This window comes from Lonchura striata, chromosome 35 (assembly GCF_046129695.1).
Source record: "Lonchura striata isolate bLonStr1 chromosome 35, bLonStr1.mat, whole genome shotgun sequence".
NCBI classification, from domain to species: Eukaryota; Metazoa; Chordata; class Aves; order Passeriformes; family Estrildidae; genus Lonchura; species Lonchura striata.
In genome coordinates this window covers 76,371-216,803 of record NC_134637.1, presented here as the reverse complement: position 1 = coordinate 216,803, position 140,433 = coordinate 76,371, and the positions used below count along the sequence as shown (strand labels likewise).

At 52.3% G+C, this 140,433-nt stretch overlaps 6 protein-coding genes and 1 long non-coding RNA gene across 7 annotated transcripts; 6 read left to right on the top strand and 1 right to left on the bottom strand.

Annotated features, from left to right (window-relative positions):
- Positions 1-2,395: 2,395 nt before the first annotated feature.
- LOC110481100 (integrin alpha-X-like) lies at positions 2,396-39,494 on the top strand (the record flags this gene model as incomplete). The annotated part of the gene is made up of 29 exons (XM_077789535.1): positions 2,396-2,492; positions 3,679-3,743; positions 5,247-5,361; positions 6,881-7,011; positions 8,350-8,495; positions 9,296-9,449; positions 10,906-11,050; positions 11,466-11,539; positions 12,656-12,743; positions 14,433-14,572; positions 15,333-15,413; positions 16,128-16,334; positions 17,375-17,505; positions 18,944-19,095; positions 19,327-19,386; positions 20,606-20,757; positions 23,053-23,199; positions 24,207-24,280; positions 26,842-26,983; positions 28,602-28,709; positions 29,451-29,530; positions 29,680-29,757; positions 31,085-31,166; positions 31,564-31,671; positions 32,496-32,564; positions 34,603-34,716; positions 35,396-35,488; positions 37,727-37,837; positions 39,339-39,494. Coding segments are annotated over 29 exons (3,228 nt in total), but the record flags the coding sequence as incomplete, so codon positions are not given.
- A 4,088-nt stretch (positions 39,495-43,582) lies between these two features.
- LOC144247884 (serine protease 53-like) lies at positions 43,583-66,657 on the top strand. The gene is given in 10 exon segments (XM_077789534.1): positions 43,583-43,610; positions 46,715-46,883; positions 49,649-49,708; positions 50,927-51,144; positions 57,145-57,311; positions 60,331-60,559; positions 63,371-63,450; positions 63,453-63,520; positions 65,662-66,225; positions 66,591-66,657. Coding segments are annotated over 10 exon segments (1,650 nt in total).
- A 334-nt stretch (positions 66,658-66,991) lies between these two features.
- Positions 66,992-70,074, top strand: LOC144247879 (uncharacterized). The gene is made up of 3 exons (XR_013341351.1): positions 66,992-67,064; positions 68,706-68,920; positions 70,039-70,074. It is a non-coding gene; the product is annotated as an uncharacterized LOC144247879 (long non-coding RNA).
- Positions 70,075-76,534: 6,460 nt separating this feature from the next.
- Positions 76,535-80,232, top strand: LOC116184700 (uncharacterized). The gene is made up of 3 exons (XM_077789533.1): positions 76,535-76,600; positions 76,690-76,900; positions 78,212-80,232. Exons 1-3 carry the CDS (start codon positions 76,535-76,537, stop codon positions 80,140-80,142), a joined length of 2,208 nt encoding a protein of 735 aa, XP_077645659.1. The 3' UTR covers positions 80,143-80,232.
- Positions 80,233-83,257: 3,025 nt separating this feature from the next.
- Positions 83,258-101,941, top strand: LOC110476678 (syntaxin-1B). Its single transcript, XM_077789560.1, has 10 exons — positions 83,258-83,313; positions 87,725-87,799; positions 89,304-89,403; positions 90,760-90,834; positions 90,970-91,043; positions 92,614-92,722; positions 93,812-93,885; positions 95,004-95,141; positions 97,497-97,607; positions 101,644-101,941. Exons 1-10 carry the CDS (start codon positions 83,284-83,286, stop codon positions 101,722-101,724), a joined length of 867 nt encoding a protein of 288 aa, XP_077645686.1. The 5' UTR covers positions 83,258-83,283; the 3' UTR covers positions 101,725-101,941.
- Positions 101,942-103,949: 2,008 nt separating this feature from the next.
- Positions 103,950-111,242, bottom strand: MAPK7 (mitogen-activated protein kinase 7). The gene is made up of 7 exons (XM_077789559.1): positions 111,088-111,242; positions 109,217-109,865; positions 108,337-108,502; positions 106,562-107,628; positions 105,353-105,723; positions 105,147-105,274; positions 103,950-104,165 (listed from the first exon to the last, which is right to left on the bottom strand). Exons 2-7 carry the CDS (start codon positions 109,818-109,820, stop codon positions 104,018-104,020), a joined length of 2,484 nt encoding a protein of 827 aa, XP_077645685.1. The 5' UTR covers positions 109,821-109,865; positions 111,088-111,242; the 3' UTR covers positions 103,950-104,017.
- A 1,892-nt stretch (positions 111,243-113,134) lies between these two features.
- On the top strand, positions 113,135-134,270 carry LOC110481099 (syntaxin-4-like). Its single transcript, XM_077789532.1, has 10 exons — positions 113,135-113,239; positions 114,459-114,539; positions 117,301-117,400; positions 118,364-118,438; positions 121,447-121,511; positions 123,504-123,612; positions 128,929-129,005; positions 131,791-131,916; positions 132,911-133,021; positions 134,013-134,270. Exons 1-10 carry the CDS (start codon positions 113,135-113,137, stop codon positions 134,094-134,096), a joined length of 933 nt encoding a protein of 310 aa, XP_077645658.1. The 3' UTR covers positions 134,097-134,270.
- Positions 134,271-140,433: the final 6,163 nt, after the last annotated feature.

Sequence of the window (140,433 nt, the reverse complement as noted above, 5' to 3'; positions counted from 1 at the left end):
GACACACCTGGGGATACCTGGGGTGACACCTGGATGGACACTTGGACACCTGGATGGACACTCAGACATTGGGGTGGTCACTTGGACATCGGGGTGGTCACTCGGACATTGGGATGGACACTTGGATGTTGGGGTGGTCATTCGGCCATGGGGTGGTCACTCGGACACCAGGATGGACACTCGGCCATCGGGGTGGTCACTTGGCCATGGAGGGGGGGGCCACTCAGCCTTGAGGTGGTCACTTGTCCTTGGGGTGGTCATTTGGACACTCATCCTTGGGCTGGTCACTCATCCTTGGGGTGGTCACTCATCCTTGGGGTGGTCACTCATCCTTGGGGGGGTCACTCATCCTTGGGGTGGTCACTCGGGCATGGGGTGGTCACTCGGCCATGGGGTGGTCATTTGGTCACTCGGCCATGGGGTGGTCACTCGTCCTTGGGGTGGTCACTCGGCCATGGGGTGGTCATTTGGTCACTTGTCCTTGGGGTGGTCACTTGGCCATGGGGTGGTCATTTGGTCACTTGTCCTTGGGGTGGTCACTCGTCCTTGGGGTGGTCATTTGGTCACTCGTCCTTGGGGGTCACTCGCCATGGGGGTGGTCATTTGGTCACTCGTCCTTGGGGTGGTCACTCGTCCTTGGGGTGGTCATTTGGTCACTCGGCCATGGGGTGGTCACTTGGCCATGGGGTGGTCATTTGGTCACTCGGCCATGGGGTGGTCATTTGGTCACTCGGCCATGGGGTGGTCATTTGGTCACTCGGCCATGGGGGTCACTCGGGCCCCTCCCCCAGCGCTGCTGGCCGGGGGGCTGGACCTGGAGACCCCCCGGGTGTTCCCGGGCGGCGCCGGCGGCGACTTCGGCGCCAGCGTGGCACAGCTGGGCGGCGGCGAGCGCGGATGGTAACGGGCCGAGTGCCAAATCAGCCAAAATCAGCCCCAAATATCCCCAAATCAGCCCAAAATATCCCAAATCAGCCCAAAATATCCCAAATCAGCCAAAATCACCCCAAAATATCCCCAAATCAGCCCAAAATCACCCCAAAATATCCCAAATCAGCCAAAATCACCCCAAAATATCCCCAAATCAGCCCAAAATCAGCCCCAAAATATCCCCAAATCAGCCCAAAATTATCCCCCAAATATCCTCAAAATATCCCCAAATCAGCCCAAAATCATCCCCAAAATATCCCTAAATCATCACAAAATTATCCCAAAATATCCCCAAATCAGCCCAAAATCAGCCCCAAAATATCCCCAAATCAGCCCAAAATCAGCCCAAAATATCCCAAATCAGCCAAAATCAGCCCCAAATCGGCCCAAAATTATCCCCAAATCAGCCCAAAATATCCCAAATCAGCCAAAATCAGCCCCAAATCGGCCCAAAATATCCCAAATCAGCCAAAATCAGCCCCAAATCGGCCCAAAATATCCCAAATCAGCCAAAATCAGCCCCAAATCGGCCCAAAATATCCCAAATCAGCCCAAAATATCCCAAATCAGCCAAAATCAGCCCAAAATCACCCCAAAATATCCCAAATCAGCCAAAATCACCCCAAAATCAGCCCAAAATATCCCAAATCAGCCAAAATCAGCCCAAAATCACCCCAAAATATCCCAAATCAGCCCAAAAGCAGCCCAAAATATCCCAAATCACCCCAAAATCAGCCCAAAATCACCCCAAAATATCCCAAATCAGCCAAAATCAGCCCCAAATCGGCCCAAAATATCCCAAATCAGCCCAAAATCAGCCCAAAATCACCCCAAAATATCCCAAATCAGCCAAAATCACCCCAAAATATCCCAAATCAGCCAAAATCAGCCCAAAATCAGCCCAAAATATCCCAAACCAGCCAAAATCACCCCAAAATATCCCAAATCAGCCAAAATATCCCCAAAATATCCCCAAAAGATCCCCAAATCACCCCAAATTCAGCACAAAATTATCCCCAAAATATCCCCAAATCAGCCCAAAATCAGCCCAAAACCAGCCCAAAATCAGCCCCAAAATATCCCCAAATCAGCCCAAAATCATCCCCCAAATATCCTCAAAATATCCCCAAATCAGCCCAAAATCATCCCCAAAATATCCCTAAATCATCACAAAATTATCCCCAAAATATCCCCAAATCAGCCCAAAATCAGCCCCAAAATATCCCCAAATCAGCCCAAAATTATCCCAAAATCATCCCCAAATTTTCCCAAAATCAGCCCCAAATCATCCCAAAATTACCCCAAAATCATCCCAAAATCATCCCCAAAATTATCCCCAAATCACCCCAAAATTATACCGAAATTACCTCAAATTATCCCCAAAATCTCCCCGAATTTTTCCCAAATCCCCCAAATTTTCCCCAAATCCCCCAAATTTTCCCAAAATCCCCGGAATTCTCCCCAAAGGCTGCTGGTGGGAGCCCCCCGGGAGGGGAACGGCTCCGGCGCCGTTTACGGCTGCGCCTTCGGCTCCGGAACCTGCCGGAAGCTCCCGGTGACAGGTGAGACCCCTCCCCAAATTGGGTGAGACCCCTCCCCAAATTGGGTGAGACCCCTCCCCAAAAAATCCCGAAATTTGGGGAGAAAACCCCAAAAAACGGGGTCAAAAATGATAAAAAATTGGGTGAGAGAGGCCAAAAACGGATTTATGGACCCAAAAATGGGTGAGACCCCTCCCCAAATTGGGTGAGACCCCTCCCCAAAAAATCCCGAAATTTGGGGAGAAAACCCCAAAAAACGGGGTCAAAAATGATAAAAAATTGGGTGAGAGAGGCCAAAAACGGATTTATGGACCCAAAAATGGGTGAGACCCCTCCCCAAATTGGGGTGAGACCCCTCCCCAAAATAACCCCGAAATTTGGGGAGAAAACCCCAAAAAACTGTGTTAAAAAATGATAAAAAATGGGGCGAGAGAGACAAAAAATGGATTTATGGACCCAAAAATGGGGTGAGACCCCTCCCCAAATTGGGGTGAGACCCCTCCCCAAATTGGGTGAGACCCCTCCCCAAATTGGGTGAGACCCCTCCCAAAAAATCCCGAAATTTGGGGAGAAAACCCCAAAAAACGGGGTTAAAAATGATAAAAAATGGTGTGAGAGAGGCCAAAAACGGATTTATGGACCCAAAAATGGGGTGAGACCCCTCCCCAAATTGGGTGAGACCCCTCCCCAAAATAACCCCGAAATTTGGGGAGAAAACCCCAAAAAACTGTGTTAAAAAATGATAAAAAATGGGGCGAGAGAGACAAAAAATGGATTTATGGACCCAAAAATGGGGTGAGACCCCTCCCCAAATTGGGGTGAGACCCCTCCCCAAATTGGGTGAGACCCCTCCCCAAATTGGGTGAGACCCCTCCCCAAAAAAACCCGAAATTTGGGGAGAAAACCCCAAAAAACTGTGTTAAAAATGCTAAAAAATGGTGTGAAAGAGGCCAAAAGTGGATTTATGGACCCAAAAATGGGGTGAGACCCCTCCCCAAATTGGGTGAGACCCCTCCCCAAAAAAACCCGAAATTTGGGGAGAAAACCCCAAAAAACTGTGTTAAAAATGCTAAAAAATGGTGTGAAAGAGGCCAAAAAATGGATTTATGGACCCAAAAATGGGGAAAGGGACCCCAAAATTGGGTGAGACCCCTCCCCAAATCGGGCCCCCGGTTTTGGGGAGGGGTCTGAGGCCGCGTCCCCCCAGGACCCCCCGGAGTGAACAGATCCTCGCTGGGGCTGGCGCTGGCGGCCGGGGACGACGCGGCGCTGGTGAGACCCCGAAATGGGGGGACCCAAAATTGGGGTTTTGGGAGGTTCCCCAAAAAAATTTGGGGTTTCTTGGGTGGTTTTGCCCCAAATTTTGGGGTTTTGGGAGGTTCCTCAAAAAAATTTGGGGTTTTTGGGAGGTTCCTCCAAAAAAATTTGGGGTTCTTGGGAGGTTCCTCAAAAAAATTTGGGGTTCTTGGGAAGTTTTTAGGAGGTTCCTCAAAAAAATTTGGGGTTTTTGGGAGGTTTTTAGGAGGTTTTGCCCCAAAATTTGGGGTTCTTGGGAGGTTCCTCAAAAAAATTTGGGGTTCTTGGGAGGTTTTTAGGAGGTTCCTCAAAAAAATTTGGGGTTTTTGGGAGGTTCCTCCAAAAAAATTGGGGTTTTTGGGAGGTTTTCTGGAGGTTTTGCCCCAAAATTTGGGGTTCTTGGGAGGTTCCTCAAAAAAATTTGGGGTTTTTGGGAGGTTCCTCAAAAAAATTCGGGGTTTTTGGGTGGTTCCTCAAAAAAATTTGGGGTTTTTGGGAGTTCCTCAAAAAAATTCGGGGTTTTTGGGAGGTTCCTTAAAAATAATTTGGGGTTTTTGGGAGTTCCTCAAAAAGAATTTGGGGTTTCTTGGAGGTTCCTCCAAAAAATTTGGGGTTTTTGGGAGGTTCCTCCAAAAAAATTGGGGTTTTTGGGAGGTTTTCTGGAGGTTTTGCCCCAAAATTTGGGGTTCTTGGGAGGTTCCTCAAAAAAATTTGGGGTTTTTGGGAGGTTCCTCAAAAAAATTTGGGGTTTTTGGGAGGTTCCTTAAAAATAATTTGGGGTTTTTGGAAGGTCCCTCAAAAAAATTAGAGGTTTTTAGGAGGTTTTGCCCCAAATTTTGAGTTTTTTGGAGGTTCTTAAAAAAAAAATCAGGTATTTTTGAGGTGTTTAGGAGGTTTTGCCCCAAAATCTGAGTTTTTAGAAGGTTCCACTCCAAAATTTTGGCTTTTTAGGATGTTCTACCCCAAAATTTGGGTTTTTAGGAAGTTTTGCTCCAAAATTGGGGTTTTTTTTGAGGTTTTTTGGAGGTTCCACCACAAAATTTTTGGTTTTTAGAAGGTTCCACCACAAAATTTTGGGGTTTGGGATGTTTTGCCCCCATATTTGGTTTTTAGGAGGTTCCACCACAAAAGTTTGGGTTTTTAGGAGGTTCCACCCCAAAATTGGGGTTTTTAGGAAGTTTTGCCCCAGATTTTGGGGGTTTTTTGGAGGTTTCCCTCCAAAATTGGGTTTTTTTTGGAGGTTCCACCACAACATTTGGGTTTTTAGGAAGTTCTGTCCCAAAATTGGGGGGGTTTTGAGGTTTTTTGGAGGTTCCACCACAAAATTTGGGTTTTTTGGAGGTTCCACCCCAAATTTGTGGTTTTTGGTGGAACCCCGCGGAGGTGGAACCCCAAATTTTCATCCCGCCGGGTTTTTTTCCCAAAATCGGCGTTTTTCGGCCCGAATCGGGGCTGACCAACCCGAAATTTCTGCTCCAGGTGTGCGGCCCCATCTCGCCCCAGGTGTGCGGGGTCAACGTCCACCTCAACGGCTTCTGCGTCCAGCTGGACACCGAGCTCCGGCCGGTCCGGAGCATCCCGGAGAACCTCCCAGGTGCGGAGTGACCGGCGGTCATCCAGTGGTCATCCAGTGGTCATCCAGTGGTCATCTGGGGTCATCTGGGGTCATTCATCTCCATGGAGAGTGACCAGTGGTTGTCCAGTGGTCATCCAGTGGTCATCTGGGGTCATCGGCGCCATGGAGAGTGACCAGTGGTCATCCAGTGGTCATCTGGGGTCATCTGGGGTCATCGGCGCCATGGAGAGTGACCAGTGGTCATCCATTGGTCATCCATTGGTCATCCAGTGGTCATCTGGGGTCATCTTGGGTCATCTGGGGTCATCGGCGCCATGGAGAGTGACCAGTGGTCATCCAGTGGTCATCTGGGGTCATCGGCGCCATGGAGAGTGACCAGTGGTCATCCAGTGGTCATCCAGTGGTCATCCAGTGGGCATCTGGGGTCATCGGCACCATGGAGAGTGACCAGTGGTCATCCATTGGTCACCTGGGGTCATCGGCACCATGGAGAGTGACCAGTGGTCATCCAGTGGTCATCTGGGGTCATTGGTGCCATGGAGAGTGACCAGTGGTCATCCAGTGGTCATCCATTGGTCATCCAGTGGTCATCTGGGGTCATCTTGGGTCATCTGGGGTCATCGGCGCCATGGAGAGTGACCAGTGGTCATCCAGTGGTCATCCAGTGGTCATCTGGGGTCATTGGTGCCATGGAGAGTGACCAGTGGTCATCCATTGGTCATCCAGTGGTCATCTGGGGTCATCGGCACCATGGAGAGTGACCAGTGGTCATCCATTGGTCACCTGGGGTCATCGGCACCATGGAGAGTGACCAGTGGTCATCCAGTGGTCATCTGGGGTCATCTGGGGTCATCGGCACCATGGAGAGTGACCAGTGGTCATCCAGTGGTCATCCAGTGGTCATCTGGGGTCATCTTGGGTCATCTGGGGTCATTGGCGCCATGGAGAGTGACCAGTGGTCATCCATTGGTCATCTGGGGTCATCTGGGATCATTCATCTCCATGGAGAGTGACCAGTGGTTGTCCAGTGGTCATCTTGGGTCATCTGGGGTCATTCATCTCCATGGAGAGTGACCAGTGGTCATCCAGTGGTCATCTTGGGTCATTCATTTCCATGGAGAGTGACCATTGGTCATCTGGGGTCATCTTGGGTCATTCATCGCCATGGAGAGTGACCAGTGGTCATCCACTGGTCATTCATCTCCATGGACATTGACCGCTGACCCCCCAGTGGTCATCTTGGCTTTGTGTGTGACATCAAGGAGGTAGAACCCCAAAAATTGTTTTTTTCTGGTGGTTTCACCCCAAAATCAACGTTTTTGTTGACATCAAGGAGGTAGAACCCCAAAAATTGTTTTTTTCTGGTGGTTCCACCCCAAAAATTGACCTTTTTGTCGACATCGAGGAGGTAGAACCCCAAAAATTGTGTTTTTCTGGTGTTTTCACCCCCAAATCGATGTTTTTGTCGACCCCAAATTCGCATTTCCACGTCCGGCCTGTGGGTGGTCACTCGGGGCTGTGGTCACTCTGTCCACAGAGTGTCCCAAGACCTCGCTGGACATCGCGATCCTGATGGACGGCTCGGGCAGCATCGCCGACCACGACTTCAGGACCATGAAGACCTTCATCGCCGAGGTGATGCGGCGCTTCCAGGGCGTCGACGCGCAGGTAACGCCCACCTGGGTCACCTCTGGTGGCCGGCGGTCATCTCGCCTTGGCCAAGCGCAGTGAGACTGAGTGGTGACCCCCTGATGACCATTGGTCATCTTGGGTGGTTTGGCTCCATGGACATTGAGCATTGACCACCCAATGACCATTGGTCATCTTGGGTCATTCATCTCCATGGACATTGACCACTGACCACCCATTGGTCATCTTGGGTCATTGATCTCCATGGACATTGAGTGGTGACCCCCCGATGACCATTGGTCATCTCGGGTGGTTTGGCTCCATGGACATTGAGCGTTGACCACCCAATGACCATTGGTCATCTTGGGTCATTCATCTCCATGGACATTGAGTGGTGGCCCCTTGATGACCATTGGTCATCTCGGTTGGTTTGGCTCCATGGACGTTGACCACTGACCACTCAATGACCACCCAGTGGTCATCTTGGGTCATTCATCTCCATGGACATTGAGTGGTGACCCCTTGATGACCATTGGTCATCTCGGGTGGTTTGGCTCCATGGACATTGACCACTGACCACTCAATGACCACCCAGTGGTCATCTTGGGTCATTCATCTCCATGGACATTGAGTGGTGACCACCCAGTGGTCATCTTGGGTCATTGGCTTCATGGACATTGACCACTAACCACCCATGGGTCATCTTGGGTCATTCATGTCCAAGAACATTGACCATTGACCCCTCAACGACCATTGGTCATCCATTGGTCATTCATGTCCATGGACATTGACCATTGGTCATCGTGGGTCATCGGCTCCATGGACATTGACCCTTCAATGACCATTGGTCATCTTGGGTCGTTCATCTCGTTGACCTTGCACATTGACCACCAGCAGCCGTTGGTCATCGGGGCGGTGCCGAGTGACCGCTGGGGTGGTCACTCCGTGTCCGTCTGTCATGGGGGCGGTGCCGAGTGACCGCTCGGGTGGTCACTCCGTGTCCATCTGTCCTCGGGGCGGTCTGGAGTGACCGCTGGGGTGGTCACTCTGTGTCCATCTGTCCTCGGGGCGGTGCTGAGTGACCACTGGGGTGGTCACTCTGTGTCCGTCTGTCATGGCGGTGGTGCCGAGTGACCGCTGGGGTGGTCACTCCGTGTCCATCTGCCATTGGGGTGGTCTGGAGTGACCGCTCGGGTGGTCACTCTGTGTCCGTCTGTCATGGGGGCGGTGCCGAGTGACCGCTGGGGTGGTCACTCTGTGTCCGTCTGTCATGGGGGTGGTGCTGAGTGACCGCTGGGGTGGTCACTCCGTGTCCGTCTGTCCTCGGGGCAGTGCCGAGTGACCGCTGGGGTGGTCACTCTGTGTCCGTGTGTCCAGTTCTCCCTCACGCAGTTCTCCCACGAGGTCCGGCACCACTTTGACTTCCAGGAGTTCCGGAAGGTTCCGGACCCGGCGCGGCTCCTCCGCAGCGTCCGGCAGCTCAACGGCGCCACCTACACGGCCACGGCCATCCGCAAAGTGCTGTGAGTGACCGCTGACCCCTGACCCCTGACCCCTGACCACTGACCCCTGACTACTGACCCTGCTGACCGCTGACCGCTGACCCCTGACCCCTGACCGCTGACCGCTGACCACTGACCACTGACCACTGACCACTGACCACTGACCACTGACCCATGACCACTGACCGCTGACCCCTGACCACTGACCATTGACCGCTGACCACTGACGGCTGACCACTGACCACTGACCACTGACCACTGACCGCTGACCACTGACCACTGACCACTGACCGCTGACCGCTGACCACTGGCCGCTGACCACTGACCACTGACCACTGACCACTGACCCCTGACCACTAACCACTGACCACTGACCTCTGACCTCTGACCGCTGACCACTGACCACTGACCATTGACCGCTGACCACTGACCACTGACCACTGACCACTGACCATTGACCACTGACCACTGACCGCTGACCCCTGACCACTGACCGCTGACCATTGACCACTGACCACTGACCACTGACCATTGACCACTGACCACTGACCGCTGACCACTGACCGCTGACCACTGACCACTGACCACTGACCATTGACCACTGACCACTGACCACTGACCACTGACCACTGACCACTGACCATTGACCACTGACCACTGACCACTGACCATTGACCACTGACCACTGACCACTGACCACTGACCACTGACCACTGACCATTGACCACTGACCACTGACCACTGACCACTGACCATTGACCGCTGACCGCTGACCACTGACCACTGACCACTCCTCCGGCCGTGCTGACCGCTGGCCGCAGGCAGGAGATGTTCGTGGCCGGGCGCGGCGCTCGGGCCGGCGCGCGGCGCATCCTGATCGTGGTGACCGACGGCGAGAAGTTCGAGGACCCCCTGGACTACTCGGACGTCATCCCCACGGCCGAAGCCATGGCGGTCACTCGCTACGCCATCGGGGTGAGCGGCGGTCTCCTGTCCTCCTGTCCATCCCCATGTCCATCTGTCCATCCCATGTCCACCTGTCCATCCCCATGTCCTCCTGTCGATCCCCATGTCCATCTGTCCATCTCCTGTCCTCCTGTCCATCCCCATGTCCATCTGTCCATCCCATGTCCACCTGTCCACCTGTCAATCTGTCCATCCATCCCATCTGTCCATCCCCATGTCCACCAGTCCATCCCCATGTCCATCTGTCCATCCCCATGTCCATCTGTCCATCTCCTGTCCTCCTGTCCATCCCCATGTCCATCTGTCCATCTCCATGTCCACCTGTCCATCTCCATGTCCACCTGTCCATCCCCATGTCCACCTGTCCATCCCCATGTCCATCTGTCCATCCATCCCATCTGTCCATCCCATGTCCACCTGTCCATCCCCATGTCCATCTGTCCATCTCCTGTCCTCCTGTCCATCCCCATGTCCACCTGTCCATCCCCATGTCCACCTGTCCATCCCCATGTCCACCTGTCCATCCCCATGTCCTCCTGTCCATCCCCATGTCCACCTGTCCATCCCCATGTCCATCTGTCCATCTCCTGTCCACCTGTCCATCCCCATGTCCACCTGTCCATCCCCATGTCCTCCTGTCCATCCCCATGTCCATCTGTCCATCCCCATGTCCACCTGTCCATCTCCTGTCCACCAGTCCATCCCCATGTCCACCTGTCCATCCCCATGTCCTCCTGTCCATCCCCATGTCCACCAGTCCATCCCCATGTCCACCTGTCCATCTCCTGTCCACCAGTCCATCCCCATGTCCACCTGTCCATCCCCATGTCCACCTGTCCATCCCCATGTCCACCAGTCCATCCCCATGTCCACCTGTCCATCCCCATGTCCACCAGTCCATCCCCATGTCCACCTGTCCATCCCCATGTCCATCTGTCCATCTCCATGTCCATCTGTCCATCTCCATGTCCATCTGTCCATCTCCTGTCCTCCTGTCCATCTCCATGTCCACCTGTCCATCCCCATGTCCACCTGTCCATCCCCATGTCCACCTGTCCATCCCCATGTCCATCTGTCCACCTGTCCACCTGTCCATCTGTCCATCCATCCCATCTGTCCATCCCCATGTCCACCTGTCCATCCATGCTCACCTGTCTATGCCCACCTGTCCGTCCGTGCCCACCTCACCTGTCCATGCCCCCCTCACCTGTCCATGCCCACCTCACCTGTCCATCCATGCTCACCTGTCCATGCCCACCTCACCTGTCCATCCGTGCCCACCTCACCTGTCCGTGCCCACCTCACCTGTCCATCCGTGCCCACCTCACCTGTCCGTGCCCACCTCACCTGTCCGTGCCCACCTCACCTGTCCATGCCCCACTCACCTGTCCGTGCCCACCTCACCTGTCCATGCCCCCCTCACCTGTCCATCCATGCTCACCTGTCGGTGCCCTCACCTGGGCAGGTGGGCAGCGCGTTCAGGCGGGCGCAGGCGCAGCGCGAGCTGCAGGTGATCGCCTCGGGCCCCGCCCACGTTTTCCGCGTCGACAACTTCGAGGCGCTGAGCGGCGTCCAGAGCCAGCTGAGGGACAAGATCTTCGCCATCGAGGGTACCTGGCACACCTGGACGCACCTGGGAACTCACCCGGGGGCACCTGGGGGCACCTGGGGGCACCTGGGGGCACCTGGGAACTCACCTGGGGGCACCTGGGGGCACCTGGGGGCACCTGGGCACACCTGGGAGCTCACCTGGGGGCACCTGGGGGCACCTGGGTGCACCTGGGAACTCACCTGAGCACACCTGGGCACACCTGGGGGCACCCACAATACATCTGGGAGCACCTGGCGCACCTGGGCGCACCTGGGCACACCTGGGCACACCTGGGAACTCACCTGGGCGCACCTGGGCACACCTGGGAACTCACCTGGGGGCACCTGGGGGCACCTGGGGGCACCTGGGAACTCACCTGGGGGCACCTGGGGGCACCTGGGAACTCACCTGGGCACACCTGGCCCCTCCCCCAGGCACGAGCTCCGCCCACGGCAGCTCCTTCCAGCTGGAGATGGCCCAGGAGGGGTTCAGTGCCACCCTGACCGCGGTGAGTGACCACTGAGTGACCAGAGTGACCAGAGTGACCACTGAGTGACCAGAGTGACCAGAGTGACCACTGAGTGACCCTGAGTGACCAATGAGTGACCACTGAGTGACCACTGAGTGACCAATGAGTGACCACTGAGTGACCAATGAGTGACCAATGAGTGACCACTGAGTGACCAGAGTGACCAATGAGTGACCCTGAGTGACCAATGAGTGACCAATGAGTGACCAATGAGTGACCCTGAGTGACCAATGAGTGACCAACGAGTGACCAATGAGTGACCACTGAGTGACCAACGAGTGACCAACGAGTGACCAATGAGTGACCACTGAGTGACCAACGAGTGACCCTGAGTGACCAGAGTGACCACTGACCACTGAGTGACCAATGAGTGACCACTGAGTGACCACTGAGTGACCACTGAGTGACCAATGAGTGACCAATGAGTGACCACAGAGTGACCAGTGAGTGACCCTGAGTGACCAATGAGTGACCATGAGTGACCCTGAGTGACCACTGAGTGACCACTGAGTGACCATGAGTGACCAATGAGTGACCATGAGTGACCACTGAGTGACCCTGAGTGACCAATGAGTGACCCTGAGTGACCCTGAGTGACCAATGAGTGACCATGAGTGACCAATGAGTGACCGTGAGTGACCAATGAGTGACCACTGAGTGATCCTGAGCGACCATGAGTGACCAATGGGTGACTCTGAGTGACCACTGAGTGACCAATGAATGACCCTGAGTGACCAATGAGTGACCACTGAGTGACCAATGAGTGACCCTGAGTGACCAATGAGTGACCAGAGTGACCACTGACCACTGAGTGACCCTGAGTGACCACTGAGTGACCAATGAGTGACTCTGAGTGACCACTGAGTGACCCCTGACCCTGAGTGACCCCTGAGTGACCCCTGAGTGACCCTGAGTGACCCCTGACCCCTGAGTGACCCCTGAGTGACCCCTGAGTGACCCCTGACCCTGAGTGACCCCAAGTGACCCCGAGTGACCCCCGAGTGACCCCTGAGTGACCCTGAGTGACCCCTGACCCCGAGTGACCCCGAGTGACCCCGAGTGACCCCGAGTGACCCCGAGTGACCGCTGCCCCAGGCCGGGCCGGTCCTGGGGGCCGTTGGCGCCTTCGATTGGGCCGGGGGCGCCTTAACCTACGGGGGAGGGGCGCCCACCTTCCTCAACGGCTCCGGACAACACCTGGGCACACCTGGAGAACACCTGGGCACACCTGGAGAACACCTGGGCACACCTGGAGAACACCTGGGCGACGCTGCGGATGCCAGGGATGCTTACTTGGGTAAGGGGCACACCTGGGATACACCTGGGGGCACCTGGGATACACCTGGGATATACCTGGGGCACACCTGGACAACACCTGGGCACACCTGGAGAACACCTGGGCGACGCCGTGGATGCCAGGGATGCTTACCTGGGTAAGGGGCACACCTGGGATACACCTGGGGGCACCTGAGCACACCTGGGATATACCTGGGGCACACCTGGGCACAGCTGGGCACAGCTGGGCACAGCTGGGCACACCTGGGCACACCTGGGGGCACCTGGGCACACCTGGGCACAGCTGGGCACAGCTGGGCACACCTGAGCACACCTGAGAACACCTGGGGACACCTGGGACACACCTGGGGACACCTGGGCACACCTGGGCACACCTGGGATACACCTGGGGCACACCTGGGCACACCTGGGCACACCTGGGCACACCTGGGGGCACCTGGGCACACCTGGGGGCACCTGGGATACACCTGGGATACACCTGGGCACACCTGGGGCACACCTGGGCACACCTGGGATACACCTGGGATACACCTGGGGACACCTGGGATACACCTGGGATACACCTGGGCACACCTGGGATACACCTGGGCACACCTGGGGACACCTGGGGACACCTGGGCACACCTGGGGACACCTGGGATACACCTGGGGGCACCTGGGCACACCTGGGGCACACCTGGGCACACCTGGGCACACCTGGGATACACCTGGGATACACCTGGGGGCACCTGGGATGGACCTGGGAACATCTGGGATGCACTTGGGCACAGCTGGGCACACCTGGGACACACCTGGGCACACCTGGGGCACACCTGAGATATACCTGGGCACACCTGGGCATACCTGGGATACACCTGGGATACACCTGGGCACAGGGGTGGGGTCACCTGGGCAGGGAAATTTACCTGAAACACCCAAAAATTCACCTGAAAATCCCTGAAATTCCCAAAATTTACCTGAAATTCCCAAAATTTACCTGAAATTCCCCTGGGACTCACCTGGACTCACCTGGACTCACCTGGGCTCACCTGGGCTCACCTGGGCTCACCTGGCGCAGGTTACGCGGCGGCGCCGGTGCCGCTGGGCCACACCTGGGCATCAAAATTAACCCGAAAATCCCCAAAAATTCACCCGAAAATCCCCAAAATTTTACCTGAAATTCCCCAAATCCCCCCCGGGACTCACCTGGGCTCACCTGGGCTCACCTGGGCTCACCTGGCGCAGGTTACGTGGCGGCGCCGGTGCCGCTGGGTCACACCTGGGCATTGAAATTCACCTGAAACCCCCCAAAATTCACCCAAAAATCCCCAAAATTCACCTAAAATCCCCAAAATCCCCCCCGGGACTCACCTGGGCTCACCTGGGCTCACCTGGGCTCACCTGGGCTCACCTGGCGCAGGTTACGTGGTGGCGCCGGTGCCGCTGGGCCACACCTGGGCATCAAAATTAACCCGAAAATCCCCAAAAATTCACCCAAAACCCCCCAAAATTTTACCTGAAATTCCCCAAATCCCCCCCGGGACTCACCTGGGCTCACCTGGGCTCACCTGGGCTCACCTGGGCTCACCTGGCGCAGGTTACGCGGTGGCGCCGGTGCCGCTGGGTCACACCTGGGCGCTGGCGCTGGGCGCGCCGCGCTTCGCTCACCTGGGCAGGGTCCTGCTGCTGCGGCCCGGACACACCTGGGAGGTGATGGGGCAGGTGATGGGCACACAGGTGAGTGACACACCTGGGTGAGTGAGGGACACACCTGGGAGGTGATGGGGCAGGTGATGGGCACACAGGTGAGGGACACACCTGGGACAGTTGAGTGACACACCTGGGCGAGTGAAGGACACACCTGGGCAGGTGAGGGACACACCTGGGAGGTGATGGGGCAGGTGATGGGCACACAGGTGAGTGAGGGACACACCTGGACAGGTGAGGGACACACTTGGGACAGGTGAGTGACACACCTGGGTGAGTGAGGGACACACCTGGGCAGGTGAGGGACACACCTGGGGGGACACACCTGGGACAGGTGAGATCACCTGGGGGGTCTCACCCATCTCACCTGTCCCCCCTGGGGGGGTCTCACCTGGGGGTCTCACCTGTCTCACCTGGGGGGTCTCACCTGGGGGGGTCTCACCTGTCCCACCTGGGGGTCTCACCTGGGGGTCTCACCTGGGGGTCTCACCTGTCTCACCTGGGGGGTCTCACCTGGGGGGGTCTCACCTGTCTCACCTGGGGGGTCTCACCTGGGAGGTCTCACCTGGGGGGGTCTCACCTGTCTCACCTGGGGGTCTCACCTGGGGGGTCTCACCTGTCTCACCTGGGGGTCTCACCTGGGGGGTCTCACCTGTCTCACCTGGGGGTCTCACCTGGCTTGTCTCACCTGTCTCCCCCTGCCCAGGTGGGCTCCTATTTCGGGGCCTCGCTGCTGGCGCTGCAGCCCTGCCCAGGTGAGCCCCGGCCCCGCCCAGGTGAGCCCCCCCAGGTGCGGCTCCTGGTGGGGGCGCCCCTGTTCTACGGGGGGGGCAGCGGCGGCCGCGTGCACCTGTGCGAGCTGGGGGGACAGGTGAGCGCACCTGGGCAGGTGAGGCACACCTGGGGGCTCAGCTGGGCCTCGGCTGGGCCTCACCTGTCCCACCTCACCTGTCCAACCTCACCTGTCCAACCTGTCCAACATCACCTGTCCCCCTGTCCCACCTCACCTGTCCCCACGTGTCCCACCTGTCCATATCTCACCTGTCCATCTCCCACCCACCTCACCTGTTCATATCTCACCTGTGTCATCTGTCCCACCTCTCCCACCTGTCCAACCTCACCTGTCCCACCTGTCTCACCTGTCCATCTCACCTGTCCATCTCACCTGTCCCATCTCACCTGTCCAACCTCACCTGTCCAATGCCACCTGTCCCACCTGTCCCACCTCACGTGTCCCACCTGTCTCACCTGTCCGTGTCCCACCCACCTCACCTGTCCATCTCACCTGTCCCACCTGTCCATGTCCCATCTCACCTGTGTCTCACCTGTCCCACCTGTCCCATCTCACCTGTCCCACCTGTCCCTGTCCCACCTGTCCATCTCACCTGTCCATGTCTCACCTGTCCATGTCCCACCTGTCTCACCTGTCCCATCTCACCTGTCCATGTCTCACCTGTCCCATCTCACCTGTGTCCCACCTGTATCTCACCTGTCCCTGTCCCACCTGTCCCTGTCCCACCTGTCCCACCTGTCCACCTCACCTGTCCCTGTCCCACCTGTCTCACCTGTGCCCGTCCCCCCGCAGGGCGCTCACCTGTCCTGCCCGCAGGCCCTGCAGGGCTCACCTGGGCAGCCCCTGGGGCGCTTCGGGGCCAGCCTGGCTCACCTGGGCGACCTGGACGGGGACAGGTGCGCCGAGGTGGCCGTGGGGGCGCCCCTGGAGGACGACGGCCACGGCGCCGTCTACCTGTTCCGGGGCGCACCTGGCGGGCTGCGCACCGAGCACGAGCAGGTGAGGGGCACCTGGGGCAGGTGAGGGGCACCTGGGACAGGTGAGGGACACCTGGGGCAGGTGAGGGGCACCTGGGGCAGGTGAGGGACACCTGGGGCACCTGGGGCAGGTGAGGGGCACCTGGGGCACCTGGGGGGCACCTGGGGCACCTGGGGCAGGTGAGGGGGGACCCGGGGCAGGTGAGGGGGCACCTGGGGCAGGTGAGGGGAACCCAGGGCACCTGGGGCAGGTGAGGGGGGACCCGGGGCAGGTGAGGGGGCACCTGGGGCAGGTGAGGGGAACCCAGGGCACCTGGGGCAGGTGAGGGGGGACCCGGGGCAGGTGAGGGGGCACCTGGGGCAGGTGAGGGGCACCTGGGGCACCTGGGGCAGGTGAGAGGGGACCCGAGGCAGGTGAGGGGGCACCTGGGGCAGGTGAGGGGCACCTGGGGCAGGTGAGGGGCACCTGGGGCACCTGGGGGGCACCTGGGGCACCTGGGGCAGGTGAGGGGCACCTGGGGCAGGTGAGGGACACCTGGGGCACCTGGGGCAGGTGAGGGACACCTGGGGCAGGTGAGGGGCACCTGGGGCACCTGGGGCAGGTGAGGGAAACCCAGGGCACCTGGGACAGGTGGGGGCTCACCTGGGGGAGGGGGTTCTCACCTGTCTCTCAGCTGTCCATGTCTCACCTGTCTCATCTCACCTGTGTCCCACCTGTCCCACCTCACCTGTCCATCTCACCTGTCCATGTCACCTGTCCATCTCACCTGTCCATCTCACCTGTCCATCTCACCTGTCCATCTCACCTGTCCATCTCACCTGTCCCATCTCACCTGTCCATCTCACCTGTCCATGTCTCACCTGTCCATCTCACCTGTCCCATCTCACCTGTGTCCCACCTGTCCCATCTCACCTGTCCATCTCACCTGTCCATCTCACCTGTCCATCTCCCCTGTCCATCTCACCTGTCCATGTCTCACCTGTCCATCTCTCACCTGTCCATCTCACCTGTCCATGTCTCACCTGTCCATCTCACCTGTCTCACCTGTCTCACCTGCCCAGCGCATCCCGGGCTCCCGGTTCCCGTCCCAGCCCCAATTTTTCGGCCAATCGCTGAGCGGGGGGCGTGACCTGAGCGGGGATCACCTGCCCGACCTGGCCGTGGGGGCGCGCGACCAGGTGCTGCTGCTCAGGTGAGTCCAGGTGACCCCAAACCGCCCAAAATCACCCAAAATCCACCCAAAATCCATCCAAAATCACCCAAAATCACCCAAAATCCACCCAAAATCCACCCAAAATCCACCCAAAATCCCCCAGGACTCACCTGGGCAGGTGCTGCTGCTCAGGTGAGTCCAGGTGACCCCAAACCACCCAAAATCACCCAAAATCCACCCAAAATCACCCAAAATCACCCAAAATCACCTCAAATCCACCCAAAATCACCCAAAATCACCCAAAATCACCCAAAATCACCCAAAATCAACCCAAATCCACCCAAAATCACCCAAAATCACCCAAAATCCACCCAGGACTCACCTGGGCCAGGTGCTGCTGCTCAGGTGAGTCCAGGTGACCCAAAATCACCCGAAACTGCCCAAAATCGACCCAAAATCGACCCAAAATCCACCCAAAATCCACCCAAAATCACCCAAAATCACCCCAAATCCACCCAAAATCACCCAAAATCACCCAAAATCACCCAAAATCACCCAAAATCCACCCAAAATCACCCCAAATTACCCAAAATCCACCCAAAATCACCCAAAATCCACCAAAAACCGACCCAGGACTCACCTGGGCCAGGTGCTGCTGCTCAGGTGAGTCCAGGTGACCCCAAACCGCCCAAAACTGCCCAAAATCACCCAAAATCACCCCAAATCCACCCAAAATCCACCCAAAATCCACCCAAAATCACCCAAAATCCACCCAAAATTACCCAAAATCCACCCAAAATCACCCGAAATCACCCAAAATCCATCCAAAATCACCCAAAATCACCCAAAATCCACCCAAAATCCACCCAAAATCACCCAAAATCCACCCAGGACTCACCTGGGCAGGTGCTGCTGCTCAGGTGAGTCCAGGTGACCCCAGGTGTGCCCAGGCGTATTTTCGGTGTATTTTGGGCACATTTTGGGCACATTTTGGGCACATTTTGGGCACATTTTGGGCACATTTTGGGCTCATTTTGGGTGTATTTTTGGGTGTATTTTGGGCACATTTTGGGTGTATTTTGTGCATATTCTGGGTATATTTTGTGTGTATTTTGGGCTCATTTTGGGTGTATTTTTGGGTGTATTTTGGGCACATTTTGGGCACATTTTGGGCTCATTTTGGGTGTATTTTTGGGTGTATTTTGGGCACATTTTGGGCTCATTTTGGGCTCATTTCGGGCTCATTCTGGTCTCATTTGGGGCTCATTTGGGGCTCATTTGGGGCTCATTTTGGGCTCATTTCGGGCTCATTTTGGGCTCATTTCGGGCTCATTTTGGGCTCATTTGGGGCTCATTTGGGGCTCATTTTGGGCTCATTTTGGGCTCATTTTGGGCTCATTTTGGGCTCATTCTGGGCTCATTTTGGGCACATTTTGGGCTCATTTGGGGCTCATTTGGGGCTCCTCCGGGTCCCCAGGTCCCCGCCGCTGCTCCGCGTCCGCGCCAGCGTCGCCTTCGCTCCCGCCGTGATCCCGGCCCGCGAGTGCCCCGAGGGGGACGAGCTGCGGGAGCCGCTGGCGCTGGCCCAGGTGTGCTTCGACCTGCGCAAGGTGACGGACGACACCTTCGGTGAGAGCCCGAAACCCTCACCTGAACCCCGAAAATGTCACCTGAACCTCACCTGTGCCCCGAAATCCTCACCTGAACCTCACCTGAGTCCCAAATCCCACCCCAATCCTCACCTGTGCCCCGAAATCCTCACCTGAACCTCACCTGAGTCCCCAAATCCCACCCCAATCCTCACCTGAACCCCAAAATCCTCACCTGAACCTCACCTGTGCCCCAAAATCCTCACCTGAGGCTCCCGGGCCCTGGCCCAGGTGTGCTTCGACCTGCGCAAGGTGACGGACGACACCTTCGGTGAGAGCCCGAAACCCTCACCTGTGCCCCGAAAATATCACCTGAACCTCACCTGTGCCCCAAAACCCTCACCTGAACCTCACCTGAGTCCCCAAAATCCCACCCCAATCCTCACCTGAGTCCCAAAATCCTCACCTGAACCTCACCTGAGTCCCAAATCCCACCCCAATCCTCACCTGAACCCCGAAATCCTCACCTGTGCCCCGAAAATATCACCTGAACCTCACCTGAACCCCAAAATCCCACCCCAAAATCCTCACCTGAAGCCCAAAATCCTCACCTGAGCCCCAAAAATCCACCCCAAACCTCACCTGAACCCTGAAACTCAAGCCTGGAAATGCCAACCTCCCCAAATCTCCCCAATTTTCCCCAAAATCCCCCAATTTTCCCCAATTTTCCCCCAATTTTCCCCCAATTTTCCCCAAAATCTCCCAATTTTCCCCCAATTTTCCCCAATTTTCCCCCAATTTCCCCCTAATTTTCCCCAAAATCCCCCAATTTTCCCCCAATTTTCCCCCAATTTCCCCCTAATTTTCCCCAAAATCCCCCAATTTTCCCCAAAATCCCCCAATTTTCCCCCAATTTTCCCCAAAATCTCCCAATTTCCCCCCAATTTTCCCCAATTTTCCCCCAATTTTCCCCCAATTTTCCCCAAAATCTCCCAATTTTCCCCCAATTTTCCCCAATTTTCCCCCAATTTCCCCCTAATTTTCCCCAAAATCCCCCAATTTTCCCCCAATTTTCCCCCAATTTTCCCCCAATTTTCCCCAATTTTCCCCAATTTTCCCCCAATTTCCCCCTAATTTTCCCCAAAATCCCCCAATTTTCCCCCAATTTTCCCCCAATTTTCCCCCATTTTCCCCATTTCCCCCATTTTCCCCATTTCCCCCATTTTCTCCCATTTCCCCCCAAATTTTCCCCCATTTCCCCCATTTCCCCCATTTCCCCCATTTTCCCATTTTCCCATTTTTCCCCATTTTCCCCCATTTTCCCATTTCCCCATTTTCCCCCATTTTCCCCATTTCCCCATTTCCCCATTTCCCCATTTTTCCCATTTTTCCCCATTTTCCCATTTTCCCATTTTCCCATTTTCCCATTTCCCCATTTTCCCATTTTCCCCCATTTTTCCCCCATTTCCCCCCATTTCCCCCCCCTATTTCCCCCCAAACTCCCATTTTTTGGGATTTTCCCGAATTCCCGTTTTCTCACCCCAATCCAGGCTCGCAGCTCTCGGCCTCGCTCTGGTTCCGGGCCGAGCTGGACCCCGGCCGCGCCCGCGCCCGCGCCGATTTTGGGGCGGAAAACGCCAAAAACGGGACCCTGAGCCTGGGGCTGGGGCGGCACTGCCGGGAGCTGCAGATCTTCTACAGGGTGCGGATTTGGGGCGAATTCCGGCGATTTCGGGAAAATTGGGGGGAAAATCGAGAAAAAATGGGGGGAAATGGTGAAACTTGGGGAAAAATGTGAATTTTGGGGGGAAAATTGGGGAAAAATTGGGGGGGAAATGGTGAAATTTGGGAAAAAATGTGAATTTTGGGGTGAAAATCGGGAAAAATTGGTTTGAAATTTGGTTTTTATTTTGTTTTGGGGTCTCAATTTTGGGTTAAATTCAGGTAAAATCAATATTTTTTCATTTTCTTGTGTCATTTTTGGGTGAAATTTGGGTTAAATTCAGGTGAAATTCATGTAAAATTCAGGTAAAATCAATATTTCTTCATTTCCTTGTCCCGTTTTTGGGTGAAATTCGGGTTAAATTCAGGTTAAATTCAGGTAAAATCAATATTTTTTCATGTCCTTGTCCCATTTTTTGGTGAAATTCGGGTTAAATCGCTATTTCTTCATTTCCTGGTCCCGTTTTTGGGTGAATTTTGGCCGTTTTTGGGTGAAATTTGGGTAAAATTCAGGTAAAACCTCCATTTTGTCCCGTTTTTTTGGTGAAATTCAGGTAAAATCGATACTTTTTCATTTCTCTGTCCCGTTTTTTGGTGCAATTCAGATAAAATCGCTATTTCTTCATTTCCCGGTCCCATTTTTGGGTGCAATTTGGCCGTTTTTGGGTGAAATTTGGCCAGTTTTGGGTGAAATTTGGCCGGTTTTGGGTGCAATTTGGCCGGTTTTGGGTGAAATTTGGGCGCAATTCAGATAAAATCGCTATTTCTTCATTTCCTGGTCCCATTTTTGGGTGAAATTTGGCCGTTTTTGGGTGAAATTTGGGCGCAACTCAGGTAAAACCTCCATTTTGTCCCATTTTTGGGTGAAATTTGGCCGTTTTTGGGTGCAATTTGGCCGTTTTTGGGTGAAATTTAGCCGTTTTTGGGTGAAATTTGGCCGTTTTTGGGTGCAATTTGGCCATTTTTGGGTGAAATTTGGCCGTTTTTGGGTGAAATTTGGCCGTTTTTGGGTGCAATTTGGGCGCAATTCAGATAAAATCGCTATTTCTTCATTTCCTGGTCCCATTTTTGGGTGAAATTTGGCCGTTTTTGGGTGAAATTTGGCCGTTTCTGGGTGCAATTTGGCCATTTTTGGGTGAAATTTGGCCGGTTTTGGGTGAAATTTGGCCGTTTTTGGGTGAAATTTGGCCGTTTTTGGGTGAAATTTGGCTGGTTTTGGGTGCAATTTGGGCGCAATTCAGATAAAATCGCTATTTCTTCATTTCCCGGTGCCATTTTTGGGTGAAATTTGGCCGTTTTTGGGTGAAATTTGGGCGCAATTCAGGTAAAACCTGCATTTTGTCCCATTTTTGGGTGCAATTTGGCCGTTTTTGGGTGCAATTTGGCCGTTTTTGGGGGAAATTTGGCCGTTTTTGGGTGCAATTTGGCCGTTTTTGGGGGAAATTTGGGCGCAACTCAGGTAAAACCTCCATTTTGTCCCATTTTTGGGTGCAATTTGGCCATTTTTGGGTGCAATTTGGCCGTTTTTGGGTGCAATTTGGCCGTTTTTGGGTGAAATTTGGCCGGTTTTGGGTGAAATTTGGCCGTTTTTGGGTGCAATTTGGCCGTTTTTGGGTGAAATTTGGCCAGTTTTGGGTGAAATTTGGCCGTTTTTGGGTGCAATTTGGGTGCAATTCAGATAAAATCGCTATTTCTTCATTTCCCGGTCCCATTTTTGGGTGCAATTTGGCCGTTTTTGGGTGCAATTTGGCCGGTTTTGGGTGAAATTTGGCCATTTTTGGGTGAAATTTGGCCGTTTTTGGGTGAAATTTGGGCGCAACTCAGGTAAAACCTCCATTTTGTCCCATTTTTGGGTGAAATTTGGCCATTTTTGGGTGCAATTTGGCCGTTTTTGGGTGCAATTTGGCCCTTTTTGGGTGAAATTTGGCCGTTTTTGGGTGCAATTTGGCCGTTTTTGGGTGAAATTTGGCCGTTTTTGGGTGCAATTTGGCCGTTTTTGGGTGCAATTTGGGCGCAATTCAGATAAAATCGCTATTTCTTCATTTCCCGGTGCCATTTTTGGGTGAAATTTGGCCGTTTTTGGGTGCAATTTGGCCGTTTTTGGGTGCAATTTGGCCGGTTTTGGGTGAAATTTGGCCGTTTTTGGGTGCAATTTGGCCGTTTTTGGGTGCAATTTGGCCGTTTTTGGGTGCAATTTGGGCGCGATTCGGGTAAAACCTCCATTTCTCCGTGTCCGGTGCGGCTTTGGGGTGAATTCGGGGGATTTTGGTTGCAGGGCTGCCCCCGGGACACGCTGAGCCCCCTGGTGCTGCGGCTGAGCCTGGGGGGGCGCGGGGACCCCCTGGGGGGGCGCGGGGACCCCCTGGGGGGGGCGGGGGCGCTGCGGCCGCGCCTGGAGCCCGAGGGCGCCGCCAGCGGCACGGTGAGGAGAGGGGATTTGGGGCAAAATCGGGGGGATTTGGGAAAAACGGGGATTTGGGGGGAAAACGGGGGGTTTGGGAAAAACGGGGGGATTGGGGAAAATCGGGGGTTGAGGGGATTTGGGGGAAAATCGGGGGGTTTTGGGAAAATCGGGGGGATTGGGGAAAATCGGGGGGATTGGGGAAAATCGGGGGTTGGGGAAAATCGGGGATTTGGGGCAAAATCGGGGGATTTGGGAAATCGGGGGGATTTCGGAAAATCGGGGATTTGGGGCAAAATCGGGGGGATTGGGGAAAATCGGGGGTTGGGGGGATTTGGGGGAAAATCGGGGGGTTTTGGGAAAATCGGGGGGATTGGGGAAAATCGGGGGTTGGGGGGATTTGGGGGGTTTTGGGAAAATCGGGGGGATTTTGGGAAAATCGGGGATTTGGGGGAAAATCGGGGGATTTTGGGAAAATCGGGGGTTGGGGGGATTTGGGGGAAAATCGGGGGGTTTTGGGAAAATCGGGGATTTGGGGGAAAATCGGGGATTGGGAAAATCGGGGATTGGGAAAATCGGGGGGATTGGGGAAAATCGGGGGTTGGGGGGATTTGGGGGAAATTCGGGGGATTTTGGGAAAATTCAGGGGATTGGGAAAATCGGGGATTGGGAAAATCGGGGGGTTTTGGGAAAATCGGGGGGATTTGGGGGGATTATTGGGGATTTTGGGGGAGAAAATAGGGAATTTGGGGGGGGATTTGGGAAATTTTGGGGGAATTTGGGGATTTTCCGGGGATTTGGGGAAATTGGGGATTTGGGGGGATTTGGGGAGATTTGGGGGGATTTCTGTGATTTTGGGGGGAAATTTCGGTTTTTTATTTGCTTTTTTTGGCGGGGGGAAATTTGAGGGTTTTTTGGGGGGAGTTTTGGGGTTTTTTGTTAAATTAATTTTTAATTGATATCCCGGCATGTTGATTGGATTTCTTTTTGACCCAAAATATCCCAAATTTGCCCCAAAACGGGTCCAGCTGCCGTTCGAGCACGACTGCGGCGCCGACAACGCCTGCCAGGACGAGCTGTGGCTGCAGCTGAACGCCTCGGGGTGAGATTTGGGGCAAAATCCGGGGAATTCGGGAAAAATGGGAAAAAATGGAGGAAAAAATGGGGAAAAAATGGGAAAAAAATGGGGAAAAAATGGGGAAAAAATGGGGAAAAAATGGGGAAAAATTGGGGAAATGAGGGGGAAATTGGGGAGGAAATTGGGGAAAAATGGGGGGAAATATTGGGGAAAAAATGGGGGGAAATTGGGAAAAATTGGGGAAAAATTGGGGGGAAATTGGGGAAAAAATGGGAAAAAATTGGGGGGAAAATGGGAAAAAATAGGGAAAATTTGGGGGGAAATGGGGGGAATGGGGGAAATTGGGAAAAATTGGGGGAAATGGGGGGGAAAAAATGGGGAAATATTGGGAAAAATGGGGGAGAATTTGGGGAAGATTTGGGAAAAAATGGGGGGAAATTGGGGGAAAAATTGGGGATATATTGGGAAAAACTGGGGGAAAATTGATAAAATATTGGGGGAAAATGGGAAAAAAATTGGGAAAATTGGGAAAAAATGGGGGGAAATTGGGGGAAAAATTGGGAAAATTTGGAAAAAATGAGGGTGAAAATGGGGAAAAATTGGGAAAATATTGGGGGGAAAATGGGGGGAAATTGGGGAAATATGGGGGAAATGGGGAAAATTTGAGGGGAAAATGGGGATAATTTGGGGAACAATTGGGGAAAATTTGGGGAAAAAATGAGGAAAAATTGGAGAAATATTGGGGAAATATTGAGGGAAAAAATGGGAATTTTTTTTTTTTTTTCACGATTTCTGGGCTATTTTCTGAAATTTTTTGGGGCTATTTTGGGATATTTTGGGTCCCTCCCAGCCCAGGGGTGCTGGTGGTGGGGGATGGGGACGCCCTGGAGCTGAGGCTGAATTTTGGATTTTTTGGGGATTTTTTGGGATTTTTTGGGATTTTTGGGTTGTTTTTTTTCCCAATCTCTGCGCCATTGTCCCAGTTATTTTTTGGGGCTATTTTGGGATATTTTGGGTCTCTCCCAGGCCGGGGGTGCTGGTGGTGGGGGAGGGGGACGCCCTGGAGCTGCGGCTGAATTTTGGATTTTTTGGGGATTTTTTGGGTTTTTTTGGTGGGTTTTTTTTCCCAATCTCTGCGCCATTGTCCCAGTTAATTTTTGGGGCTATTTTGGGATATTTTGGGTCTCTCCCAGGCCGGGGGTGCTGGTGGTGGGGGAGGGGGACGCCCTGGAGCTGCGGCTGAATTTGGGGATTTTTTGGGGATTTTTTTGATTTTTGGGTTGTTTTTTTTCCCAATTTCTGCGCCATTGTCCCAGTTATTTTTTGGGGCTATTTTGGGATATTTTGGGATATTTTGGGTCTCTCCCAGCCCAGGGCCGCTGGTGGGGGATGGGGACGCCCTAGAACTGAAGCTGAATTTGGGGATTTTTTGGGGATTTTTTGGATTTTTGGGTTGTTTCTTTTCCCAATTTCTGCGCCATTGTCCCAGTTATTTTTTGGGGCTATTTTGGGATATTTTGGGTCCCTCCCAGGCCAGGGGTGCTGGTGGTGGGGGAGGGGGACGCCCTGGAGCTGAGGCTGAATTTTGGATTTTTTGGGGATTTTTTTGGGATTTTTTGGGTTTTTTTGGTGGTTTTTTTTCCCAATCTCTGCGCCATTGTCCCAGTTATTTTTTGGGGCTATTTTGGGATATTTTGGGATATTTTGGGTCTCTCCCAGCCCAGGGGTGCTGGTGGTGGGGGAGGGTGACGCCCTGGAGCTGAGGCTGAATTTTGGATTTTTTGGGGATTTTTTGGGGTTTTTTTTGGATTTTTTGGTGGTTTTTTTTTCCCAATCTCTGCGCCATTGTCCCAGCTATTTTTTGGGGCTATTTTGGGATATTTTGGGATATTTTGGGTCCCTCCCAGCCCAGGGGTGCTGGTGGTGGGGGAGGGGGACGCCCTGGAGCTGAGGCTGAATTTTGGATTTTTTGGGGATTTTTTGGAGTTTTTTGGTGTTTTTTTTTCCCAATTTCTGCGCCATTGTCCCAGTTAATTTTTGGGGCTATTTTGGGATATTTTGGGTCCCTCCCAGCCCAGGGTCGCTGGTGGTGGGTGAGGGGGACGCCCTGGAGCTGAGGCTGAATTTTGGATTTTTTTGGGATTTTTTGGGATTTTTGGGTTGTTTTTTTTTCCCAATCTCTGCGCCATTGTCCCAGTTAATTTTTGGGGCTATTTTGGGCTATTTTGGGTCTCTCCCAGGCCGGGGGTGCTGGTGGTGGGGGAGGGTGACGCCCTGGAACTGAGGCTGAATTTTGGATTTTTTTGGGATTTTTTGGTTTTTTTTGGTGTTTTTTTTTTCCCAATTTCTGCGCCATTGTCCCAGTTATTTTTTGGGGCTATTTTGGGATATTTTGGGTCCCTCCCAGCCCAGGGGTGCTGGTGGTGGGGGACGGTGACGCCCTGGAGCTGAGGCTGAATTTTGGATTTTTTTGGGATTTTTTTGGGATTTTTTGGGTTTTTTTGGTGGTTTTTTTTTCCCAATTTCTGCGCCATTGTCCCAGCTATTTTTTGGGGCTATTTTGGGATATTTTGGGTCCCTCCCAGCCCAGGGGTGCTGGTGGTGGGGGAGGGGGACGCCCTGGAGCTGCGGCTGGCGCTCGGCAATCGCGGCGAGAGCTCCTTCGGGCCCGGGGTCACCCTCAGCCACCCGCCCGAGCTCAGCTTCAGGAAGGTGCAGGTGCTGCAGGTAACGCCCCAAAAACCCCCAAAATTACCCCAAAACAGCCCGGAAACCCCATCCCGAAATAGCCCAAAAATCCTGCCCGAAATAGCCCAAAAATCCTGCCTGAAATATCCCAAAAATGCCCCAAAAATCCCCAAAATTACCCCAAAACACCCCGGAAAACCCATCCCGAAATAGCCCAAAAATCCTGCCTGAAATATCCCCAAAATCCTGCCTGAAATATCCCAAAAACGCCCCAAAAAATCCCCAAAATTACCCCAAAACACCCTGGAAACCCCATCCCGAAATAGCCAAAAAATCCTGCCTGAAATAGCCCAAAAACACCCCAAAAATCCCCAAAATTACCCCAAAACAGCCCGGAAACCCCATCCCGAAATAGCCCCAAAATCCTGCCTGAAATAGCCCAAAAATCCTGCCCGAAATATCCCAAAAATCCCCCAAAATCCTGCCTGAAATATCCCAAAAATCCTGCCCGAAATATCCCCAAAATCCTGCCTGAAATAGCCCAAAAACGCCCCAAAAATCCCCAAAATTTACCCCAAAACAGCCCGGAAACCCCATCCCGAAATAGCCCAAAAATGCCCCAAAAACACCCAAAAAATTCCCCAAAACCATGCCAGAAATGCCCCAAAAACCCTCCCAGTGCTCCCAGTTCCCTCCCAGTATAAACCAGTATAACCCAGTTTGTCCCAGTTCCCTCCCAGTCCCTCCCAGTTCCCTCCCAGTTCCCTCCCAGTCCCTCCCAGTCCATCCCAGTTCCCTCCCAGTCCCCTCCCAGTCCCTCCCAGTTCCCTCCCAGTTCCCTCCCAGTCCCTCCCAGTTCCCTCCCAGTTCCTCCCAGTCCTTCCCAGTTCCCTCCCAGTCCCTCCCAGTTCCTCCCAGTTCCTCCCAGTTCCCTCCCAGTTCCCTCCCAGTCCATCCCAGTTCCCTCCCAGTTCCTCCCAGTCCCTCCCAGTCCCTCCCAGTCCCTCCCAGTTCCTCCCAGTCCCTCCCAGTTTATCCCAGTTCCTCCCAGTTCCCTCCCAGTCCCTCCCAGTCCCTCCCAGTTTATCCCAGTTCCCTCCCAATCCCTCCCAATCCATCCCAGTTCCCTCCCAGTCCCTCCCAGTCCCTCCCAGTTCCCTCCCAGTCCCTCCCAGTTCCCTCCCAGTCCCTCCCAGTTCCCTCCCAGTCCATCCCAGTTCCTCCCAGTCCCTCCCAGTTCCCTCCCAGTTCCTCCCAGTCCCTCCCAGTTTATCCCAGTTCCCTCCCAATCCCTCCCAATCCATCCCAGTTCCCTCCCAATCCCTCCCAATCCATCCCAGTTCCCTCCCAGTCCCTCCCAGTCCCTCCCAGTTCCCTCCCAGTCCCTCCCAGTTTATCCCAGTTCCCTCCCAGTCCCTCCCAGTCCCTCCCAGTCCCTCCCAGTTCCCTCCCAGTTTATCCCAGTTCCATCCCAGTCCCTCCCAGTCCCTCCCAGTTTATCCCAGTTCCATCCCAGTCCCTCCCAGTCCCTCCCAGTCCCTCCCAGTTTATCCCAGTTCCATCCCAGTCCCTCCCAGTCCCTCCCAGTTCCCTCCCAGTTCCTCCCAGTTCCTCCCAGTCCCTCCCAGTTCCTCCCAGTCCATCCCAGTTTCCCCAGTCCCGGCCGCGCTCGGGGTCCCTGCGGTGCCACTCGGAGCCCCCGGAGGGGCGGGGCCGGCGCACGCGCTGCCAGGTGCAGCCGCCGCTGCTGCGGGCGGGGGCGCAGGTGAGTGACGTCATCGGCCACACCTGTGTGACGTCATCGGTGTCACCTGTGTGACGTCATCTCTCACCTGTCCATCTCACTTGTCCATGTCTCACCTGTCCGTCTCACCTGTCCCATCTCACCTGTCCCATCTCACCTGTCCATGTCTCACCTGTCCATCTCACCTGTCCATATCACCTGTCCAATCTCACCTGTCCCATCTCACCTGTCCATCTCACCTGTCCATGTCTCACCTGTCCATCTCACCTGTCCATCTCACCTGTCCCATCTCACCTGTCCATGTCTCACCTGTCCATGTCTCACCTGTCCCATCTCACCTGTCCCATCTCACCTGTCCATGTCTCACCTGTCCATCTCACCTGTCCATCTCACCTGTCCAATCTCACCTGTCCCATCTCACCTGTCCATCTCACCTGTCCATGTCTCACCTGTCCATCTCACCTGTCCATCTCACCTGTCCCATCTCACCTGTCCCATCTCACCTGTCCATGTCTCACCTGTCCCATCTCACCTGTCCATCTCACCTGTCCCATCTCACCTGTCCATCTCACCTGTCCATCTCACCTGTCCATGTCTCACCTGTCCATCTCACCTGTCCATCTCACCTGTGTCACCTGTCCATGTCTCACCTGTCCATCTCACCTGTCCATGTCTCACCTGTCCATCTCACCTGTCCATCTCACCTGTCCATGTCTCACCTGTCTCACCTGTCCATCTCACCTGTCCCTCACCTGTCCCCAGGTGATTTTCCGGCTCACTCTGGACGTGCCCTCGGACGCTGAACTCGGCGACAGCCTGGAGGTGACAGCCCAGGCCACCAGGTGAGATGGACAGGTGATCCCAGGTGTGCCCAGGTGTGCCCAGGTGATCCCAGGTGATCCCAGGTGTGCCCAGGTGTGCCCAGGTGTGCCCAGGTGTGCCCAGGTGTGCCCAGGTGTGCCCAGGTGAGCTGACCTGTCCCCCCCCGCAGTGACAACGGTGGCCCCGCTGGGCGGAGCCAGAGCGTCGCCATCGCCGTCAGGTACCAGGTGTTCCTGGTGCTGGCCAGGTGAGCTGGGGGGTCACCTGGGGGGTCACCTGTGTCACACCTGTGTGTCACCTGTGTGTGTCACACCTGTGTGTCACCTGTGTGTGTCATCTGTGTGTGTCACACCTGTTTGATGTCACCTGTGTGTGTCACCTGTGTCACACCTGTGTGTGTCACACCTGTGTGTGACACCTGTGTGTGTCACCTGTGTCACACCTGTGTGTGTCACACCTGTGTGTGACACCTGTGTGTGTCACACCTGTGTGTGTCACACCTGTGTGTGTCACCTGTGTCACACCTGGGGGGGTCACCTGTGTCACACCTGTGTGTGTCACACCTGTGTGTGTCACCTGTGTGTGTCACCTGTGTCACACCTGTGTGTCACCTGTGTGTGTCACACCTGTGTGTGTCACACCTGTTTGATGTCACCTGTGTCACACCTGTGTGTGTCACACCTGTGTGTGTCACCTGTGTGTGTCACACCTGGGGGGGTTACCTGTGTGTGTCACCTGTGTCACACCTCGGGGGGTTACCTGTGTGTGTCACACCTGTGTGTGTCACACCTGGGGGGGTTACCTGTGTGTGTCACCTGTGTCACACCTGTGTGTCACCTGTGTGTGTCACACCTGTGTGTGTCACACCTGTGTGTGTCACACCTGGGGGGGTTACCTGTGTGTGTCACCTGTGTCACACCTGTGTGTCACCTGTGTGTCACCTGTGTGTGTCACACCTGTGTGTGTCACACCTGTGTGTGTCACACCTGTGTGATGTCACCTGTGTCACACCTGGGGGGGTTACCTGTGTCACACCTGTGTGTCACCTGTGTGTGTCACACCTGGGGGGGTTACCTGTGTGTGTCACCTGTGTCACACCTGTGTGTCACCTGTGTGTCACCTGTGTGTGCCACCTGTGTCACACCTGTGCGTCACACCTGTGTGTGTCACCTGTGTCACACCTGTGTGTCACCTGTGTGTGTCACACCTGTGTGTCACCTGTGTGTGTCACACCTGTGTGTGTCACCTGTGTGTGTCACACCTGGGGGGGTTACCTGTGTGTGTCACCTGTGTCACACCTGTGTGTCACCTGTGTGTGTCACACCTGTGTGTGTCACCTGTGTCACACCTGGGGGGGTTACCTGTGTGTGTCACACCTGTGTGTGTCACACCTGTGTGTGTTACACCTGTGTGATGTCACCTGTGTCACACCTGGGGGGGTTACCTGTGTCACACCTGTGTGTCACCTGTGTGTGTCACACCTGTGTGTGTCACCTGTGTGTGTCACCTGTGTCCCACCTGTGTCCCACCTGTCCATGTCCCACCTGTGTCTCACCTGTCCCACCTGTCCGCAGCTCCCCCGACTCCACGCGTTACCTGAACATCACCAAGGGCGGGGCCCTTCCCCCCTCTGCCCCCGTCACCCACCACTACCAGGTGAGCTCACCTGTGTGACATCACCCGTGTGACGTCATCTGTGTCACCTGTCCATGTCTCACCTGTCCATCTCACCTGTCCATCTCACCTGTCCCATCTCACCTGTCCATGTCTCACCTGTCCATGTCTCACCTGTCCATGTCTCACCTGTCCATCTCACCTGTCCCATCTCACCTGTCCATGTCTCACCTGTCCCATCTCACCTGTCCATGTCTCACCTGTCCATCTCTCACCTGTCCATGTCTCACCTGTCCATCTCACCTGTCCATCTCACCTGTCCATGTCTCACCTGTCCATCTCACCTGTCCCATCTCACCTGTCCATGTCTCACCTGTCCATCTCACCTGTCCATGTCTCACCTGTCCATCTCACCTGTCCGTGTCTCACCTGTCCCCAGGTGAAGGTCCTGGGCCAGCGCGGCGTCGCCGCCAACGTTTCCTTCCTGGTCCCGTCTCACCTGGGCCCGGAGCCGCTCTGGGAGCACCTGGAGCTCACACCTGAGCAGGTACCGGCCCCGCCCCCAAAATCCCCAAAAATTACCCCAAAAACGGCCCAAAAATCCCCAAAAATCCCCCCAAAAATGGCCCAAAAATCCCCAAAATACAGCCACAAAAATGGCCCAAAAATCCCCCAAAATCCCCCCAAAAAATCCCCCAAAATTACGCCAAAAACGGCCCAAAAATCCCCTAAATACAGCCACAAGAACAGCCCCAAAATCCCCCAAAATTACCCCAAAACCAGCCCAAAAATCTCCAAAAATTACCCCAAAACCAGCCCAAAAATCTCCAAAAATTACCCCAAAAATGGCCCCAAATCCCCAAAAATTACCCCAAAAATGGCCCCAAGTCCCCCAAAATTACCCCAAAAATGGCCCCAAATCCCCAAAAATTACCCCAAAAAGGGCCCAAAAATCCCCAAAAAATTACCCCCAAAAAGGCCCAAAATTCCCCCAAATTCCCCCCAAAATACCCCAAAAATGGTCCCAAAATCCCGTAGAATTACCCCTAAAACGCCCCAAAATTACCCCAAAAGTTCCCCAAAAATGTCCCCAAAAATTCCCAACATTCCCAAAATTGCCCAAATCCCCCTAAAATTCCCCCAAAATTGTCCCCAAAAATCCCTAAAAATGGCCACAAAAACGGCCCCAAAATCCTCAAGAACGGCCCCAAAACCTCCCAAAAAATGTCCGGAAAATGCCCCAAAAATTCCCGAAATGCCCCAAAATGGCGGAAAAGGGCGAAAATGGCCCAAAATGGCCGAAAATGGCCGAAAATGGCCGAAAATGGCCCAAAATGGCCCAAAATGGCCGAAAATGGCCCAAACCCGCAGGAGCGGCCGCGCTGCGCGGAGCGGCCGGAGCCGCGCGGGGCCGGCGCGGGCCCCCAGCGCCCCCTGGCGGTGAGTGCGGAATGGGGCGAAAAACGCCGAAATCGGGAAAATTCAGTGGGAAAAATGGGGAATTTCACCTGGGAATGGGGCAAAAAACGCCGAAATCGGGAAAATTCAGTGGGAAAAATGGGGAATTTCACCTGGGAATGGGGCAAAAAACGCCGAAATCGGGAAAATTCACCGGGAAAAATGGGGAATTTCACCTGGGAATGGGGAAATCAACTGCGAAATATGGGGAAAATTCACCTGGGAATGGGAAAATTCACCTGGGAATGGGAAAAATCAACTGGGAATGGGGAAATCACCTGGGAATGGGGCGAAAAACGCCGAAATCGGGAAAATTCACCGGGAAAATGGGGAATTTCACCTGGGAATGGGGAAATCCACCTGGGAAAAATGGGGAAATCCCGGGGAAAATGGGGAAAATCACCTGGAATGGGGCAGAAAACGCCGAAATCGGGAAAATCCAGTGGGAAAATGGGGAATTTCACCTGGGAATGCGAAAATTCACCTGGGAATGGGGAAATCAACTGGGAATGGGGCGAAAAACGCCGAAATCGGGAAAATCCACCGGGAAAATGGGGAATTTCACCTGGAAGTGGGGAAATCCACCGGGAAATATGGGGAAAATTCACCTGGGAATGGGAAAATCAACTGGGAATGGGGCGAAAAACGCCGAAATCGGGAAAATTCACCGGGAAATGGGGAATTTCACCTGGGAATGGGGCGAAAAACGCCGAAATCGGGAAAATTCACCGGAAAATGGGGAATTTCACCTGGGAATGGGAAATCAACTGCGAAATATGGGGAAAATTCACCGGGAAAATGGGGAATTTCACCTGGGAATGGGAAATCAACTGGGAATGGGGCAAAAAACGCCAAAATCGGGAAAATCCACCGGGAAAAATGGGGAATTTCACCTGGGAATGGGGCAAAAAACGCCGAAATCGGGAAAATCCACCGGGAAAATGGGGAATTTCACCTGGGAATGGGGCGAAAAACGCCGAAATCGGGAAAATCCAGTGGGAAAAATGGGGAATTTCACCTGGGAATGGGGCGGAAAACGCCGAAATCGGGAAAATTCACCGGGAAAATTCACCGGGAAAATGGGGAATTTCACCTGGGAATGGGGCGAAAAATGCCGAAATCGGGAAAATTCAGTGGGAAATGGGGAATTTCACCTGGGAATGGGGAAATCAACTGGGAAATATGGGGAAAATTCACCTGGGAAAAATGGGGAAAATCCACCTGGGAATGGGAAAATTCACCTGGAAATGGAATAATTCCGGGATAAACCGGGAAAATCCCGGGGAAAATGGGGAAAATTCACCTGGGAATGGGAAAATTCACCTGGGAAAAATGGGAAAAATCACCTGGAATAACCGGGAAAATCCCGGGAAAAATGGGAAAAATCACCTGGAAATGGGGAAAATCACCTGGGAATGGGAAAATCCCGGGAAAAATGGGAAAATCCCGGGAAAAAAAGGGAAAATTCACCTGGAAATGGGAAAATCCCGTTCAAAATTGGGGATAATTCACCTGGAAATGGGAAAATTCACCTGGAATTGGGAAAATCCCAGGAAAAAACTGGCAAAATTCACCTGGAAATGGGATAATCCACCTGGAAATGGGAAAATCCACCCAGAATCGGGAACATTCACCTGGAAATGGGAAAATTTGGTTCAAAATCGGGGAAAATTCACCCGGAATCGGGAAAATTCCCGGAAAATGGGGGAAAATCAACACGGAAATGGGAAAAATTTCGGGTTTTTTTTTCCCCCTAATTTTGGATTATTTTCCCAAATTTGGACCTTTTCCCCCCGAAAGTTGGGATTTTTTTTTTCCCCCAAATTTGGGATTTCCCCGCCAAATTTGGGATTTCTCCCCCCACTAAAGTTGGGATTTTTTTTTTTCCCCTCAAATTTCTTATTTCCCCCCCCCCCCCGAATTTTTTTTTTTCTCCCCAAATTTGGGATTTTTTTTCCCCAAATTTGGGATTTTTTTCCCAAAATTGGGATTTTTCCCCCCGAATTTCCCGCTTTTCCAGGCCTGTCCCTCCTCCCCCTGCTGGCTGTTCCGCTGTTCCCTCCCCCCCCTGCGCCCCCCCCGCCTCTGGAGCTTCCGCCTGGGGGGGCGGCTCCGGCTGGAGCCGGTGCGGCAGGTGAGGGCACCTGGGCACACCTGGGCACACCTGGGCACACCTGGGCACACCTGGGCACGGCTGGGAGGGGCGGGGCAAAAAAAACCCGGTGGAAATCGGGTGAAAAATGGGGATTTTGGGGGGTTTGGGGGGTACCTGGGGGGGTAAAAACACACCTGGGCGCACCTGGGATACACCTGGGGGTACCTGGGGCACACCTGGGCACACCTGGGCACACCTGGGGCACACCTGGTCACACCTGGGGTGCACCTGGACACACATGGGGGGTACCTGGGCACACCTGGGCATACCTGGGGGTACCTGGGGGGTACCTGGGGCACACCTGGGCACAGCTGGGCACAGCTGGAATACACCTGGGGGGTACCTGGGGGTACCTGAGCATGGCTGGGGGTTACCTGGGCACACCTGGGCACACCTGGGGGTACCTGGACACACCTGGGGCACACCTGGGGCACACCTGGGCACACCTGGGGCACACCTGGGGGTACCTGGGACACACCTGGTCACACCTGGGGGGCACCTGGGCACACCTGGGGGGCACCTGGTCACACCTGGGGGGTACCTGGGACACACCTGGTCACACCTGGGGGTACCTGGGACACACCTGGTCACACCTGGGGGGTACCTGGGCACACCTGGGCACACCTGGGCCCTCACCTGTGCCCCCGTGCCCGCCCAGCTGGCGCTGCCCCGGCTGGTGGTGCAGAGCTGGGCCCAGGTGAGCTTCGACCACGCCCGCTTCCAGAACACCTGGGGGGGCACCGAGCTGCAGGTGAGGGGCGCGGCGGGGGCACACCTGGATTTGGGGGGGCACACCTGGATTTTGGGGGGGCACACCTGGATTTGGGGGGGCACACCTGGATTTTGGGGGGGGCACACCTGGATTTGGGGGGGGCACACCTGGATTTGGGGGGGGCACACCTGGATTTTGGGGGGGGCACACCTGGATTTGGGGGGGGCACACCTGGATTTTGGGGGGGGCACACCTGGATTTGGGGGGGGCACACCTGGATTTGGGGGGGCACACCTGGATTTGGGGGGGCACACCTGGATTTGGGGGGCACACCTGGATTTTGGGGGGGGCACAGCTGGATTTTGGGGGGGCACAGCTGGATTTTGGGGGGCACACCTGGATTTTGCGGGGACACACCTGGATTTGGGGGGGCACACCTGGATTTGGGGGGGCACACCTGGATTTGGGGGGGCACACCTGGATTTGGGGGCCACAGCTGGATTTGGGGGGGCACACCTGGATTTGGGGGGGCACAGCTGGATTTGGGGGGGCACAGCTGGATTTTGGGGGCACAGCTGGATTTTGGGGGGGGCACACCTGGATTTTGGGGGGTTCCTCACCTGGTTTTGGGGTCCCTCACCCCATTTTGGGGGGGCACACCTGGATTTGGGGGGGCACACCTGGATTTTGGGGGGGCACAGCTGGATTTGGGGGGGGCACACCTGGATTTTGGGGGGGGCACAGCTGGATTTGGGGGGGGCACACCTGGATTTTGGGGGGGGCACACCTGGATTTTGGGGGGGGCACACCTGGATTTGGGGGGACACAGCTGGATTTGGGGGGGCACAGCTGGATTTGGGGGGGGCACACCTGGATTTGGGGGGGCACAGCTGGATTTGGGGGGGCACAGCTGGATTTTGGGGGGCACAGCTGGATTTGGGGGGGGCACACCTGGATTGGGGGGGGCACACCTGGATTTGGGGGGGCACACAGCTGGATTTGGGGGGGGGCACACCTGGATTTGGGGGGGCACAGCTGGATTTGGGGGGGGCACAGCTGGATTTGGGGGGGCACAGCTGGATTTTGGGGGGCACAGCTGGATTTGGGGGGGGCACACCTGGATTTTGGGGGGGGGCACACCTGGATTTGGGGGGGCACACCTGGATTTCGGGCCCCTCCCCCGATTTTGGGGTATCTCCCCAATTTTTTGGGGTCCCTCCCCCGATTTTGGGGTCCCTCCCCAAGTTTTCGGGGGGTTTTCACCATTTTTCGGCGTTTCTCCCCCCAATTTTGGGGTCCCTCCCATAATTTTGGGGAGTCTTCCCCATTTTTGGGGGTTTCTTCCCAATTTTCGGCATCCCTGACCCAATTTTGGGGTCCCTCACCCATTTTTTGGGGTCCCTGCCCCAATTTTGGGGTTTCTCCCCCATTTTGGGGTTCCCTGTCCCATTTTTGGGGGTTTTTCACAATTTTTTGGGGTTTCTTCCCATTTTTTGGGTTCCCTGTCCCATTTTTTGGGGTTTTTTCACCATTTTCGGCGTTTCTCCCCCATTTTTGGGTTCCCTGTCCCATTTTTTGGGGTTTTTCCCCATTTTCGGCGTTTCTCCCCATTTTTTGGGTTCCCTGTCCCATTTTTTGGGGGTTTTTCACCATTTTTTGGGGTTTTTCACCATTTTTGGGGTTCCTCCCCATTTTTTGGGTTCCCTGTCCCATTTTTTGGGTTTTTTCAACAGTTTTTGGGATTTCTCCCCAATTTTGGGGTTCCCTGTCCCATTTTTTGGGTTTTTTTTCACCATTTTCGGCATTTCTCCCCCATTTTTGGGGTCCCTGTCCCATTTTTTGGGTTTTTTCAACATTTTTTGGGGTTTCTCCCCAATTTTGGGGTTCCCTGTCCCATTTTTTGGGTTTTTTTTTTCACCATTTTCGGGGTTTCTCCCCCATTTTTGGGTTCCCTGACCCATTTTTGGGTTTTTCCCCATTTTCGGCATTTCTCCCCCATTTTTGGGTTCCCTGTCCCATTTTTTGGGTTTTTTCACCATTTTTTGGGGGTTTTCACCATTTTTGGGGTTTCTCCCCCAATTTTGGGGTTCCCTGACCCATTTTTGGGTTTTTCCCCAATTTTGGGGTTTCTCCCCAATTTTGGGGTTCCCTGTCCCATTTTTTGGGGGGTTTTCACCATTTTTTGGGGGTTTCTCCCCATTTTTTGGGTTTCCCTTTCCCATTTTTTGGGTTTTTCCCCATTTTCGGCGTTTCTCCCCCAATTTTGGGGTTCCCCAGGTGCAGACGGAGCTGGAGCTGCTGGACCCCCCCAATCCCCTCCCCCTCATTTTGGGGGCGTCCCTGGGGGGGCTCCTCCTGCTGGGCCTGGTGGCCCTGGGGCTCTACAAGGTGAGAAATGCCCAAAATCGCCCAAAATCGCCCCAAATTTCCAAAATTCCCAAATTCCCCCAGCATCGCCCCCAAAAATTCCCCAAAAATCCCCAAAATCCCCTCAAAGATCTCCCCCCAAATCCCCCCCAAATCCACCCAAATTCCCACAAAAATTCCCCAAAATTCCCCCAAATCCCCCAAATCTTCAAAATCTCCCAAAATCGCCCCCAAAATCACCCAAAATTCCCCCAAAATCCACCAGAAATCCCCTCAAAAATCTCCCAAAACCCCCCCAAAAATCCCCCAAAATTCCCTGAAATCCTCCAAAATTCCCCAAACACCCCAAAAGCTCCAAAAATCCCCTGAAATCTCCCCAAAAAATCCCCAAAAAATCCCCCCAAAATTGCCCCAAAAATCCCCAAAATCCGCCAAAATTCCCTCCAAAATCCTTCCAAAATTGCCCCAAAAATCGTCCAAAAAATTTCTCCCCAAATCCCCCCAAAATTCCCCCAAAATCTCCATCAAAATTCAGCCCCAAAAATTCATTTGGGGAATTTTGGGAAATTTGGGGATTTTGGGGATTTTGTGGGAGATTTTGGGGGATTTTGGGGACATTTTTTAGGGGATTTTTTAGGGGATTTGGGAATATTTTGGGAGATTTTTAGGGGATTTTGGGCAGGATTTTAAAGGGGATTTTGGGGGTATTTTTGGGACGATTTTCGGGGAATTTGGGGGGGATTTTTGGGAGATTTTTGGGGGATTTTGGAGGGATTTTTGGGGGGATTTTTGGCGGATTTTGGGGATATTTTATAGGGTATTTTTGGGAGATTTTAAAGGGAATTTTTGGGGGGAATTTTGGGGAAATTTTGGGGGATTTTAATGGATTTTAGGGAGTTTTTAAGGGGGTTTTTGGGGATGTTTTTGGGGGGATTTTTAAGGGAATTCCGTGGGGGTTTTTGGCGATTTTTGGGGAATTCTCTGGGGATTTTTGGGGATTTTTTTGGGGGGGATTTTTGGGGAATTTTTGGGGGATTTGGGGAGATTTTAAAGGGGATTTTGGGGGGAAATTTGGGGGGATTTTAAAGGGGGTTTTTGGGGATGTTTTTGGGGATTTTTAGGGGAATTCTCTGGGGATTTTGGGGAGATTTTTGGGGAATTTTTGGAGGGAAATTTGGGGGGATTTTTGGGGGGAATCTGGGGGGATTTTGGGAGGATTTTTTTGGGAATTTTTGGGGGAGATTTGGGAGATGTTTACGGGATTTTTTAGGAGATTTTCAGGGATTTTTGGTGGGACTTTTGGGAGATTTTAAAGGGGATTTTTTGGGGGGAATTTTGGGGAAAATTGGGGGGATTTTAATGGATTTTAAGGGATTTTTCAGGGGATTTTTGGGGATGTTTTTGGGGATTTTTAGGGGAATTCTCTGGGGATTTGGGGGGAATTTTTGGGAGGATTTTGGGGCTTTTCGGGGCGCGTTTTTTGGTGGTTTTAATTTTGATTTTTTTCTCCCCAAATTTCCAGCTGGGATTCTTCAAGCGCCGCTACAAGGAAATGCTGGAGGGCGCCGAGACCCCCGGGGACCCCCCCGGGGACCCCCAGGGCTGAGAGAATTTGGGGAAAATTCCTCAGAAAACCTCATTTAAATACTCATTAAAATGCCTCGAAACTTCATTTCAATATGCCATTAAAGTTCATGAAACCTTCATTTAAATATTCATTAGAACTGGTTAATTTTTGTTGTAAAACCCGTTGGGAAAATTCAATTAAAGGCGCGAAAAAGGGGGAAAAAATTAGTTTAAAAATCCGTTTTTGAAGGGATTTTTAAAATCCAATAAAAAAATGAAAAATTTGAAAATTCTTCTAAAAATTCGGTTTAAAAGTCCCTGAAAAATTGATTTTAAAAGTCCTTTCCAAAAATTGAAAGCCCAAACCCCGGGTTTCACCCCAAAACCCCAAATTTCTCCCCAAAAACCCCAAAATTTCACCCCAAAATCCCAAAATCTGACCCCAAAACCGCCAAATTCTGCCCAAATTTCACCCCAAAACCGTCAAGATTTTACTGAAACCCCCAAATTCTGCCCCAAAATCCCCAAATTTCACCCCAAATCCCCAAATTTCCCCCAAATCCCCAAATTTCACCCCAAATCCCCAAATTTCCCCAAAATCCCCAAATTTCACCCCAAACCCCGAAATTCTGCCCAGATTTCATCCCAAATCCCCAAATTTCCCCAAAATCGCCAAATTTCACCCCAAACCCCCAAATTCTGCCCAAATTTCACCCCAAATCCCCCAATTTCCCCAAAATCCCCAAATTTCACCCCAAATTTCACCCCAAACCCCGAAATTCTGCCCAAATTTCACCCCAAACCCCCCAATTTCCCAAAAATCCCCAAATTTCACCCCAAACCCCGAAATTCTGCCCAAATTTCACCCCAAATCCCCAAATTTCCCAAAAATCCCCAAATTTCACCCCAAACCCCCAAATTCTGCCCAAATTTCACCCCCAAACCCCCAAATTCTGCCCAAATTTCCACTAAAATCCCCAAATTTCCCCCAAATTCCGCCCGGCCCCCCCCAATTCCCAGGCTGGGGGCGGGGCCAGGATAAGCCACGCCCCTTTTCCTCTACTGGGCGTGGCTTGGAGCTCGGTGGGCATGGCTTGGGTTCGATTGACGTGGCCTGGAGGCGGTGGGCGTGGCTTGGGTGCAGTGGGCGTGGCTTGGGCTGGATTGACGTGGCTTGTAGCGCGGTGGGCGTGGCCTGGAGCGAGGTGGGCGTGGCCGGGGCTCGGTGGGCGTGGCCTGAGACTCGATTGACGTGGTCTGCGTGCGGTGGGCGTGGCTTGAGGCGCGGTGGGCGTGGCTTGGGTTCGATTGACGTGGCCGGGAGGCGGTGGGCGTGGCCTGGGGCTCGGTGGGCGTGGCCTGGGGCTCGATTGACGTGGTCTGTGTGCGGTGGGCGTGGCCTGGAGCTCGGTGGGCGTGGCTTGGGTTCGATTGACGTGGCCTGTGTGCGGTGGGCGTGGCCTGGGGCTCGATGGGCGTGGCTTATAGCGCGGTGGGCGTGGCTTGGGGCTCGGTGGGCGTGGCCTGGGGCGCCCCAAAATTCCCCCCAAAAGCGGCGGCGGCGGCCGCGCCCCCAAAACCCCCAAAAACCCCCCAAAAATCCCCAAAAATCCCCAAAAAATCCCCAAAAATCCCCCAAAATCCCCAAAAAATCCCCAAAAATCCCCAAAATCCCCCAAAATCCCCCCGGGGCCCCTCCCCCATGTCGCGACAGGTCCCGACAGCGCTCGCGCCGCTGCTGCTGCTGCTGCTGCTGCCCCGTGAGTTTTGGGGAGATTTTGGGACTTTTTGGGTTTTTTTGGGAATTTTGGGGCTTTTCTTGGGGTTTTTGGGGGATTTTGGGGGGTTTTGGGGGGGTTGAGGGGATTTTTTGGAAGTTTTTTGTGATTTTTTTGGGGATTTTTTTAAAAAATTTTGGGGTTTTTTTGAGATTTTTGGGGGTTTTTTGGGATTTTTGGGGTTTTTTGGGGGGGTTTAGGGGAATTTTTGGGGGTTCTTGGGGGTTTTTGGAAGTTTTTTGTGAATTTTTGGAGTTTTTTTTTAATTTTGGGGTTTTTGGGGGGCTTTTAGGGGTTTTCTTGGGATTTTTGGGGGATTTTAGGGGAATTTTGGGGATTTTTTGGAAGTTTTTTGGGGGTTTTTTGGGGGGGTTTGGGGGATTTTTGGGGAATTTTTGGGAATTTTGGGGAGGTTTTTGGGGTTTTAGGGTTTTTTTGGGATTTTTGGGGGATTTTAGGGGAATTTTTGGGATTTTTTGGGGTGGGTTTGGGAGGTTTGGGAGTTTTTTTGGGTTTTTTGGGATTTTCTGGGGGGGTTTTGGGTTTTTTTTATTTTTTTGGGATTTTCTGGGGTTTATTTTGGTGTTTTTGGGATTTTAGGGAGGTTTTTGGGGGTTTGGGAGGTTTTTGGGATTTTTGGGGGGGGTTTGGGGAATTTTGGGGGATTTTTCGGGTTTTTAGGGATAATTGGGGGAATTTTTGGGGATTTTTGGGGTTTTTTAAGGGCATTTTTGGGGATTTTTTGGGGTTATTTTGGGATTTTTGGGGGGGGTTGAAATGGGACTTTTAGGGAATTTTGGGGATTTTTTTTTTCCTTTTTTTTTTAAATGGATTTTTTGAGGATTTTGGGGATTTTTCGGGGGGGATTTTCCATCGGATTTTGGGAGATTTTTGGGGCTTTTTTTGGGGTTATTTTGGGATTTTTAGGGGGGTGTTTAAAGGGTTTTTTTAGGGAATTTTTGGGGTTTTTTTGGGTTTTTTTTAAAAGGGATTTTTTGAGGATTTTGGGGATTTTTTGGGGGGGATTTTCCAGCGGATTTTGGGAGTTTTTTGGGGCTTTTTTTGGGGTTATTTTGGGATTTTTTTGGGATCGAGCCCCGGGGGGGTTCCGCGGCGTCGGGGGCGGGGCCGGGACCGGTCGGACCGGCCCCAAAAAAACCCCAAAAATTCCCCCGGGGGGGCGGGGGAGGGGCCCCAAAAAACCCCAAAAATCCGCCCAAAATTCCCCCAAAATACCCCAAAATATCCCCAAAACACCCCCCCAAAATTCTCGGTTTTTTCCCAAAATTTTTCAAATTTTTCCCTAAATTTTCCCCCCAACTCCCCCCAAAATTCCCCCCAAAAAACCCCCCCAAAATATTCCCGGAATTCCCCCAAATTTTCTCAAAATTTCCCAAAAAGTCCCTCAAATTTCCCTGAAAAATTCTCAAATTTTCCCCAAAATTTCCCCCAAAATTCCCTCAGAAGTCGCCCAAAATTTCCTCCAAAATTTCTCCAAATTTCTCCCAAATTTTCCCGAATTATTCCCCCAAATTCCCCCCAAAATTCCCGAAAAATTTCCCCCAAAATTCCCCCCAAAAAAATCCCAAAATTGCCAAAAATTTCCCCAAAATTTTCTCTTAATTTCCAAAAAAAATTCCCAAATTTTTTCCCAAAATTCACCAGAAATTCCCCAAATTTTCCCCCCAGGAGCCGGGAGCGGCGCGGAGGCGGAGTCGGAATGTGAGTTATGCAAATGAGGCACGGAATATTCATGAGCGGGCAAAAAGGGTGGGGGGGACCCCAAAAATGGGGGGGAAAATTCCAAAAATGGGGAAAAAAATCCAAAAATGGGGAAAAAATTCCCAAATTGGGGGAAAAAATTCAAAAATTGGGGAAAAAAAATCCAAAAATTTGGATAAAAATCCCAAAAATGGGTGAAAAAAAATCCCAAATATGGGAAAAAAAATCCCAAAAATGGGGAAAAAATCCCAAAATTGGGGGAAAATTCCAAAAATGGGGAAAAATCCCAAAAATGGGGAAATAAATCCCAAAATTGGGGAAAAAATCCCAAAATTGGGGAAAAAATTCCAAAAAATGGGAAAAATCCCAAAATTGGGGATAAATCCCCAAAACTGGGAGAAACTCCCCAAAATTGGGATTTGAGGACCCAAAAATTGGGATAAAAATCCCCAAAATTGGGATAAAAATCCAAAAACTGGGAAAAAATCCCCTAAATTGGGGGGAAAAGCCCCAAAAATTGGGAAAAAAATGCCAAAAATTGGGAAAAAAAGCCCCAAAATTGGGACAAAAATCCCAAAATTGGGATTTGGGGACCCCAAAAATGGCGCCGGCCCCTCCCCCACCCCAATTTTGGGGGTTGGGGGGGGAGGGGCCCCAAAAACCGCGGGGGGCCCCAAAAAGGGGGAGGGGAACCCCAAAAATGGGAACTGGAGCCCCGAAAACGGGAAGTGGAGCCGACGGGGCCCCAAAAACCCCGAAATTCAGCCCAAAATTTCAAATCTCCCCCGAATCCTTCCTGAAACACCCCAAAATCCACCCAAAAATCCCCCAAAATCCCCCAAAATCCAACCCAAAAGACCCAAAATCCCCCAAAATCCACCCAAAAATCCCCCAAAATCCCCCAAAATCCACCCAAAAATCCCCCAAAATCCCCCAAAATCCACCCTAAAGACCCCAAAATCCCCCAAAAATTATCCCAAATCTCCCCTTAAATCCCCAAAAATTCCTCCCAAATGACCCCAAAAAATTATCCCAAATCCCCCAAAATTATCCCAAATCCCCCAAAATTATCCCAAATCCCCCCAAAATTATCCCAAATCCCCCAAAATGATCCCAAATCCCCCAAAAATTATCCCAAATCCCCAAAAATTATCCCAAATTCCCCCAAAATTACCCCAAATCTCGCCTAAATCCCCTCTGAAATCTCCCCCAAATCCCCCCAAAATCACCCCCAAAGACCCCAAAATCCCCCCAAATGACCCAAAATCCCCGAATTTCACCCCAAAATCCCCCAAATTCACCCCAAACCTCCCCCAGATCCACCCTAAAGAGCCCAAATCCCCCAAATCTCATCCCAAACATCTCCAAAATTCCCCGTGAAAGACCCCAAAATCCCCCCCGAAATACCCCAAACCGCCCAAAAACGACCCCAAATGACCCAAAATCCCCGAATTTCACCCCAAAATCTCTCTAAATCCCCCCTGAATCACCCCAAAACCCCACCCTAAAAACCCCAAATCCCCCTGAAACGGCTCCAAACCCCCCCAGAAACGACCCCAAAAACCAACCCCAAAACCCCTAAAAACGACCCCAAATGACCCAAAATCGCCGAATTTCACCCCAAAATCCCCAAATTTCACCCCAAAATCCCCGAATTTCACCCCAAAATCTCTCTAAATCCCCCTTGAAGCGACCCAAACCCCACCCTAAAAACCCCAAACCCACCCAGAAACGACCCCAAAAACCGACCCCAAATCCCCCAAAAACGACCCCAAACCCCCTAAAAACGAACCCAAATGACCCAAAATCCCCGAATTTCACCCCAAAATCTCTCTAAATCCCCCCTGAATCACCCCAAACCCCACCCTAAAAACCCCAAATCCCCCCAGAAACGGCTCCAAACCCCCCAGAATTTACCCCAAAAAACGCCCCCAAATCCCCCAAAAACGACCCCAAACCCCCCAAAAACGATCCCAAATGACCCAAAATCCCCAAATTTCACCCCAAAATCCCCAAATTTCACCCCAAAATCGCCGAATTTCACCCCAAAATCCCCAAATTTCACCCCAAACCTCCCCCAGATCCACCCTAAAGACCCCAAACCCCCCCAGAAACAGCTCCAAACCCCCCCCAGGAACGACCCCAAAAACCGACCCCAAATCCCCCAAAAACGACCCCAAATGACCCAAAATCCCCAAATTTCACCCCAAAATCCCCGAATTTCACCCCAAAATCCCAAAATTTCACCCCAAAATCTCCCTAAATCCCCCCTGAAGCGCCCCAAAACCCCACCCTAAAAACCCCAAATTCCTCCTGAAACGTCTCCAACCCCCCCAGAAACGACCCCAAAAAACGACCCCAAATCCCCCCCAAAATACCCCAAACCGCCCAAAAACGACCCCAAATGACCCAAAATCCCCAAATTTCACCCCAAAATCTCCCTAAATCCCCCTGAAGCGCCCCAAAACCCCACCCTAAAAACCCCAAATCCCCTAAATCTCATCCCAAACATCTCCCAAATTCCCCCTGAAAGACCCCAAAATCCCCCCAAAATCCCCCAAAATCCCCCCAAAATCCCCCCTAAAAAACCCCAAATGACCCAAAATCCCCAAATTTCACCCCAAAATCCCCAAATTTCACCCCAAAATCGCCGAATTTCACCCCAAAATGCCCAAATTTCACCCCAAACCTCCCCCAGATCCACCCTAAAGACCCCAAACCCCCCAGAAACGGCTCCAAACCCCCCCCAGGAACGACCCCAAAAACCGACCCCAAATCCCCCAAAAACGATCCCAAATGACCCAAAATCCCCAAATTTCACCCCAAAATCCCCGAATTTCACCCCAAAATACCCGAATTTCACCCCAAAATCTCTCTAAATCCCCCCTGAAGCGCCCCAAAACCCCACCCTAAAAACCCCAAATTCCTCCTGAAACGTCTCCAACCCCCCCAGAAATGACCCCAAAAACCAACCCCAAAACCCCTAAAAACGACCCCAAATGACCCAAAATCGCCGAATTTCACCCCAAAATCGCCGAATTTCACCCCAAAATCCCCAAATTTCACCCCAAAATCTCCCTAAATCCCCCCTGAAGCACCCCAAACCCCCACCCTAAAAACCTCAAACCCCCCCAGAAACGGCTCCAAACCCCCCAGAAACGACCCCAAAAACCAACCCCAAATCCCCCCCGAAATATCCCAAACCCCCCAAAAACGACCCCAAATGACCCAAAATCGCCGAATTTCACCCCAAAATCCCCGAATTTCACCCCAAAATCTCCCCAAATCCCCCCTGAATCACCCCAAAACCCCACCCTAAAAACCCCAAATCCCCCCTGAAACGTCTCCAACCCCCCCAGAAACGACCCCAAAAACCGACCCCAAATCCCCCAAAAACGACCCCAAACCCCCCAAAAACGACCCCAAATGACCCAAAATCCCCGAATTTCACCCCAAAATCCCCGAATTTCACCCCAAAATCTCCCTAAATCCCCCCTGAAGCGCCCCAAACCCCACCCTAAAGACCCCAAATCCCCCCAGAAATTACCCCAAAAAACGCCCCCAAAACCCCCAAAAACGACCCCGGATGACCCAAAATCCCCAAATTTCACCCCAAAATCCCCAAATTTCACCCCAAAATCCCCGAATTTCACCCCAAAATCTCTCTAAATCCCCCCTGAAGCGCCCCAAACCCCACCCTAAAGACCCCAAACCCCCCCAGAAATTACCCCAAAAACCGCCCCCAAAACCCCCAAAAACGACCCCAAACCCCCCAAAAACGACCCCGGATGACCCAAAATCGCCGGATTTCACCCCAAATTCCCATTCCCAGGGGCGGCCTGCGGGCTGTCGCGCTCCCGGGCCCGCGTGGTCGGCGGCGCCGCGGCCGGGCCGGGCCGGTGGCCCTGGGCGGTGTCGCTGCAGCTGCGGGGGCGACACCGCTGCGGGGGCACCCTGGTGAGCACCCAGTGGGTGCTGAGCGCCGCCCACTGCTTCCAGGGGTGAGATTTGGGGTGAATTCCCGCGATTTTGGGGCATTTCGGGCGATTTTGGGGCATTTTGGGGGATTTCGGGTGAATTCGGGGGGATTTGGGGTTCATGGGCGACACCGCTGCGGGGGCACCCTGGTGAGCACCCAGTGGGTGCTGAGCGCCGCCCACTGCTTCCAGGGGTGAGATTTGGGGTGAATTCCCGCGATTTTGGGGCATTTTGGGCGATTTCGGGTGAATTCGGGGGATTTGGGGTGAATTCGGGGGATTTTGGGGTCCCTGGGTGGCGCCGCTGCGGGGGCACCCTGGTGAGCACCCAGTGGGTGCTGAGCGCCGCCCACTGCTTCCAGGGGTGAGATTTGGGGTGAATTCCCGCGATTTTGGGTCATTTTGGGTGATTTTGGGTCGTTTTGGGGGATTTGGGGTGAATTTGGGGGATTTTGGGGCGAATTCGGGGGGATTTGGGGTTCATGGGCGGCGCCGCTGCGGGGGCACCCTGGTGAGCACCCAGTGGGTGCTGAGCGCCGCCCACTGCTTCCAGGGGTGAGATTTGGGGTGAATTCCCGCGATTTTGGGGCATTTTGGGCGATTTTGGGTGAATTTGGGGGATTTGGGGTGAATTCGGGGGGATTTTGGGGTTCATGGGCGACACCGCTGCGGGGGCACCCTGGTGAGCACCCAGTGGGTGCTGAGCGCCGCCCACTGCTTCCAGGGGTGAGATTTGGGGTGAATTCCCGCGATTTTGGGGCATTTTGGGCGATTTTGGGTGAATTCGGGGGATTTGGGGTGAATTCGGGGGGATTTGGGGTTCATGGGTAGTGCCGCTGCGGGGGCACCCTGGTGAGCACCCAGTGGGTGCTGAGCGCCGCCCACTGCTTCCAGGGGTGAGATTTGGGGTGAATTCCCGCGATTTTGGGGCATTTCGGGGGATTTTGGGTCGTTTTGGGGGGTTTGGGGTGAATTCGGGGGATTTGGGGTTCATGGGCGACACCGCTGCGGGGGCACCCTGGTGAGCACCCAGTGGGTGCTGAGCGCCGCCCACTGCTTCCAGGGGTGAGATTTGGGGTGAATTCCGGCGATTTTGGGTCATTTCGGGGGATTTGGGGTGAATTTGGGGGATTTTGGGGCGAATTCGGGGGGATTTGGGGTTCATGGGCGGCACCGCTGCGGGGGCACCCTGGTGAGCACCCAGTGGGTGCTGAGCGCCGCCCACTGCTTCCAGGGGTGAGATTTGGGGTGAATTCCCGCGATTTTGGGGCATTTCGGGGGATTTTGAGTCGTTTTGGGGGGTTTGGGGTGAATTCGGGGGGATTTGGGGTTCATGGGCGACACCGCTGCGGGGGCACCCTGGTGAGCACCCAGTGGGTGCTGAGCGCCGCCCACTGCTTCCAGGGGTGAGATTTGGGTGAATTCCTGCGATTTTGGGGCATTTCGGGGGATTTGGGTCATTTTGTGGGATTTGGGGTTGTTTTGGGGAGATTTGGGGGAGTTTTTGGGGATTCTAAGGGATGGTTTTGGGGGGGTTTGGGGGATTTTGGACAATTTTGGGAGGTTTTGTGCGAATTTTGGATGATTTTTAATTATTTTGAGTAATTTTGGGATCATTTTGGGGAATTTTGGGATAATTTTGGTTAAATTTGGATCATATGGGGTGAATTTGGGCAATTTCGGGTGAATTTTGGGTAATTAGGGATAACTTTGGGTGAATTTGGACAATTTTGGATAATTTTGACCAATTTTTGATAATTTTGGGTCATTTTGGGTGATTTTGGATAATTTAGGATAATTCTGACCAATTTTTGATAATTTTGGGTGAATTTTGGGCGATTTTGGGTGATTTTGGATTATTTTGGATGATTTGGATGGTTTGGGACAATTTGTGGTGAATTTTGGATGATTTTGGGTCATTTTAGGTGATTTTGGGTGATTTTGGGTGAATTTTGGCTGATTTTGGTTGCATTTTGGTGGATTTTGGGTGATTTTGGCTGATTTTGGGTGAATTTTGCCGATTTTGGCTGATTTTGGCTGATTTTGGGTGATTTTGGCTGATTTGGGGTCATTTTGGGTCATTTTGGCTGATTTGGGGTCATTTTGGCTGATTTTGGGTTGAATTTTCCCGATTTTGGGTAATTTTGGGTGATTTTGGGTGATTTTGGGTGATTTTGGGTGAATTTTGCTGATTTTGGCTGATTTTGGCTGATTTTGGGTGAATTTTGCCGATTTTGGCTGATTTTGGCTGATTTTGGCTGATTTGGGGTCATTTTGGGTAATTTTGGCTGATTTTGGGTGATTTTGGGTTGAATTTTCCCGATTTTGGGTCATTTTGGCTGATTTTGGGTGATTTTGGGTTGAATTTTCCCGATTTTGGGTCATTTTGGCTGATTTTGGGTGATTTTGGGTTGAATTTTCCTGATTTTGGGTCATTTTGGCTGATTTTGGGTGATTTTGGGTGATTTTGGGTTGAATTTTCCCGATTTTGGGTCATTTTGGCTGATTTTGGGTGATTTTGGGTTGAATTTTCCTGATTTTGGGTCATTTTGGCTGATTTTGGGTGATTTTGGCTGATTTTGGGTGATTTTGGGTGATTTTGGGTTGAATTTTGCCGATTTTGGGTCATTTTGGCTGATTTTGGGTGATTTTGGGTGATTTTGGGATGAATTTTGCCGATTTTGGGTCATTTTGGCTGATTTTGGGTGATTTTGGGTTGAATTTTCCTGATTTTGGGTCATTTTGGCTGATTTTGGGTGATTTTGGGTGGTTTTGCCGATTTTCCGCAGCCCCGGGGGGCTCCGGGCCCCTCTGGCCGAGTGGCGAGCGGTGCTGGGCCGGCTGCGGCTGCAGAGTGACCACGAGAGTGACCACGGGAGTGACCACGGGAGTGACCGCCCCACTGACCACCCGAGTGACCACGGGAGTGACCACCCGAGTGACCACCCGAGTGACCACCCGAGTGACCACGAGAGTGACCACGGGAGTGACCACGGGAGTGACCACGGGAGTGACCACCGGAGTGACCACCCGAGTGACCACCCGAGTGACCACCCCACTGACCACCCCACTGACCACCCCACTGACCACCCGAGTGACCACCACGATGGACACTGGTATGGACAAGGGAAGGACATGAGAGTGACCATGGGAGTGACCACCGGAATGACCACAGGAGTGACCACAGGGATGACCACAGGAGTGACCACCAGAATGACCATGGGAGTGACCACAGGGTTGACCATGGGGATGACCACCAGAATGACCATGGGAGTGACCACAGGGATGACCACAGGGTTGACCACAGGGATGACCACAGGAGTGACCACAGGGATGACCACCAGAATGACCATGGGAATGACCACAGGGATGACCATTAGAGTGACCACCAGAATGACCATGGGAGTGACCACAGGGTTGACCACGGGCATGACCATGAAAACAACCACAAGGCTAACAACCAGAACGACCCCAGGGACGACCGCCGGAGTGACCGCTGGAGTGACCACCAGAATGACCACAGGAGTGACCACAGGGTTGACCACGGGGTTGACCACGGGGATGACCATTAGAGTGACCGCAGGAGTGACCACAGGGATGACCACAGGGATGACCACAGGAGTGACCATGGGGATGACCATTAGAGTGAACCACAGGGATGACCATTAGAATGACCACCAGAATGACCATGAGAGTGACCACAGGGTTGACCACCAAAATGACCATGGGAATGACCACAGGAGTGACCACAGGGTTGACCACAGGGATGACCACGGGGATGACCACAGGAGTGACCACAGGGATGACCACAGGGATGACCACGGGGATGACCACAGGAGTGACCACAGGGATGACCATTAGAGTGACCACAGGAGTGACCACAGGAGTGACCACAGGGTTGACCACCAGAATGACCATGAGAGTGACCACAGGGATGACCATTAGAGTGACCACCAGAATGACCATGGGAGTGACCACAGGGTTGACCACGGGCATGACCATGAAAACAACCACAAGGCTAACCACCGGAATGACCACAGGGACGACCGTCGGAGTGACCACCCGAGTGACCCCGACGGCGGCCAGGAGCTGCCGGTGGCCGAGCTGCTGCTGCACCCGCGCTTCCGCGGCGTGCGGGGCGGCCACGACCTGGCGCTGCTGCGGCTGCGGCGGCCGGCGGCGCTGGGGCCGCGCGTGGGGCCCGTGTGCCTGCCCGGGCCGCGCCGGCCGCCGCCCTTCGGCCGCCGCTGCTGGGTCAGCGGCTGGGGCCACGTGGCCGAGAACGGTGAGAGATGGCGTGAGAACAGGGGAGCTCGGCGGGGGAAACCTGGAAATGGGGGAATTCGGCATGAAAAACCCAAAAATGGGGAAATTCGGCGTGGAAATGGGGGAGTTCGGCATGAAAAACCCAAAAATGGGGAAATTCGGTGTGGAAATGGGGAAATATGGCGTGAGAACAGGGGAGCTCGGCGGGGGAACGGGGAAATGGGGGAATTCGGCATGAAAAACCCAAAAATGGGGAAATTCGGTGTGGAAATGGGGAAATTCGGCGTGGGAAACCTGGAAATGGGGAAATTCGGCGTGAGAACAGGGGAGCTCGGCGTGGGAACGGGGAAATGGGGGAATTCGGGGTGGAAATGGGGAAATTCGGCATGAAAAACCCAAAAATGGGGAAATTCGGCGTGGAAATGGGGAAATTCGGCGTGGGAAACCTGGAAATGGGGGAGTTCGGGGTGGGAAACCTGGAAATGGGGGAGTTCGGGGTGGAAATGGGGAAATTTGGCGTGAGAACAGGGGAGCTCGGCGTGGGAACGGGGAAATGGGGAGTTGGGGGTGGAAATGGGGAAATTCGGCATGAAAAACCCAAAAATGGGGAAATTCAGTGTGGAAATGGGGGAATTCGGCATGGGAACAGGGGAGTTCGGGGTGGGAAACCTGGAAATGGGGAAGTTCGGGGTGGAAATGGGGAAATTTGGCGTGAGAACAGGGGAGCTCGGCGGGGAGAACGGGGAAATGGGGGAATTCGGCATGAAAAACCCAAAAATGGGGAAATTCGGCGTGGAAATGGGGAAATTTGGCGTGGGAAACCTGGAAATGGGGGAATTCGGCATGAAAAACCCAAAAATGGGGAAATTCGGTGTGGAAATGGGGAAATTCGGCGTGGGAAACCTGGAAATGGGGGAGTTCGGGGTGGGAAACCTGGAAACGGGGGAGTTCGGGGTGGAAATGGGGAAATTCGGCGTGAGAACAGGGGAGCTCGGCGTGGGAACGGGGAAATGGGGGAATTCGGGGTGGAAATGGGGAAATTCGGCATGAAAAACCCAAAAATGGGGAAATTCGGCGTGGAAATGGGGAAATTCGGCGTGGGAAACCTGGAAATGGGGGAGTTCGGGGTGGAAATGGGGAAATTTGGCGTGAGAACAGGGGAGCTTGGCGTGGGAACGGGGAAATGGGGGAGTTGGGGGTGGAAATGGGGGAATTCGGCATGAAAAACCCAAAAATGGGGAAATTCAGTGTGGAAATGGGGAAATTTGGCGTGAGAACAGGGGAGCTCGGCGTGGGAACGGGGAAATGGGGGAATTCGGGGTGGAAATGGGGAAATTCGGGGTGGAAATGGGGGAATTCGGCATGAAAAACCCAAAAATGGGGAAATTCGGTGTGGAAATGGGGAAATTCGGCGTGGGAAACCTGGAAATGGGGGAGTTCGGGGTGGGAAACCTGGAAACGGGGGAGTTCGGGGTGGAAATGGGGAAATTCGGCGTGAGAACAGGGGAGCTCGGCGTGGGAACGGGGAAATGGGGGAATTCGGGGTGGAAATGGGGAAATTCGGCATGAAAAACCCAAAAATGGGGAAATTCGGCGTGGAAATGGGGAAATTCGGCGTGGGAAACCTGGAAATGGGGGAGTTCGGGGTGGAAATGGGGAAATTTGGCGTGAGAACAGGGGAGCTTGGCGTGGGAACGGGGAAATGGGGGAGTTGGGGGTGGAAATGGGGGAATTCGGCATGAAAAACCCAAAAATGGGGAAATTCAGTGTGGAAATGGGGAAATTTGGCGTGAGAACAGGGGAGCTCGGCGTGGGAACGGGGAAATGGGGGAATTCGGGGTGGAAATGGGGAAATTCGGGGTGGAAATGGGGGAATTCGGCATGAAAAACCCAAAAATGGGGAAATTCAGTGTGGAAATGGGGAAAATCGGCGTGGGAAACCTGGAAATGGGGAAAATCGAGGTGGGAAACCTGGAAATGGGGAAGTTCGGGGTGGGAAACCTGGAAATGGGGGAATTCGGGGTGGAAATGGGGAAATTCGGCATGAAAAACCCAAAAATGGGGAAATTCAGTGTGGAAATGGGGAAATTCGGCGTGGGAAACCTGGAAATGGGGAAATTTGGGGTGGGAAACCTGGAAATGGGGAAATTCAGGGTGGGAAACCCAAAAATGGGGGAGTTTGGGGTGGAAACGGGGAAATTCAGCATGAAAATGGGAAAATTCAGCATGGAAAGCCCAAAAATGCGGAAATTCGTTGTGAAAAACCTGAAAATGGGGAAATTCGGCGGTTTTGGTCCCTCTCACCCCATTTTTCAGCGTTTTAAACGCCGTTTTTTGGGGTTTTCTCCCCAAATTTTGGGTTTTTTTCGGGGAGGGGTCTCACCCCAAATTGGGGAGGGGTCTCACCCCATTTTTGGGGTCACTTTCCCCAATTTCAGGATTTTTGGCCTCTCTCACCCCATTTTTTATCATTTTTGACCCCGTTTTTTGGCGTTTTCTCCCCGAATTTCGGGGTTTTTTCGGGGAGGGGTCTCACCCCATTTTTGGGGTCTCTTTCCCCAATCTCAGGGTCCCAAACCCCATTTTTGGCCTCTCTCGCCCCATTTTTTATCATTTTTAACCGCGTTTTTTGGCGTTTTCTCCCCGAATTTCGGGGTTTTTTTTCGGGGAGGGGTCTCACCCGATTTGGGGAGGGGTCTCACCCATTTTTGGGTCCATAAATCCATTTTTGGCCTCTTTCACCCCATTTTTTATCATTTTTAACCCCGTTTTTTGTGGTTTTCTCCCCAAATTTCGGGATTTTTTTTGGGGAGGGGTCTCACCCAATTTGGGGAGGGGTCTCACCCATTTTTGGGTCCATAAATCCATTTTTGGCCTCTCTCACCCCATTTTTCAGCGTTTTTAACCCCATTTTTTGGCGTTTTCTCCCCAAATTTCGGATTTTTTTTCGGGTAGGGGTCTCACCCCAATTCGGGGTGGGGTCTCACCCCATTTTTGGGGTCACTTTCCCCAATTTCAGGATTTTTGGTCTCTGTCACCCCATTTTTTATCATTTTTGACCCCGTTTTTTGGCGTTTTCTCCCCGAATTTCGGGGTTTTTTCGGGGAGGGGTCTCACCCAATTTGGGGAGGGGTCTCACCCAATTCGGGGAGGGGTCTCACCCCATTTTTGGGGTCTTTTTCCCCAATCTCAGGGTCCCAAACCCCATTTTTGGCCTCTCTCACCCCATTTTTTATCATTTTTAACCCCGTTTTTTGGCGTTTTCTCCCCGAATTTCGGGTTTTTTTGGGGAGGGGTCTCACCCCAATTTGGGGAGGGGTCTCACCCATTTTTGGGTCCATAAATCCATTTTTGGCCTCTCTCACCCCATTTTTCAGCGTTTTTAACCCCATTTTTTGGCGTTTTCTCCCCGAATTTCGGGTTTTTTTGGGGAGGGGTCTCACCCCATTTGGGGAGGGGTCTCACCCATTTTTGGGGTCACTTTCCCCAATTTCAGGATTTTTGGCCTCTCTCACCCCATTTTTTATCATTTTTGACCCCGTTTTTTGGCGTTTTCTCCCCGAATTTCGGGTTTTTTCGGGGAGGGGTCTCACCCCAATTTGGGGAGGGGTCTCACCCATTTTTGGGGTCACTTTCCCCAATTTCAGGATTTTTGGTCTCTGTCACCCCATTTTTTATCATTTTTGACCCCGTTTTTTGGCGTTTTCTCCCCGAATTTCGGGTTTTTTTCGGGGAGGGGTCTCACCCCAATTTGGGGAGGGGTCTCACCCAATTCGGGGAGGGGTCTCACCCCATTTTTGGGGTCTCTTTCCCCAATCTCAGGGTCCCAAACCCCATTTTTGGCCTCTCTCGCCCCATTTTTTATCATTTTTAACCCCGTTTTTTGTGGTTTTCTCCCTGAATTTCGGGTTTTTTTGGGGAGGGGTCTCACCCAATTTGGGGAGGGGTCTCACCCCAATTTGGGGCCCGAATTTGGGGAGAGGTCTCACCCCAATTTTGGGTCCATAGCGCCATTTTTGGCCTCTCTCGCCCCATTTTTTATCATTTTTAACCCCATTTTTTGGCGTTTTCTCCCCGAATTTCGGGGTTTTTTTCGGGGAGGGGTCTCACCCCAATTTGGGGAGGGGTCTCACCCATTTTTGGGGTCACTTTCCCCAATTTCAGGATTTTTGGCCTCTCTCACCCCATTTTTTATCATTTTTAACCCCGTTTTTTGTGGTTTTCTCCCCGAATTTCGGGTTTTTTCGGGGAGGGGTCTCACCCCAATTTGGGGAGGGGTCTCACCCATTTTTGGGGTCACTTTCCCCAATTTCAGGATTTTTGGTCTCTCTCACCCCATTTTTCAGCGTTTTTAACCCCATTTTTTGGCGTTTTCTCCCCAAATTTCGTATTTTTTTTCGGGTAGGGGTCTCACCCCATTTGGGGAGGGGTCTCACCCCATTTTTGGGGTCTCTTTCCCCAATCTCAGGGTCCCAAACCCCATTTTTGGCCTCTCTCGCCCCATTTTTTATCATTTTTAACCCCGTTTTTTGGCGTTTTCTCCCCGAATTTCGGGTTTTTTTCGGGGAGGGGTCTCACCCCAATTTGGGGAGGGGTCTCACCCATTTTTGGGTCCATAAATCCATTTTTGGCCTCTCTCACCCCATTTTTCAGCGTTTTTAACCCCATTTTTTGGCGTTTTCTCCCCAAATTTCAGATTTTTTTTCGGGTAGGGGTCTCACCCCATTTGGGGAGGGGTCTCACCCCATTTTTGGGGTCACTTTCCCCAATTTCAGGATTTTTGGTCTCTCTCGCCCCATTTTTTATCATTTTTGACCCCGTTTTTTGTGGTTTTCTCCCCGAATTTCGGGTTTTTTTCGGGGAGGGGTCTCACCCCAATTTGGGGAGGGGTCTCACCCATTTTTGGGGTCACTTTCCCCAATTTCAGGATTTTTGGTCTCTCTCGCCCCATTTTTTATCATTTTTGACCCCGTTTTTTGGCGTTTTCTCCCCGAATTTTGGGGTTTTTTCGGGGAGGGGTCTCACCCCAATTTTGGGGTCTCTTTCCCCAATTTCAGGGTCCCAAACCCCATTTTTGGCCTCTCTCGCCCCATTTTTTATCATTTTTGACCCCGTTTTTTGGCATTTTCTCCCCGAATTTCGGGGTTTTTTTCGGGGAGGGGTCTCACCCGATTTGGGGAGGGGTCTCACCCCAATTTGGGGCCCGAATTTGGGGAGGGGTCTCACCCCAATTTTGGGTCCATAAATCCACTTTTGGCCTCTCTCACCCCATTTTTTATCTTTTTTAACCCCGTTTTTTTGGGTTTTCTCCCCAAATTTCGGGGTTTTTTCGGGGAGGGGTCTCACCCCAATTTGGGGAGGGGTCTCACCCATTTTTGGGTCCATAAATCCATTTTTGGCCTCTCTCACCCCATTTTTCAGCGTTTTTAACCCCATTTTTTGGCGTTTTCTCCCCAAATTTCGGATTTTTTTTCGGGTAGGGGTCTCACCCCATTTTGGGAGGGGTCTCACCCATTTTTGGGGTCACTTTCCCCAATTTCAGGATTTTTGGTCTCTGTCACCCCATTTTTTATCATTTTTGACCCCGTTTTTTGGCGTTTTCTCCCCGAATTTCGGGGTTTTTTTGGGTAGGGGTCTCACCCCATTTGGGGAGGGGTCTCACCCATTTTTGGGGTCACTTTCCCCAATTTCAGGATTTTTGGTCTCTCTCGCCCCATTTTTTATCATTTTTGACCCCGTTTTTTGGCGTTTTCTCCCCGAATTTCGGGTTTTTTTCGGGGAGGGGTCTCACCCAATTTGGGGAGGGGTCTCACCCAATTCGGGGAGGGGTCTCACCCCATTTTTGGGGTCTTTTTCCCCAATCTCAGGGTCCCAAACCCCATTTTTGGCCTCTCTCACCCCATTTTTTATCATTTTTGACCCCGTTTTTTGGCATTTTCACCCCAAATTTCGGGGTTTTTTCGGGGAGGGGTCTCACCCCAATTTGGGGAGGGGTCTCAGCCGGTTCCCCCCTCCCCAGTGTCGCTGCCCGCGGGGTCCCCGCTGCAGGAGGCGGCGCTGCCGCTGCTCTCGCCGCCCACCTGTAACTGCCTCTACTCGAAGCTGCGGCGCCGCGACCTCGCCCGGCCCGCCCGGCCCGGCATGGTCTGCGCCGGGGCGGCCGCGGGGGGCCGGGGGGCCTGCCAGGTAATTTGGGGAGGGGTCTCGGGGGTCCCGGGGGCGTCCTGGGGGGATTCGGGGGGAAAAAACGGGGATTTTGGGGGAAAAAATGGGGATTTTTGGGGATAAAATGGGGATTTTCAGCCATTAAATTGGGATTTCTGGGGGTAAAATGGGTCTGGGGGCGCTCCAGAGCCTGCCAGGGAATTTGGGGAGGGGTCTCGGGGGTCCCGGGGGGCGTCCTGGGGGGTTACATTGGGGTTTTGGGGGGTAAAATTGGGATTTTGGGCGGTTAAATGGGGATTTTGGGGCATTTTTGGGGGATTAAATGGGGATTTTTGGGGGTAAAATGGGTCTGGGGGCGCCCCGGGAGCTGCCAGGGAATTTGGGGAGGGGTCTCGGGGGTCCCGGGGGGCGTCCTGGGGGGATTCGGGGGGAAAAAACGGGGATTTTGGGGGGTAAAATGGGGATTTTGGGGCATTTTTGGGGGTAAAATTGGGATTTTTGGGGGTAAAATGGGTCTGGGGGCGCCCCGGGAGCTGCCAGGTAATTTGGGGAGGGGTCTCGGGGGTCCGGGGGGTGTCCTGGGGGGTTACATGGGGATTTTGAGGGGTTAAATTGGGATTTTGGGCGGTTAAATGGGGATTTTGGGGCATTTTTGGGGGGTTAAATGGGGATTTTTGGGGGTAAAATGGGTCTGGGGGCGCTCCAGAGCCTGCCAGGTAATTTGGGGAGGGGTCCCGGGGGTCCCAGGGGGCGTCCTGGGGGGATTCGGGGGGAAAAAACGGGGATTTTGGGGGAAAAAATGGGGATTTTTGGGGATAAAATGGGGATTTTCAGCCATTAAATTGGGATTTCTGGGGGTAAAATGGGTCTGGGGGCGCTCTGGGTCCTGCCAGGTAATTTGGGGAGGGGTCCCGGGGGTCCCGGGGGGCGTCCTGGGGGGTTACATGGGGATTTTGAGGGGTTAAATTGGGATTTTGGGCGGTTAAATGGGGATTTTTGGGGGTAAAATGGGGATTTTGGGGCATTTTTGGGGGTAAAATTGGGATTTTTGGGGGTAAAATGGGTCTGGGGGCGCTGTGGGGCCTGCCAGGGAATTTGGGGAGGGGTCTCGGGGGTCCCGGGGGGCGTCCTGGGGGGATTCGGGGGGAAAAAACGGGGATTTTGGGGGAAAAAATGGGGATTTTGGGCGGTTAAATGGGGATTTTTGGGGATAAAATGGGGATTTTTGGGGGTAAAATGGGTCTGGGGGCGCTCCAGAGCCTGCCAGGTAATTTGGGGAGGGGTCTCGGGGGTCCGGGGGGTGTCCTGGGGGGTAAAATGGAGATTTTTGGGGTGTAAAATGGGGATTTTTGGGGAAAAAATGGGGATTTTTTGGGGAAAAATGGGGATTTTGGGGGTGTAAAATGGAGATTTTGGGGGTGTAAAATGGGGATTTTGGGGGTAAAATGGGGATTTTTGGCAGTTAAATGGGGATTTTTTTGGGGGAAAAATGGGGATTTTTGGGGGTGTAAAATGGGGATTTTGGGTGTAAAATGGGGATTTTTGGGGATAAAATGGGGATTTTTGGGGGAAAAATGGGGATTTTTGGGGATAAAATGGGGATTTTTGGGGGTAAAATGGGGATTTTGGGGGGAAAAATGGGGATTTTTGGGGCGCCCCGGGAGCTGCCAGGGAATTTGGGGAGGGGTCTCGGGGGTCCCAGGTGGTTAAATTGGGATTTTGGGGTTTTTTTGATTTTTTGGGATTTTTTGGGTTTTTTTTGGACTATTTTGGGATATTTTTGTGGGTTTTTTTGGGGCTATTTCCTCAGTTTTTTTGGGATTTTTTTGGGGATATTTTGGGCGATTTTTGGGCTATTTCCTCATGGCTTTTTTGGGATATTTTTTGGGGTTTTTTTTTGGGGCTTTTTGGGTTTTTTTCGGGCTATTTTTGGGGTTGTTTTTTTGCTATTTTGTCGCGGGTTTTTTGAGGTATTTTCACCAGTTTTTCTGCAATTTTGTCACATTTTTTTGGGCTATTTTTGCCCTTTTTTTTACCATTTTATCACATTTTTTTGGTCTATTTTCACCATGTTTTCTGCCATTTTATTGCCGTTTTTTGGTCTATTTTCACCGTTTTTTCAGCCATTTTATCGCTGTTTTTTGGGCTATTTCCTCACTTTTTTTTTGGGATATTTTTGGGGTTTTTTTAGGCTATTTCCAAGCGTTTTCCTGAGATATTTTCGGGGTTTTTTTGGGTCTATTTTCACCATTTTTTCTGCCATTTTATCACCATTTTTTGGTCTATTTTCGCCATTTTTTGGGCTATTTCCCCACGTTTTTTCCTGCCATTTTATCGCCGTTTTTTTGGTCTATTTTCACCATTTTTTCTGCCATTTTGTCACATTTTTTGGGGTCCATTTTCACCATTTTTTCAGCCGTTTTATCGCAGTTTTTTGGTCTATTTTCACCATTTTTTCTGCCATTTTGTCACCATTTTTTTGGTCTATTTTCACCATTCTTTCCGCCATTTTGTCACCATTTTTTCAGCCATTTTATTGTGGTTTTTTGAGCTATTTTCGCCATTTTTTTCTGCCATTTTATTGCCATTTTTTGGTCCATTTTCACCATTTTTTCCGCCATTTTGTCACCTTTTCTTGGTCCATTTTCGCCCTTTTTTCAGCCGTTTTATCGCCATTTTTTTGGTCTATTTTCACCATTTTTTCTGCCATTTTGTCACATTTTTTTGGGTCCATTTTCACCATTTTTTCAGCCGTTTTATCGCAGTTTTTTGGTCTATTTTCACCATTCTTTCCGCCATTTTGTCACCATTTTTTCAGCCATTTTATTGCGGTTTTTTGAGCTATTTTCACCATTTTTTTCTGCCATTTTATTGCCATTTTTTGGTCCATTTTCACCATTTTTTCCGCCATTTTGTCACCTTTTCTTGGTCCATTTTCACCCTTTTTTCATCCATTTTATCGCCGTTTTTCGAGCTATTTTCGCCATTTTTTCACCGATTTTCACGCTTTTTTCTTTATTATTTCTTCCTTCCCCCCCAGGCGGACTCGGGGGGCGCGGTGACCTGCGGGGGCGGCCCGGGGGGGCGCTGGGTGCAGTTCGGGGTGCTGAGCTTCGCCCTTGGGTGCGCCCGGCCCAACGGCCCCGCCCTGGCCACGGGGCTGGTGGGCGCCCACGGGCGCTGGCTGCGGCGCCACCTCCCCCCCAGCGCCTTCGTCCCCGAGCCGGGACCCCCCCCGGACCCCCACCTGGAGCTGGGCATCTGCTACGGTGAGACCCCTCCCCAAAATCCCCGAAATTCCCAAAAAACCCCGTGAAAATCCCATGGAAATAACCCAAAATACCATTAAAATACCCCAAAATACCCCAAAAATCCACCTAAAATTGCCCCAAAATTCTACCCCAAAATTCCCACCTGGAGCTGGGCATCTGCTACGATGAGACCCCTCCCCGAAAATCCCCGAAATTCCCAAAAAACTCAGTGAAAATCCCATGGAAATAACCCAAAATACCATTAAAATACCCCAAAATACCCCAAAAATCCACCTAAAATTGCCCCAAAATTCTACCCCAAAATTCCCACCTGGAGGTGGGGATCTGCTACGGTGAGACCCCTCCCCAAAATCCCCGAAATTCCCAAAAAACCCCGTGAAAATCCCATGGAAATAACCCAAAATACCATTAAAATCACATAAAATTTACCCAAAATACCATAAAATCCACTTAAAACCCCCCCAAAATTCCACCCCAAACCTGGCATGGAGATCAGGATCTGCTACGGTGAGACCCCTCCCCAAAAATTCCTGAAATTCCCGAAATTCCCAAAAAACCCCATGAAAATCCCATTGAAATAACCCAAAATTCCATTAAAATCACATAAAATTTACCCAAAATCACTCAAAACCACCCCAAAATTCCCACCTGGAGATCGGCATCTGCTACGGTGAGACCCCTCCCCGAAATCCCCGAAATTCCCGAAATTCCCAAAAAACCCCGTGAAAATCCCATTGAAATAACCCAAAATACCATTAAAATCACATAAAATTTACCCAAAATCACTCAAAACCACCCCAAAATTCCCACCTGGAGCTGGGGATCTGCTACGGTGAGACCCCTCCCCAAAATTCCCGAAATTCCCAAAAAACCCCGTGAAAATCCCATGGAAATAACCCAAAATACCATTAAAATCACATAAAATTTACCCAAAATACCATAAAATCCACTTAAAACCCCCCCAAAATTCCACCCCAAACCTGGCATGGAGATCAGGATCTGCTACGGTGAGACCCCTCCCCGAAAATCCCCAAAATTCCCGAAATTCCCAAAAAACCCCGTGAAAATCCCATGGAAATAACCCAAAATACCATTAAAATACCCCAAAAAAACCCAAAAATCCACCTAAAATTGCCTCAACATTCTACCCCAAAATTCCCACCTGGAGGTGGGGATCTGCTACGGTGAGACCCCTCCCCGAAAATCCCCAAAATTCCCAAAAAACCCTGTGAAAATCCCATGGAAATAACCCAAAATACCATTAAAATACCCTAAAATACCATAAAATCCACTTAAAACCCCCCCAAAATTCCACCCCAAACCTGGCATGGAGATCAGGATCTGCTACGGTGAGACCCCTCCCCGAAATCCCCGAAATTCCCGAAATTCCCAAAAAACCCCGTGAAAATCCCATTGAAATAACCCAAAATACCATTAAAATCACATAAAATTTACCCAAAATCACTCAAAACCACCCCAAAAATCCCCAAAAATCCCCCAAATCCCCCAAAAATCTCCAAAATCTCCCAAAATCCCCCAAAAAAATCCCCAAAATCCCCCAAATTCCCCCCGAAATCTCCCAAAATCCCCAAAATCCCCCAAAAATCTCCCAAAATCCCCGAAAAATCTCCCGTAATCCCCCAAATCCCCGAAAATCCCCCCAAAATCCCAAAAATCCCCGAAAATCCCCAAAAATCCCCCCAAAATCCCCCAAATCCCCTCAAAAATCCCCAAAATCTCAAAAAATCTCCCCAAAGTCCCCAAAAAATCCCCAAAATCTCCCCAAATCCCCCAAATTCCCCCCGAAATCTCCCAAAATCCCCCAAAAATCCCCCAAAAATCCCCCAAAATCCCCCCAAATCCCCCAAATCCCCTCCAAAATCCCCCCAAAAATCCCCCCAAAAATCCCAAAAATCTCCCCAAAATCTCCCAAAATCCCCCAAAAATCTCCCAAAATCCCCCAAAAATCTCCCAAAAATCTCCCAAAAATCCCCAAAATCCCCCAAAATCCCCCAAATCCCCTCAAAAAATCCCCAAAAATCTCCCCAAAATCTCCCAAAATCCCCCAAAATCTCCACAAAGTCCCCAAAAAAATCCCCAAAATCCCCCCAAAATCCCCAAAATCCCCTCAAAAATCCCCAAAATCTCCCAAAAATCCCCCAAAAATCTCCCCAAATCCCCCAAAATCCCCCAAAATCTCCCAAAATCCCCTCAAAAATCCCCCAAAATCCCCCAAATCCCCCCAAAATCCCCCAAAATCCCCCCAAAATCTCCAAAATCTCCCAAAAATCCCCCAAAAATCCCCGAAATTCCCCCTAAAATCTCCCAAAAATCTCCAAAAATCCCCCCAAAATCCCCCCAAATCCCCCAAATTCCCCCCGAAATCTCCCAAAATCCCCAAAATCCCCTCAAAAATCCCCAAAATCTCCCCAAAATCCCCCAAAAATCCCCCAAATTCCCCCTAAAATCTCCCAAAAATCTCCAAAAATCTCCAAAAATCCCCCCAAAATCCCCCCAAATCCCCAAAATATCGCAAAATCCCCCAAATCTCCCAAAATCCCCAAAATCCCCTCAAAAATCCCAAAAATCCCCCAAAAATCTCCCCAAAATCCCCCCAAAATCCCCCAAATCCTCAAAATCCCCAAAATTCTCTCAAAAATCCCCCAAAAATCTCCCAAAAATCCCCAAAAATCCCCCAAAAATCCCAAAAATCCCCCCAAAATCCCCAAATATGGCCCCACCCCTCCCCCTGACCCCTCCCTCTGACCCCTGACCCCTGACCTTTGCCCCCTGACCTTTGCCCCCCAGGCTGCGGCACGGCGGGGGGTCCCCCCCTGCCCCTCCCCCCGCCCCCCCGCTGGCCCTGGGGGGTCTCGCTGCGGGGGGGGAGGGGCGGCGCTGCGGGGGGGCCCTGCTGGGGGGGGGCTGGGTCCTGACGGCCGCCAGCTGCTTCATCGGGTGAGTCATTAGCGCTAATTAGCGGTAATTAATATTCATCAGCGGGAATTAACCCAAAAACCCCGAGAATTCACCAAAAATCCCCAAAAATCTGCCCCAAATTAGCCCAAATTGACCCAAATTAGCCCAAATTCACCCAAATTAGCCCAAATTGACCCAAATCCGCCCTCAGCTGCTTCATCGGGTGAGTCATTAGCGCTAATTAATATTCGTTAATATTCATCAGCGGGAATTAACCCGAAAAACCCGAGAATTCACCAAAAAAACCCCAAAAATCTGCCCCAAATTAGCCCAAATTAACCCAAATTAACCCAAATCCGCCCCCAGCTGCTTCATCGGGTGAGTCATTAGCGCTAATTAGCGCTAATTAATATTCATTAATGTTCATCAGCGGGAATTAACCCGAAAACCCCGAGAATTCACCAAAAATCCCCAAAAATCTGCCCCAAATTAGCTCAAATTAGCCCAAATTAACTCAAATTAACCCAAATTAACCCAAATCCGCCCCCAGCTGCTTCATCGGGTGAGTCATTAGCGCTAATTAATATTCATTAATATTCATCAGCGGGAATTAACCCGAAAACCCCGAGAATTCACCAAAAAACCCCAAAAATCTGCCCAAAATTAGCCCAAATTAACCCAAATTAACCCAAATTAACCCCAAATCCGCTCCCAGCTGCTTCATCGGGTGAGTCATTAGCGCTAATTAGCGGTAATTAATATTCATCAGCGGGAATTAACCCAAAAACCCCGAGAATTCACCAAAAACCCCAAAAATCTGCCCAAAATTGACCCAAATTGACCCAAATTGACCCAAATTAACCCAAATTAACCCAATTTAACCCAAATTAACCCAAATTCACCCAAATTAACCCAAATCCGCCCCCAGCTGCTTCATCGGGTGAGTCATTAGCGCTAATTAATATTCGTTAATATTCATCAGCGGGAATTAACCCGAAAACCCCGAGAATTCACCAAAAAACCCCAAAAATCTGCCCAAAATTAGCCCAAATTAACCCAAATTAACCCAAATCCGCCCCCAGCTGCTTCATCGGGTGAGTCATTAGCGCTAATTAATATTCATTAATATTCATCAGCGGGAATTAACCCGAAAACCCCGAGAATTCACCAAAAAACCCCAAAAATCTGCCCCAAATTAGCCCAAATTGACCCAAATTAACCCAAATTAACCCCAAATTAAACCCAAATTAACCCCAAATCCGCCCCCAGCTGCTTCATCGGGTGAGTCATTAGCGCTAATTAATATTCATTAATATTCATCAGCGGGAATTAACCCGAAAACCCCGAGAATTCACCAAAAAACCCCAAAAATCTGCCCAAAATTAGCCCAAATTAACCCAAATTAACCCAAATTAACCCAAATCCGCCCCCAGCTGCTTCATCGGGTGAGTCATTAGCACTAATTAATGTTAATTAGTGTTAATTAACGGTTACTAATGGGAACTAACCCAAAACCCCCAAAATTTCACCCAAATTTATCAAAATTCACCCAAAATCGGCTGAAATTCCCCCAAAATCCCCGAATCCACCCAAATTCCCCCAGAATTCGACCAATTTTATCCAAATTCCCCCAAAACTCCCCCAAAATTCCCCAAATTTCCAAATTTCACCCCAAAATCTCTGAAATTCACCCAAATTTCCCCCAAATTTCCCCAAATCTCTCAGAAATTTCCCCCAAATTGCCCAAATTTCCCCAAATTTTCCCCAAATTTCCCCAAATCTCCCAGAAATTTTCCCCAAATTTTCCCCAAATTGCCCAAATTTCCCCAAATTTCCCCAAATCTCTCAGAAATTTTCCCCAAATTGCCCAAATTTCCCCAAATTTCCCCAAATTTTCCCAAATTTTCCCCAAATTTTCCCCAAATTGCCCAAATTTCCCCAAATTTCCCCAAATCTCTCAGAAATTTTCCCCAAATTGCCCAAATTTCCCCAAATTTTCCCCAAATTTTCCCCAAATCGCCCAAATTTCCCCAAATTTTCCCCAAATTTCCCCAAATTTTCCCCAAATTTTCCCCAAATCGCCCAAATTTCCCCAAATTTCCCCCAAATTTTCCCAAATTGCCCAAATTTCCCCAATTTCCCCAAATTCCCCCGATTTTCCCCCATTTCTCCCCCCGCAGGGCTCAGGACCCCGAGGCCTGGGAGGCGGAGCTCTGGGGGGCGGAGCCTGAAAGCCACGCCCCCTGCCCCGATGGCCACGCCCCCTGCCCCGATGGACACGCCCCCTCCCCCGATGGCCACGCCCCCTCCCCTGATGGCCACGCCCCCTCCCCCGATGGCCACGCCCCCTCCCCCGATGGACACGCCCCCTCCCCTGATGGCCACGCCCCCTCCCTCGATGGCCACGCCCCCTCCCCCGATGGACACGCCCCCTCCCCCGATGACCACGCCCCCTCCCCCGATGGCCACGCCCCCTCGCCTGATGGACACGCCCCCACCCTTGATGGCCACGCCCCCTCCCCCGATGACCACGCCCCCTCCTCTGATGACCCCGCCCCCTCCTCTGGCCCCGCCCCCTCCTTCGACCCCACCCATTCATCTGACCCCGCCCCCTCTTTAGGCCCCGCCCCCTCCTCCCCAGGCCCCTCCCTCTCCTTTGGTCCCGCCCCCTCTTCCCCTCACCCCGCCCCCTCCTCCCCAGCCCCCGCCCCTTCAGACCCCGCCCCCTCCTCAGGCCCCGCCCCGTTAGGCCCCGCCCCCTCCGTTTACCCCGCCCCTTCTCCAGACCCCGCCCCCTCCCCTGACCCCGCCCCCTCAGACCCCGCCCCCTCAGCCCCCGCCCCCTGCTCCGGCCCATCCCCTAACCCCGCCCCCTCCGATGGCCCCGCCCCCTCCTCAGGCCCCTCCCCCTGCTCAGGCCCCGCCCCTTCTCCAGGCCCCGCCTCCTCCGGCCCCGCCCCCTCTCTTGGCCCCGCCCCCTCCGTTGCCCCCGCCCCCTCCGGCCCCGCCCCCTCTCTTGGCCCCGCCCCCTCTCCAGGCCACGCCCCCTCTTCCCGTGACCCCGCGCCCTCTTTAGGCCCCGCCCCCTCAGACCCCGCCCCCTCCCCAGGCCCCGCCCCCTCAGACCCCGCCCCCTCTACAAGCCCCGCCCCCTCAGGCCCCGCACCCTCTCCTAACCCCGCCCCCTCTCTTGGCCCCGCCCCCTCAGGCCCCGCCCCCTCCGTTGGCCCCTCCCCCTCCTCAGGCCACGCCCCCTCCGCTGGCCCCGCCCCCTCTGGCCCCGCCCCCTCCGCTGGCCCCGCCCCCTCTGGTCCCGCCCCCTCCGCTGGCCCCGCCCCCTCCGCTGGCCCCGCCCCCTCAGGCCCCGCCCCCTCTCGTGGCCCCGCCCCCCGCGGGTCGCGGCTCCGCCTCCACGGCGCGTTCGCGGGGGCGGGGCCGGGGGGGGCGGGGCCGGACCTGGCGCTGCTGCGGCTCCGCCCCTCCCCCCGCTGGGGGCCGAGGCTCCGCCCCCTCTGCGCCCCCTACCGGGACCACCCGGGACCCCCGAAAACCCGCCCGGGCACCTGCTGGGCGCTGGGAACAGGTGAGCGCACCCAAAACTCACCTGGGCACCCAAAATCCATCCAAAACTCACCTGGGCACCCCAAAATCCATCCAAAACTCACCTGGGCACCCCAAAATCCATCCAAAACTCACCTGGGCACCCAAAAAACTCACCTGGGCACCCCAAACACTCACCTGGGCACCTCAAAATCCATCCAAAACTCACCTGGGCACCCCAAAAATACACCCAGAACTCACCTGGACACCCAAAAATCCAACCAAAACTCACCTGGGCACCCCAAAATCCATCCAAAACTCACCTGGGCACCCGAAAATCCATCCAAAACTCACCTGGGCACCCAAAAATCCATCCAGAACTCACCTGGGCACCCCAAAATCCATCCAAAACTCACCTGGGCACCCCAAAATCCATCCAGAACTCACCTGGGCACCCCAAAAAACAACCTGGGCACCCAAAAACTCACCTGGGCACCCCAAAATCCATCCAAAACTCACCTGGGCACTCCAAAATCCATCCAAAACTCACCTGGGCACCCAAAAATCCACCCAGAACTCACCTGAGCACCCCAAAATCCATCCAGAACTCACCTGGGCACCCCAAAATCCAACCAAAACTCACCTGGGCACCCCAAAAATACACCCAGAACTCACCTGGGCACCCCAAAAATACACCCAGATCTCACCTGGGCACCCCAAAATCCATCCAAAACTCACCTGGGCACCCCAAACACTCACCTGGGCACCCAAAAACTGACCTGGGGACCCCAAAAATACACAAGGGAACCCAAAAACTCACCTGGGCACCCCAAACACTCACCTGGGCACCCAAAAATACCCCCAGAACTCACCTGGGCACCCCAAAAATACACCCAGAACTCACCTGGGCACCCCAAAATCCAACCAAAACTCACCTGGGCACCCCAAAATCCAACCAAAACTCACCTGGGCACCCCAAAAATCCATCCAAAACTCACCTGGGCACCCCAAAATCCATCCAAAACTCACCTGGGCACCCCAAAATCCATCCAAAAATCACCTGGGCACCCCAAACACTCACCTGGGCACCCCAAAAACCCGCCTGGGCACCCAAAAACTCACCCCAAAATCCACCCAAAAACTCACCTGGGCACCCCAAAATCCATCCAAAACTCACCTGGGCACCCCAAAAACCCACCTGGGCACCCAAAAACTGACCTGGGCACCCAAAAACTCACCTGGGCACCCAAAAACTCACCTGGGCACCCCAAAATCCATCCAAAACTCACCTGGGCAACCGAAAAACTCAGCTGGGCACCCCAAAAATGCACCTGGAACTCACCTGGGCCCATTTTGGGCCATTTTGGGCCATTTTGGGCCCATTTTGGCCCATTTTGGGCCCATTTTGGCTCATTTTGGCTCATTTTGGCCCATTTTGGCTCATTTTGGCCCATTTTGGGCCCATTTTGGCCCATTTTGGCTCATTTTGGCTCATTTTGGGCTCATTTTAGCCCATTTTGGGCCCATTCTGGCCCATTTTGGCTCATTTTGGCCCATTTTGGCCATTTTGGGCTCATTTTGGCCCATTTTGGCCATTTTGGCCCATTTTGGCCATTTTGGGCCCATTTTGGCCCATTTTGGGCTCATTTTGGCCCATTTTGGGCACACCTGGGGCTCCCCCCAGACCCCTCGGACCCCGCCTGGCTCCGCCCGGTGCAGGTGTGGCCCCGGCGCTGCCCCGGAAACGCCGAAAACGCCGAAAACGCCGAAAACGGCCCCGAAAACGGCCCCGAAAACGCCGAAAACGCCGAAAATGGAACCAGAAACGCCGAAAACGGCGGAAACGGCCCCAAAATCGGCGCCGGGAGCTTCTGCATCGACGGAGACGCCCCCGAGCAGGTGCCAGAGGGGATTTGGGGAGAATTCCGGGGATTTTGGGGAAATTTGGGAATTTGGGGGGGAAATCGGGGGAGATTTTGAGGAAAAATTGGGGGAAATTGGGGAAAAATTGGGGAAAAATTGGGGAAAATGGAGGAAATTGGAGGAAATTTTGAGGGGAATTTGGGGGAAAATTTGGGGGAATTTGGGGGAAAATTTGGGGAAAAATGGAGGAAATTAGAGGAAATTTTGAGATATTTGGGGATTTGGGGGAAAATTTGGGGGAAATTGGGGAAATTTTGGGAAAAATTGTGGAAATTGGAGGAAATTTGGAGGGGAATTTGGGGGAAAATTTGGGGAATTTGGGGGAGGTCTTGAGGAAAAATTAGGGAAAAATTGGGAAAGAATTGCAGAAATTGGAGGAAATTTTGAGGGGAATTTGGGGGAAAATTTGGAAATTTGGGGGATTTGGGGATTTGGGATTTTGGGGAAATATGGGAGGAATTTGGCAAAATTTTGGGGAAAATTGGGGGAATCCTGGGGAATTCACTTTTGGGGAAAACTGGGAGAATTTGGGGGAGTTTTGGGAAATATTTGGGGGAAATTTGGGATTTTGGGGGATTTGGGATTTTGGGTTATTTTGGGATATTTTTGGGGTTGATTTTGGGGCACTTTTGGGGCATTTTTGGGGAATTTTGGGGTCAATTTTGGGGCATTTCGGGATCATTTTTGGGATGGTTTTTGGGGCATTTTGGGACCATTTTTGGGGCAGTTTTTGGGGCATTCTGGGACCATTTTTGGGGCGATTTTTGGGGCATTTTGGGACCATTTTTGGGGCAGTTTTTGGGGCATTCTGGGACCATTTTTGGGACAGTTTTTGGGGTATTTTGGGACCATTTTTGGGACAGTTTTTGGGGCATTCTGGGACCATTTTTGGGACGGTTTTTGGGGCATTTTGAGACCATTTTTAGGGCATTTTGAGACCATTTTTGGGACGATTTTTGGGGCATTTCGGGACCATTTTTAGGGCGGATTTTGGTCTATTTTGGGTCCCCTGGGCTCAATTTTCGGGGAATTTTTTCGGGGTTTTTTAAATCCAACTCAACCCGTTTTTATTTTATTTTTGGGGACCCCCCCAGGCGGATTTCCTGGGGTCCCCCCTGGCCTGCGAGGAGCGGGGGCTGGGGCTGATTTTGGGGCAGTTTTGGGGAATTTCTGAGGAAATTTGGGGGCATTTCAGGGCCAGTTTTGGGGTTGATTTTTGGGTGGTTTTGGGGCATTTCGGGACCATTTTTGGGGCCGTTTTTGTGGCTTTTCGGGGCATTTCAGGGCCAGTTTTGGGGTTGATTTTGGGGTGGTTTTGGGGCACTTCAGGGCCATTTTTGGGGCCGTTTTTGGGGCATTTTGGGACCATTTTTGGGACGGTTTTTGGGTTATTTTGGGACCATTTTTGGGACCATTTTTGGGATGGTTTTTGGGGCATTTCGGGACGATTTCTGGGACAGTTTTTGGGGCATTTCAGGACCATTTTTGGGGCAGTTTTTGGGGAATTTTGGGGACCATTTTTGGGGCATTTTGAGACCATTATTGAGACGATTTTTGGGGCATTTTGGGACCATTTTTGGGACGGTTTTTGGGACGGTTTTTGGGTTATTTTGGGACCATTTTTGGGATGGTTTTTGTGGCATTTCGGGACCATTTTTGGGACAGTTTTTGGGGCATTTTGGGACCATTTTTGGGGCATTTTTTGGGGCATTTCAGAACTATTTTTGGGGCAGTTCTTGGTATATTTTGGGTTCCCTGGGCTCAATTTTTGGGCCGTTTTTTTTGGGTTTTTTTTTTAATCCAACTCAACCAGTTTTATTTATTTCTTAATTTTTATTTTTGGGGGACACCCCCCCCCACCCCAGGCGGATTTCCTGGGGTCCCCCCTGGCCTGCGAGGAGCGGGGGCTGGGGCTGATTTTGGGGCAGTTTTGGGGAATTTCTGAGGAAATTTGGGGGCACTTTTGGGGCATTCTGGGGTTGACTTTGGGGTGGTTTTGGGGCATTTTCAGCACCTTTTTTGGGACGGTTTTTGGGGCATTTTGGGACCATTTTTGGGGCCGTTTTTGGGGCATTTCAGGACCATTTTCGGGGTTGATTTTGGGTTTATTCTTGCACACTTTGGGGTCAGTTATGGGGTTGATTTTGGGATGGTTTTGGGGCATTTCTGGACCATTTTTGGGGCATTTTGGGACCATTTCTGGGACAGTTTTTGGGGCATTTCAGGACCATTTTTGGGGCAGTTTTTGGGGAATTTTGGGGACCATTTTTGGGGCATTTTGAGACCATTATTGGGACGATTTTTGAGGCATTTCGGGACCATTTTTGGGACGGTTTTTGGGACGGTTTTTGGGTTATTTTGGGACCATTTTTGGGATGGTTTTTGTGGCATTTCGGGACCATTTTTGGGACAGTTTTTGGGGCATTTCGGGACCATTTTTAGGGCGGATTTTGGTATATTTTGGGTTCCCTGGGCTCAATTTTTGGGCCGTTTTTTTTGGGTTTTTTTTTAATCCAACTCAACCAGTTTTATTTATTTCTTAATTTTTATTTTTGGGGGACACCCCCCCCCCCCCCAGGCGGATTTCCTGGGGTCCCCCCTGGCCTGCGAGGAGCGGGGGCTGTGGTTCCTGCTGGGCGTGGCCGCCCCCCCAGCCCCGGGGGTCCCCCCGAAATTCACGGCGCTGCCGCCCCACGAGCGCTGGATTTCGGGGGTCGCCCGCGAGGTTCTGTTCGCCGAGGTCCCCCCGGACCCCCGGCAGGAGGAGCTGGAGGAGCTGCAGGGGGACCCCGAGAGCGCCCCCGAGGGGCCGCGGCCGGAGCGCGACGACGACGACGAGCCCGAGTTCTGGGGGGGCTGGGGGCGCAGCGGCCATGCAGGGAGCCCCGAAAATTCGGGGAGCCCCGAAAATGTGGGGAGCCCCGAAAATTCGGGGACCTTCGAAAATTCGGGGAGCCCTGTGACGTCACCAAAACCCGAAAATTCGGGGAGTCCTGAAAATTCGGGGAGCTCCGAAAATTCGGGGAGCTCTGAAAATTTGGGGAGCCCCGAAAATTCGGGGAGCCCCGAAAATGTGGGGATCTCAGAAAATTCGGGGAGGCCCGTGATGTCACCAAAACCCGAAAATTTGGGGAGCCTCGAAAATTTGGGGACCTCCGAAAATTCAGGGAGCCCCGAAAATTCAGGGAGCCCGGAAAATTCGGGGAGCCCCGAAAATTCGGGGAGCTCCATGACATCATCAAAACCCGAAAATTTGGGGAGCCTCGAAAATTTGGGGACCTCCGAAAATTCGGGGAGCTCTGAAAATTCGGGGAGCCCCGAAAATTTGGGGAGCTCCGTGACGTCATCAAAACCCGAAAATTTGGGGAGTCCTGAAAATTTGGGGAGCCCCGTGACGTCACCAAAACCCAAAAATTCAGGGAGCCCAGAAAATTCGGGGAGCCCCGAAAATTTGGGGACCTCCGAAAATTCGGGGAGCCCCATGACGTCACCAAAACCCGAAAATTTGGGGAGCCCGGAAAATTCGGGGAGCCCCGAAAATTTGGGGAGCCCCATGACGTCACCAAAACCCGAAAATTCGGGGAGCCCCGAAAATTTGGGGACCCCCAGGACGTCACCGGACCCCCCAAATAATTTGGGGACCCCCCCCGAAAATTGGGGCGACCCCAAACCCCCCCGAGACCCCAAAATTCCCTGAAAGAAAATTTGGGGGTGAAAGGAAAGGGGGGGGAGGGGTCGGCCCCTCCCCCACCCCCGGATTTTGGGGGGTTTTGGGGATTTTTGGGGATTTTTGGGCAATAAAAGGTGGTGGAGATGCAGAGACCCCGACTCGGGTTTGGGTTTTATTTTGGGGGGGGGTCCCCCAAAAAAATTGGGGAAATTTTGGAAATTTGGGGCTTCACCTCCCCCCCTCCCCTAAAAAAAAAAAAGCTCAAATCGCCTCAAATTGCCCCAAATTTAATCCCGAAATCCAAAATTTTACGCGAAATCACTCCCAAAAAACCAAAATCCCCACTAAAAACCCAAAATCCTCCCAAAACCCCCCAAAATTTCCTAAAATATCCACAAAAACCCAAAAGCGCCTCCAAAAAACCCAAATCCACCCCAAAACGCCCAAAAAAGACTAAAATATCCCCAAAATAAGCCAAAACTCCCTAAAAATCCCAAATTCCCGAAAAAACCCTTAAGCCACCTGAAAAAAAATCCCAAAAAATCCCCGAAGTCCCAAAATTTCCCCGAATCCCCAAAATCCTCCCAAAAAACCCCGAAATTTCCCCAAATACCCAAAATCCTCCCAAAAACCCCAAAAATTTCCTCCAAACCCCAAAATCCTCCCCAAAAAATCCAAAAGTTCCCCAAATCCTCCCCAAAACCGGGAAAATTTCCCAAAATCCTCCCAAAAAAACCCAAAATTCCCTGAACCCCCAAAATCCTCCCCAAAACCCCCAAAAAAATCACTTAATCCCCAAAATCCTCCCAAAAACCCCAAAATTTCCCCAAACCCCAAAATCCTCCCCAAAAAATCCAAAATTTCCCAAAATCCTCCCAAAAAACCCCGAAATTCCCTGAAACCCCAAAATCCTCCCAAAACCCCCCAAAATTTCCAAAAATCCCCAAAATCCTCCCAAAAAAAACCCAAAATTCCCACAAAACCCCAAAATCCTCCCAAAAATCCCCCAAAAACCCCCAAAATCCTCCCAAAAACCCCCAAAATCCTCCCAAAAAACCCCAAAATCCCCCAAAATTCCCCCCGCCCCTCCCCCCCTTTGTGGCTCCCCGGCCGCGCTTTGGCCACGCCCCCTTTCCCCCATCCCCCCTTTCAGCCAATCAGCGCCTTCCCCGCCTCCGGGCTCAGCCAATCAGCGCGGGGCCCTCCCCGGAAGCCCCGCCCCCCTCCGCCCCTCCCCCACCGCGGCCGCGGCGCCGCCGCCGCTCCAGGTAAGGAATTTTGGGGGATTTTGGGGGATTTTGGGCTTTTTTTGGGATTTTTGGGGCATTTGGGGGATTTTTGGGGATTTTGGCGGATTTTGGGGATTTTTGGGGATTTTTTTTGGCATTTGGGGGCCCCTCCCCCACCCCCCGAAATCATCCGGCCCCTCCCCCACTCCTCCCCCCGAAAAAAATCCCGGGAAAAAAAACAATAAAAAGGCTCAAAAATCCGAAATTTTAAAAAAATAATAATAAAACAAAAGGCCGGAAAACCCCCCAAAAAAATCTCCCAACCTCCCCCCAAAAAAAGTCAAAAAAGGAAAAAAAAACACCCAAAAAACTAAAAAAAAGACAACCAAAAAACCCTCCAAAAAAGCCAAAAATGTGAAAAAGAAAACCCAAAAAAACCCGAAAAAAACCAAACAAAAATAAACCCAAAAAACCCAACAAAAGCCCCCCAAAAAAACAAAAAAAAAACACCAAAAAAAAGCGAGAAAAAAATCCAAAAAACAGGAATTTCCCGCCCCTTCCCCACCCCAAAAAAAATCCAAGCCAAAAATGCAAAAAAACAAAACAAAACAAACCCAAAAACAACAAAAAACCCCAAAAAATCACCCCAAAAACCGAAAAAGAGCCCAAAAGAACCCAAATAAAACCTCCTGTAAAACCCAAAAAAAAACTCCACCAAAAACCCCAAAAATACCAAAAAAAATCCCCCAAAAAACCCAAACACAAAAATCCCAAAACCAAAAAAACCCACCCAAAAAACCCCAAACATAAAAAATCCCCAAATATCCCAAAAATACAAAAAAACCCGAAAAAAAACCCCAAAGAAGCCCAAAAATACCCCAAACGCAAAAAAACCCCAAAACCCCCGAAACCCCCAAAAAACCAACAAAAATACAAAAAAACACCCCAAAAAACCCCAAACATAAAAAATCCCTAAATACCCCAAAAATACAAAAAAAAAAAAACCCAAAAAACCTCCAAAGAAATCCAAAAATGCCTCAAACCCAAAAAAACCCAAACCCCAAAAAATCCCCAAAATCCCCCCCAAAAAACCCACCAAAAAAACCCCAAAAAACGACCAAAAATCCCCCAAATATTTAAAAAAACCTCACGGGATTTCCTGCCCCTCCCCCACCCTGGGAATTCCCAAATTTCCCCCCAAAACATTATTTGGGGTCCCCCAACCTCAAAAAAAACCCCAAAAAACCCCAAAAATTGGGAATTTCCCTCCCCCAAAATCGTTCTGGCCCCTCGTCCACCCCTCTAAAAAAATAAAAAAAAATCCAAAACAAAAAAACCCAAAATATTAAAAAAAAAAAACCTGAAAAAAATCTTTAAAAAAACCGAAAATGGGAATTTCCCAACCCTCCCCCACATCCACCCAAAAAGAAAATCCTGGGGAAAAAAAAGCCAAAAAAAACCCCAACAAAAAAAAGCCAAAAATGCAAAAAAAACCCCAAAACAAAAACCCCCAAAATATTTTTTCAAACTCAAAAAAAACCAAAAAAAAAAACCCTTGGGAAAAATTCTTTAAAAAACCCAAAAATGGGAATTTCCCACCACTCCGCCACATCCACCCCCAAAAAAAAAAAATCCCGGGGGAAAAAAAACAACCAAAAAACCCCAAAAAAACAAAACAAAAAAACAAAAAAAAATTTAAAAAAAAAATTAAAAAACAAACAAACAAACAAACAAACAAAAAAGAAAAAAGAAAAAGAAAAAAAGCTCAAAAATGGGAATTTCCCGCCCGTCCCCCATCCCAAATTTTCTAATTTTTTTGGATTCCCAAATTTTCCCTCCAAAAATAATCCGGGGGCCCCTCCCGCGTCACAAAAACCCCCCAAAAAAATTCCCGGGAAAAAAAAGCCCAAAAAAGCAAAAAAAAAAAAAAAAAAAAAAAAAATTAAAAAAAAAACCAAAAAACCCCAAAAAAATTTAAAAAAAACGAAATCATAAAAAAAACCCCAAAAACCCCAAATTTTCCCCCTCCCCCCCCCCCAGGCACTTCCCATGATGCACCTGGAGGCGCCGGCCACGCCCTGAGCGCACCTGGAGGCGGAGCCATGCCCACTGACGTCACTTCCGCCTCAAGCCCCGCCCACCGCGCACCTGGTGACGTCACTTCCGCCTCAAGCCCCGCCCACCGCGCACCTGGTGACGTCATTTCCGCCCCAGGCCCCGCCCACCGCTCACCTGGTGACGTCATTTCCGCCCCTGGCCCCGCCCACCGCTCACCTGGTGACGTCATTTCCGCCCCTGGCCCCGCCCACCGCTCACCTGGCGGCTCCCAGGCCTCACCTGGCGCTGGCCCCGCCCACTCAAACTCAGGTGAGCGCCCCCGCTCAGGTGAGGCCACGCCCCCAGGTGAGGCCCCGCCCCCAGGTGAGGCTCCACCCCCAGGTGAGGTCCCCCACTCAGGTGAGCGCTCAGGTGAGGCCCCGCCCCCAGGTGAGCGCTCAGGTGAGCGCTCAGGTGAGGTCCCACCCCCAGGTGAGGCTCTGCCCCCAGGTGAGGCCCCGCCCCCAGGTGAGGTCCCACCCTCAGGTGAGCGCCCAGGTGAGTGCCTGACCCCAGGTGAGGCCCCGCCCCCAGGTGAGCACCCAGGTGAGGCTCCGCCCCCAGGTGAGTGCTCAGGTGAGTGCCTGACCCCAGATGAGGTCCCACCCCCAGGTGAGGCCCCGCCCCCAGGTGAGGCCCCGCCCCCAGGTGAGCGCCCAGGTGAGGCCCCACCCATAGGTGAGGTCCCACCCTCAGGTGAGCGCCCAGGTGAGGCCCCGCCCCCAGGTGGGGCTCTGCCCCCAGGTGAGTTCCCACCCTCAGGTGAGCGCCCAGGTGAGGCCCCGCCCCCCGGGCAGCGCCCGCTCACCTGCCCGCAGTGCCCCAAGGCCTTCGCCCAGGCCGGCGCCTTCCGGAAGCACCTGCGGGGCCACGCCGGGCTCCGCCCCCACAGGTGCGGCTCCTGCCCCAAGGCCTACGCCGAGCGCAAGGACCTGCGCAACCACCTGAGGGCGCACACAGGTGAGGGGGGGACACACCTGGGCACACCTGGGACACACCTGGGGCACCCAAAATACACCTGGGACACACCTGGGACACCCAAAATACACCTGGGACACACCTGGGGCACCCAAAATACACCTGGGACACACCTGGGACACACCTGGGACACCCAAAATACACCTGGGACACACCTGAGGCACACCTGGGCACACCTGGGCACTGCGCAACCACCTGAGGGCGCACACAGGTGAGGGGGGGACACACCTGGACACACCTGGGGCACCCAAAATACACCTGGGACACACCTGGGACACCCAAAATACACCTGGGACACACCTGGGACACACCTGGGACACACCTGGGGCACCCAAAATACACCTGGGACACACCTGGGGCACCCAAAATACACCTGGGACACACCTGGGACACACCTGGGACACACCTGGGACACACCTGGGGCACCCAAAATACACCTGGGACACACCTGGGGCACCCAAAATACACCTGGGCACACCTGGGGCACCCAAAATACACCTGGGACACACCTGGGACACACCTGGGACACACCTGGGGCACCCAAAATACACCTGGGACACACCTGAGACACACCTGGGGCACACCTGGGGCAGACCTGAGGCACACTGGGACACAGCTGAGGCACTCCTGGGATTGGGAACACACCTGGGAACACACCTGGGGCATGGGGACACACCTGAGACACACCTGGGCACACCTGGGACACACCTGAGGCACACTGGGACACACCTGGGACACACCTGGGGACAACTGAGGCACACCTGGGGCACCCTGAGACACACCTGGGACTGGGAACACACCTGAGACACACCTGGGACACACCTGGGGTTACCTGGGACACACCTGGGACACACCTGGGGTACCTGGGACACATCTGGGACACACCTGGGAACACACCTGGGACTGGGAACACACCTGAGACACACCTGGGACACACCTGGGGTACCTGGGACACACCTGGGCACATCTGGGACACACCTGAGGCACACCTGGGACTGGGAACACACCTGAGACACACCTGGGACACACCTGGGGGTACCCGGGACACACCTGGGCACACCTGGGACACACCTGGGGGTACCTGGGACACACCTGGGCCACACCTGGGACAGGGAACACACCTGAGACACACCTGGGACACACCTGGGGTTACCTGGGACACACCTGGGCCACACCTGGGACACACCTGGGGTACCTGGGACACACCTGGGCACACCTGGGACACACCTGAAGCATAACAGGACACACCTGGGCTCACTTGAGACACACCCCGCCCCCCCCTTACCCCGCCAGGTGAGCGCCCCTACCTGTGCGCCGAGTGCGGCAAGAGCTTCGGGCGCTCGTCGTCGCTGTCGTGCCACCAGCGCATCCACGCGGCGGCCAAGCCCTTCCCGTGCCGCCTGTGCGGCAAGGCCTTCACGCAGCTCTCCAGCTTCCAGAGCCACCAGCGCGTGCACACCGGCGAGCGGCCCTACCTGTGCCCGCAGTGCGGCCGCACCTTCGCCGACCCCTCCAGCTTCCGCCGGCACCAGCGCGCCCACCAGGGCCTGAAGCCGCACGGCTGCGCCGACTGCGGCAAGGCCTTCCGGCAGCCGGCCGACCTGGCGCTGCACCGCCGCACGCACACCGGCGAGCGGCCCTGGCGCTGCGGCGACTGCGGCAAGGCCTTCGCCGCCTCCTGGGACCTGAAGCGGCACCGGCTGACGCACTCGGGCGAGCGGCCCTGGCGCTGCGGCGAGTGCGGCAAGGCGTTCGGCGAGCGGGCGGCGCTGGGCAAGCACCGGCGGACGCACTCGGGCGAGAGGCCGTTCGCCTGCGGGCGCTGCGGGAAGGGCTTCGGCGGCGCCTCGGCGCTGCGCAAGCACGAGAGGACGCACGGCAGGGAGGAGGGGGCGGCGGGGGGAAATGTGGCCGCCGCTGGGGGGAGCGGTAATATGGCCGCCGGCGGGGGGGGCGGTGCGGGTGACGGCAAAATGGCGGCCGGCGGGGGGGGTAATATGGCGGAGGTCAAAATGGCGGCTCTTGGGGGGAGCAATATGGCTGATGTCAAAATGGCCGCCCTTGTGGGGAGCAATATGGCTGACACCAAAATGGCCGCCATTGGGGGGAGCAACATGATGGACATCAAAATGGCCGCCATTGGGGGGAGCAATATGGCTGACTCCAAAATGGCCGCCGTTGGGGGGAGCAATATGGTGGACGTCAAAATGGCCGCCGTTGGGGGGAGCAACATGATGGACATCAAAATGGCCGCCATTGGGGGGAGCAATATGGCTGACACCAAAATGGCCGCCGTTGGGGGGAGCAATATGGTGGACGTCAAAATGGCCGCCGTTGGGGGGGGCAATATGGTGGATGTCAAAATGGCGACTGTTGGGGGGGGCAATATGGTGGACGTCAAAATGGTGGCTCTTGGGGGAAGCAACATGGCGGATGTCAAAATGGCGGCTGTTGGGGGGAGCAACATGGTGGATGTCAAAATGGCCGCCATTGGGGGGAGCAATATGGCAGACATCAAAATGGCCACCGTTGGAAGGGGAAATATGGTGGACATCAAAATGGCGGCTCCTGGGGGAAGCAACATGGCAGATGTCAAAATGGCCGCCATTGGAAGGGGCAATATGGCTGATGTCAAAATGGCGGCTCTTGGGGGGAGCAATATGGTGGATGTCAAAATGGCCGCCACTGGAGGAAGCAATATGGCTGCCGTTGGAGGAAGCAATATGGCTGCCATTGCGGGACACAATATGGCCGACACCAATATGGCTGTTGCTGAGGGGAGCAATATGGCTGCCGTCGGGACAAACAATATGGCGGTCGTTGGGGGAAAGAATATGGCTGCCGTCAACATGGCCGCCGTTGTGGGGAGCAATATGGCCGACACCAATATTGCCGCCATGTTGGGAGCCAAAATGGCCGACACCAATATGGCCGGCGTTAGGAGAAACAATATGGCGGATGTCAATATGGCCGCCATGTTGGAAGCCAAAATGGCCGACACCAATATGGCCGGCGTTAGGAGAAACAATATGGCGGATGTCAATATGGCCGCCGTTGGAGGAAACAACATGGCCGCCATGTTGGGAACCAACATGGCCGAAGCCAAGATGGCGGCGAGGCCCCGCCCCTTCCCCTGCCCCGTCTGTGGGCGGGGCTTCGCCTCGGGGGCGGGGCTGAGGCGGCACCAGCGACGTCACGGCCCCGCCCCCTCGGGCTCGGGCTAAGCCCCGCCCCCGGGTGGGCGTGGCTTGGGGAGGGGCGGGGCCGGGCTTGGCCACGCCCCCCGCGCGCGTCAATAAACGCTGAGTCAGCAACGGCGGCTGCGGCTGATTGGGGGAGGGGGCGGGCCCCAAAAACCCCCGAAATCGGCCCAAAAAATGTCCCGGAAACGTTCCTGAAATGTCCCAAAAATGTTCCCGAAATGTCCCAAAAATTCCCCAAAAATGTTCCCAAAAAGTCCCCAAAAATGTCCTGGAAACGTTCCTGAAATGTCCCAAAAATGTCCTGGAAATGTTCCCGAAATGTCCCAAAAATATCCCGGAAATGTTCCCGAAATGTCGCGGAAACGTTCCTGAAATGTCCCAAAAATGTCCTGGAAATGTTCCTGAAATGTCCCCAGAAATGTCCCGGAAATGTTCCCGAAATCGGCCCAAAAAATGTCCCCGAAATGTCCCAAAAATGTCCTGGAAATGTTCCCGAAATGTCGCAGAAATGTTCCCGAAATGTCCCAAAAATGTCCCGGAAATGTTCCTGAAATGTCCCCAAAATTCCCCAAAAATGTCCTGGAAACGTTCCTGAAATGTCCCAAAAATGTTCCTGAAATGTCCCAAAAATTCCCCAAAAATGTTCCCAAAAAGTCCCCAAAAATGTCCTGGAAATGTTCCCGAAATCGGCCCAAAAAATGTCCCGGAAACGTTCCTGAAATGTCCCAAAAATGTCCCGGAAATGTTCCCGAAATGTCCCGGAAATGTTCCTGAAATGTCCCAAAAATGTCCTGGAAATGTTCCTGAAATGTCCCCAAAAATATCCCGGAAATGTTCCCGAAATGTCGCGGAAACGTTCCTGAAATGTCCCAAAAATGTCCCGGAAATGTTCCCAAAATGTCCCGGAAATGTTCCCAAAGTGTCCCAGAAATGTTCCTGAAATGTTCCCAAAATTCCCCAAAAATGTCTCGGAAATGTTCCCAAAATGTTCCCAAAATTCCCCCAAAAATGTCCTGGAAATGTTCCCAAAATGTCCCCGAAATTTCCCCAAAATGTCCCAGAAATGTTCCCAAAATTCCCCAAAAATGTCCCGGAAATGTTCCCGAAATGTCCCCAAAATTCCCCAAAAATGTCCCGGAAATGTTCCCGAAATGACCCGGAAATGTTCCTGAAATGTCCCAAAAATTCCCCAAAAATTAAAAAAGAAAGTTCCCCAAAAATGTTCCTGAAATGTCCCAAAATTTCCCCAAATTCCCCCAAAATTAACCAAAAAAAGTTCCCCTAACATCACCAAAAATCCCCAAAATGTCCCAAAAATTCCCCAAAATTGCCTTGAAAATGTCTCGGAAATGTTCCCAGAAATGTTCCCGAAATGTCCCAAAAATGTCCCAGAAATGGTCCCGAAAGTCCCAAAAATGTTCCCGAAATTTCCCCAAAATTCCCAAAAAAAAAGTTCCCAAAACGGCCCCAAAAGTCTCCAAAATGTGCCAAAATCCCCCAAAATTAAAGAAAAAAGTTCCCCAAACAGCCCCAAAACCCCTCAAAATGTCCCCAAAATGGTCCCTAAAATTGCCCAAAAAATGTCCCTGAAAATCTCCAAAATGGTCCCAAAAAAACCCCAAAATTCCCGCAAAAAATCCCAAAAAACCCCAAAGTGTCCAAAAACCCCAAAATCCCCCATGGGACCGCCCCAAAATCCCAATTTTCTTCCCAAATCTCCTAAATAATCCCCTGGAATCCCCAAAAATCCCCCAAAATCTCCCCAAATCCTAAATTTCCCCAAATCCCTCCAAATTCTGCCAAAATCCCCCAAATCTCCCCAAAACGCCCCAAAATCCCCAATTTTCTCCCCAAATCTCCCTAAACCCTTCAAAATCCCCCCAAATCTCCCCAAAATCCCCCAAAATCCTCCAATTTCTCCAATTTTCTCCCCAAATCCCCCAAATCTCCCCAAATTCCCCCCAAATCCTCCTAAATTCTGCCAAAATCCCACAAAATCCTCCAATTTCTCCAATTTTCTCCCCAGATCCCCCCAAATCAACTTAAACCCTTCAAAATCCCCCAAAATCCCCCAAATCCTCCAAAATCCTCCTAAATCCCCCAAATTCCCTCCAAATCCTGTCAAAATCCCCCAAAATCCTCCTAAATCCCCCAAAATCCCTCCAAATTCTGCCAAAATCACCAAAATCTCCCCAAAATCCCCCAAAATCCCCCAAATCTCCCCAAAATCCCCCAAATCTCCCCAAAATCCCCCAAAATCCCCCAAAATCCCCCCAAATTCAGCCAAAATCCCTCAAAATCTCCCGAAACGCCCCAAAATCCCCAATTTTCCCCCAAACCCCTCCCCCCTTCAATCCCCGCCCCCTTTTCCGCATCCCCCTTTGGCGCAGCCCCTCCCCCACCCCCCGAATCCCCAAACCCCGCCCCTCCCCCAAATTCCCAAATCCCGCCCCTCCCCCACCCCCAAACCCCGCCCCAAATTCCCAAACCCCTCCCCCTCCCCCCCCAAATTCCCAAACCCCGCCCCGCCCCCACCCCCAAAATCCCCTCCCCCACCCCCCAAACCCCGCCCCTCCCCCAAATTCCCAAACCCCGCCCCTCCCCCAAATTCCCAAACATTGCCCCTCCCCCAATCCCCAAATCCCGCCCCTCCCCCCAAACCCCTCCCCCCAATCCCGCCCCTCCCCCAAATTCCCAAACCCCTCCCCCCAATCCCGCCCCTCCCCCAAATTCCCAAACCCCTCCCCCCAAACCCCTCCCCCAATCCCGCCCCTCCCCCACCCGCCCCTCCCCGAAATTCCCAAGCCCCTCCCCCCAAATCCCTCCCCCCCAATCCCGCCCCTCCCCCAAATTCCCAAACCCCGCCCCCCATCCCGCCCCTCCCCCAATCCCCAAACCCCGCCCCTCCCCCAAACCCCTCCCCCACCCGCCCCTCCCCCCTCCGCAGCCGCAGCCGCCGCCGCAGCCCCGGGACGGCCCCGCGCCCCTCCCCCACCCCCCCCAAAACCCCCCAAAAAAACCCCAAAATCACATCCGGGGGGTCCCCCCGCCCCTCCCCCGCCCTCCCCACCCCCCCAAAAACCCGCCGGGGGTCCCGAGCCGCCCCTCCCCCACCCCCCGCGCCGCCCCTCCCCCCCCTTCTCCCCCCGCCCCTCCCCCACCATGAAGGACCGGACCCAGGAGCTGCGCAGCGTGAGCGGGGGAGGGGCGAGGGGTTTGGGGGGGTTTGGGGGGATTTGGGGGGAATTTGGGGGGGTTTGGGAAAATTTGGGGGGATTTGGGGCATTTCCGGGTGGATTTGGGGGATTCGGGGGGATTTGGGAAAATTCGGGGGGATTCGGGGGGATTTTGGGGGGATTCTGGAAAATTTGGGGGGTTTGGGGGGATTTGGGGATTTTTGAGGGGGGTTTGGGGCAGGTCCGGGTGGATTTGGGGGGATTCGGGGGAATTTGGGAAAATTTGGGGGGATTTGGGGATTTTTGAGGGGGGTTTGGGGCAGGTCTGGGGGATTTTTGGGGGATTCGGGGGAATTTGGGAAAATTTGGGGGGATTTGGGGATTTTTGAGAGGGGGTTGGGGCAGGTCCGGGTGGATTTGGGGGGATTTGGGAAAATTTGGGGGGATTCGGGAAAATTTGGGCATTTTTGAGGGGGGTTTGGGGCAGTTCCGGGTGGATTTGGGGGGAATTTGGGAAAATTTGGGGGGATTTGGGGGGATTTGGGCATTTTTGAGGGGGGCTCGGGGCAGTTCCGGGTGAATTTGGGGGGATTTGGGAAAATTTGGGGGAATTTGGGGGGATTTGGGGATTTTTGAGGGGGGTTTGGGGCAGGTCTGGGGGATTTTGAGGGATTCGGGGGGATTTGGGAAAATTTGGGGGGGATTTGGGAATTTTTTGGGGGGGTTAGGGGGGTTTGGGGCAGTTCCGGGAGGATTTGGGGGGATTTTGGGGGGATTTGGGAAAATTTGAGGGGGGTTTGGGGATTTTTGAGGGGGGTTTGGGGCAGTTCCGGGTGAATTTGGGGGGATTCGGGAAAATTTGGGGGGTTTGGGGGGGATTTGGGGATTTTTGAGGGGGGTTTGGGGCAGTTCCGGGTGGATTTGGGGGGATTTGGGAAAATTTGGGGGGATTCGGGGGGATTTTGGGGGGATTCTGGAAAATTTGGGGGGTTTGGGGGGGATTTGGGGATTTTTGAGGGGGGTTTGGGGCAGTTCCGGGTGGATTTGGGGGGGATTTGGGAAAATTTGGGGGATTTTGGGGGGATTTGGGAAAATCTGGGGGAGATTTGGGGGGATTTGAGGGGGGCTCGGGGCAGTTCCGGGTGGATTTGGGGGGATTTGGGAAAATTCGGGGGGATTTTGGGGGGATTCTGGAAAATTTGGGGGGTTTGGGGGGGATTTGGGGATTTTTGAGGGGGGTTTGGGGCAGGTCCGGGGAGATTTGGGGGGATTTGGGAAAATTTGGGGGATTTTGGGGGGATTTGGGAAAATCTGGGGGAGATTTGGGGGGATTTGAGGGGGGCTCGGGGCAGGTCCGGGGGGATTTGGGGGGATTTGGGAAAATTTGGGGGGATTTGGGAAAATTTGGGGGGATTTGGGGGAGATTCTGGGGGATCTGAGGAAAATTTGGGGGATTTGGGAATTTTTGAGGGGGGTTTGGGGCAGTTCCGGGTGGATTTGGGGGAGATTTGGGAAAATTTGGGGGATTTTGGGGCATTCGGGGGGGATTCGGGGAGATTTGGGAATATTTGGGGGATTCGGGAAAAATTGGGGGGGATTTGGGAAAATTTGGGGGGATTCGGGGGAATTCGTGGGGATTTGGGAAAATTTGGGGGATTTGGGGATTTTTGAGGGGGGCTTGGGGCAGGTCCGGGTGAATTTGGGGGGAATTTGGGAAAATTTGGGGGATTTGGGGGGATTTGGGGATTTTTGAGGGGGGCTCGGGGCAGTTCCGGGTGAATTTGGGGGGATTTGGGAAAATTTGGGGGGATTTGGGGGGGATTTGGGGATTTTTGAGGGGGGCTCGGGGCAGTTCCGGGTGAATTTGGGGGGATTTGGGAAAATTTGGGGGGATTTGGGGGGATTTGGGGATTTTTGAGGGGGGTTTGGGGCAGGTATGGGGGATTTTGAGGGATTCGGGGGGATTTGGGAAAATTTGGGGGGGATTTGGGAATTTTTTTCGGGGGGTTAGGGGGGTTTGGGGCAGTTCTGGGAGGATTTGGGGGGATTTTGGGGGGATTTGGGAAAATTTGAGGGGGGTTTGGGGATTTTTGAGGGGGGTTTGGGGCAGTTCCGGGTGAATTTGGGGGGATTCGGGAAAATTTGGGGGGTTTGGGGGGATTTGGGGATTTTTGAGGAGGGGTTGGGGCAGGTCCGGGGGGATTTGGGGGGATTTGGGAAAATTTGGGGGGATTCGGGAAAATTTGGGCATTTTTGAGGGGGGTTTGGGGCAGTTGCGGGTGAATTTGGGGGGATTCGGGAAAATTTGGGCATTTTTGAGGGGGGTTTGGGGCAGTTGCGGGTGAATTTGGGGGGATTTGGGAAAATTTAGGGGGATTTGGGGGGATTTGGGCATTTTTGAGGGGGGCTCGGGGCAGTTCCGGGTGAATTTGGGGGGATTTGGGAAAATTTGGGGGAATTTGGGGGGATTTGGGGATTTTTGAGGGGGGTTTGGGGCAGGTCTGGGGGATTTTGAGGGATTCGGGGGGATTTGGGAAAATTTGGGGGATTTGGGAATTTTTGATGGGGGTTTGGGGCAGTTCCGGGTGAATTTGGGGGGATTTGGGAATATTTTGGAAAATTTGGGGGGATTTGGGAAAATTTGGGGGGATTCGGGGGAGATTCTGGGGGATCTGAGGAAAATTTGGGGGATTTGGGAAAATTTGTGGGGGATTTGGGAATTTTTGAGGGGGGTTTAGGGGGGTTTGGGGCAGTTCCGTGTGGATTTTTAGGGGATTTAGGAAAATCTGGGGGATTTTGGGGCATTCGGGGGGGATTCGGGGAGATTTGGGAATATTTGGGGGATTCGGGAAAAATTGGGGGGGATTTGGGAAAATTTGGGGGGATTCGGGGGAATTCGGGGGGATTTGGGAAAATTTGGGGGATTTGGGGATTTTTGAGGGGGGTTTGGGGCAGTTCCAGGTGAATTTGGGGGGATTTGGGAATATTTTGGAAAATTTGGGGGGATTTGGGAAAATTTGGGGGGATTCGGGGGAGATTCTGGGGGATCTGAGGAAAATTTGGGGGATTTGGGAAAATTTGTGGGGGATTTGGGAATTTTTGAGGGGGTTTAGGGGGGTTTGGGGCAGTTCCGTGTGGATTTGGGGGGATTTAGGAAAATTTGGGGGATTTTGGGGCATTCGGGGGGGATTCGGGGAGATTTGGGAATATTTGGGGGATTCGGGAAAAATTGGGGGGGATTTGGGAAAATTTGGGGGGATTCGGGGGAGATTTGGGGGGATTTGGGAAAATTTGGGGGATTTGGGGATTTTTGAGGGGGGTTTGGGGCAGGTCCGGGTGAATTTGGGGGAAATTTGGGGGAGATTCGGGGGGATTTGGGAATATTGGGGGGATTTGGGAAAATTTGGGGGATTTTGGGGGGTTTGGGGTGGATTTTGGGGGGGGGGGTGTTTGAAGGATTTTTGGGGGGAATTTTGGGGGGTTTGGGGAGATTTGGGGATTTTGGGATGAATTTTGGGGAGGTTTTGGGGGGGATTTTGGGGGAATTTTGAGGTTTTTTTGGGGCGATTTGGGGGGATTTTGGGGGAGCTCTGGAGCCTGGGAGTCACTGGGAGTTACTGGGACAAACTGGGACAAACTGGGATGAACTGGGAGGAACTGGGATGAACTGGGAGGAACTGGGATGAACTGGGAGGAGCTGGGATGAACTGGGAGGAACTGGGAGGGACTGGGAGGAACTGGGAGGGACTGGGAGGGAACTGGTCCATACTGGGATGGAACTGGGATGAACTGGAACAAACTGGGACAAACTGGGAACAAAAACTGGGATAAACTGGGAGGAACCAGGAGGAACTGGGAACAAACCGGAAACAAACTGGGACAAACTGGGATGAACTGGGAGGAACTGGAACAAACTGGGAGGGAACTAGGATGAACTGGAACAAACTGGGACAAACTGGGAACAAACTGGGATAAACTGGGAGGGACTGGGATAAAGTGGGAGGAACTGGGACAAACTGGGACAAACTGGGAACAAACCGGGAACAAACTGGGACAAACTGGGAGGAACTGGGAACAAACTGGGATGAACTGGGAGGGACTGGGAAGGAACTGGTCCATACTGGGAGGGAACTGGGATGAACTGGGACGAACTGGGAACAAACCGTGATGAACTGGGACAAACTGGGATGAACTGGAACAAACTGGGACCAACTGGGAGGGACTGGGATAAAGTGGGAGGAACTGGGACAAACTGGGAGGAACTGGGAACAAACCGTGATGAACTGGGACAAACTGGGACGAACTGGTTTGGTTTGGGATGGGGTTGGGGGCGTGGCTTGCCTGGGTGTGGTTTGGGGGCGTGGCTCGGTGGTGGGCGGGGTCTCGGCCAGGCCACGCCCCCCGGGCACTGACAGCGCCCCCCGCAGGCCAAGGACAGCGACGATGAGGAGGAGGTGGTGACGGTGGACAGGGACCACTTCATGGACGAGTTCTTCGAGCAGGTGGGACCCCAAAAACGGGGCCGGGACCCCCGAAAACGGGGTCGGGAGCACCAAAAATGGGTTCGGGGCGGCCGAAAACACCCAGGGAGCCCGAAAAATCCAAAAAACGGGATCAGAAAGCCCAAAAATGGGATCAGAAAGCCAAAAAATGGGATCAGAAACCCCAAAAACCGGATCAGAAACCCCAAAAATGGGTTTGGGGCACCCAAAAACCCCCAGGGAGCCCAAAAATCCAAAAAAATGGGATCGGAAACCCCAAAAATGGGATCAGAAACCCCAAAAACCAGATCAGAAACCCCAAAAATGGGTTTGGAGCACCCAAAAACACCCAAGGAGCCCAAAAAATCAAAAAAATGGGATTGGAAACCCCAAAAACGGGATCAGAAACCCCAAAAATGGGATCAGAAACTCCAAAAATGGGTTTGGGGCACCCGAAAACCCCCAAGGAGCCCAAAAAATCAAAAAAATGGGATCAGAAACCCCAAAAACGGGATCAGAAACCCCAAAAATGGGATCAGAAAGCCCAAAAATGGGATCAGAAACCCCAAAAACGGGATCAGAAACCCCAAAAATGGGTTTGGGGCACCCGAAAACCCCCAGGGAGCCCAAAAAATCCACAAAAATGGGATCAGAAACCCCAAAAATGGGACCGAGACCGCAAAAATGGGACCGAGACCCCCAAAATCCCTGAAAATCCCCAAAATCCCCCCATAATTCCCCAAAATACCCCAAAATCACCCCAAAATCCCTGAAAATCCCCAAAATTTAACAAAATCCCCTCAAAATTCCCAAAAATCCCCCGAAAATCCCTGAAAATCACCCAAATCCCCAAAATCCCCCCAAAATCCCTCAAAAATCCCCAAAATCCTCTAAAATCCCCTCAAATCCCAGAAAATCCCCAAAATCCCCCCCATAATTCCCCAAAATACCCCAAAAATCCCCTCAAAATACCCCAGAATCCCTGAAAATCCCTCAAATTCCCAAAATCCCCAAAAATACCCTCAAAATAACCCCAAAATCCCTGAAAATCCCCAAAATCCTTCCAAAATCCTTGAAAATCCCCCAAATCCCCCCAAAATCCCTGAAAATTGCCCAAATCCCCAAAATCCTCCCAAAAATCCCCCCAAATCCCTCAAAAATCCCCAAAATCCTCCAAAACCCCCAATAATTTCCAAAACCCCCCCCAAAAATCCCCCAAATCCACCCCAAAATCCCCCAAAATTCCCCCAAATCCCCCAAAATTCCCCAAAATCCGCAAAATACCCCAAAACCCCCCGAAATGCCCCAAAATCCCCCAAAATCACCCAAAATCCCCCATCGTTTCCTAAAACCCCCCAAAAAACACTTCACGATCTTCCATAATTTCCAAAAATCTCCTTAAAATCCCCCGTAATTTCCCAAAATCCACCCAAAATCCACCCAAAATTCCCCAAAATTCTCCCAAAATCCCCAAAATTCCCAAAATTCCCCAAAATGCCCCAAAATGCCCCAAAATTCCGGGCAGGTGGAGGAGATCCGGGGCTGCATTGAGAAACTCTCGGAGGACGTGGAGCAGGTGAAGAAGCAGCACAGCGCGATCCTGGCGGCCCCCAACCCCGACGAGAGTAATTAACCAATTAATTAATTAATGAGATCATTAATGAGATCATTCACAAGGTCATTAATGCGGCCATCGGGTCATTAACGGGGTCGTTAACGAGGTAATTGGGTCGTTAATCAGCAGCAGCACAGCGCGATCCTGGCGGCCCCCAACCCCGACGAGAGTAATTAACCAATTAATTAATTAATGAGATCACTAACGAGATCATTAACGGGTCATTAAGGCAGCCATCGGGTCATTAACGGGGTTGTTAACGAGGTAATTGGGTCGTTAATCAGCAGCAGCACAGCGCGATCCTGGCGGCCCCCAACCCCGACGAGAGTAATTAACCAATTAATTAATTAATGAGATCACTAACGAGATCATTCACAAGGTCATTAATGCGGCCATCGGGTCATTAACGGGGTTGTTAACGAGGTAATTGGGTCGTTAATCAGCAGCAGCACAGCGCGATCCTGGCGGCCCCCAACCCCGACGAGAGTAATTAACCAATTAATTAATTAATGAGATCACTAACGAGATCATTCACAAGGTCATTAATGCGGCCATTGGGTCATTAACGGGGTTGTTAACGAGGTAATTGGGTTGTTAAGAATAATTAACCAGTTAATTAATGAACAAGATAATTAATTAACAATATAATTAATGAGATAGTTAATTAATGAGATAATTAATGGGGTCATTAATGGGGCCATTGGGTCATTAATGGAGCCATTAATGGGGGCAGAGGTCACTTACCGGTCACTCGTGGTCACTCATGGTCACTCACCATCACTCATGGTCACTGGTGGTCACTTGTGGTCACTGGTGGTCACTCATGGTCACTCACCATCACCCCTGGTCATTCATGGTCACTGGTGGTCACTGGTGGCCACTCCTGGTCACTGGTGGTCACTCATGGTCACTCATGGTCATTCACCATCACCCCTGGTCATTCATGGTCACTTGTGGTCACTGGTGCTCACTGGTGGTCACTCGTGGTCACTCATGGTCACTGGTGGTCACTCATGGTCACTCGTGGTCACTCACCATCACTCCTGGTCACTGGTGGCCACTCCTGGTCACTTGTGGTCATTCTTGGTCACTGGTGGTCACTTACCATCACTCATGTTCACTCATGGTCACTGGTGGTCACTCCTGGTCACTCATGGTCACTCACCATCACTCATGGTCACTCCTGGTCACTGGTGGTCACTCATGGTCACTGGTGGTCACTGACTATCACTCATGATCACTGGTGGTCATTCATGGTCACTCACCATCACTCATGGTCACTCCTGGTCACTCCTGGTCACTGACTATCACTCCTGGTCACTGGTGGTCACTGGTGGTCACTCGTGGTCACTCCCGGTCACTGCAGGGACCAAGCAGGAGCTCGAGGACCTCACGGCCGACATCAAGAAGACGGCGAACAAAGTGCGCTCCAAATTGAAAGGTGACCGCTGCCCCCCCGAGTGACCACTGAGTGACCACTGAGTGACCACTGAGTGACCACTGAGTGACCACTGAGTGACCACGGCACTGAGTGACCGCTGAGTGACCGCTGAGTGACCGCCGTGTCCGGCCGCAGCCATCGAGCAGAGCATCGAGCAGGAGGAGGGCCTGAACCGCTCCTCGGCCGACCTGCGCATCCGCAAGACGCAGGTGCGGCCTTCGGCCTCGGCGGCGCCGGGTCGGCGCTGTTGGCTTCGTCATCGTCATCGTCATCATCGTCATCGTCATCGTCATGGACTTCATCATCGTGACCTCGTCATCATCATCGTCATCATTGACTTCATCATCGTCATCGGCGTCATGGACTTCATCATCGTCATCATCATCATCGTCATCGTCATTGACTTCATCATCGTCATCAGCGTCATGGACTTCATCATCGTCATCGGCATCATGGACTTCATCATCGTGACCTCATCATCATCATCATCATCATCATCATCGTCATTGACTTCATCATCGTCATCGGCGTCATTGACTTCATCATCGTCATCATCATCATTGACTTCATCATCGTGACCTCATCATCATCATCATCATCATCATCATCATCATGATAGTTGACTTCATCATTGTCATCGGCGTCATGGACTTCATCATCGTGACCTCATCATCATCATCATCGTCGTCGTCATTGACTTCGTCATCGTCATCGTCATCGGCGTCATGGACTTCATCATCATGACCTCATCATCATCGTCATCGTCATCGGCGTCATGGACTTCATCATCATCATCATCATCATCATCATCACCATTGACTTCATCATCGTCATCGGCGTCATGGACTTCATCATCATCATCATCATCATCATTGGCTTCGTCATCGTCATCGTCATCATCATCATGGACTTCATCATCATCATCGTCATCGCCATTGACTTCGTCATCGTCATCAGCGTCATGGACTTCATCATCGTGTCTTCATCATCATCAGCAGCAGCACCATTGACTTTGTCATCATCATCAACATTATGGACTTCATCATCATCAACGTCATTGACTTCATCATCGTGACCTCGTCATCGTCATTGTTGACTTCATCGTCATTGACTTCGTCATCGTCATCATCATTGACTTCATCATGGTGACCTCATCGTTGTCATCATCATCATCATCATTGGCTTCATCATCATCAACGTCATCGGCGTCATGGACTTCATCATCGTGACCTCATCATCATCATCGTCATTGTTGACTTTATTGTCATTGACTTCATCATTGGCATCGTCATCAGCGCCATTGACTTCATCATCAGCTTCATCAGCATTGATGCTGTATGGTCCCACCTGTCCCACCTGTCCATCTCACCTGTCCCATCTCACCTGTCCATGTCTCACCTGTCCATCTCACCTGTCCATGTCACCTGTCCATCTCTCACCTGTCCCATCTCACCTGTCCCATCTCCCCTGTCCATCTCACCTGTCCATCTCCCCTGTCCCACCTCACCTGTCCATCCCACCTGTCCATGTCTCACCTGTCCATGTCTCACCTGTCCATGTCTCACCTGTCCATGTCTCACCTGTCCCACCTCACCTGTCCATCTCACCTGTCCATGTCTCACCTGTCCATGTCACCTGTCCATGTCTCACCTGTCCATCTCCCCTGTCCATCCCACCTGTCCATCTCACCTGTCCATCTCACCTGTCCATGTCTCACCTGTCCATCTCACCTGTCCCACCTCACCTGTCCCACCTCACCTGTCCCACCTGTCCCCCCAGCACTCGACGCTGTCCCGGAAGTTCGTGGAGGTGATGACCGAGTACAACGCGACCCAGTCCAAGTACCGGGACCGCTGCAAGGACCGGATCCAGCGCCAGCTGGAGATCAGTGCGGACACTGACCGCTGCTGTGGTCACTCGGGGGTCATCGGGGTCATCAGGGGTCACTCAGGGTTCATTGGGGTCATCAGGGGTCAGTGGTCACTCAGTGGTCACTCTGGGGGTCAGTGGGAGGGTCAGTGGTCACTCAGTGGTCACTCTGGGGGTCGTTGGGGGGTCAGTGGTCACTCTGGGGGTCAGTGGGAGGGTCAGTGGTCATTCTGGGGGTCATTGGTCACTCTGGGGGTCAGTGGTCACTCTGGGGTCAGTGGGAGGGTCAGTGGTCACTCTGGGGGTCGTTGGGGGGTCAGTGGTCACTCTGGGGGGTCAGTGGGAGGGTCATTGGTCACTCAGGGGGGTCAGTGGTCACTCTGGGGGTCAGTGGTCATTGGGGTCATCAGGGGTCAGTGGTCACTCAGTGGTCACTCTGGGGGTCGTTGGGGGGTCAGTGGTCACTCTGGGGGTCAGTGGGAGGGTCAGTGGTCACTCTGGGGTCAGTGGGAAGGTCAGTGGTCACTCTGGGGGTCAGTGGGAGGGTCAGTGGTCACTCTGGGGGTCAGTGGTCACTCTGGGGTCAGTGGGAGGGTCAGTGGTCACTCTGGGGGTCGTTGGGGGGTCAGTGGTCACTCTGGGGGTCAGTGGGAGGGTCAGTGGTCACTCTGGGGGTCAGTGGTCACTCTGGGGTCAGTGGTCACTCTGGGGTCAGTGGGAGGGTCAGTGGTCACTCTGGGGGTCAGTGGTCACTCTGGGGTCAGTGGGAGGGTCAGTGGTCACTCTGGGGGTCAGTGGTCACTCTGGGGTCAGTGGGAGGGTCAGTGGTCACTCTGGGGGTCAGTGGTCACTCTGGGGTCAGTGGTCACTCTGGGGTCAGTGGGAGGGTCAGTGGTCACTCTGGGGGTCAGTGGTCACTCTGGGGTCAGTGGGAGGGTCAGTGGTCACTCTGGGGGTCAGTGGTCACTCTGGGGTCAGTGGGAGGGTCAGTGGTCACTCTGGGGGTCAGTGGTCACTCAGGGGTCAGTGGGAGGGTCAGTGGTCACTCTGGGGGTCATTGGCCACTCAGCGGTCACTCATTGGTCACTCATCGGTCACTCCCCCCCAGCCGGCCGCACCACGACCAACGAGGAGCTGGAGGAGATGCTGGAGAGCGGCAAGCTGGCCGTGTTCACCGACGACGTGAGTGACGGCCACCAACGGGCTATGGTGGCCACCAGGGCTACCAACCGGCCACTGGGGCTACCAACGGGCAGGAACCTCTGCTGACCACCTGGAGATCCATGGTGACCACCTGGAGATCCGTGGTGACCACCTGGAAATGCCTGGTGACCACCTGGAAATGCCTGGTGACCACCTGAAGGTCCCTGGTGACCACCTGGAGATCTCTGGTGACCACCTGGAGATCCGTGGTGACCACCTGGAGATCCCTGGTGACCACCTGGACCACCAGGAGCCCCCAGAAACCTCTGGTGACCACCTGGAGATCCATGGTGACCACCTGGAGGTCCCTGGTGACCACCTGGAGATCCGTGGTGACCACCTGGAGATCCCTGGTGACCACCTGGAGATCCATGGTGACCACCTGGAGATCTCTGGTGACCACCTGGAAATGCCTGGTGACCACCTGGACCACCAGGTGCCCCCAGGAACCTTTGGTGACCACCTGGAGATCCCTGGTGACCACCTGGAGATCCGTGGTGACCACCTGGAGATCCATGTTGACTACCTGGAGATCCGTGGTGACCACCTGGAGATCTCTGGTGACCACCTGGAGATCCCTGGTGACCACCTGGACCACCAGGAGCCCCCAGGAACCTCTGGTGACCACCTGGAGATCCCTGGTGACCACCTGGAAATGCCTGGTGACCACCTGGAGGTCCCTGGTGACCACCTGGAGATCTCTGGTGACCACCTGGAGATCCATGGTGACCACCTGAAGGTCCCTGGTGACCACCTGGAGATCCGTGGTGACCACCTGGAGGTCCCTGGTGACCACCTGGAGATCTGTGGTGACCACGTGGAGGTCCCTGGTGACCACCTGGACCACCAGGAGCCCCCAGGAACCTCTGGTGACCACCTGGAGATCCATGGTGACCACCTGGAGATCCGTGGTGACCACCTGGAAATGCCTGGTGACCACCTGGAGGTCCCTGGTGACCACTGGAGGTCCATGGTGACCACCTGGAGATCCGTGGTGACCACCTGGAGATCCCTGGTGACCACCTGGAGATCCCTGGTGACCACCTGGAGATCCCTGGTGACCAGGTGACCACTGCTGACCGGCGCTGTCCCCACAGATCAAGATGGACTCGCAGATGACCAAGCAGGCGCTGAACGAGATCGAGACGCGGCACAACGAGATCATCAAGCTGGAGAGCAGCATCCGCGAGCTGCACGACATGTTCGTGGACATGGCCATGCTGGTGGAGAGCCAGGTCCGGCCAGAGTGACCACCGGTCATCGGGAGTGACCACTGGTCATCGGGAGTGACCACTGGTCATTGGGAGTGACCACTGGTCATCGGGAGTGACCACTGGTCATTGGGAGTGACCACTGGTCATCGGGAAGGGTTTGAGGTCATCGGGATGGGTTTGAGGTCATCTGGACCCACCAAGAGTCATCAAGAACCCACCAGGGGTCATCTAGAATGGGGTTTGAGGTCATCGGGAGTGACCAGTGGTCATTGGGAGTGACCAGGGGTCATCCTGAGTGACCACTGGTTATCAGGAAGGGTTTGAGGTCATTGGGATGGGTTTGAGGTCATCGGGAGTGACCAGGGGTCATCCATGACATGTTGGTGGACATGGCCATGTTGGTGGAGAGCCAGGTCTGGCCAGAGTGACCACTGGTCATCGAGAGTGACCACCGGTCATTGGGAGTGACCACTGGTCATTGGGAGTGACCACTGGTCATCAGGAAGGGTTTGAGGTCATTGGGATGGGTTTGAGGTCATCAGGAGTGACCAGGGGTCATCAGGAGTGACCAGGCGTCATCCATGACATGTTCGTGGACATGGCCATGTTGGTGGAGAGCCAGGTCTGGCCAGAGTGACCACCGGTCATTGGGAGTGACCACCGGTCATTGGGAGTGACCACCGGTCATTGGGAGTGACCACCGGTCATTGGGTGTGACCACCGGTCATCGGGAAGGGTTTGAGGTCATCAGGATGGGTTTGAGGTCATCTGGACCCACCAAGAGTCATCAAGAACCCACCAGGGGTCATCTAGAATGGGGTTAGAGGTCATCGGGAGTGACCAGTGGTCATTGGGAGTGGCCACCGGTCATCGGGAAGGGTTTGAGGTCATTGGGAGTGACCAGGGGTCATCTGTGACGTGTTGGTGGACATGGCCATGCTGGTGGAGAGCCAGGTCTGGCCAGAGTGACCACCGGTCATCCCGAGTGACCACTGGTCATCCTGAGTGACCACTGGTCACCCCGAGTGACCACCAGTCACTCTGAGTGACCAGGGGTCATCAGGAGTGACCAGTGGTCATTGGGAAGGGTTTGAGGTCATTGGGAGTGACCAGTGGCCATCATCACTGACTGTTGGTCACTCTGGCTGACAGGTGGTCACTCCGGCTGACCGCTGGTCACTCTGGCTGACCGGTGGTCACTCTGGATGACCATTGGTCACTCAGGCTGACCGTTGGTCCCTCTGGATGATCGTTGGTCACTCCAACTGACCAGTGGTCACTGTGACTGACCATTGGTCACTCCGGCTGACTGCTGGTCACTCCGGCTGACCAGTGGTCGCTGTGACTGACCAGTGGTCACTCCAGCTGACCGCTGGTCACTGTGCTGACCATTGGTCACTCCGGCTGACCGGTGGTCGCTGTGACTGACCGCTGGTCACTGTGACTGACCATTGGTCACTCCATCTGACCAGTGGTCACTCCAGCTGACCGCCGGTCACTCCGACTGACCGCTGGTCACTGTGACTGACCAGTGGTCACTCCAGCTGACCGCTGGTCACTGTGACTGACCACTGGTCACTCCGGCTGACCGGTGGTCGCTGTGACTGACCGCAGGTCACTCCGGCTGACCGGTGGTCGCTGTGACTGACCAGTGGTCACTGTGACTGACTGGTGGTCACTGTGACTGACCATTGGTCACTCCGGCTGACCGGTGGTCACTCAGGCTGACCATTGGTCACTGTGACTGACCATTGGTCACTCCGGCTGACTGTTGGTCACTCTGGCTGACCACTGACTGACCGCTGGTCACTCCGGCTGACCGGTGGTCGCTGTGACTGACCAGTGGTCACTGTGACTGACCGGTGGTCACTGTGACTGACCATTGGTCACTCCGGCTGACCGGTGGTCGCTGTGACTGACCGCTGGTCACTGTGACTGACCATTGGTCACTCCGGCTGACCGCTGGTCACTCCGGCAGACTGTTGGTCACTCCGGCAGACTGTTGGTCACTCTGGCTGACCACTGACTGACCGCTGGTCACTGTGACTGACCGGTGGTCACTCCGGCTGACCATTGGTCACTCCGGCAGACTGTTGGTCACTCTGGCAGACTGTTGGTCACTCTGGCTGACCACTGACTGACCGCTGGTCACTGTGACTGACCGGTGGTCACTCCGGCTGACCATTGGTCACTCCGGCAGACTGTTGGTCACTCTGGCAGACTGTTGGTCACTCTGGCTGACCACTGACTGACCGCTGGTCACTGTGACTGACCATTGGTCACTCTGGCAGACTGTTGGTCACTCTGGCTGACCACTGACTGACCGCTGGTCACTCCGGCTGACCGGTGGTCGCTGTGGTCACTCTCTGGCCGCAGGGGGAGATGATTGACCGCATCGAGTACAACGTCGAGCACTCGGTGGATTACGTCGAGCGCGCCGTGTCCGACACCAAAAAAGCCGTCAAGTACCAGAGCAAGGCCCGGCGGGTCAGTGCGGCCACCGCGGGTGACCGGGAGTGACCGGGGGTGACCGCGGGTGACCGGGGGTGACCACGGGGTGACCGGGGGTGACCGGGGGTGACCAGGAGTCACTGGGAGTGACCAGGAGTGACCAGGGGTGACCAGGAGTGACCAGGGGTGTCCAGGAGTGACCAGGGGTGACCAGGGGTGACCAGGGGTGTCCAGGAGTCACTGGGAGTGACCAGGAGTGACTGGGGGTCACTGGGAGTGACCAGGAGTGACCAGGGGCTACTGGGAGTGACCAGGAGTGACCAGGAGTGACCAGGAGTGACCAGGGGTGACCAGGAGTGACCAGGGGTTAAAAGGGGTGACCAGGAGTGACCACGGGGTGACCAGGAGTGACCACGGGGTGACCAGGAGTGACCAGGGGTGACTGGGGGTCACTGGGAGTGACCAGGAGTGACCATGGGGTGACCAGGAGTGACCAGGGGTGACCGGGGGTGTCCAGGAGTCACTGGGAGTGACCAGGAGTGACTGGAGGTCACTGGGAGTGACCAGGGGCTACTGGGAGTGACCAGGAGTGACCACAGGGTGACCAGGAGTGACCAGGGGTCACTGGGAGTGACTGGGGGTGACCACGGGGTGACCGGGGGTGACCAAGGGTGACCAGGATTGACCAGGGGTGACCAGGAGTGACCAGGGGTGACCAAGGGTGACCAGGATTGACCAGGGGTGACCAGGAGTGACCAGGGGTCACTGGGAGTGACCAGGGGTGACCAGGGGTGACCAGGAGTGACCAGGAGTGACCACGGGGTGACCAGGAGTGACCAGGGGTGACTGGGGGTGACCAGGAGTGACCAGGAGTGACCAGGGGTGACCAGGAGTGACCAGGGGTGACCAGGAGTGACCGGGGGTGACGGGGAGTGACCAGGGGTGACTGGGGGTGACCAGGAGTGACCAGGAGTGACCAGGGGTGACCAGGAGTGACCACGGCTACTGGGAGTGACCGGGGGTGACGGGGAGTGACCAGGAGTGACCAGGGGTGACCAGGAGTGACCAGGAGTGACCAGGAGTCACTGGGAGTGACCAGGAGTGACTGGGGGTGACCGGGGGTCACTGGGAGTGACCAGGGGTGACCAGGAGTGACCACGGCTACTGGGAGTGACCAGGGGTTAAAAGGAGTGACCAGGAGTGACCAGGAGTGTCCAGGGGTGACCAGGGGCTACTGCGGGTGACCGGGAGTGACCACAGGGTGACCAGGGGTGACCATGGGGTGACCATGGGGTGACCAGGGGCTACTGAGAGTGAGCAGGGGTGACCAAGAGTGACCACAAGGCTACTGGGGGTGACCGGGGGTGACGGGGAGTGACCAGGGGTGACCACGGCTTCTGGGAGTGACCACGGGGCTACCAGGGGCTACCGGGGCTACTGGGGGTCACTGGGGGCTACTGGGAGTGACCAGGGGTGACCAGGGGTCACTGGGGGCAACTGGAATTCAGTGTGGCCACCACGAACCCAGTGTGGCCACCAAGGCCTTGATGTGGCCACCATGAATTTGATGTGGCCACCAAGAGTTTGATGTGGCCACCACGAACCTAATATGGCCACCAAGGCCTTGATGTGGCCACCATGAATTTGATGTGGCCACCAAGGCCTCGATGTGGCCACCATGAATTTGATGTGGCCACCAGGAGCTCGATGTGGCCACCAAGGCCTCGATGTGGCCACCACGAACCCAATGTGGCCACCAAGGCCTCAATGTGGCCACCAAGAATTTGATGTGGCCACCAAGAATTTGATGTGGCCACCACGAACCTAATATGGCCACCAAGGCCTCGATGTGGCCACCATGAATTTGATGTGGCCACCAAGAATTTGATGTGGCCACCACGAACCCAATGTGGCCACCAAGGCCTTGATGTGGCCACCACGAACCCAATATGGCCACCAAGGCCTTGATGTGGCCACCAAGAATTTGATGTGGCCACCAAGAATTTGATGTGGCCACCAAGAATTTGATGTGGCCACCACGAACCCAATGTGGCCACCAAGGCCTCAATGTGGCCACCAAGAATTTGATGTGGCCACCAAGAATTTGATGTGGCCACCATGAACCCAATGTGGCCACCAAGGCCTCGATGTGGCCACCATGGCCTTGATTTGGCCACCATGAATTTGATGTGGCCACCAGGAGCTTGATGTGGCCACCAAGGCCTCGATGTGGCCACCAAGAATTTGATGTGGCCACCACGAACCCAGTGTGGCCACCAAGGCCTTGATGTGGCCACCATGAATTTGATGTGGCCACCATGAACCCAATATGTCCACCAAGGCCTCGATGTGGCCACCACGAACCCAATATGGCCACCAAGGCCTTGATGTGGCCACCATGAATTTGATGTGGCCACCAAGAATTTGATGTGGCCACCAAGAATTTGATGTGGCCACCATGAATTTGATGTGGCCACCACGAACCCAGTGTGGCCACCAGGAGCTCGATGTGGCCACCAAGGCCTCAATGTGGCCACCAGGAGCTCCCTGTGGCCACCAGGGAGGTGGCCCTGGCCAGGGTGGGGGAGGGGTCGGTGACGTTCTGCTCTTGTCTCCTCTCTCCCCTCCCCCGCTGCCGGGACCTCCCGAAATGCAACAAAATTCATTAAAATTCACCCAAATTCATCAAAATCCATCAAAATCCATCGAAATCCATCAACATTCATCAACATTCATCAAAATTCACCCCAAAATCACCAAATTCATCAAAATTCATCTAAATTCATCAAAATTCACCCAAAATTCATCAAAATTCATCGAAAATTCATCCAAATCCATCAACATTCATCAAAATTCATCCAAATTCATCAAAATTTATCAAAATTCACCCAAAAATCACCAAATTCATCAAAATTCACCAAAAATTCATAAAAATTCACCCAAATTCACCCAAAATTCATCCAATCTCATCAACATTCATCAAAATTCATCCAAATTTATCCAAAATTCATCAAATTCATTGAAATTCACCCAAATCCACGAAAATCCATCAAAATTCACCCACAACCAACCAAAATCCCCCCAAATCATCCGAACTCCACCCAAATCCCGCCGAAACCCGCCCTGAATTCACCAAAACGCATCAAATTCACCGACATCCCCTGAAACCCACCCAAAACCTCCCGAATCCACCCAAATTTGTCCAAAATCCCCCAAAATCCCCCAAAATCCCCCAAAACCCACCCATACGCCACCAAAATCCATCGAAACCCACCCCAAACCCCCCCAAATTTTCCAAAACACATCAAAATTCACCAAACCCAACGAAACCCACCCAAAACCCTCCCGAAATTCACCAAAATCCATCAAACCCCACCAAAACTCACCCATAACCCACCCGAATCAACCAAAATTCACCAAAATTCACCAAAACCCACCCATAACCCACCCAAATCCACCGAAATTCACCAAAATTCACCAAACCCCACCAAAACCCACCCATAACCCACCCGAATCAACCGAAATTCACCAAAATTCACCAAAACCCACCAAAACTCACCCATAACCCACCCAAATCCACTGAAATTCACCAAAACTCACCGAAACCCACCCAAACCCTTCTGAAATCCACCAAAATCCATCAAAACCCCACCGAATCCACCGAAATTCACCAAAATTCACCGAAACCCACCCAAACCCTTCTGAAATCCACCAAAACCCATCAAAACCCACCCGAATCCACCGAAATTCACCAAAACTCACCGAAACCCACCCAAACCCTTCTGAAATCCACCAAAATCCATCAAAACCCACCCGAATCCACCGAAATTCACCAAAATTCACCGAAACCCACCCAAACCCTTCTGAAATCCACCAAAACCCATCAAAACCCACCCGAATCCACCGAAATTCACCAAAACTCACCGAAACCCACCCAAACGCTTCTGAAATCCACCAAAACCCATCAAAACCCACCCATAACCCACCCGACTCCACCGAAACCCACCGAAACCCACCCGAACCCCACCCGAACGCGCCGACGGCGCCGCGGCGGCCGCGCGGGCGCCGGCAGAAGAAGATCATGATCATCATCTGCTGCGTGGTGCTGGGCGTGGTCTTGGCCTCCTCCATCGGCGGCACCTTGGGCCTGTAGCGCCCCTCCCCCGCCCCCTCCCCTCCCCCACCCCGGGGGGGGCGTGGCAGCCCCGGCGCCCCTCCCCCAACCAGGCCCCGCCCCCTCCACCGGGCCCCGCCCCCCCCATTAACGACGCGCGTCGATTGCCAATAAATTAATTGCCAACGGACGAACCAGCACGTGGCGGTTCCGTCGCCGCCGGCCACGCCCCCGGTGCCGGCGCCGGCAAATCTAAGTTGGCTCCGCCTCCTCCTCGGCCTTCACCGCATCCCATCATCCTCCTCTGCCACGCCCCCGCCGTGGGGGGGGAGGGGTGAGTAGGGCTTGGGGGGAGGGGTCAAGGGGTGGGTTGGGTGGGTTGGGTTGATTGAGTTGGGTTGGGTTGGGTTGGTTGAGTTGGGTTGGGTTGAGTTGGGTTGGTTGAGTTGGATTGGGTCGGGTTGAGTTGGGTTGAGTTGGGTTGGGTTGAGTTGGGTTGGTTGATTGGGTTGAGTTGGTTGGGTTGAGTTGGGTTGTATTTGGGTTAGTTAAGTTGGGTTGGGTTGGTTGAGTTGGGTTGGGTTGAGTTGGATTGGGTCGGGTTGAGTTGGGTTGAGTTGGGTTGGGTTGAGTTGGATTGGGTTGGGTTGAGTTGGAATGGGTTGGGTTGAGTTGGGTTGGTTGAGTTGGGTTGGGTTGAGTTGGATTGGGTCGGGTTGAGTTGGGTTGAGTTGGGTTGGGTTGAGTTGGTTGGGTTGAGTTGGGTTGTATTTGGGTTAGTTAAGTTGGGTTGGGTTGGGTCGGTTGAGTTGGGTTGAGTTGGGTTGAGTTGGGTTGAGTTGATTTGGGTCGGTTGAGTTGGGTTGGATTTGGGTTAGTTGGGTTGAGTTGGTTTGGGTTGGTTGAGTTGCATTGGGTTGGGTTGAGTTGGGTTGAGTTGATTTGGGTTGGTTGAGTTGGGTTGAGTTGGGTTGGGTTGGATTTGGGTTAGTTGGGTTGAGTTGGTTTGGGTTGGTTGAGTTGGGTTGAGTTGATTGGGTTGAGTTGGTTGGGTTGAGTTGGGTTGGATTTGGGTTAGTTAAGTTGGTTTGGGTTGGTTGAGTTGGGTTGGTTGAGTTGGGCCCATTCTCACCGTGCCGGTGCCATCACCCCCAACCGGTCCAACCATCACCCACCCAACTGGGCAACCCCATCAATGACCCAATGACATCATCAATGGCCAACGAGCCCATTGATGACCCAACGACCTCATCAATGACATCATCAATGAGCCACTGACCTCATCAATGACATCATCAATGACCCAACGACGTCATCGCCACCCAACCCCACCATCAACGATCCAACGGTGCCACCGCTCACCCGATGACGTCACGGGCGCCCCGATGACCTCATCGATGACCCGACGACCTCATCGATGACCTCATCGATGACCCCTCCCCCACCCCACTTAGATTTCCCGCCCCGCCGGCGCCCGCGCCCCTCCCCCACCGAACCCCGTGCCCCTCCCCCCACCGGGCTGGGGGCTGCCCCTCCCCCCCTGCCGCGCTCTGTGTCGCCCCCTCGTGGTCTGTGACGTCTTTGCTACGAAACCATTGCCAAAAACGCAGCCGGCTCCGCCTCTTCTTCCTCCCTGTGCTCCTTCTCCGCCTTGGGGGGACAAAATGGCCGCCACAGAATGGCTGCCACAAAATGGCTGCCATGAAACGGCTGCCACAAGATGGCCACCACAAAATGGTGGCCACATAATGGACATGATAAAATGGCTGCCACAAAATGGATCAACCAAAATGGCTGCCACAACATGGCCACAAAAAGATGGCTGCCACAAGATGACAGCCTCAAAATGGATGATACAAGATGGCCACCACAAAATGGCTGCCACAAAATGGCCACATAAAAATGGCTGCCACAAAATGGCAGCCAGAAAATGGCCACCAGAAGGTAGCTGCCACAAAATGGCTGCCATAAAATGGATGACACAAAATGGTTGACACAAAATGGCCAAGACAAAATGGCGGCCACCAAATGGCCACCAATACATGGAAACCACAAAGAGGCTGCCACAAAATGGCCATGACAAAATGGCTGCCACAAAATGGTTGCCAATGCATAGAAAGCACAAAATGGCTGCCACATAATGGCCAAGACACAATGGTTGACCCAAAATGGATGACCCAAAATGGCCAAGACAAAATGGCGGCCACAAAATGGCCGCCATGACAGGCCCAGCAATCCCCAATCAGAGGCGCGGCGACGGCGGCGCGGTTTTGGTACAAATTTAATGTGGGCGTGTCCCGGCGTGGGGGCGTGTCCCGGCGCGGGGGCGGGGTCAGCGCGGCGCCGGCTCCTCGGCCAGCGCCATGGGCGAGCCGAGCTGCAGCTCGCGCTGGAGGCTCTCGAGCGCGGCGGGGCTGAGGCGGTGAACCTCCAGCCAATCGGCCAAGAGCGACGCCGAGAGCGGCGCCGAGTCGGCCACGCTGCGGGCGAGGGGCGGCGGCGGCGGGACGGCGAAGAACGGCAAACGCGGCGAGAGGAGGGAAAGAGAGCCGGGACAAGTTGACTAAACTAATTCCAACTCAACCCAAACTAACCCAACCCAACATAACCCAACTTAACTAAACCCAACCCAAATTAAATCAACCCAATTAACCCAACCCAACCTAACCCAACTTAAATAAACTAAATCCAACCCAACCCAACCCAACCCAAACCAACCCAGCCCCAACCAACCCAACTCAACCCAATCCAACCCAATCCAACCCAACCCAACCTGACCTAACATAACCCAACTTAACCAAACCCAACCCAAATTAAATCAACACAATTAACTCAACCCAACCTAACCCAACTTAAATAAACTAAATTCAACCCAACCCAACTCAACCCAACCCAACCCAACCCAAACCAACCCAGCCCAACCAACCCAACCCAACTCAACCAACCCAGCCCAACCAACCCAACCCAACTTAAATAAACCAAATCCAACCCAACCCCACATAACCCAACTCAATCAACCCAACCCAACCCAACTCAACCCAACTCAACCCAACCCAACCCAACGCAACCCAACCCACCCAACCCAACCCAACCCAACCCAACCCAACCCAACTCAACCAACCCAGCCCAATCCAACCCAACCCAACCCAACTCAACCCAACCCAACCCAACCCAACCCAACTCAACCCAACCCAACCCAGCCCAACCAACCCAACCCAACTCAACCCAACCCAACCCAACTCAACCAACCCAACCCAACTCAACCAACCCAGCCCAACCCAACCCAACTAAACCAAATCCAACCCAACCCAACCCAACTCAACCCAACTCAACCCAACCCAACCCAATCCAACTCAACCAACCCAGCGCAACCCAACCCAACCCAACTAAACCAAATCCAACCCAACCCAACCCAACCAGACCCAACCCACCCAACCAGCCCAGCCCAGCTTTGCCCCCACCTGTCCTTGGCCTCTCCCACCATGTCGAGCGATTGGCTCAGGAACTCCTCCAGGTCGAAGCCGACGCCGTAACCGGCGCCGCTGCCCTTGGGCGTGGCCGGGAACACCGGCGGCAGCGGATCCTCCACCTGCGGGGCGGGGCCGTGAAAAGGGGGCGCGGCCATTTCTGGGGCCACGCCCCCACTGTTGGCCGCGCCCCCCCTCACCTGCGACTTCTGCAGCTGCTGCGTCACCGTGGCCACATCGGCGTCACCGGCCGGGCGCGCCGGCCACGCCCACGGCTGGGCGGGCGGGGGCGGGGCGGGGCGAGGGGGCTGGGGGCGGGGCGGGGGCGCGGCGCCGTCGGCCATCTTGGTCCAGCGCTCCAGGAGGTGGCGGTCGTCGTCGGTGAGGACAAGGCCGTGGAGGCCCTCGCCCCGGGGGCGCGGCTCGCGGCGCTCGCGCTCGCGCTGCCGCTTCTCGCGCTCCTTGGCGCGCTCCTGCCGGCGCCGGCGCTTCTCCTCGCGCTCGCGCTGCCGCTCGGCCGCCGTCACCGGCTTGCGGCCCTCGGGCGGCTCCGGCGCGGCGCAGGGCGGCTCTGGGGGAGGGGAGGGGGCGGGTGGCCAATCGGAGGGGAGAGAGAGGCGAGGCGGCCAATCAGAGGTCGAATCGGGGCGGTGGAAGTGAAGGGAGGTCCAATCAAGGCAACGCAACCCAAGTCAACCCAACCCAACTGAACTCATCTAATCCAACCCAACTCAACCAACCCAATCCAACCCAAGTCAACCCAACCCAACTGAACTCATCTAATCCCACCCAACTCATCCAACCCAACCCAACTCATCCAACCCGACCCAACCCAAGTCAACCCAACCCAACCCAACTGAACTCATCTAATCCAACCGAACTCAACCAACCCAACCCAACCCAACCCAAGTCAACCCAACCCAACCCAACTGAACTCATCTAATCCAACCCAACTCAACCAACCCAATCCAACCCAAGTCAACCCAACCCAACGTAACCCAACCCAACCCAACTGAACTCATCTAATCCAACCCAACTCATCCAACCCAACCCAACTCATCCAACCCAACCCAACCCACCCAACCCAACTCAACCCAACCCAACCCAATGCAACTCAACCCAACTCAACCAACCCAACCCAGCTCAACCCGACCCAACCCAACTCATCCAACCCAACCCAACCAACCAATCCCAACCCAACTCAACCCATCCGACCAAAATCATTCAACCCAACACACCCCAACCCAACTCCACTGAACCAAACCCAACTCAAATCAACCCAATCCAACTTGACCCAACCCAACCAACCCAACCCAACCCAACTCATCCAACCCAACCCAACCCAACTCAACCCAACCCAACCCAACCCACCCCACCCCAGCCCGTCTCCCAGTCCTCCCCTGCCCCACCTTTGCTCTTGTTCCTCATGGCCGATTTCAGCAGCGCCGCCTTCAGCGCCGCCTTGGTGTCGTCCGAGATGGCGCCGTCCCTCTTGGGCGCCGCCGGCGCCTCCGGCTCCGCCTTCACCCGCGGCGAGTCCATGGGGCAGTCGGGGGCGGGGCCGGGGCTGGGCATGTCCACGTCGGCGCAGGGCGGCCACGCCGGTGCTACGCCCACGTCGGCTGCGTTGACGTCGACATCGGCTTTCCCACCGGCGGCGGCGGCGGGCGCGGGCGCGATCTGGCGCCGGATGCCGTCGCGGCGGGCGTGGAAGTCGGCGATCTCGGCCACGATGGCGGCCTTGATCTCCTCCTTGGTGAGCGCCTGGCGGTCGAAGGCGAAGTCGAAGGCCGGCACGCACTCGGGCTCGTCCTCGGGGTCGTGGTACTTGGCCAGGAAGGGGTGGCGCAACGCCTCGGCCACGCCGACGCGCTCCCGCGGGTCGAAGCGCAACATCCGGCCCAGCAGCGCCAGCGCCGCCGGCTCGGCCCCGCCGAACAGGCTCTCCCAAGGCACCGGCGGGCGCGGCGGCAGGCTCTGCACGTAGGCGCGCACCCGCTCGGCGCCGATGGCCGCCATGACGCCGGGCGGCGGCGTGCCCAGCACCGCCATGATCAGCTGCAGCTGGTGGACGTAGTTGCGGCCCGGGAAGAGCTGCCGGCGGCCGAGCATCTCGGCGAAGATGCAGCCCACCGACCACATGTCGATGGCGCGCGTGTAGCGGTGCAGCGACAGCAGCAGCTCCGGCGCGCGGTACCAGCGCGTGGCCACGTACTCGGTGAGGAAGGCCTTGGCGTGGCGCGGGTCGGCGCCCAGCCCGCGCGCCATGCCGAAGTCGCCGATCTTGAGCTCGCAGTTCTCGTTGACCAGCAGGTTGCTGGGCTTGAGGTCGCGGTGGAGGACGTTGGCCGAGTGGATGTACTTGAGGCCGCGCAGGAGTTGGTAGAGGAAGTAGCGGACGTGCTCCAGCGTCAGCGGCTGCGCCGAGTGGATGATCTGGTGGAGGTCGCTCTCCATCAGGTCCAGCACCACGTAGCTGCCGGGGAGGGGCGGCGGCGTCAGCGCGGCGGCGGCGGCGTGGGGAGGGAGGGGTTGGGTTGGGTTGGGTTGGGTGATGGGAGTTGGTGCGAGTCAATGGAACGCAAGGAGACTCGACCCAACTCAAACCAACCCAACTGAACTCAACCCAACACAACTCAAACCAACACAACCAACCCAACCCAACTGAACTCAACCCAACCCAACACAACCCAACACAACCCAACCCAATGGAACTCAATGAAACCAACTCAACCCAACCCAACCAACCCAACCCAATACAACTCAACAAAACCCAACCAAACCCAACCCAACACAACCCGACCCGACCCAACCAAACCTAATCCAATCCAACCAACCCAACCCAATTGAACTCAACCCAACCCAACTGAACTCAACCCAACCCAACCCAAATCAACTGAACTCAACCCAACTCAAACCAACCCAACACAACTCAATCCAACACAACCTAATCCAAACCTACCCAACCCAACCCAACCAACCCAACTCAAACCAACCCCACCCAACCCAACCCAACTGAACTCAATCCAACCCAACCCAACCCAACTGAACTCAATGAACTCAACCCAACCAACCCAACCCCACCAACCCAACCAAACCCAACCCAACCCAACCCAACCCAACCTAAGCCAAACCAACCAGCCCAACCCAACCCGGCCCGGCCCGCTCCCCGCCGGGCACGCACACGGAGCGGAACTCGCCGTAGGGCCCGGCCGGCCGCAGGATGTCCTTGATGCCGATGATGTTGTCGTGCTTGAAGTGCTTGAGGATCTTCAGCTCGCGCAGCGTCCGCTTGGCGTTGGTCACCACGTCGAAGGCGTTGGGGATCTTCTTGATGGCCACCTGCTGGCCTGGGGGGGCAGGCGAGCTCCAGGTGAGCCCCGGGTGTGCCCCAGGTGTGCCCAGGTGAGCCCAGGTGTGCCCCAGGTGTGCCCAGTTGTGTCTCAGATGAGCCCTGGGTGTGCCCCGGGTGTGCCCAGGTGTCTCCTGGTGTGTTTTGGGTGTCCCCAAGTGTGCCCAGGTGTGTCCCAGGTGTCTCCAGGTGCGTTTTGGGTGTGCCTGGGTGTATCCCAGGTGTGCCCAGGTGTGTCTCAGGTGTCTCCAGGCGTGTTTCGTGTGTCCCCAGGTGTGCCCAGGTGTATCTTAACTGTGCCCAGGTGTGCCCAGGTGTATTTTGGGTGCCCCCAGGTGTATTTTGGGTGTCCCCAGGTGCATTTTGAGTGCCCCCAGGTGCATTTTGAGTGCCCCCAGGTGTATTTTGGGTGTCCCCAGGTGTATTTTGGGTGCCCCCAGGTGTATTTTAGGTGCCCCCAGGTGCATTTTGAGTGCCCCCAGGTGTATTTTGGGTGCCCCCAGGTGTATTTTGGGTGTCCCCAGGTGTATTTTGGGTGCCCCCAGGTGTATTTTAGGTGCCCCCAGGTGCATTTTGAGTGCCCCCAGGTGTATTTTGGGTGCCCCCAGGTGTATTTTGGGTGCCCCCAGGCGCCCCCAGGTGTATTTTGGGTGCCCCCAGGTGTATTTTGGGTGCCCCCAGGTGTATTTCGGGCGCGGCCCAGGCCTCTCACCGGTGTCGCGCCGCCGGGCCGAGCTGACCACGCCGTAGGCGCCGGTGCCGATGGTCTCGATGACCTCGTAGTCGTCGCCGACGTCGAAGGTGACGTCGAGCGCCCGCGCCTTCAGCAGCGCCAGCGGCCCCGGCGCCTCGGGGGCGTGGTCTGCGCCCGGGGGGGCGTGGTCTGGGCCATGGGGGGCGTGGTCTGTGCCATGGGGGGCGTGGTCTGGGCCATGGGGGGCGTGGTCTGTGCCATGGGGGGCGTGGCCTGTACCATGGTGGGCGTGGTCTGTGCCATGGGGGGCGTGGCATGTGCCATGGGGGGCGTGGCATGTGCCATGGGGGGCGTGGCCTGGGCCATGGTGGGTGTGGTCTGGCACATTGGGGGCGTGGTCTGGCACATGGTGGGCGTGGTCTGGCACATGGTGGGCGTGGCCTGTGCCATGGGGGGCGTGGTCTGGCACATGGTGGGCGTGGTCTGGCACATGGTGGGCGTGGCCTGTGCCATGGTGGGCGTGGCCTGGGCCATGGTGGGCGTGGCCTGGCACATGGGGGGCGTGGTCTGGCACATGGGGGGCGTGGCCTGTTCCGTCAGGGGCGGGGCCCGGCTCGGCCATGGCGCCGGCGCGGGTGGGATCGGTTGGGGGAGGGGGAGGAGTCACCTGAAAAAAGCGAAAATCACCCCAAAAAAATCGTCTGGGATCGGCGGGGATCCTCCCCCAGTTCGTCCCAGTTCATCCCGGTTCCCTCCCAGTTATGCCGGGACCTCCCCTAAACCCGTCCCAGTAAAGCCCAGTTCTGTCCCAGTCCCACCCAGTCCACCCCAGTCCATCCCAGTTCACCCGGTTTGCCTCCAGTTCCTCCCAGTTCCCTCCCAGTCTATCCCAGTTCCCTCCCAGTCCCTCCATGTCCATCCCAGTTCATCCCAGTTCATCTCAGTCCCCTCCCAGTCTGTCCCAGTTACTCCAGGACCCCCCTTAACCCCTCCCAGTTCTCCCAGTTCCCTTCCCAGTTACCCCAGTTCCCATCCAGTTCCCTCCCAGTCCCTCCCAGTTTATCCCAGCCCCTCCCAGTTCCCTCCCAGTCCCTCCCCTTTCCCTCCCAGTTCACTCCCAGTCCCCCCCAGTTCCCTCCCAGTTTATCCCAGTTCCCTCCCAGTCCCTCCCAGTTCCCTCCCAGTCCCTCCGTGTCCATCCCAGTTCATCCCAGTCCCCTCCCAGTCTGTCTCAGTTACTCCAGGACCCCCCTAAACCCTCCCCAGTTCTCCCAGTCCCTCCCAGTTCCTCCATGTCCATTCCAGTCCCTCCATGTCCATCCCAGTTTATCCCAGTCCCCCCCAGTCCATCCCAGTTCACCCAGTTTGCCTCCAGTTCCCTCCCAGTTCCCTCCCAGTCCCTCCGTGTCCATCCCAGTCCCCTCCCAGTCCTTCCCAGTTCCCCCCCAGTCCATCCCAGTTTATCCCAGTCCCCCCCAGTCTCTCCCAGTTTATCCCAGTTCCCTCCCAGTCCTTCCCAGTCCCTCCCAGTTTATCCCAATCCCATCCCAGTCTCCCCCAGTCTCTCCCAGTTTATCCCAGTCCCCCCCAATACCATCCCAGTCTCCCCCAATCCCATCCCAGTCTCTCCCAGTTTATCCCAGTCTCTCCCAGTTTATCCCAATCCCATCCCAGTCTCCCCCAATCCCTCCCAGTTTGTCCCAGTTTATCCCAGTTCCCCCCAGTCCCTCCCGTCCCCCCCCCCGGGGGCCGTTGCCATGGCGACCCCGCGGCTCTTCCCTCTCCCCCCCCCGCGCTCTTACCGCCCCCGCCGCCCCTCCCGCCGCTCCCGCCGGGCCCGGGAAGCGGCGCCGCCCGGCCCCGCCCCCTGCGCCGCTTCCGGGACGCACTTCCGGCCTCCCCGCGGCGGTTCCGGCCTCGGAGGATTTCCGCGGCGCCCGGGGATTTTTGGGGAACTTTTCCCGCTCGTCCGGGCGGCTTTGGAGGAATTTTGGGTCATCGCCGTGGTGTTTAAAGGATTTCCGGTTGGTTCTGTGGAACTTCCGGGTTCTCTCCATGGCGGACTTCCGGTTGGTCTCGACGGTTCCATGGAACTTCCGGCTCGTCTCTGTGGTGCTTCCCATTCATCTCTATGGGCAGGCTCTGGTCGCTCCTGCGCATGCGCGGCCGCCGTGAGGGATCTACCATTCATCTCTATTGATGGCTCTGGTCGCTCCTGCGCATGCGCGGCCGCTATGAGTGACCTCCCATTCATGTCTATTGACGGCTCTGGTCGCTCCTGCGCATGCGCGGTCTCCATTAGGGACCTCCCATTCATGTCTATGGACGGCTCTGGTCGCTCCTGCGCATGCGCGGTGTCCATTAGGGTCCTCCCATTCATGTCTATGGACGGCTCTGGTCGCTCCTGCGCATGCGCGGTGTCCATTAGGGACCTCCCATTCATGTCTATGGACGGCTCTGGTCGCTCCTGCGCATGCGCGGTGTCCATTAGGGACCTCCCATTCATGTCTATTGACGGCTCTGGTCGCTCCTGCGCATGCGCAGCCGCCATGAGGGACCGGACGCGGGAACTGCGCCAGGCGAGAGCCCAGAAAAATGGGGAAAAAAAAGGAAAAAACGGGGAAAAAAGCCAAAAAGCGGGAAAAGGAGCCCGGAATCGGGATGGGGGAAGGCGGAAATGGAGGAGGGAGTGAGGAAAAAGGGGGAAGAGCCCAGAAATTGGGGAAGAAAGGGCGAAAATGGGAGCGGGGAGCTCGGGAATGGCGAAAAGTGGGAAAAAGATGTGAAAATGTGGGAAAAAAGCACAAAGAAACGGGTTGGGAGGCCAGAAATGCGGGAAATGAGGGAAAAAGTCGGAAATGAACCCAAAAATTGGGAAAAGAGCCCAAAAAATCAGGAAAAAGAGCGAAAATCAGGAAATAAACCCAAAAATCAGGAGAATGAAGTCAAAAATTGGGAAAATGTTTCTAAAAAAATGGGGAAAAGAGTTCAAAAATTGGGAAAAGAGCCCAAAAATTAGGTGAAGAGTCTAAAAACCAGGAAAAAGAGGCGAAAATCAGGAAATAAACTCAAAAATCAGGAGAATGAACTCAAAAATTGGAAAAATGTTTCCAAAAAAAATGGGGAAAAGAGTTCAAAAATTGGGAAAAGAGCCCAAAAATTAGGCGAAGAGTCTAAAAACCAGGAAAAAGAGGCGAAAATCAGGAAATAAACCCAAAAATCAGGAGAATGAACTCAAAAATTGGAAAAATGTTTCCAAAAAAAATGGGGAAAAGAGTTCAAAAATTGGGAAAAGAGCCCAAAAATTAGGCGAAGAGTCTAAAAACCAGGAAAAAGAGGCGAAAATCAGGAAATAAACCCAAAAATCAGGAGAATGAACTCAAAAATTGGAAAAATGTTTCCAAAAAAAATGGGGAAAGAGTTCAAAAATTGGGAAAAGAGCCCAAAAATTAGGTGAAGAGTCTAAAAATCAGGAAAAAGAGGCGAAAATCAGGAAATAAACCCAAAAATCAGGAGAATGAAGTCGAAAATTGGGAAAATGTTTCCAAAAAATGGGGAAAGAGTTCAAAAATTGGGAAAAGAGCCCAAAAATTGGGAAAAGAGCCCAAAAATCAGGAAAAGATCCCAGAAATGGGGAGAAAAAAGCTCAAAGATAGGGGAAAAAGGCTAAAAATCAGGAAAAAGAGGCAAAAATAAGGAAATAAACCCAAAAATCAGGAAATAAACCCACAAATCAAGAAATAAACCCAAAAGTCAGGAAAATGAACTCAAAAATTGGAAAAATGTTTAAAAAAATGGGAAAAGAGTCCAAAAATTGGGAAAAGAGCCCAAGAATTAGGAGGTGAGCCCAAAAATCAGGAAAATTAACCCCAAAATCAGGAAATGAGCCAAAAAATGTGGAAAAGGAGCCCAAAAATGGGCAAAAAGAGCCCAAAAATGGGGAAAAAAAGGCAAAAGTCAGGAAAGGAGCCCAGAGGTGGAAGCAGAGCCCCAAAAATTCCCGATTTTTGTTCCAAATCTGGGATTTTCCCCCAAATCCGGGTTTTTTTTCCCCAAATCCAGGTTTCTTTTCCCCCAAATCCGGGTTTTCTCCCCAAATCCAGGTTTTTCCCCCAAATCCAGGTTTTTTTCCCAAATCCAGGTTTCTTTTCCCCCAAATCTGGTTTTCTTCCCCAAATCCAGGTTTCTTTTCCCCCAAATCTGTTTTTTTTCCCCCAAATCCGGGTTTCTTTTCCCCCAAATCCAGGTTTTTCCCCCAAATCTGTGTTTTTTCCCCAAATCCAGGTTTCTTTTCCCCCAAATCCGGGTTTTCTCCCCAAATCCAGGTTTTTTCCCCAAATCCAGGTTTCTTTTCCCCCAAATCTGGTTTTTTTCCCCAAATCCAGGTTTTTTCCCCAAATCCAGGTTTCTTTTCCCCCAAATCCAGGTTTTTTCCCAAATCCCGGTTTCTTTTCCCCCAAATCTGGTTTTCTTCCCCAAATCCAGGTTTCTTTTCCCCCAAATCTGTTTTTTTTCCCCCAAATCCGGGTTTCTTTTCCCCCAAATCCACGTTTTTCCCCCAAATCCAGGTTTTTTCCCCAAATCCAGGTTTCTTTTCCCCAAATCCGGGTTTTTTCCCCAAATCCGGGTTTTTTTCCCCCAAATCTGTGTTTTTTCCCCAAATCCAGGTTTTTTCCCCAAATCCGGGTTTTTTTCCCCCAAATCTGTGTTTTTTCCCCCAAATCCAGGTTTCTTTCCCCCCAAATCCGGGTTTTTTCCCCCAAATCCAGGTTTTTTCCCCAAATCCAGGTTTCTTTTCCCCCAAATCCGGGTTTTTTCCCAAATCCAGGTTTCTTTTCCCCCAAATCTGGGTTTTTTTCCCCAAATTCAGGTTTCTTTTCCCCCAAATCCGGGTTTTTTCCCAAATCCAGGTTTCTTTTCCCCCAAATCTGTTTTTTTTCCCCAAATCCAGGTTTCTTTTCCCCCCCAAATTCAGGTTTCTTTTCCCCCAAATCCGGGTTTTTTCCCCAAATCCAGGTTTTTTCCCAAATCCCGGTTTCTTTTCCCCCAAATCTGGGTTTTTTTCCCCAAATCCAGGTTTCTTTTCCCCCAAATCTGTTTTTTTTCCCCAAATCCAGGTTTCTTTTCCCCCAAATCTGTTTTTTTTCCCCAAATCCAGGTTTCTTTTCCCCCAAATCCGGGTTTTTTCCCCCAAATCCGGGTTTTTTCCCTAAATCCGCGTTTTTCGCCCCAATTCTCGTTTCTTTTCGTTCCCCCCCAGGCCTCGGACTCGGACTCGGAGGGGGAGGGGCGGGGGGGGGAGGGGCGGCTCCTCCCCCCCGAGGACCCCGCCCTGGCCCAGGTGAGCCCGGCCCATTTGCATCTCATTTGCATCTCGTTTGCATCTCGTTTGCATCTCGTGTTGGGGTGATAGCGGGATATCGTGATATTCCATATTTATATCCCGATATTCCGTGTCCATATCATGATATCCCGTGTTTATATCGCGATATTCCGTATTTATATCCCGATATTCCGTGTCCATATCCCGATATCTCGTGTTTATATCACGATATCCCGTGTTTATATCCCGATATTCCACGTTGACATCACGGTATTCCCTATTTATATCCCGATATTCCGTGTCCATATCGTGATATCCCATGTTTATATCGCGATATTCCGTGTTTATATCCCGATATTCCACGTTTATATCCTGATATTCCACATATCATGATATTCCGTATTTATATCCTAATATTCCGTGTTCATATCATGATATCCCGTGTTTATATCGCGATATTCCATATTTATATCCCGATATTCTGTGTCGATATCATGATATCCCGGGTTTATATCACGATATCCCGTGTTTATATCCCGATATTCCACGTTGATATCACGGTATTCCACGTTTATATCACGATATTCTGCATTTATATCACGGTATTCCCTATTTATATCCCAATATTCCGTGTCCATATCATGATATCCCATGTTTATATCGTGACATTCCATATTTATATCCCAATATTCCGTGTTCGTATCTCGATATTCCGTGTTTATGTCACGATATTCCACGTTTATATCCTGATATTCCACGTTTATATCATGGTATTCCCTGTTTATATCCCAGTATCCCATATTTATATTCCGATATTCCTTATTTATATCCCGATATTCCGTGTCCATATCCCGATATTCCGTGTTTATATCATGATATCCCGTGTTTATATCCCGATATTCCACGTTTATATCATGATATTCCCTGTTTATGTCTCAATATCCCGTGTTTATATCCCGATATTCCGTGTTTATATCATGATATTTCTGGTCCATATCCTGATATTCCGTGTTTATATCGTGATATTCCACGTTTATATCATGATATTCCCTGTTTATATCCCAACATCCCGTGTTTATATCCCGATGTTCCATATTTATATCCCGATATCCTGTGTCCATATCCCGATATCCCGTGTCCATCCCATGACATCCCGTGTTATCCCGTGTTGCAGGCGTGTTCCGTGCGCCGGGCGCTGGGGGCGCTGTCGCAGCGTATCCCGTGTCCATCCCATGACATCCCGTGTCCATATCCCGATATCCCGTGTTTCCCATGACATCCCGTGTTATCCCGTGTTATCCCGTGTTGCAGGCGTGTTCCGTGCGCCGGGCGCTGGGGGCGCTGTCGCAGCGTATCCCGTGTCCATATCCCGATATCCCGTGTCCATATCTCGATATCCCGTGTCCATCCCGTGTTATCCCGTGTTATCCCGTGTTGCAGGCGTGTTCCGTGCGCCGGGCGCTGGGGGCGCTGTCGCAGCGTATCCCGTGTCCATATCCCGATATCCCGTGTCCATATCCCGATATCCCGTGTCCATCCCATGACATCCCGTGTTATCCCGTGTTATCCCGTGTTGCAGGCGTGTTCCGTGCGCCGGGCGCTGGGGGCGCTGTCGCAGTGTAACCCGTGTCCATATCCCGATATCCCGTGTCCATCCCATGACATCCCGTGTCCATCCCGTGCTATCCCGTGTCCATCCCGTGTTATCCCGTGTTGCAGGCGTGTTCCGTGCGCCGGGCGCTGGGGGCGCTGTCGCAGCGTAACCCGTGTCCATATCCCGATATCCCGTGTCCATCCCATGACATCCCGTGTCCATATCCCGATATCCCGTGTTTCCCATGACATCCCGTGTCCATCCCGTGTTATCCCGTGTTGCAGGCGTGTTCCGTGCGCCGGGCGCTGGGGGCGCTGTCGCAGCGTATCCCGTGTCCATATCCCGATATCCCGTGTTTCCCATGACATCCCATGACATCGCGTGTTATCCCGTGTTGCAGGCGTGTTCCGTGCGCCGGGCGCTGGGGGCGCTGTCGCAGCGTATCCCGTGTCCATATCCTGATATCCCGTGTTTCCCATGACATCCCGTGTCCATCCCGTGCTATCCCGTGTTGCAGGCTTGTTCCGTGCGCCGGGCGCTGGGGGCGCTGTCGCAGCGTATCCCGTGTCCATATCCTGATATCCCGTGTCCATATCCTGATATCCCGTGTTTCCCATGATATCCCGTGTCCATCCCGTGTTATCCCGTGTTATCCCGTGTTGCAGGCGTGTTCCGTGCGCCGGGCGCTGGGGGCGCTGTCGCAGCGTAACCTGTGTCCATATCCCGATATCCCGTGTCCATCCCATGACATCCCGTGTCCATATCCCGATATCCCGTGTCCATCCCATGACATCCCGTGTCCATATCCCGATATCCCGTGTCCATCCCATGACATCCCGTGTCCATATCCCGATATCCCGTGTTTCCCATGACATCCCGTGTTATCCCGTGTTATCCCGTGTTGCAGGCGTGTTCCGTGCGCCGGGCGCTGGGGGCGCTGTCGCAGCGTATCCCGTGTCCATATCCCCATATCCCGTGTCCATATCCCGATATCCCGTGTCCATCCCATGACATCCCGTGTTATCCCGTGTTATCCCGTGTTGCAGGCGTGTTCCGTGCGCCGGGCGCTGGGGGCGCTGTCGCAGCGTATCCCGTGTCCATATCCCGATATCCCGTGTCCATATCCCGATATCCCGTGTCCATCCCATGACATCCCGTGTTATCCCGTGTTATCCCGTGTTGCAGGCGTGTTCCGTGCGCCGGGCGCTGGGGGCGCTGTCGCAGCGCGCGGCGGCGCTGGAGCAGCTGCAGGAGCGAGCGCTGGCCACCGCCCTGCCCCCGCCCGGTACCGACCCAAAATTCGGGAATTTGGGCAAATTTGGGGAAGTTTGGGGAGTTCGGGGAATTTTGGGGGAATTTTTCAGGGGAATTTGGGGAATTTTGGGAGAAATTCGGGGGATTTTGGGGGAGTTCGGGGGATTTTGGGGGGGTTTGGGGGATTTTGGGGAAGTTCAGGGAATTTGGGGAATTTTGGGGAAGTTTGGGGGATTTCAGGGGAGTTTGGGGCAATTTTTCAGGGGAATTTTGGGGGAATTTTTCAGGGAAAGTTGGAGAACTTTGGGGGAGTTTCAGGAATTTTGGGGGTTTGCAGGAATTTTTCGGGGGAATTTTTCGGGGGAATTTTTCAGGGAAATTTTGGGGCATTTTGGGGGAGTTTGGAGAATTTTGCAGGAGTTTGGGAGATTTTGGAGATTTGGAGGAATTTTTTACTGGAATTTGGGGAATTTTGGGGGATTTTGGGGGAATTTGGGGAATTTTGGGGGAGTTTGGTGGAGTTTTGGGGGAGTTCAGGGGAGTTTGGGGGAATTCGAGGAATTTTGGGGGCAGTTCGGGGAATTTTGGGGGATTTTGGGGGAGTTTGAGGCAATTTGGGGCATTTTGGGGGTTTGGAGGAATTTTTCAGGGGAATTTTGGGGGATTCAGGATGAATTTTTGGGGAATTTTAAGGGAATTCTGGATGATTTTTTTGGAGGGGTTTGGTTTTTTTTTTTGGCAACTTTTGGAGGAATTTGGGAGTTTTTGGGTGATTTTTGGGTGAATTTTGGCCATTTTTGGTCCCCCAGAGCTCCAGGAGGATCTGGGCTGGTTTTGGATGAATTTTTGGGTTATTTTGGGGTGGATTTTTGGGTGAATTTTTGCCATTTTTGGTTCCCCAGAGCTCCAGGAGGATCTGGGCTGGTTTTGGATGAATTTTTGGGTTATTTTGGGGTGGATTTTGGGTGAATTTTGGCCGTTTTTGGTCCCCCAGAGCTCCAGGAGGATTTGCAGCGGCTCCGGGATGAGATCCAGGATCTGACGCGGGAGATTCAGGCGGGGCTGCGAGGTACCCCCAAAACACCCCAAAACACCCCAAAACACCCCAAAAACGCCCCCAAAATACCCCAAAATATCCCCCAAATACCCCAAAAAACCAAATTCACCCCAAATATACCTCAAAAACCCCCAAAACTCACCCAAAATACCCCAAAATGCCCCAAAAATACCCAAAATGCCCCAAAAATACCCCAAAATATCCCCCAAATGCCCCAGAAAACCCAAATACTCCAAAAAAACCCAAATTCACCCCAAATATACCTCAAAAACCCCCAAAACTCCCCCAAAATACCCCAAAATGCCCCAAAAATACCCAAAAATACCCCAAAATATCCCCCAAATACCCCGAAAAAACCCAAATACCCCAAAAAACCCAAGTACACCCCAAATATACCTCAAAAACCCCCAAAACTCACCCAAAATACCCCAAAATGCCCCAAAATACCCCAAAATGCCCCAAAAATACCCAAAATGCCCCAAAAATACCCCAAAAAAACCCAAATACTAAAAAAAAACCAAATACACCCCAAATATACCTCAAAAACCCCCAAAACTCACCCAAAATACCCCAAAATGCCCCAAAATACCCCAAAATGCCCCAAAATACCCCAAAACGCCCCAAAAATACCCCAAAATATCCCCCAAATACCCCAAAAAACCCAAATACTCCAAAAAAACGAAATACACCCCAAATATACCTCAAATATACCTCAAAATACCCCAAAAATACCCCAAAACGCCCCAAAAATACCCCCAAATACCCCAAAAACCCAAATACAACCCAAAAAACTCAAATTCACCCCAAATATACCTCAAAACCCCCCAAAATTTCCCCAAAATACCCCAAAACGCCCCAAAAATACCCCAAAATATCCCCCAAATACCCCAAAAACCCAAATACAACCCAAAAAACCCCAATACACCCCAAATATACCTCAAAAACCCCCAAAATACCCCAAAAATACCCCATAACGCCCCAAAAATACCCCAAAATATCCCCCAAATACCCCAAAAACCAAATACAACCCAAAAAACTCAAATTCACCCCAAATATACCTCAAAACCCCCCAAAATTCCCCCAAAATACCCCAAAACGCCCCAAAAATACCCCAAAATATCCCCCAAATACCCCAAAAAACCCAAATTCACCCCAAATATACCTCAAAAACCCCCAAAACTCCCCCAAAATACCCCAAAATGCCCCAAAAACGCCCCCAAAATACCCCAAAAATACCCCAAAATATCCCCCAAATACCCCAAAAACCCAAATACCCCCAAAAAACCAAATTCACCCCAAATATACCTCAAAAACCCCCAAAATACCCCAAAACTCCCCAAAAATACACCAAAATATCCCCCAAATACCCCAAAAAACCCCAAATACTCCAAAAAACCCAAATTCACCCCAAATATACCTCAAAAACCCCCAAAATACCCCAAAATAGCCCCAAAATATCCCTGAAACACCCCAAAACACAAAATACGCCAAAACCACCCAAAAATACCCCAAAACCACCTCCAAAAACCCCAAATACACTAAAAACACCTCAAAACCAGCTCCAAAACACCCCAAAATCACCCAAAATTCACCCCAAACCACCCAAAATAAACCAAATACACCCCAAAATACCCCAAAATACCAAAAAACTCCCTGAAAATACCCAAAATAACCCAAAATACCCCAAAATATCAAAAAGCTCCCTGAAAATACCCAAAATAACCCAAAATACCCCAAAACCTCCCTGAAAATACCCAAAATACCCAAAAATAACCCAAAATAACCCAAAACCTCTTCAAGATTTTCAAGGTTCTTTTTTCCCCATTTTTGGGATTTTTATCCCAATTTTCAGTTCTGTTTCTCCATTTATTTATTTTTTACCCAATTTTTGTGATTTTTTCCCCCATTTTTGGGTTATTTCCCCATTTATTTAAATTTTTGCCCAAATTTTGTGTTATTTCCCCCATTTATTTAAATTTCTGCCCAAATTTTGGGTTATTTCCCCATTTATTTAATTTCTGCCCAAATTTTGGGTTATTTCCCCCATTTATTTAAATTTTTGCCCAAATTTTGGGTTATTTTCCCATTTATTCAAATTTTTACCCAAATTTTGTGTTATTTCCCCCATTTATTAAATTTTTACCCAAATTTTAGGTTATTTCCCCAATTTATTTAATTTTTTTGCCCAAATTTGGGGTTATTTTCCCCATTTATTTAAATTTCTGCCCAAATTTTGGGTTATTTCCCCATTTATTTAAATTTCTGCCCAAATTTTGGATTATTTCCCCCATTTATTAAATTTTTACCCAAATTTTGGGTTATTTCCCCCATTTATTTAAATTTTTACCCAAATTTTGGGTTATTTCCCCAATTTATTTAAATTTTTACCCAAATTTTGGATTATTTCCCCCATTTATTTAAATTTTTACCCAAATTTTGGGTTATTTCCCCATTTATTTAAATTTTTCCCCATTTTGGGGTTATTTCCCCCATTTATTAAATTTTTCCCCCATTTTGGGTTATTTCCCCCATTTATTAAATTTTTACCCAAATTTTGTGTTATTTCCCCCATTTATTTAATTTTTTTGCCCAAATTTTTGGTTATTTCCCCCATTTATTTAAATTTTTGCCCAAATTTTTGGTTATTTCCCCCATTTATTAAATTTTTAAACAAATTTTGGGTTATTTTCCCATTTATTTAAATTTTTACCCAAATTTGGGGATATTTCCCCAATTTATTAAATTTTTACCCAAATTTTGGGTTATTTCCCCATTTATTTAAATTTTTGCCCAAATTTTGTGTTATTTCCCCCATTTATTTAAATTTCTGCCCAAATTTTGGGTTATTTCCCCCATTTATTAAATTTTTACCCAAATTTTGGATTATTTCCCCATTTATTAAATTTTTACCCAAATTTTGGGTTATTTCCCCCATTTATTAAATTTTTACCCAAATTTTGGATTATTTCCGCCATTTATTTAAATTTTGCCCAAAATTTGTGTTTTTTGCCCCGTTTCAGGCCTGGAGCCGCCCGGGCCGGATTCGGGGCCGGGTTCGTTTCGGGCGCGGCTGCGGCGGACCCAGGTTGGGGCAAATTCCGGGGATTTTGGGCAATTTCCACATTCGGGGGAATTTGGGGCAATTTTGGGGCATTTTGGGCTGAATTTGGTTTTTTTTGGGGAAATTTGGGCAGAATTTGGGTTTTTTTGGGGAAATTCGAGGGGAATTTGAGGGGACTTGAAGTTTTTTTGGGGGATTTTGTGGGAATTTGGGATTTTTGGGGGGATTTGGGGCATTTTGGGGGATTTTCGGGCGTTTTGGGCTGAATTTGGTTTTTTTGGGGAATTTGGGGCATTTTTAGGGGATTTTGGGGGGATTTGGGGCTTTTTGGGGGAATTTTGGGGAATTCTGGTGGGATTTTGGGGGAATTTCAGGCATTTTGGGTTTTTTTGGGGGGGGAATTTGGGACATTTTGGGGAAAATTGGAGGGAATTTGGGATTTTGGGCTGAATTTGTTTTTTTGGGGAGAAATTTCGGGTGATTTGGGGTGGATTTGGGGATTCTGGGGGAAAATTTGGGTGATTTTGGGGTAATTTGGGGATTTTGGGGGGAATTTGGGTTTTTTGGGGGGGATTTTGGGCTGAATTTGGAGGGTTTGGGGACATTTTGGCCGTTTCTGGGCGGAATTTCGCGGGAATTTTTGGGAATTTTTGGGAATTTTTGGGAATTTTGGGTTCCTGACGGATTTTGGGGTCGGGCCGAGCAGTTTTGGGGGTCCCTGGGGTGGAATTTTGGGTGGAATTGGGTGAATTTTGGGTGATTTTGGCCGTTTCTGGGCGGATTTTCATGGGGATTTTTGGGAATTTTGGGGGAATTTTTGGGAATTTTGGGGGAATTTTTGGGAATTTTGGGTTCCTGACGGATTTTGGGGTTCCCTCCCAGCACGGGCTCCTGGCCCAGCAGTTTTGGGGGTCCCTGGGGTGGAATTTTGGGTGGATTTGGGCGGATTTTGGCCGTTCCTGGGCGGATTTTGGCCGTTCCTGGCCGGATTTTCATGGGGATTTTTGGGAATTTTGGGGGAATTTTTGGGAATTTTGGGTTCCTGACGGATTTTGGGGTTCCCTCCCAGCATGGGCTCCTGGCCCAGCAGTTTTGGGGGTCCCTGGGTGGAATTTTGGGTGATTTTGGGTGGATTTTGGCCGTTCCTGGGCGGATTTTGGCCATTTCTGGGCGTATTTTCGCGGGGATTTTTTGGGAATTTTGGTGGAAATTTTGGGAATTTTGGGGAAATTTTTGGGAATTTCGGGTTCCTGACGGATTTTGGGTTCCCTCCCAGCACGGGCTCCTGGCCCAGCAGTTTTGGGGTCCCTGGGGTGGATTTTGGGTGGAATTGGGTGAATTTTGGGTGATTTTGGGCGGATTTTGGCTGTTTCTGGCCAGATTTTCGCGGGGATTTTTTGGGAATTCTGTGGGAATTTTTGGGAATTTCGGGTTCCTGATGGATTTTTGGGTTCCCACCAACACGGGCTTCTGGCCCAGCAGTTTTGGGGGTCCCTGGGGTGGAATTTTGGGTGATTTTGGTGGATTTTGGCCGTTTCTGGGCAGATTTTCATGGGGATTTTTGGGAATTTTGGGGGAAATTTTGGGAATTTTGGGGGAATTTTTGGGAATTTCGGGTTCCCAACAGATTTTGGGTTCCCACCCAGCACGGGCTCCTGGCCCAGCAGTTTTGGGGTCCCTAGGAGAATTTTGGGTGGAATTGGGCGGATTTTGGGCAGATTTTGGCCGTTTCTGGGTGGATTTTCATGGGGATTTTTGGGAATTTTGGGGGAATTTTTGGGAATTTTGTGTTCCTGATGGATTTTGGGGTTCCCTCCCAGCACGGGCTCCTGGCCCAGCAGTTTTGGGGGTCCCTGGGTGGATTTTGGGTGGATTTTGGGTGATTTTGGTGGATTTTGGCCGTTCCTGGGCGGATTTTGGCCATTTCTGGCCGGATTTTCGCGGGGATTTTTGGGAATTTTGGGGGAATTTTTGGGAATTTCGGGTTCCTGATGGATTTTTGGGGTTCCCTCCCAGCACGGGCTCCTGGCCCAGCAGTTTTTCGGGGTGACCGGGCGCCTCCAGGCCGCCCAGGCCCGGTACCGGCAGCGGAGCCTGGAGCGGATCCGGCGGCAGCTCCAGATCGGTGAGAGCCAAAATCCGGGGGGGGATCCCAAAATTTTCCCATTTTTGGGATAAATCCCCCATTTTTGCGATAATTTTCCCAATTTCGGGATGAATTTTCCCATCCTTGGGGTAAATTTTCCCGATTTTTGGGGTAAATATCCCCAGTTTTGGGATATATTTTTCCCAATTTTGGCGCCTCTTTCCCCATTTCCGGGGTCTCTTTTCACATTTTTGGGGTAAATTTCCCATTTTTAGGGTCTGTAACCCCGTTTTCAGGGTAAATTTTCCCGGTTTTGGGATATTTTTTCCCATTTCTGGGGTAATTTTCCCATTTCTGGGTTAAATTTTCTTGATTTTTGGGCAGTGTCCCGTATTTTGGGTCCCTATTCCCATTTTTAGGGTTGGTAACCCCATTTTTGGGATAAATTTCCCAATTTTGGGATGAATTTCCCAATTTTGGAATAATTTTCTCCATTTTGGAGTAAATTTCCCAATTTTGGGGTAAATTCCCCATTTCTTGTGATAAATGTCCCATTTTTGTGATAAATTTCCCATTTTGGTGATAATTTTCCTGATTTTGGGCTGTTTCACCCCATTTTTGGTGTCTATTTCCCATGTTTTGTGATAAATTTCCCATTTTTGGGCTAATTTTCCCATTTCTGGGCTAATTTTCCTGACTTTGGGCTGTTTTGCCCCATTTTGGTGATAAATTTCCTATTTTGGTGATAATTTTCCCGATTTCAGGCTGTTTTGCCCCATTTTTTGTGATAAATTTCCCATTTCTGGGATGATTTTCCCATTTTGGTGATAATTTTCCCAATTTTGGGCTTTTTTGTCCCATTTTTTGTGATAAATTTTCCATTTCTGTGATAAATTTCCCATTTTGTGATAAATTCCCATTTTGGTGATAATTTTCCCAATTTCGGGCTTTTTCGCCCCATTTTTTGTGATAAATTTCCCATTTCTGTGATAAATTCCCATTTCTGGGCTGCTTTCCCCCATTTTTGTGATAAATTCCCATTTTGGTGATAATTTTCCCGATTTCGGGCTGTTTCGCCCCATTTCTGTGATAAATTTCCCATTTTTTGTGATAAATTTCCCCATTTTTGGGCTGCTTTCCCCCATTTTTTGTGATAAATTTCCCATTTCTGTGATAAATTTCCCATTTTTGTGATAAATTTCCCATTTCTGTGATAAATTCCCATTTTGGTGACAATTTTCCCAATTTCGGGCTTTTTCACCCCATTTCTGTGATAAATTTCCCATTTTTTGTGATAAATTTCCCCTGTTTGTGATAAATTCCCATTTTGGTGACAATTTTCCCAATTTTGGGCTTTTTTGCCCCATTTCTGTGATAAATTTCCCATTTTTGTGATAAATTTCCCATTTTGGTGACAATTTTCCCGATTTTGGGCTTTTTCGCCCCATTTCTGTGATAAATTTCCCATTTTTGTGATAAATTTCCCATTTTGGTGACAATTTTCCCAATTTTGGGCTTTTTCGCCCCATTTTTTGTGATAAATTTCCCATTTTTGTGATAAATTTCCCATTTCTGTTACAATTTTCCCAATTTTGGGCTTTTTCACCCCATTTTTTGTGATAAATTTCCCATTTTTGTGATAAATTTCCAATTTTTGGGCTAATTTTCCTGATTTTGGGCTGTTTTGCCCCATTTTTGTGATAAATTTCCCCTGTTTGTGATAAATTCCCATTTTGGTGACAATTTTCCCGATTTTGGGCTTTTTTGCCCCATTTCTGTGATAAATTCCCCATTTTTGGGCTGGTTTCCCCCATTTTTGTGATAAATTCCCATTTCTGTTATAATTTTCCCGATTTTGGGCTTTGTCACCCCATTTTTGTGATAAATTCCCCATTTTTGTGATAAATTCCCATTTTGGTGACAATTTTCCCAATTTTGGGCTTTTTCGCCCCATTTTTTGTGATAAATTCCCCATTTTTGGGCTGCTTTCCCCCATTTTTGTGATAAATTCCCATTTTGGTGACAATTTTCCCAATTTTGGGCTTTTTCGCCCCATTTCTGTGATAAATTTCCCATTTTTGTGATAAATTTCCCATTTCTGTGACAATTTTCACAATTTTGGGCTTTTTTGCCCCATTTTTTGTGATAAATTTCCCATTTTTGTGATAAATTCCCAATTTTTGGTAATAAATTTCCCATTTCTGTTATAATTTTCCCAATTTCGGGCTGTTTCGCCCCATTTTTTGTGATAAATTTCCCATTTTTGGGCTGCTTTCCCCCATTTTTGTGATAAATTTCCCATTTCTGTGACAATTTTCCCAATTTTGGGCTGTTTTGCCCCATTTCTGTGATAAATTTCCCATTTTTGTGATAAATTCCCCATTTTGGTGATAATTTACCCGATTTTGGGCTGTTTCACCACATTTTTTGTGATAAATTTCCCATTTTTTGTGATAAATTTCCCATTTCGGTGATAATTTTCCCAATTTTGGGCTTTTTTGCCCCATTTTTTGTGATAAATTTCCCATTTTTTGTGATAAATTTCCCATTTTTGGGCTGGTTTCCCCCATTTTTGTGATAAATTCCCATTTTGGTGATAATTTTCCCGATTTTGGGCTTTTTCGCCCCATTTCTGTGATAAATTTCCCATTTCTGTGACAATTTTCCCAATTTTGGGCTTTTTCGCCCCATTTCTGTGATAAATTCCCCATTTCTGTGATAAATTCCCCATTTCTGTGATAATTTTCCCAATTTTGGGCTTTTTCGCCCCATTTTTTGTGATAAATTCCCATTTCTGTGACAATTTTCCCAATTTTGGGCTTTTTCACCCCATTTTTTCTGATAAATTTCCCATTTTTTGTGATAAATTCCCATTTCTGTGACAATTTTCCCAATTTTGGGCTTTTTCGCCCCATTTTTGTGATAAATTTCCCATTTTTGTGATAAATTCCCATTTTTTGTGATAAATTTCCCATTTCTGTGACAATTTTCCCAATTTTGGGCTTTTTTGCCCCATTTCTGTGATAAATTTCCCATTTTTGTGATAAATTCCCATTTTGGTGACAATTTTCCCAATTTCGGGCTTTTTTGCCCCATTTTTTGTGATAAATGCCCCATTTTTGGGCTGCTTTCCCCCATTTTGGTGATAAATTTCCCATTTCTGTTACAATTTTCCCAATTTTGGGCTTTTTTGCCCCATTTTTTGTGATAAATTCCCCATTTTTGGGCTGGTTTCCCCCATTTTTGTGATAAATTCCCATTTCTGTTATAATTTTCCCAATTTTGGGCTTTTTCGCCCCATTTCTGTGATAAATTTCCCATTTTTGTGATAAATTCCCCATTTTGGTGACAATTTTCCCAATTTTGGGCTTTTTCGCCCCATTTTTGTGATAAATTCCCATTTCTGTGACAATTTTCCCAATTTTGGGCTTTTTCGCCCCATTTCTGTGATAAATTTCCTATTTTTGTGATAAATTCCCATTTCTGTGACAATTTTCCCAATTTTGGGCTGGTTTCCCCCATTTCTGTGATAAATTTCCCATTTTTGTGATAAATTCCCATTTCTGTTATAATTTTCCCAATTTCGGGCTGTTTCGCCCCATTTTTTGTGATAAATTTCCCATTTTTGGGCTGCTTTCCCCCATTTTTGTGATAAATTTCCCATTTCTGTGACAATTTTCCCAATTTTGGGCTGTTTTGCCCCATTTCTGTGATAAATTTCCCATTTTTGTGATAAATTCCCCATTTTGGTGACAATTTTCCCTATTTTGGGCTTTTTTGCCCCATTTCTGTGATAAATTTCCCATTTCTGTGATAAATTCCCATTTTGGTGATAATTTTCCCAATTTTGGGCTTTTTTGCCCCATTTTTTGTGATAAATTTCCCATTTTTGTGATAAATTCCCAATTTTTGGTAATAAATTTCCCATTTTGGTGACAATTTTCCCAATTTTGGGCTTTTTCGCCCCATTTTTGTGATAAATTTCCCATTTTTGGGCTGGTTTCCCCCATTTTTGTGATAAATTCCCATTTCTGTGACAATTTTCCCAATTTTGGGCTTTTTCGCCCCATTTTTTTTGATAAATTTCCCATTTTTGTGATAAATTCCCATTTCTGTTATAATTTTCCCAATTTTGGGCTTTTTCGCCCCATTTCTGTGATAAATTCCCCATTTTTGTGATAAATTTCCCATTTTGGTGATAATTTTCCCAATTTTGGGCTTTTTCACCCCATTTTTTCTGATAAATTCCCCATTTTTTGTGATAAATTCCCATTTCTGTGACAATTTTCCCAATTTTGGGCTTTTTCGCCCCATTTTTTGTGATAAATTTCCCATTTTTGTGATAAATTTCCCATTTCTGTGATAATTTTCCCGATTTCGGGCTGTTTCGCCCCATTTTTTGTGATAAATTTCCCATTTTTGGGCTGCTTTCCCCCATTTTTGTGATAAATTCCCCATTTTGGTGATAATTTTCCCGATTTTGGGCTTTTTTGCCCCATTTTTTGTGATAAATTTCCCATTTTTGTGATAAATTCCCATTTCTGTTACAATTTTCCCAATTTTGGGCTTTTTTGCCCCATTTTTGTGATAAATTCCCATTTCTGTTACAATTTTCCCGATTTTGGGCTTTTTTGCCCCATTTTTGTGATAAATTCCCATTTCTGTTACAATTTTCCCAATTTTGGGCTTTTTTGCCCCATTTTTGTGATAAATTCCATTTCTGTTACAATTTTCCCGATTTTGGGCTTTTTCGCCCCATTTTTTGTGATAAATTTCCCCATTTTTGTGATAAATTCCCATTTCTGTTATAATTTTCCCGATTTTGGGCTTTGTCACCCTATTTTTGTGATAAATTTCCCATTTTTGTGATAAATTCCCATTTTTGTGATAATTTTCCCAATTTCGGGCTGTTTCGCCCCATTTTTGTGATAAATTTCCCATTTTTGGGCTGCTTTCCCCCATTTTTGTGATAAATTCCCATTTCTGTTACAATTTTCCCAATTTTGGGCTTTTTCGCCCCATTTCTGTGATAAATTCCCCATTTCTGTGATAAATTCCCCATTTCTGTGATAATTTTCCCAATTTTGGGCTTTTTCGCCCCATTTTTTCTGATAAATTTCCCATTTTTGGTGATAAATTCCCATTTCTGTGACAATTTTCCCGATTTTGGGCTTTTTCGCCCCATTTTTTGTGATAAATTCCCCATTTTTGGGCTGGTTTTCCCCATTTTTGTGATAAATTCCCATTTTGGTGACAATTTTCCCAATTTTGGGCTTTTTCGCCCCATTTTTTGTGATAAATTCCCATTTCTGTGACAATTTTCCCAATTTTGGGCTTTTTCGCCCCGATTCGCAGCCGGGGCGCCGCCGCTGTCCGAGGAGGAGCTGGAGCAGCTGCTGGAGTCGGGCCCGGCCCAGATCTTCATCCCCAACGCAAGTTTGGGGCAAAAAACGGCGATTTTGGGGCTCTGGGGAAAAATGGGGAATTTCGGGGGGTTTTGGGGTGAATTTGGCCGATTTTGGGGTGAATTTTGGGGTGAATTTGGCCGATTTTGGGTTAAATTTTAAGGTAAATTTTGGGTTGAATTTGGGGTGAATTTGGCTGATTTTGGGGTGAATTTCGGGGTGAATTTTGTCGATTTTGGGTTAAATTTTAAGGTAAATTTTGGGTTGAATTTGGGTTGAATTTTGGGGTGAATTTGGCCGATTTTGGGTTAAATTTTAAGGTAAATTTTGGGTTGAATTTGGGGTGAATTTGGCTGATTTTGGGTTAAATTTTAAGGTAAATTTTGGGTTGAATTTTGGGGTGAATTTGGCCGATTTTGGGTTGAATTTCGGGGTGAATTTGGCCGATTTTGGGTTAAATTTTAAGGTAAATTTTGGGTTGAATTTGGGGTGAATTTTGTGCCAATTTCGAGTTGAATTTCGGGGTGAATTTGGCCGATTTTGGGTTAAATTTTAAGGTAAATTTTGGGTTGAATTTCGGGGTGAATTTTGCCGATTTTGGGTTAAATTTTAAGGTAAATTTTGGGTTGAATTTGGGGTGAATTTTGTGCCGATTTCGGGTTGAATTTTGGGGTGAATTTGGGTTTTTTTGGGATTTTGGGGTTTTTTGAGATTTTGGGTGAATTTTGGGGTGAATTTGGGATTTTGTGCTGATTTGGGGTGGATTTTGGGGTGAATTTCAGCGGTTTTGGGTAAATTTGGGTTTTTTGGTGTTTTTCTTGGGATTCGGGGTGGATTTTGGGGTGAATTTGGCCATTTTTGGGTAAATTTTTGGGGTTTTGGGGTTTTTGGGATTTGGGGTGGATTCCAGACCGGATTTTGGGGTGAATTTGGCCATTTTTGGGTAAATTTTGGGTGGTTTTTTGGTTTTTAGGGATTTGTGGTGAATTTTAGGTTTTTTTGGGAGTCGGGGTGGATTTTGGGGTGACTTTGTCAATTTTTGGGTAAATTTGGTTTTTCTGTGTTTTTTTGTGACTCGGGCCGTATTTTGGGGCAACTTTGGCCATTTTTGGGTAATTTTTGAGTTTTTTGGGGATTTTGGGTGAATTTTGGATGGATTTTGGGGTAAATTTGGCCGTTTTTGGGTAAATTTGGGGTTTTTTTTGTGTTTTTTTGGTATTCAGGGTGGATTTTGGGGCGACTTTGACCATTTCGGGCCGTATTTTGGGGTAAATTTGGCCAATTTTGGGTAAATTTGTTTTTTCTGTGTTTCTTTCTGCTTCGGGCCGTATTTTGGGGCGACTTTGGCCGATTTTGGGCCGTATTTTGGGGTAAATTTGGCCGTTTCTGGGTAAATTTGTATTTTTTCTGTGTTTTTTTGTGACTCGGGCTGTATTTTGGGGTAAATTTGGCCGTTTCTGGGTAAATTTGGTTTTTTTGTGTTTTTTTGTGCTTCGGGCTGTATTTTGGGGCAACTTTGGCCATTTTTGGGTAATTTTTGAGTTTTTTTGGGATTTTGGGTGAATTTCAGGTGGATTTTGGGGTAAATTTGGCCGTTTTGGGGTAAATTTGTGGTTTTTTTGTGTTTTTTTGGTATTCAGGGTGGATTTTGGGGCGACTTTGGCCATTTTGGGCCATATTTTGGGGTAAATTTGGCCATTTCTGGCTAAATTTGTTTTTTCTGTGTTTCTTTCTGCTTCGGGCCGTATTTTGGGGCGACTTTCCCCGATTTTGGGCCGTATTTTGGGGTAAATTTGGCCGATTTTGGGTAAATTTGGTTTTTCTGTGTTTCTTTCTGCTTCGGGCCGTATTTTGGGGTGACTTTGACCGTTTCGGGCCGTATTTTGGGGTAAATTTGGCCGTTTCTGGGTAAATTTGGTTTTTCTGTGTTTTTTTCTGCTTCGGGCCGTATTTTGGGGCAACTTTGGCCATTTTTGGGTAATTTTTGAGTTTTTTGGGGATTTTGGGTGAATTTTGGATGGATTTTGGGGTAAATTTGGCCGTTTTGGGGTAAATGTGGGGTTTTTTGGGTTTTTTGGGATTCGGGGTGGATTCCGGGCCAGATTTTTGGGGTAAATTTGGACGTTTCTGGGTAAATTTGGTTTTTCTGTGTTTTTTTGTGACTCGGGCTGTATTTTGGGGCGACTTTGGCCATTTTTGGGTAAATTTGGTTTTTCTGTGTTTCTTTCTGCTTCGGGCTGTATTTTGGGGCGACTTTGGCCGTTTCGGGCCGTATTTTGGGGTAAATTTGGCCGTTTCTGGCTAAATTTGGGGTTTCTGTGTTTCTTTGTGCTTCGGGCCGTATTTTGGGGCAACTTTGGCCATTTTTGGGTAATTTTTGAGTTTTTTGGGGATTTTGGGTGGATTTTGGGGTAAATTTGGCCGTTTTTAGGTAAATTTGTGGTTTTTTTGTGTTTTTTTGGTATTCAGGGTGGATTTTGGGGCGACTTTGGCCATTTTGGGCCGTATTTTGGGGTAAATTTGGCCGTTTCTGGCTAAATTTGGTTTTTCTGTGTTTCTTTCTGCTTTGGGCCGTATTTTGGGGCGACTTTGGCCGTTTTCGGGCCGTATTTTGGGGTAAATTTGGCCGTTTTTGGGTAAATTTGGGGTATTTTTGTGTTTTTTTGGTATTCAGGGTGGATTTTGGGGTGACTTTGACCGTTTCGGGCCGTATTTTGGGGTAAATTTGGCCGATTTTGGGTAAATTTATTTTTTCTGTGTTTCTTTCTGCTTCGGGCCGTATTTTGGGGCGACTTTGGCCGATTTTGGGCAGGCGGGCGCGGCGCGGGCGGCGCTGGACGAGGCGGGCGCGCGGCACCGGGAGCTGCGGCGCCTCGAGCGCGGCCTCGGCGAGCTGGGAGAGCTCTTCCGGCTGCTGGGCGGCGCCGTGGAGGCCCAGGTCTGAACTGGGATATACTGGGAGGGACTGGGAGGGACTGGGAGGGGCCCGGGGCGAAAATCCCGGTGGTTTTGGGGTGAAAAATGGAGATTTTGGGGGGGAAAATGGAGATTTTGGGGGGGAAAATGGAGATTTTTGGGATGGAAATGGGACTGGGTTATACTGGTTTGGACTGGTTTGGACTGGGAGGGAACTGGGAGGGAACTGGGAGGGACTGGGAGGGGCCTGGGGCGAAAATCCCGGTGGTTTTGGGGTGAAAAATGGAGATTTTGGGGGGGAAACATGGAGGTTTGCAGGCAGAAAATGGAGATTTTTGGGATGGAAACGGGACTGGGTTATACTGGTTTGTACTGGGAGGGACTGGGAGGGAACTGGGTTATACTGGTTTGGACTGGGAGGGAACTGGGAGGGGCCCGGGGCAAAAATCCCGGTGGTTTTGGGGTGAAAAATGGAGATTTTGGGGGGAAAATGGAGATTTTTGGGATGGAAATGGGACTGGTCCATACTGGTTTATACTGGTCCGTACTGGTCCATACTGGTTTATACGGGTCCATACTGGTTTATACTGGTCCATACTGGTCCTTACTGGTTTATACGGGTCCATACTGGTTTATACTGGTCCATACTGGTCCTTACTGGTTTATACGGGTCCATACTGGTTTATACTGGTCCATACTGGTCCTTACTGGTTTATACCGGTCCATACTGGTTTATACTGTTCCATACTGGTCCTTACTGGTTTATACTGGTTTATACTGGTTTATTCCTATCCATACTGGTTTATACTGGTCTATACTGGTTTATTCCTATCCATACTGGTCCTTACTGGTCCATACTGGTCCTTACTGGTCCGTACTGGTCCGTACTGGTTTATACTGGTCCATACTGATCCATACTGGTTTATACTGGTCCATACTGGTCCATACTGTTCCTTACTGTTCCATACTGGTCCTTACTGGTTTATACTGGTCCGTACTGGTTTATACTGGTGCAGGGTGACGTCATCGACCGCATCGAGCGCCACGTGCAGGACTCGGGGGCGGAGCTCGGGAAGGGGCGGAGCCACCTGAGGGGGGCGGGGCAGCGGCGGCGGGCGGCGCGCAAGGTGAACTGGGAGGGACTGGTTTATACTGGGAGGGACTGGGAGGGACTGGGAGGGAACTGGGAGGGAACTGGGAGGGACTGGGATGGACTGGGATAAAGTGGGAGGAACTGGGAGGGACTGGGAGGGAACTGGGAGGGACTGGTTTATACTGGGAGGGACTGGGGGGGACTGGGAGGGACTGGGATGAACTGGGAGGGACTGGGATGAACTGGGAGGGACTGGTTTATACTGGGATGGACTGGGAGGGACTGGGATGGACTGGGAGGGAACTGGGATAAACTGGGAGGGAACTGGGAGGGACTGGGATGGACTGGGAGGGACTGGGAGGGAACTGGGATGGACTGGGAGGAACTGGGATAAACTGGGAGGAACTGGGAGGGAACTGGGAGGGAACTGGGAGGGAACTGGGAGGGACTGGGAGGGAACTGGGAGGGAACGGGAGGGAACTGGGAGGGAACTGGGAGGGACTGGGAGGGAACTGGGAGGGAACGGGAGGGAACTGGGAGGGACTGGGATAAACTGGGAGGGACTGGGAGGGAACTGGGGGGGACTGGGAGGGACTGGGAGGGACTGGGAGGGACTGGGAGGGAACTGGGAGGGAACCGGGAGGGACTGGGAGGGAACCGGGAGGGACTGGGAGGGAACTGGGAGGGACTGGGAGGGAACCGGGAGGGACTGGGAGGGAACTGGGAGGGACTGGGGTATTCTGGTCCATACTGGTTTTTACTGGTTTTTATTGATTTATATTGTCCCAAATTGGTTTATACTGGTTTTACTGGACCAAACTGGTTTATAATGGTTTATATTGGTCCATACTGGTTTATACTGGTTTGGTTTATATTGCTGCATACTGGTTTGTACTGGTCCAAACTGGTTTATACTGGTTTATACTGGTCCAGACTGGTTTATACTGGTCCAAACTGGTTCACACTGGTTTCTACTGGTTTATACTGGTTTATACTGGTCTAAACTGGTCCGTACTGGTCCGCAGAAGCGCCTGGCCCTCGCCGCCTGCGCCTCGGCCGCCATCTTGGTGCTGGCGGCCATTGTGGCTGCCTCAGTGGCCGCCAGCTGAGGCCGCGCTCCCATTGGCTGCGGGAGCTGCCAATCAACACCGGCCACGCCCCCTCGCGGCGCTGATTGGTCGGGGGCGGTGCCCGTCACCGCCGGCCACGCCCCCTCGCCGCCGGGCGGTTCTGATTGGCCGGCGATGACGTCATCGGTGAATAAAGCACTTTTTAACCCAAAAGTGAGGGAAACGAACCCAAAAATTGCCGAAAAAAACCCAAAAATGACCAAAAAAAATCGCCGGGAGTCCCCGAAAAGCCCCAAAAAATCCAAAAATGTGGCAAAAAAAATCCCCAGAAATGCCACAAAAAAAATCCCCAGAAATGCCCTCAAAAAACCCAAAATGCCCTAAAAATGCCCCCAACGTCCCCCAAAAAACACCCAAAAAATCTAAAAAAGCCAAAAAATCCAAAAAATACCAAAAAAACTCCAAAATTGGCTAAAAATGCCAAAAAAAACCCCAAAAATGCCCCAGAAGTTCCCAAAAATACCCCCAATGACCCCCAAAAAACCCAAAAAATACCCTGAAAATCTAAAAAATCCAAAAAGACACCCGAAAAACTCCAGAATTGGCTAAAAATGCCAAAAAAACCCAAAATGCCACAAGAAACCCCCAAATATCCCAAAAGTTACCAAAACAATCCCAAAAGTTACCAAAAATACCCCCAAAGACCCCCCAAAAAACCCCAAAAAACTGAAAAATTAAAAAAAAATCTAAGAAGAGACCCAGAAAACTCCAAAATTGTCCAAAAATGCAAAAAAAAACCCAAAATGCCCCAAGAAATTCCGAAGTACCCCCAAAATGCTCCAGAAGTTCCCAAAAATACCCCAAAAATGCCCCAAATCACCCCCAAAAAACAAAAAAATACCCCAAAAAATCTAAAAAACCTCAAAAATCCAAAAAGAGACCGAAAAAACTCCAAAATTGGCTAAAAATGCAAAAAAACCCCAAAATGCTCCAAGAAACCCCAAAATATCCCAAAAAGGAACCAAAAAAAAATCCCAAAAGTTCCCAAAAATACCCCAACGACCCCCAAAATACTCAAAACATCTAAAAAACCACAAAAAATCCAAAAAGAGATCCCAAAAAAACTCCAAAATTGGCTAAAAATGCCAAAAACCCCAAGAAACCCCAAAATATCCCAAAAATGACCCCAAAAAAACCCCAAAAATTCCCAAAAAAATCCCTCAAAAAAATCTCAAAAATCCCAAAAATCGCCAATCCCGGAAAGCCCAAAAAAATCTCCGAAAAATCGCCCAAATTCCCGCCAAAATCCGCCCCCAAATTTCCCATTTTTGGCCCCAATTTTCCCTCCGAGGGGCGTGGCTTGGGGAAGGGGGGCGTGGCTTCAAGGAAAGGGGCGTGGCTAAGGGAAAGGGGGCGTGGCTTCGCCAGGCCCCGCCCCCAGCACCTCCCGAGGTGAAGCCGAAAAGCCCCGAAATGGTGAGGGGGGAAATTGGGGGAAATTTGGGGAAATTTGGGAAAATTTGGGGGATTTTGGGGAGATTTGGGGAATCTGGGGGGGATTTAGGGGAAAATTGGGGGATTTTGGGAAAATCTGGGGAATTTTGGGGGGATTTGGAGGATTTTGGGGGGATTTGGGAGATTTTGGAGGATTTTGTGGAGAAATTTTGGGGGGATTTGGCGAAATTTGGGGATTTTTGGGAGATTTGGGGATTTGGGGTGATTTAGGGGAAAATTGGGGGATTTCGGTGAAATCTGGGGAATTTTGGGGAGATTTGGAGGATTTTGGGGGGATTTGGGAGATTTTGGAGGATTTGGGGGAAATTTGGGAAAATTTGGGGATTTTGGGGGGATTTACGGGGAAAATTGGGGGATTTTGGGAAAATCTGGGGAATTTTGGGGAGATTTGGAGGATTTTGGGGAGATTTGGATGATTTTGGGGGAAATTTTGGGGGGATTTGGGGAAATGTGGGGATTTTTGGGAGGATTTTGGGGGATTTTTGTGGAAATTTGGGGGATTTGGAGATTTTGGAGGGAAATTTTTGGGGGGATTTGGGGTCAAAATTCATTGGGGGAGTCATGGGGGGAGATTTTGGGGGAGTTTGGGGCATTTTGGTCACATTTTGGGGACTCTTTTTTGAGTTTTTGGGGAATTTTGGGGCCGTTTTGTGACATTTTGGGGCCGTTTTGTCACATTTTGGGGTCGCCGCCGCCTGCAGAGGATGTGGCCGCGGGGGGGGAGGGGCGGTGACGTTTTTGGGGCATTTTTGGGACATTTTGGGGGTGACACAGGAAGGGGGGGGAGGGGAGGTGAGAGCGGGGGAGGGGCGGGGGCCCGGAGCAGCCCCGGGAGCCCCAAAATCCCCCAAAGTGTCCCCAAAAACCCCCAAATCTTCCCCAAATCCCCCCAGTTTTTCCCAAAATGTCCCCAAATCCCCCAAGTTTTCCCTGAAAGGCTCCCAAAATCCCCCCAAATCCCCCCAATTTCTCCCAACCCCCCCCCAAAATCCCCCAAAATCCCCCAAAATCCCCCCAAAACCCCCCAAATTACCCAATCTCTCCCCAAATCCCCCCAATTACTCCCAAATCCCCCCCAAATCCCCCCAAAATTCCCCCAAATCCCCCCAAACCTCCCAAATCCCCCCCAAATCCCCTCAATTTCCCCCCAAAATCCCCCAAATCCCCCCCAAAAACCCCCCAAAATCCCCCAATTTCTCCCCAAATCCCCCCCAAATCCCCCAATTTCCCCCCAAAATCCCCCAATTTCCCCCCAAAATCCCCCAATTTCCCCCAAAACCCCCCCAATCCCCCCCAAAATCCCCCAAATCCCCCAATTTCTCCCCAAAACCCCCCAATTACTCCCAAATCCCCCAATACCCACCCAAATCCCCCCAAAATCCCCCCCAAAATCCCCCAAATCCCCCCAAAATCCCCCAATTTCTCTAAATTTCCCCAAAACCCCCGAATTTCTCTAAATCCCCCCAAAATCCCCCAAATCCCCCAAACCCCCCCAGTCCCCCCCAATTTCCCCCCAAATCCCCCCAAATCCCCCAAATCCCCCAATTTCTCTAAATTTCCCCAAATCCCCCAATCCCCCAAATCCCCAAAATCCCCCAATTTCTCTAAATTTCCCCCCATCCCCCATCCCGTCCCCAGGTGCCGTGGCCGTTCCCTCCCGCCCTCGTCTCCCTCCTCCTCCTCCTCCTGGCACCCTTGGGTGCCCCCCGGCTGCCCCCCGAGTGCTCCCGCGCCCGCGGGCGCCGGTGTCGCGGCGCCGTCCCGGCGCCCGGCCTGGCCGCGCTCGGCCGCGGCTTCGACGTCACCACCATGGCGCTGGCCGGGGCGCGCGTCCTCGACATCGGCGGCGGCCACCGGGAGCCCTGGGGCCACCGGGGTGGACACCAGGACCCCTGGGATGGACATGGTGACCACCAGGGTGGACATGGTGACCACCGGGACCCCTGGGACCACCGGGGTGGACACGGTGACCACCGGGAGCCCTGGGACCACCGGGATGGACACGGTGACCACCGGGAGCCCTGGGACCACTGGGATGGACACCAGGGCCACCAGGATGGACATGGTGACCACCAGGGTGGACACCAGGAGCCCTGGGGTGGACACGGTGACCACCGGGACCCCTGGGATGGACACCAGGGCCACCAGGGTGGACAAGGTGACCACCAGGATGGACACGGTGACCACCGGGGTGGACACCAGGGCCACCAGGATGGACACGGTGACCACCAGGGTGGACACGGTGACCACCAGGATGGACACCGGGAGCCCTGGGATGGACACAGTGACCACCAGGATGGACACGGTGACCACTGGGATGGACACGGTGACCACCAGGATGGACATGGTGACCACCAGGATGGACACCAGGGCCACCAGGATGGACACGGTGGCCCTGGTAGCCCAGTGGGTGCCAATGCTGGCCCTGGTGGTCCCATGGGTGCCAATGGTGGTCCTGGTGGTCCCATGGGTGCCAATGGTGGTCCTGGTGGTCCCACGGGTGCCAATGGCAGTCCTGGTGGTCCCATGGGTGCCAATGGCAGTCCTGGTGGTCCCATGGGTGCCAATGGCAGTCCTGCTGGTTCCATGGGTGCCAACGGTGGTTCTGGTGGTCCCAGGGGTGCCAATGGTGGCCCTGGTGGTCCCATGGGTGCCAATGGCAGTCCTGGTGGTCCCAGGGGTGCCAATGGTGGCCCTGGTAGTCCCAAGGGTGCCAATGCTGGCCCTGGTGGTCCCGGTGGTCCCAGTAGCCCCAGTGCTGGCCCTGGTGGTCCCAGGGGTGCCAATGGTGTTCCTGGTGGTCCCATGGGTGCCAATGGTGGTTCTGGTGGTCCCAGGGGTGCCAATGCTGGTTCTGGTGGTCCCATGGGTGCCAATGCTGGCCCTGGTAGTCCCAAGGGTGCCAATGCTGGCCCCGGTGGTCCCACGGGTGCCAATGGTGTTCCTGGTGGTCCCAGGGGTGCCAATGGTGTTCCTGGTGGTCCCGGTGGTCCCAGTAGCCCCAATGCTGGCCCTGGTAGTCCCAAGGGTGCCAATGCTGGCCCCGGTGGTCCCAAGGGTGCCAATGCTGGTCCTGGTGCCCGCGGCGGCCCCCAGGGCGACGGCGGCGCGCCGTGCCTGCTGTGCCCGGACGCGCTGCACGGCGGCGCCGCCCGGCGGGTGCCGCTGGGCGTGGGCGGCTGGCGCGCCGGGCGGCGCTGCCGGCGCGGGTCGCGCGTGGCCGAGGGCGCCGGGGCGGTGGGCGCGGCGCTGGGCGCCACGCTGGCACGGGGCTGGAGCTTCGGCGCCCGGCTGGGCCGCGGCGGCGCCGGCGCCGTGCTGGCCGGGGCGCGCTCCAGCTTCGCCCAGGAGGGGCTGCGGTGGCTGCGGCAGGACCGGAGCGCCCTCAGCTGGATGGAGCTGGCCTGCGTCTTCTACTGGTGAGCCTTCGTCTTCATCCTCATCTTCATCTTCATCTTCATCCTGACCTTCATCCTCATCTTCATCCTCATCTTCATCCTCATCTTCATCCTCATCTTCATCTTTGTCTTTGTCTGCGTCTTCTACTGGTGAGCCTTCGTCTTCATCCTCATCATCCTCATCTTCATCCTCGTCTTCATCTTCATCTTTATCTTTGTCTTTGTCTTTATCTGCGTCTTCTACTGCTGAGCCTTCATCACCTTCGTCCTCATCCTCATCATCCTCATCTTCATCCTCATCTTCATCTTTGTGTTTATCTGCGTCTTCTACTGGTGAGCCTTCATCATCCTCATCATCCTCATCTTCATCTTCATCCTCATCTGCATCTTCTACTGGTGAGCCTTCATCACCTTCATCCTTGTCTTCATCCTCATCTTCATCTTTGTCTTTGCGTCTTCTACTGGTGAGCCTTCCTCATCCTCATCATCCTCATCTTCATGCTCATCTTTGTGTTTATCTGCGTCTTCTACTGGTGAGCCTTCGTCACCTTCATCCTCATCTTCATCCTCGTCTTCATAGTCATCTTCATCCTCCTCTTCATCCTCATCTTCATCTTCATCCTCATCTTCATCTTTGTCTTTATCTGCGTCTTCTACTGGTGAGCCTTCGTCACCTTCATCTTCATCTTCATCCTCATCTTCATCCTCATCTTCATCCTCATCTTCATCCTCATCTTCATCTTTGTGTTTATCTGCGTCTTCTACTGGTGAGCCTTCATCACCTTCATCTTCTTCATTCTCCTCATCTTCATCTTCATCTTCATCTTTATCTGCGTCTTCTACTGGTGAGCCTTCGTCACCTTCATCTTCATCTTCATCCTCGTCTTCATCTTCATCTTTGTCTGCGTCTTCTACTAGTGAGCCTTCATCGTCCTCATCATCCTCCTCTTCATCCTCCTCTTCATCCTCATCTTCATCCTGACCTTCATCCTCATCTTCATCTTTGTGTTTGTCTGTGTCTTCTACTGGTGAGCCTTTGTCTTCATCCTCATCCTCATCATCCTCACCTTCATCCTCATCTTCATCTTCATCTTTGTCTGCGTCTTCTACTGGTGAGCCTTCGTCATCCTCATCATCCTCCTCTTCATCCTGACCTTCATCCTCATCTTCATCCTCCTCTTCATCTTTGTGTTTATCTGCGTCTTCTACTGGTGAGCCTTCGTCACCTTCATCCTCATCTTCATCTTCATCGTCATCCTCATCTTCATCTCCGTCTTTCTCTTCATCATCTTCATCCCAAACCCCCAAAAATCCCCTCCCCCACCCTGACCCCTGACCCCTGACCCCTGACCTCTCCCCTCCCCCACCTTGACCCCTGACCCCTGCCCTCCCCCCTCCCCCCCCTCCCAGGACCTGGCTGGACCCCACCTCGGCCCGCCCCTCCCCCACCCTGACCTCTGACC

What these genes read in the sequence shown, in the direction of transcription:
- LOC116184700 (XM_077789533.1), top strand. Translation starts at nt 76,535, where the DNA reads ATGAGGTCCCACCCCCAGGTGAGGCCCCGCCCCCAGGTGAGGCCCCGC. An exon ending in GCCCCCAGGTGAGCGCCCAG is followed by an intron (nt 76,601 to 76,689) that starts GTGAGGCCCCAC and finishes CCCCCAGGTGAG; the next exon opens with TTCCCACCCTCAGGTGAGCG. An exon ending in CCACCTGAGGGCGCACACAG is followed by an intron (nt 76,901 to 78,211) that starts GTGAGGGGGGGA and finishes TTACCCCGCCAG; the next exon opens with GTGAGCGCCCCTACCTGTGC.
- LOC110476678 (XM_077789560.1), top strand. Translation starts at nt 83,284, where the DNA reads ATGAAGGACCGGACCCAGGAGCTGCGCAGC. An exon ending in GGCCCCCAACCCCGACGAGA is followed by an intron (nt 89,404 to 90,759) that starts GTAATTAACCAA and finishes CGGTCACTGCAG; the next exon opens with GGACCAAGCAGGAGCTCGAG. An exon ending in CCATGCTGGTGGAGAGCCAG is followed by an intron (nt 95,142 to 97,496) that starts GTCCGGCCAGAG and finishes CTCTGGCCGCAG; the next exon opens with GGGGAGATGATTGACCGCAT.
- MAPK7 (XM_077789559.1), bottom strand. Translation starts at nt 109,820, where the DNA reads ATGGCCGAGCCGGGCCCCGCCCCTGACGGAACAGGCCACGCCCCCCAT. An exon ending in CATGAGGAACAAGAGCAAAG is followed by an intron (nt 105,724 to 106,561) that starts GTGGGGCAGGGG and finishes CCCCTCCCCCAG; the next exon opens with AGCCGCCCTGCGCCGCGCCG. An exon ending in GTGGGAGAGGCCAAGGACAG is followed by an intron (nt 104,166 to 105,146) that starts GTGGGGGCAAAG and finishes CCTCGCCCGCAG; the next exon opens with CGTGGCCGACTCGGCGCCGC.
- LOC110481099 (XM_077789532.1), top strand. Translation starts at nt 113,135, where the DNA reads ATGGGGAAAAAAAGGCAAAAGTCAGGAAAGGAGCCCAGAGGTGGAAGC. An exon ending in CACCGCCCTGCCCCCGCCCG is followed by an intron (nt 117,401 to 118,363) that starts GTACCGACCCAA and finishes TTGGTCCCCCAG; the next exon opens with AGCTCCAGGAGGATTTGCAG. An exon ending in CGCGGCTGCGGCGGACCCAG is followed by an intron (nt 121,512 to 123,503) that starts GTTGGGGCAAAT and finishes GTTCCCTCCCAG; the next exon opens with CACGGGCTCCTGGCCCAGCA.